The sequence below is a fragment of the Microtus oregoni genome, unplaced genomic scaffold (assembly GCF_018167655.1).
Source record: "Microtus oregoni isolate MIOR12 unplaced genomic scaffold, Mior012 000057F_ref0000458, whole genome shotgun sequence".
Classification (NCBI taxonomy): Eukaryota; Metazoa; Chordata; class Mammalia; order Rodentia; family Cricetidae; genus Microtus; species Microtus oregoni.
The window spans coordinates 5584150-5722500 of record NW_024543833.1 but is presented as its reverse complement, the minus strand read 5'-3'; the positions used below and the strand labels follow the sequence as shown (position 1 = coordinate 5722500).

The 138351-nt window shown below is 41.5% G+C and overlaps 1 protein-coding gene across 1 annotated transcript; it reads left to right on the top strand.

Annotated features, from left to right (window-relative positions):
* The first annotated feature begins 21218 nt into the window (after nt 1–21218).
* On the top strand, nt 21219–78836 carry Mbd2 (methyl-CpG binding domain protein 2). Its single transcript, XM_041639221.1, has 7 exons — nt 21219–21899; nt 32168–32327; nt 45376–45513; nt 66405–66495; nt 67755–67932; nt 72497–72635; nt 75524–78836. Exons 1-6 carry the CDS (start codon nt 21355–21357, stop codon nt 72621–72623), a joined length of 1239 nt encoding a protein of 412 aa, XP_041495155.1. The 5' UTR covers nt 21219–21354; the 3' UTR covers nt 72624–72635; nt 75524–78836.
* Nucleotides 78837–138351: the final 59515 nt, after the last annotated feature.

Genomic DNA, 138351 nt, shown 5'->3' with positions numbered 1-138351 from the left:
GTCTGCGTGCTTATGTGTGGGAGTACAGGCACAAGTATGCTACAGTGTGCGGGTGAGGTCAGAGAACAACTTCCTGTGTCAGTGTTTGAGGCAGTTTCTTGTTGCTGGTGCTAACCCAGCAAGCCTAGGAGCCTCTGGGGATTCTCCGGTCTCCTCCCTCCATCTTGCTTTGCAAGCTTTGGGGTTACATACAAGTTTCCGTGTCCTGCTTATGTGGGTTCTGGGGGAGGGGTTCAAACTCAGATTCTCGCGCTTGCAATGGCACGTGCTTTTCCCCCTAAGCCATCTCCCTGACCTTGATCTCAAAGTTCAAAAATCAAATTAAAATGAAGTCTCTTCTGCGAGATGTTATTTGGGAATTGGGAAGAATATGAACTTTGCAGTTAGAAAATCTTCCCATTTCTCCACTGGACAATTATCTAGCCTCTTCGCTTTCTGTGTTTCGAAAGATGTTAACAGCAAACTTTCTGATTCACTGCCACAATTACGTACGAAGCCTCTGGCTCCTGCCTCACAACATGTGACAGGAAGATCAAAAGACGGCACGCTCTGAAACACGGTAAAAACACAGAGTCTCAGAACTCCTCCCAGACCCCATGAACTGGACTTTGTTCAGACCATTGCGCCCCCACCCCCACCCCAGATGAATCACTCTGAAGCGACTAAGGCCTTCCATGCCGCCGTCTGTCAGTACGTGCTCAGGAAATGCTAGGTTCTTTCCTCCTCGTCCTGATCACTCTGCTGGAATTTTAAGTCAGCTGGGCTCAGTGCCTGTCGTAGCCACTAGTGGACTTAATTCCCGTGGGTGTACTGTGAGTGCTCACTCTGGGGATGACGTTCACAATAAACAAACGCCTAGGTTAGTAACAGCAAAAGCCAAGGTGAAGACGTTGCTCTCAGATCGCCTCCTGTACACTGCTATAGGCGGGAAGCACACAACAAGCCGTTTTCCGTTTTCCCAGGCGGTTTTGAACCTCCTCTGACAGTTTCTCTTCTGAGAAGGTGTCCCTTTATCATTTAGGAATTGTGGTGAAGAAGGCCTGCCTATGGCTAATAATTAAACAGGTCACTGCTTTAAAAAAAAAAAAAAAAAAAAACAAAAAAAAAAAAAAAACGGCAGGGGAGGTTTCTAAAAGTGGCCCTGAGTTTTTTCTTTCTTTTAATCTCCAGAGTTTATCCATGAGCCCCGAGGTGTCAGAAGCGAATTGGGTAGAACCTGTCTCACCGCATCAAAGAGACGTTCAGTACCTGGCCCCATTAACATGCACAGTGCAAGCTGGCACAAGACAAACGAAGATTGCATTTTAAACTCTGGGGGTGTATTTAGTGACAATGGAAAAAGCTTGCTACTACAATTAAAGTTTTGGCTACAATGTCTTTATTAAAATAGGAAACAAATCTAGTTTTTCATTTGTAAACCAGCAAATAGGACAATTCTTGGATTTTTGATAGGCTCACTTAAGAAGGGAGAATTCTACCAGGCCTGTGTTTCTTCATGCTCCCATCAGAATGGACTGAGACCCAGCACTGGTAAGTCTTCTATCGTAGATGCTTTCCTTACAGGAATATTCTCTAGGGGCTGAGGCAGGAGCTCTCAATTGGCAACGCACATACAATGTGAGCACAGACACCTGAACAGGATCCCCAGAGCCCATATTTTAAAAAGCTGTGTGCCGCAGCACCTGCTTATAGTTTCAACACTGGAGACACGGAAGCAGGCAGATCGAAGACTTAAACATAAAACCTAAAACGCTCAAAAACAAGAAAACATAGGCAAAACTTCACAGAATACAGGTGTAGGAAAGAACTTCCCTAATAGGCGTGCCAGCCAATCGTCCTCGGGCTCACACAGGCACGCACGTGCACACACGCGTGCATCTGCACGATACTCATACACACAGACTCACGTAGGTGCACCTGCACACTCATGAACTCACACACACGACTGCACAAAACAGTAAAAAAAAATTAAAGAATATTGTTTTTCCCTTTACTACTACTTAAAGAGGGATAAACATTCATCTTCAGAATCTCCTGCTTACACGGTACTCTGGAAGCTGGGTGGGGTGTGATGACACACACCTAAAATACCAGGCTTGGAAGGCAGAGGCAGGAGGAGAAAAGAAGAAAAGACAAGGGATGTTGGGATGTAGTTCAGTGGGAGATGCAAATGGTTCAAAACCCAGCACCAGAAAGTTAATGTGTGTGTGTGTTGAAAGTAGAGTCTGCAGAACTCAGGGAGTGTATAGAATATGCTATGACGTCTCGGCTCTGCTGAGAACTGGCGGTACTGTCTACCTGGCCAATGACTCTGCTCCTATCCCAACAATTTTTTTTTAAATTTTACATTCAACTTTCAAATAATTCAGACCTCTGGACAAGTTGTAAGACTCGCAAAAGAATCTATCTAATATCCTTCTCTCTCTCTCTCTCTCTCTCTCTCTCTCTCTCTCTCTCCACAGTTCTTTTCTGGACTACTTAGGAATTGAGTTCATGCATTATATCTTTACCTGTCGGCATTTCCTATACCATGTCACTGTTTGGAGCATGCAGTTCTTTTATCGTTCTCCAGATACGGACAGGCTAGCCTTTCCTAGTCATATATTTTATAATATAACTCACAGTCATTTGCTTGCTGTGTGCTATTTCTCTAATGTTTTTAGCCCCTGCCTTTTCCCTTTTAGCCCCTACTCTCTGTGTCTTCTCTTTTCCTCAGAGCTTTGCTCTTCCAGTTTTCCTGCACCGATCTCCACATTTCTGATTAAAAAACCTCAAAAAACAAACAAACAAACAAACAAACAAAAATCCTGTGGAGGTTTGAATGCGAATGACCCCAATTGGTGCACATGTTTCAGTGCTTGGTCCCCAGGTGGTGGAACTATTTGGGAAAGATGAGGATGTATGGTCTTGTTGCAGGAGGTCTGTCACTGGGGGTAAGCTTTGATGTTCAAAAGCCCATGCCATTCCCAGGTAAAAGGCCAGGACATGGCTAATTAAAACCCACCTCCTACCCCCCTCCCGGCCTTGTTGTTGTTGTCTCAACACGTAAGCTTTCAGCTTCTGCTCCAGCACCATGCCTGCCGCCTGCCTATATGCTCCCTCCCATAGTGGTCATGGACTCACCCTCTGAAACTGGAAACCCAATAAAAATAAACGCTTCTATAAGTTGCAGTGACCGTGGTGTCTTATTACAGCAATAAAACAAACAAACAAAAACTAAAGTCAGGACCCATAACTGAATGACAGATTTTTGGCACAGTATGTCTTCAAACCTACCCACAAGGGGCCGCGTGTTATTTTCAGTCCTGCTTGGTTACTCTCTTGCCAAAATTTAGCAGAAGACCTGAGGTCACTTTCCACTTCTGCTATAATGTTTGCCAATCACCTAACCTCCTCTGAGTCACCACATCAAAATGATATGCCCCAATTATCTCTCAGGCCGCTCAAGTCCTACCTTGTCTCCACGGGGGACTCTTGTGAAGCTAAAATGATGTCTGTGTAAGGCTTTGTAAGAAACATCAAAGTATTTTGAAACAGTAGAAGCCTAAGTATCCACGGTGAGGAAGGGATCATGGGATTATCCGGTCCTATTGGGTAATTCTACTGACAAGGTAACCAAAAACCAGGAAAGTAAGTAACTTGCTCATGGTGGCTGAACTGTTTGGTAGGACAAGGTTTCCTGGTTCTTAGACCAGGGCTTTCTTAACCTCAGCAAACTGTCTTTCTAGACAGAGTGCGTAGCTCAGGTTACTCAAGGTTTCCTTCCCATATCACGGTTCGCTGTTGTGAAAACACAGCCACAGAGCCAACTGTGCAGGCTTCAAGTAAATATGAAGCTTTAGAGAGAGGAGACAGTTTAAAGGACATGCACACGAATAAGAAAGCAGAGGACCGTAGTTGAAAGGTGCCAAGAAATCCCACTTATCTAGTGAGATGCTTGAACTTTCAAACACTTTACCCTCCAGGATCTAAGGGTCTAAAGATAAGCCCCTATTTTAAGGTCAAGAAATGGCCCACAAACTGCCAATAATTGTCTCATTTTTCAGCTGATTTAATTAAAAAAAAATTTTAAAGTGCAGCAAGTTATTAATGAAATTCTCCAACCTACAATCCAACTGAATGTTGATTTGAATCTGACTTGTAATTACCGGAAAGTGAGGTTTTCTGAGGAAATAGCACAGATGAACCTGTGAGCAGGAGGAGGCATTGGTCGTTGGGTTAAACCCACTCATTCAAACGCATCTCAGTAACAGGCTGGAAAAGGACCTGAAGTTTAATAAATTTCAAATTAAAAGAGGGAAAAATGTACCAAGGGGATTCATTTTTGGTTAGGATCATTTTGTAGAAAAAAAAAAAAAGGACCAAAGGGTTTGTGACTCTCAGAACCAACAAATGCAAACAGGGTTTTGAATTGTTCTGATATTCAGATCCCCACCGCTTACCTGTTGAATTAAAAGCTGTTGTTCACGTGAATTATCTGAGGGCGAATTACTGAATTTTCAGAAGAAAAGGCTGTGATCAAAAAAAGGTAAGAGCAATCATCTTAGGACTCAAGAACTGAAGAGACCTCCTGAATCCCAGCTCAAACCTTCATAACCCAGTACCCCAGGGTTATTCTGGTGTCTTTTATAAATGTTGGGGGGGGGTTCCTCATTATCTCCCTTGGAATGGGAGATAATGAATTCTTCTCTGTGATTGTGATTTTTTTTTTTTTTTTTTTTAGTTTTTCGAGACAGGGTTTCTCTGTAGCTTTGGTTCCTGTCCTGGCACTAGCTCTTGTAGACCAGACTGGCCTCGAACTCACAGAGATCCGCCTGCCTCTGCCTCCCGAGTGCTGGGATTAAAAGCGTGCGCCATCACCGCCAGGCTGATTGTGAATGTTTGAACAGGAAGAGAATGTCTGTGTTAGTTTATAATGGAGCTTTTGATAGACACATGATGATAATGTAGGATAATGAATATGATTTGAAGGCATATTATTTTAAATGAGAATATTTAAATATTTTTATCTTGGTTAATGACATTTTCTCTCGATGTGAATGTAATATGAGAATCTTTCATTGAGTATGGCTGTTATATTTCCGGACAGTACTGTGGTTAGCAGGTCTACATAGCCAAGATTATATATCAGAAGAAAGATCCAAACTTGGGTGGAAAACCCATGTCAATGAACTACTGTATATTTTTAAAGATTCCCTCTTTTTACTTGTTTGTTTGTTTGTTTTTGGAATTTATGTGTTTGAATACCATGGATGCAGGTCCCCTTGGAAGCTGGAAGAAGTCAGATCCCCTTGTAACGGCAGTTACTGATAGCTGTGCGCCACTGACAAAGGTGCTGGGGACTGAACTGGGTTCCTCTGCACGAGCAACAATTGCTCTTAACCTTTGAGTCGTCTGTCCCACCCATGTTCTATTTTTTTATTTTTTAACTTCAATAAATGAAAGTAGAGGCGTCTGCTCTTCCAGCAATCCAGATCCATTCATTTTGAACGCGTGCTGCGGTAAATCCTCCCCCTCCTGAGCCACTTTCATTAATCATTCAGAGAATATTTCTGAGGGACCGAGCCCGGTGTTATCAGACTGTAACTCTCTTCGAAGCCTTCGAATCAGCGCGTTTTATCTTGAAATCCACTGTCCCGTTGACTTTCTCCTGCTTCTTGCCGGTCTCAGCTAAGGCTTGGAAAATGAAGCATTTTACAAGGCCTCACAACACTCAAGCTTTGGAGAGGAGAGGGCGGAGTTCTGAACTGAAGCTATCTCTGGAGAGGGAAGGACAAAGCTCCGCCCTGCTTAGAGGGAGCAGAAACCAGCTATGTGGTCATGTGAGCCAGTCGCTTTTTTTTCTTTTCCTTTCCAAGCTCAAAGTTCAAATCCTCCTCCAAATTCTACTAAGTCAGAAACAGATCCATAGAAGAAGAAGAGGTTTCTGGACACAACTTTACAGGCATCCAAAATCAGTTTGGAGGAAAGAGAAAATTTCTCCTAAGACTTCTTTTCCTTAACGTCCCTCACGGTTTTACCCTCTGTGAATGAGGAGAAAAAGTTCGGACTTTTCCACCCAAGAGCAAGCAAGAAGCTGGTTCTGAGAATATAGGGGCCTGTTGGGACCTGTGGGAGAGAGAGCACACCTGCCTTCAGTTCACTGATTAGAACCTGGAAGCACAGTCTCCCACTCTGCCCGTGAGGCAGCTCAGCACAGCCTGCTAAAAGCAATGCCCAATGCCATTAACCACACATAGTCTTTGATTGCAGGCTCGCCTCTTCTCACGATTTAAAAAAAAAAAATGAACGAGATGGAGAGACGGAAAAAGTGAATGCCTTGACTTTGGAGTAGAACAGAATTCCTTTTAATTATTAAAATGCTAAGGAGCATGTCTGCAAAGTGCCTGGTCTCCTCTCGCAGCAGCTTGAAATGGAAATAACCATAATGCATTGGATGTGACTCCAATTTTCGTTTATTTTATCAAATAATGTAAGGTTTTTTTTGTTGTTTTTTTTTTGTTTTGTTTTGTTTTTCGAGACAGGGTTTCTCTGTGGTTTTGGAGCCTGTCCTGGAACTATCTCTTGTAGACCAGGCTGGTCTCGAACTCCCAGAGATCCGCCTGCCTCTGCCTCCCGAGTGCTGGGATTAAAGGCATGCGCCACCACCGCCCGGCAATATTGTAAGTTTTAATAATCATTTATACCTATATCTCATTGAAAACCTAAAGTGAGGGGCTCTCCATCATCAAAACCAAAAACATACCCTGAAAATGACTGAGCCAAGAGTTTGATTGTTTTAAATTACCCTCTATTGCTTTTAAATCGAATATTCTAGACAGGTTTTCATTGGATTTCCACTAGACATACCTTCACTTGTTGATACATTTAGAGAGATGTATTGCCGTTAAATAGGCAAAATAAGACACACAATAGCCCATTTTTCATTTGCAGCAAGGCCTTCAGTAACTCCTGGTCCAGGTCCAGGTCTAGCACTCACAGACCCGCCTCAGGTATTAAACATAGCAACCATTAAACCTGGCATCAAATTGCAACTGAACCTTTTAACAACCAACACATGTCCTAAGAGGAAAGATACAAATGCAGAGGTAACATCTGTCATTTGGATCTAAAATGACCCCTGAAGGCTCATGTGCTGAAGACTTGGGTTCCATGTTTCCAGTGGCCCCAGATGCTATCCAGAGGTAGAGGTAGGAGATGGGACCTTGCAGGAGGAAGTTGGTTCACTGGGAGCATGGCTATGAAGGAGACACTGGTGCTTAGACCCGCTGCCCCAGCTAGGTGAATTGTCTCCTCCAGCCTCCTGCCACGCTGCACTGTGTTGTCACAGGTCCGGTGACCACAGACTGAACCCACACACCACCATAAATATTCCAATGGTAGATGTAGACAAAGCATTTTGCCACAACCACAGAAGCTGACTGGCGGCTCAGAACATTTAACAAAAGAGGTGATGGGATCAAACTGCATGGAACGATTTCTTTTGGTGGCCTTGATTTGTTAGAGACCGAAGTAATTGGCTAGCTCCTTAGCCAAATTTTTAACAGGAGGAAATAGATTTTCTGAGGACCAAGTCTTTCCAGATATTGATTTGAAATGAACTCTTCAACTTGGCAGGAACGTGGGTAAAATTTTAACAGATATTTAAATTAAAAAAAATGGATATCTGGCGAGGTCCTGGGATCGCCTGTCTCTGTTTCCTTGATCCTGGGATTGCAGATGTGTGTTAACACATCTGGCTTTTTATGTGGGTGCTGGGAATCTGACCTCAAGTCCTCATGTTCATCTGACATTTTATGGAGTGAGCCATCTTCCCCCAGTCCCTTTTAAGTTACCTTTCACTAGTGAGATATGACAAAGTCAGTAGGTTGTCACTGTGATGATTATACACGCTAAAACAGTTCTATGCATTTTCACAGCTAGAGTCAAAGTCTATAGTTGGCTTTAGAGTCATTAGAAGGTAGATTATTCTTAGGGTTCCTGACTTTATTATTTCTTTATGTTTGTATGTTTAAAAATGTCAATTCTTTTTCCTGTGCTGCAGACTGAAGCTAGGGCCATGTGTGTGCTAGGCAAGTGCTATTCCACTGATACATATCCCAGCCTTCTTTCTATCTCTGTCTGTGAGACGGTCTTACTAAATGGCGCAGACTGTACTTGAGCTTGCCGCCTCCTCCTTCAGCTTCCTGAGTAGTTAGGTTCCCAGACTTGTGATGCCAGTCCCATCTTTTTATTTATCTTTTTGAAACCATGACTTACCTTATTCTTATTGTTATTTGATAGCCAAAAGTATATTCAAGGCAGGCAATGGGGGGGGCACGCTTTTAATCCTAGCCCTCGGGAAGCAAAGGCAGGCTGCTCTCTGTGAGTTCGAGGCCAGCCTGGTTTACAGAGTAAATTCCAAAACAGCTAGGGCTACACAGAGAAACCCTTCCTCAGGAAAAAAAAATGTATTTTTTATACAGGTACTTTCCATAGAAAACTGCACGTTTAGATGTATTTTGGAAACACTTCTGCATATATGTGTCTGCAGAAGTATTTCCCATAAAAATGTGTGGTCATTAATCTTTTCATCTATTGTTATCCTCATGGTTTTCCCCTGTTGACATAGTTACTCCCAGGTGAGCTATGAAAAGGTGGCTTCAGGGAGGATGAGGGTCTGAATAAGCAAGCTTTGCCCCTTTAACCGTGATGGTTTTAATACCAGTTCTTCTAACATGGAGCCTACAAGCATTGCTTTTTCTCCCCTAACCACCGTGCTGCCAAACTTGCCAAACACCAGCAAAGAGCCAGCACTAAGAAAACAAACAAATGAACAACAACAACAACAACACAGTCTGCAGTTCAGAGTTATGGCTGACCATTCCGAAACTACAATCCTTCAAAATGACATATCGGGGACTTTAAGGATGCTCTAAGTCATCAGCCAAAAACCGCTGAAACCTAACAAGTTCATAGAACCCATACAGGGAATAAACCGTTAACATGTGCAAAACATGAAATTACATAGCAACAAAGGAAGGCTGTATTTCGTGGGGATGTGTAATGCAAAGGGCTCAGGTTTCCAAACCAGATGGACCCATGCGGCTTCTCTCCAGCTTTGTCATTAGCAGTTGTGCAGTCTCTCAGCGGTGATTTAACATCTGGTTACCTTCGTGTCTTTATCTGTAACCTGAGAAAAATGACGTCTTCTATACAGTGAGGTGAGAATTAAAAACAATGCATGAAAAGCGTCCAGTCCAAGGACAGTCATATAATAGGCACTTGGGGAAAATGGCAATTATCTTTCTTTCGTGAGGTTGTAAATGAGAGTACTCCAAGATAAGTCACATTATCCACCCCCTTCTCTTTCTCTCTCTCTTTTTGAGACAGATCAGGTGTCTTTGTCCTCTTGGTCCTCCTGCCTTCCCTGCCTGGCTGCATTCTGGGATATTAGGCAGGTGTCTCCATACACACCACCCAATTATTGTACTTTTAGTAAAAATACTAGATGCTCAACTTTTAGCAAGTTACATCTTCACTAAGTCTAAGGAAAATATATGCTTCCTGGCCCAACCTTGTGCCCTCTCTCTAGGGGCAGCAACGACTGCTTCTTCAGCTGGGGTTTCTGTTGTTAAGTTTGCCTTCCTACTTTTTGGTTAAAACATTCAAATATTACCATGTATTGTAGAATACTCTAAAATTATAACCATAATTATAGTTATTTTCCTTTCGCCTGAAGTTAATGATGCCCTTTATTTTGTTTCCTAGTGTTCTTTGTAATTATCACTGATTCCCCCCCCTCCAAAACCTCTAAGAGCTTTTTTATATCATTTCCTGCCGCATCATTGAAATAGACAGTCAAATTTCCTTACTTAACTAAGTCTTCGTAGAAGCAAATGTGCCATTTATCCTCTTTTTTCTTCCTCCAAATGTGGTCCATGATTTTCTAGTCCCGCTTCCCTGCTAAACACTGGTCTGATGGAAGGATTTAATATCATATAATCTAATTCAAATGTCTTCTTTTGTTACATTTGATTGCGATGCATGTCTCTCTGTGTGTATTGAGTGTGGTGTGTGTGTGTGTGTGTGTGTGTGTGTAGATCAGGAGACAACTGTTGGAAGTTGGTTCTGTTCTTCCACCATGTGGGACCTGGGGCTTGAACTCAGGTCATCAGACTTGTCTGCAGCAGGCACCTTTATGTGCTAAACTATCTCACCAGCCCTAAAATATTATTTGTTTATTTATTTGTTTGCTTATTTATTTATTTTGACAATGAACAATTTCACATTGTCATGATTTTGTTGTTGGACTTTTTGTTGCTGTCTTTTTGTTTTTTTTGACACAGGGTTCCTGTGTAGCCCTGACTGTCCTAGAGCTCTCTCTGTAGACCAAGCTGGCCTTGAACTCAGAGATCTGCCTTTCTTTACCTCCACCTAATTTGTCATGATGATCGTAAGAGGTTCATGTTTCAAATTATATTTGGTTATTCTCAGTCTTATCCCATCTGAATATTTTCCAGACTTCTCACGCAAGCATCCTTTAATACCAGATTTTGAAATGTGACTTCAAAGGGACACTTTTCAGCTCCCATAGGTGGCATGACAATCCTGGAAACGCCTTTCCACTCTTGCTCCGTGCTCTTTCTCTTCTTCATGCTCCTAGTGACTAGGAGCAACGAAGAGAGAGGGAATGGCGAATCCAGAAAAGAAAGTATCTTCGTACTTCGTTCCCTTCTTATCTTTCTTTCTGATGTGCGTCCCTAGCCCATTTTCTCTTTGATTATTCTAGACACTATAACCACAGTTAAGAGGGAGAAAGAGATTTTACACAGTGTAGTCCTAATCAAGTAAATTACTCCATTAAGCTTTGCAATTCAGTGGCTACCCTGGAGCACAAATAATAAAATCCCAGAGTCAGATATTGGGGTTCAACCAGAAAACCAGAAGAGCAAAGCAGCCAAGCCACTAGAAAAGTCTTACCTCTTCCAAGGCTGAGCAACTGCACACTAAGCACACAGCCTCTCTCTCCTCTCATTTTATATTCCCACTAGTGCTGGGATTAAGGGCGTATGACTCCCTAGGACTGGGATTAAAGGTGTAGGTCACCACCATCTAGATTTATTTCAGCATTGATCTATGGTGGCCTTAAACTCACAGAGATCCAGCTGATTCTGTCTTTGAAATCCTGGGATTAAAGGTGTGTGTGTGTGTCACCACTGCCTGACCTCTAGTGGCTTTAGCTTTGTCTCTGGTATTCAGGCAAGATTTATTTATCAAAATACAAATAATATACCACTAAACCACCCTGTGGAATTCTCACACTGTGTCATGTTCTAACCTTCTGACTTAGTCTAAGAAAAGGAACATATTTTGGGTGTCATTTTCATCATTCTAAACATATTTCTGATTTGGGAGGGAGAGATGGGTGCTTGGAGTCCTAGCATCCTTGGAGACTTGGATGGTATTCATGGAGTGGGGGTGGGACCCGGCTATGGGGAACCTAGAACTGGACCATCTAATCAGTGCTGCCTAATCCTTGAGTTTTTCAGAAGGCTCGAGTCAGTTCCTGCCAGGTTCAGTGAGGCGTTCTTTAGTTACGTTCCTATTGCTCTGCTAAAACACCATGACCAAAGGCCACTTACGGAAGAAAGAGTTTATTTGGGGCTTATGGTTTTAGCGATTAGAATCCATGGATGGAGGAGTGGATGTAGGAGGCAACTGGTGGCTGGAGCAGCACCTGAGAGCTCATATCTTGAACTGCAAGTGGGAGTAAAGGTTGATACGCTGGGACTAGAATGGTCTTTTAAAGCCCCCAGACCCACCCATTGTGGCATATCTCCAACAAGGCCATACCTTATAATCCTTCCCAGGAAATTCTTTCGATTGGGCACCAAGCATTCAAACATGTGAGTTCACTGGAGTCCTGTCCATTCAAACCACCAAAGAGTGACATGACCAAGGAAAATATGTGGAATGGGCAAAGACAGCTGCAGCATGACCCGAGCTTAGGAGTGAAAATGCGGGCATACCTGGCACCTGATGGACTGTATTATGAAGACGTGACAACAGTGAGGATGAGGAGAAGGCTGAGGTGGGTGGCCTACTCGCCACCCAGGGTGATGGTGCTGTTTAGGCCTGAGCTGCTGCCAAGAGCCACGTCTGCACCTGTGACCCTGTTGTAGTCATGGTCTGTGTTGATGTCCTTGGCTCCTGTTACTACTGAAGGCCAAGAGGATAGGGCTGCACAGAGGTGAATCTCTTCCTCACTGGCTCCAACCCAGGGAACTGGTCCCACCCCTCGCGGGCTGCATCACTGGAGAGAGTGAGCGGGTCCTGCACCTCACCTGGGCAGTATGGCAAAGCTGACCCAGTTGGCAAGGGCACAGGCCAATAGGCCCTGAGGGCATGAGAGTGGGAGGGCTCAAACCAGGCCAAGGGCTCTGTGCAATGAATGCTTGCAAGTAACAATATAAGGACGAAAGGACTGTGTGACTTATGGTGTTTTTCTACAGTTTACACAATGAGATTTTTTTCTTTTCTTTTAAATTTTATTATTTTATGCCGGGGAAGGGGTATTGCAAGGGTAAAGGGTGGATGGAAAGGGATTGGGAGATGAGGATGGAATTGAGATGCATGATGTGAAATTACAAAGAATCAATAGAAAGTTAAATTTGAAAAAAAAGAATAAAAGGTCATGAACTTGAGAGAGAGCAAGGACCATATGGGAGGGAGGAAAGGGAAAGGGGAAATAATTTTATATTCTAATCTCAAAAGAAAAAAGAAAAAAGAAAAAAATCAAAATATAGGGATCACAAGAGACAATTTCTTAGAACTCATTGAATGTGAAGGATTTGTAATTGTCTTTTTTCTCAAATTTGAAAAAAATATTACTTTTATAAGGAAAAATAATAAATTATTGAGGACACCTTTCCTTAATTCTGTCAGATGATTATTCTCATGTTGTTTAAGTATGTGACATTATTTTTTTATTGTTTATGGCTCTTATTATTTATGTAAAGTCTGAAAAAAAGTTATATAAAGTACAAGACAAATCACATAAATGTTAATCAAATTAAGGCAGTTTTCTGTTATGGAGGATTCCTCTCAGCAGAAGCCAAATCACTTACATGTCGATAACAGTTATCACCAGCATAGGTACTGTCTTACAGATGGCAGGGAGTTCCAGCTACCTGTGTCTGGGGGGAAAATAGCAGAGCTTATGTTCTGTGTACTCTGGCAGATCTTTATCATTGACATTTTATGTGGCATCTGTCCTTCTGTCAACATCACTCAGAGTATCCTGGCTTCTTGACAATTAGATTAAACTTGGGCAGTGATGGTGTGGAGGTCCTTCTATACATGTGTTGCTTTTATTGGTTAATGAATAAAGAAGCTGCTTTTGGCCAATGGCTTAACAGAATATAGCCAGACTGGAAAAGCTATAGAGAAAGAATAGGCAAAGTCAGTGAGAAGCCGTGTAACTGCCCACAGGAGGCAAATGCACCAGAACCTTGTTGGTAAGCCACAGCCACGTGGCAATACACAGGTTAATTGAAATGGGTTAAGATATGAGTTAGCCAGAAACACACTGAAGCTATTGGTCAAACAATATTACAATTAATACAGATTTCTGTGTGATTATTTTGGGAGTCTGGGTGGCCAGGAAATGAACAAGCAGGCTTCCTCGACACAGTGAAACAGGGTGGTTGCTGCTAAATAGGGCTATTGTGATTGTATATTATGGCTTTAAAAGGTGACATTATTGTTGAAAAGAAAAATTCATGTTGAAAATATTTTCAGGGGCTGAAGAGATGGCTCAGCAAGTAGTTAAGAGCACTGATTGTTCTACCAGAGGACCTGGGTTCAGTTCCCAGCACCCACATTATGACTCATAGCTATCTGTAGCTCAGTCCCAGGGAACTAAACACCCTCACCCAGACATACATGCAGACCAGTGTGTGTGTGTGTGTGTGTGTGTGTGTGTGTGTGTATACTTAAAATTTTTTTAAATGTTTTGATAGAGAGTTGGAAAACCAAGTCTACTGTGTATTTCCTTTGTAAAAATAATGATCATGGGGCTCTCCTGGTAGGCAGAGAAGAGGACAGTTGCTGTGATGTAATCAAGTTCAAAGATCATTTTTAGTACCATAGTCTCTGAAGCTTGAGCTTTTTTAATGTACCAAACTGGAGATTAGAACCCAGACATAGATGGTCTATTGGAACAGTTTTTTGCTTCCACCAGGGGGTGACAGAAAATCCCTCCTGTAGACAGCGACTGCATGTTGGTTTCCCAGCCACTCAGACCCAAATAATCACACAGAAGCTATATTAATTACAACACTGTTTAATTTATTAGCTCAGGCTTCTTATTAACTCTTACATTTTTTAAATTAACCCACTTCAATTATTTTATATTTTAGCACAAGGCTCATGGTTGCTACTTCTTGCTTCTTGGGCATCTGCCTAACTCTACCTTCTTTCTCTCTGCATTCAGTTTTGTTTTCCTGCTTAGCTCTATTCTGCCCTGTCATAGGCCAAAGCAGCTTCTTTATTAATTAGTGGTAATAAAGCATTCACAGCATTCGGAGGGGAATCCCACATCACCTTCCGGTTCTGCTAACACCTCTTAACCACCCTTCCCTCTCCTCCACCCACTCTTCCCTGGCTGTCTCCTCTAATCTAGTAGTTCTGAACCCAGGAGCTCACACTATGCTTGAGCACTGCCTCAATCATAGCATAGCTTGCATGTTAGCAAATAAGGTGTTTGGTTGCTTGTGCCCATGATCTTGGCTCCCAGGTAACAAGAAATCTGGAGATAACAGTTGCCAGACGTTCAGTAGCTTTATAATGTCACTGACTCTTCATCTTTGGTTCTGTTATTCTTCTATCATGGGTCTTTTATCTTTGTGTTCTTTGCTTCATAGTTGCAAAATGGCTGTCACACTTGTCAGAAATCATATCTATTACTTTAGTAACATACGAAAGAGGGCAATGCCATCGTGTCTTCTCTTATTTTAAACAAAGAGGGAAATGCTTCCCACTTCTCTTCTGAGGAGCTCATCTGAGCTACAGTGAGAAAGCAATTCACATTTTCTAGTTATCCCAGTGGAGGTGGGCAAGGGAGCTAGAGTGTGATACTGAGTGCTCGGTGTTGCTCATTAATGTGTCTGCCACAGATAGGAACAGAAAAGGTGTTCTCTTCTTCCACCCTGGGGGTGCCCAAGAAGATGCGACAACAAATGATGCCTGGAGGCAAGCAACTGTGACCAACAAGTCTCCCACCAAAGAAGCTCTTCCAATTAAGAAACCAGTAACTTCCCCTGGGGCTAGAAGAAGAGTCTAGAGTTACTAACAGTAAAGTCGCCCAATACCTAAAATACATGTACTGTTTTGTATTTAGAATATTGGGAAGCCAATGCACTTTTCATATTCCTAGGGAAATGCCTTCTACATCACTTATCAAAGAAGTCTATCACCATTGTGAGGCTGTGACCAAATTTTGAGATTTTTGCTTTTCTTTCAATGTCAAAGATCTTGCTGGTTTATATTGGGGGAAAAAAAAACATAGACCCAAGATTATGTATGAATTTGGCCCATTTGTCAAACAATAAGAGTTTTAACGACCTCTACTTTCCACTCCCCAGGTGGACAGGCAAGAACTAAAACACCAGCTGTCACCCTGAAAGACTATCCGCTCTTTCAAAAATGTTCTCTTTGTTTTACCAAGAGGAGGTTAAGCCAATGCAAAAAAACTAATTAAAAAATACGCTGTTGTTATATTTTATTATGAAAAAAATAGAGTGAATTCAGGGATCAAAACCTCACTGTTAGGAAGGGAGGCCTGGTTTGAGATCTGCGACTAGCAGACACTCTCGATGGGGTCTTCCAGAGTAATAAAATAACCAAAGAAGAACTAGAATATCGAAAGCAATCTTACTTTTGCCAACAAGTGTCTGTGTCGGTTGAGAACATCATCGCCCCTTTCCCCCTGCTGCCTCCTGAGCTCAGAGGCTAAGGACTAGAATTTGTAAGACATTGCATAAGAGGGGGAGAGCGACCAATGAGACGGCCTCCAGCTCTAATTAGCAGCCTATGATTCATTGAGTTGGCACAACTACTGTTCACCTAATTTCCAACGAAAACAAAATGCTGCTGGCGAGGCCTGTCAAAGGCCTGATGACACTTTCAAGTACCCATGGCATAAATAAAGTTATCTTTTTTAAAACACCCATCCACTTGGAATGACTACAGAGCAATTTCTCGCTGAACAATTCCAACTAACAAGAGTTAATTATCTGAGAAGCGAGTGAGAACAAGAAGGGGTGAATTTTGAACCGCAGAAAAATCATTTACGAAATGACTTACATTTCTAAAATTTCTGCTGCCTGTAACATTACCCGTAAGTGAGTGCTCGTGGCTAATGCACAAAAGTATAAAAGTACACACTGCCAGGAGACGAAAGTGGATCTTTAGGTGTAAGGACCACAAGGCAACACTTGATATACCAAACTGTGGTTTTGAACCATTATCTGGCCTGCAAAACACCAGAATGTTCTGACACGTGATCCACTTGAAATCAGGTCTGGCAGAGACAAATGCTGAACACCTGTTGTCAATGCAAGCCACCCCAAGATCTCTGAGGGCAGAAGCGCTTGAGCCCAGGGGTCCCAGTCAGTATAGTAAAAGTCTGTCTCAAACAACTAAAAAAGGAAACAGGGGCTGAAGAGGGAACATTGGGTAGAGTGGTAACATTGCGTCAGAGATTACATCTCAACAAGACAGAGTTCCTGCCTGTAACTGGCTCTCCCAGGGTCTCAGCGTCTCACACGAGAAAGCGCAGAAGCTGTCGCAGGATCCCGAGCTCAGAGCCTGGTTTGCTAGACTGTCTAAACCCTCCCTGCTTTCCCTGGTTTCCTCACCTGCACACCTCTGCCACTCAAAGCTGCACTTTTCATCTAGCAGAACCGGTCTGTGACACCCCCCATCCCATTTCTCTATAACCCCCACTTTGTTCACAGAAACCGTCCTTACCACGCCAGGTCTCCACATCCGCATAAACTCCCCACTTTTATTCCTGGGGCCGCAACTCGGCCATAAGGTGCGGCCCTCACCAACATGCTGGGCTTTATTGGGATCATTTAACTTTTTCTCTCATCGGCTCACACATTTCACGGTTCTTAGTTTCACTACGGTCTCCCTAGAGCCTGGTGCTGGGCCTTCCTGACACCTGCGAAGGGCTCGTCAGGTACCTGTTGCGTGCACTGGACGAATGCGCCTCGTTTTAAAGAGTGTACTCTCAAGAGTGGATAGCACGCCTGCCATGCCATGGACTAGGAATAATAAAAATAGTTAATTGCCCTGGGAAACATGCAACACATATTTTATTTCATTAAAAACAGACCTCAAATTCAGTTTATAAACATTTCGGTGTATGACAGTTACTTTTTAAAAAAAAATTTTTTTTATGTAGTCCCTTCTCCAACAGCTTTGACTCAAACTGTCCATCTTTCCCTATAAATGGTACAGGATGAATGTCATAAAATAGGCTGGCGAAACTAGACTCTACTCCACAACTGTCCCTGGATTTAAATATCTGTATCTGTGTGTCTGCTCATTTGACTTTAGGTTATTTGACTCCTCCTAACAGTCTCTAAAATTATATGCACACACATTTTTATTTTCATTTGGAATCAGGTATAGATTTCTTCTTGGAGTACTTTGCTTTATATTTGGCTAATTTATAATTTACGCCTAAACTGTGGCATTTTTTTTTAGCATATCTTTTAAAAGCATCAGCCTGTGATTTGGACTGATGACCCTAGTACGGGAGCTAGCTCTCTGTATTGGGTGGTAAATGACAGTAGTAATGATGTTGGTGACACATGATAATGTCCTGTCATGAAAACTGCAGGTTCCTCACACTTGTTCTATGGAGAGCAGAGGCTGGGGTTAGAAGGAAGATTAAAGATTAACCTGGCGAAGGCTGAAACCCTGAGGAAGAAGTCTTAGAGTTGGATGTGAAACAACTAGACAGATAAGGGGGACAAGGGGCTCTAGGCCAGGGAAGGCAGACCAGCTGTCCCCTCCCACTTGGACCTGTCCTGCTAGTTTCTTGTCAACTTGATACAAGTTTGAGTCATTTGAGGAGAGGGAACTGCTACTGAGAAAATGTCGCCAACAGACTTTTCTGTATGTAAGCCCGTGGGCCGTTTTATTGATTAATAATTGATCAGGGAGGGCACAGTCCACTGGGGGGGGGTAATGCCACCCCTGGGCAGGTGGTCCTGGGTGGTCTAAGAAAGCAGGCTGAGCAAGCCGTAAGAAGTAAGGCAGTAAACAGCTTCTTCCAAGGCCTTTGTTTCACTTCCTGCCTTAAGGTTCACACCTTGGGTTCCTGTCTCGGCTTCTGTCAATATTGTAACTCAGAATATGTGAGCCAAATAAACCTTTTTTCCTCTCCAACTTGCGTTTGGTCATGATCTTATATCAGAGCACTAGAAACAGATTAAGACATCTCTCACACCCTCGAGAGGCATATGTATGCCACCATTGGTTTCTCTTATGTCCTGGCTTGTTACGCAGCTAACTGTAATAGACTAAATTTTAAGAATTGCTTCTAACAAAAGACTTCCACCTCAGAAACTGCAGACTACCCTGTAGAGAAGGAACTGCACATGACACAGCCAAGAAAGACTGAAGCTACATCTTGGTGGTTGTGATAGAGCTAGCTCCCCGCCACAAGTAAACTATAGGCTGGTCACGTAGTTGTGGGGACAGAGGAAGCTTAGTTTAAGTAACAGCACTGGCGAGACACCTGCAAGGTCAGGCGATAGTAACACTGTCCAAGTGACTAAGAGTTATCAGTCAGTAACTAACAAAGTTGGAGTAAGAGATGGACAGAGGAGAGGGTCAGCCACCTCTAACTGGGTAAGCACCACGTGAACAGCTCATGACCATCTTCTTGGCTGGGCAGGCACGGCATGCATACAGCTTGTGATTCTTACATTTTCTCAGCCCATGATAGCACAGATTAACCAATTTCGGTAGAGATTCTCTCAGTCTTTGTCCAGATTCTGCCAATGCCCTATGAAAACCTCCCGACAAAGGAGTTCCATGGCTTTTTTCTTCTCTTGGAAGCTCCTCCTTCTGAAGGAGATTTCTCTCACTTAATTGATCACTTTTCTATCAATCTTCTCCATAAAGTTGAAACTGCTTTGCACAGTCTTATGAGAGCCCACGTCTTTAAGTTTTATTCCTCCGAGAAAAGGAAGTCTATTCAGTGTTTCACAAAACTCTTGCCTTTGGTCACTACGTAAGTGAAAGGCCAACATTTCGGGCCCCTGGTTCATACCAACTGGATTGTAAAAGGTTTCATAGCTCCTAACCCTGCATTAATCCAATTCTGAAACATTCCTAGATCTTATGTACCTTTATAGTTCTTCCAACTAGCTCAAGACCCCTCCCCCGCAAGTCTGAAGGGGACCTTTAAAAAGACTTGATGGGATTATAGTAGGAAAAGTCACATGTGACAATAAAGCTTCTGAAATTCCTAAATGCATTTTTCTTACTAGAGGAACATTAAATGGTATTTGCAGGAATTGAGTAAATTGATAATAGTAGAAGTTAAAATAAAGACCTTAAATTCATGTGACTTACTCCATTAAAATGCATTTATAGGCATGATATAGGCACAAAATGGAAATGTAAAAGTTTCCAGAAATATATATTTTCCCATTTATGGTCTCACTACTGCTTCCAAAGAGATTTTGCTCATTTCTTTGTAGTGCTGGGGGTAAACCCAGGGCCTGATGTACACGTATTTAACACAGCGCTGAGCTATATTCCTAGCTTGGCTATCTCCTTCAGTTTCTACCCTGACGAATGACTTCAAAAGCACAAAGTTCCAGGACTGACCTCTCTGTGACAACCCAACTCTTTGCTGGCCATTTTTCTAGATAGTTTACCTACAAGGAGTTATTATTTAGATTTTCTTTAATCAACTACATTAGAAGTTCATGATTGGGCTCAACGTGAGGTTTGTGTGTATGAGTTACTGTTTGCATGCTAGACAAACCAGTTTTAATTTTCTATTACATTACATTAAACACTCGTTTCTATATGTTAAAATTGGTCTTAAATTTTAGGTTCTCTATGTTCAGAAACCCAACTTTATCCAGTCTGACATGGTATATTTCAGTCTTCCAAGTATTTCATAGCGTATCATCCTGGATTTCAATAGCACATCTCTGGAAAGAGTAGACAGTTATAAAAATCTAAAATTTTTTAAGCCTGGCTTGGAGTGGCATATGCCACTGCAGTTCTAACTACGTGGGAGGCTGAGGCTGGAGGATCATTTGATTCCAAGAATTTAAGGCCAGTCTGGACAACACAGCAAGATCCACCTCTCAAATATGAGTAAAACATAACTTTCTAAAACTTAAATCATTCTTTAAATAAAGTTCCATTATCCTTTAAAATTACTCCAGAATAATGAGTTGGCTGACTTAGATGAATTACACCCAGATTCCTGAAGGTGTAGTTTTGTGGGTCAAATTGGGCTTTCCACATAAAGATCTATTTACCAAGTGAGAGGCCACTGATACTTTTATGTGAGACAAAGGGTTTAAATCAAGAAAAGACCCCCGACATGAGATCAATTCTAGATGAACTCAGGGATTTTAGGCATTCTACGGAGAATCTAGAAGCCAAACCCTTACCACTGAACAGAGTATTCCAAATTTTTCCCTTTCCTATACCCTGAAAACGTCCTAGGAGAAGTAGTGGTCCTGACCCCAAGCGCTGGAGGACACTGACAACCGTTTCGTGGGGGGGGAACGGCTTCATTCGTTCAATCTGGAGTCCTTGGGGAAACCACGGTGGACAGGAGGCTATGGCATTCCCAGAACAGCTGAGTTTGAAAATACAAAATGAGATGTTTTGTTTGTTTACGCCTTACTTGAGGGAGCAAACCCAGGTAAGCGCACACGACGGCTACAGTTTAACCCTACTTGAAACAAAGTACCCAGGTCACCCAGGACACTGGCCAGCGCGATTCCACCCCACCTAGCTCCAGCACCCCGCGCGCGCGTCCAGTGGGGGTTGGGCCGGAAGGGCGCGGCGGGGGCGGAGCCGGTGGGCGCGGGAGGCGTGGCTCCGAGGAGGCGGAGACGACAACATGACCGGGCCTAGAGCTTGGAGGACCTAAGAGGCGCGGCCGGGGCCACGCCCCGGGCGGGAGGGCCGCTCTGTGCGCGCCCGCTCTATGATGCTTGCGCGCGTCCCCCGCGCGCCGCGCTGCGGGCGGGGCGGGTCTCCGGGATTCCAAGGGCTCGGTTACGGAAGAAGCGCAGAGCCGGCTGGGGAGGGGGCTGGATGCGCGCGCACCCGGGGGGAGGCCGCTGCTGCCCGGAGCAGGAGGAGGGGGAGAGCGCGGCGGGCGGCAGCGGCGCTGGCGGCGACTCCGCCATAGAGCAGGGGGGCCAGGGCAGCGCGCTCGCTCCGTCCCCGGTGAGCGGCGTGCGCAGGGAAGGCGCTCGGGGCGGCGGCCGTGGCCGGGGGCGGTGGAAGCAGGCGGCCCGGGGCGGCGGCGTCTGTGGCCGTGGCCGTGGCCGTGGCCGGGGTCGGGGCCGTGGCCGGGGCCGGGGCCGGGGCCGCGGCCGTCCCCAGAGTGGCGGCAGCGGCCTTGGCGGCGACGGCGGCGCGGGCGGCTGCGGCGTCGGCAGCGGTGGCGGCGTCGCCCCCCGGCGGGAACCTGTCCCTTTCCCGTCGGGGAGCGCGGGGCCGGGGCCCAGGGGACCCCGGGCCACGGAAAGCGGGAAGAGGATGGACTGCCCGGCCCTCCCCCCCGGATGGAAGAAGGAGGAAGTGATCCGAAAATCAGGGCTCAGTGCTGGCAAGAGCGATGTCTACTACTTCAGGTATCTCTCTGAGGGTGCGGGGGTGGGGTGGGGGTGCAGGGTCAGGTAGGGGTCAGGGGTCACGAGCTGGCCTGGGCAGGGGTTGCAGGATTAGAGCAGAGTCCTGAAGGTATATGACAAGGACCGGGTGAGCTGGTATGGGGAGGGGGTGCTGAGGCCCTTGGCAGAGGTTAGACCTCAGTGGAGTGAGGGGCACAAGTGTCTGAAAGGTGAGGAAGGCACGTTCTGCAGAAGACTTCCGGGAAAAATGGTTTGCGAACGAAGGGTTAATGGGAAGGATGGTTAGCTAGGCCACGAAAGGGTTAAAAGAAGGTGTAATTCATCGAAACTCCAAAACCCAGTCACTGTTGGCGCCTGTCCCAGCATGTCCCAGATTCATCATCAGAAGTGCGTTTAATCGTGCCCGTGTGGAAGAATTAGCCATCTACAGGAAGAAAGTTTCAGTTAACTTTGTAGGATCCAGGGAGGTCTCACGTAGAAGTCGGCATTTGTGCCGTGTGGAATGCTTTGGCGTGGCAGTCTGTCCTAGTCCTTTGACAACGGAAGTTGTCAGACTCCCAGACCAACATTTGTTCCCCCAGTGAACATGGGGCAGTGTCTGGAGACTTTTCTGGATCTCACCTGGGGAGAGGGTGCTGTTGGCATTGTGAGGGAAGGCCGGAGGTGCTGCGGTGCTGCAGTAATGAGCTTCCCCCAAGTGCGAACCAGGAGTACAGCTGAGAAATAGAGCCGAAGTGCTTCAGGGTTTTTCACTTGAATGTCATCTTGCAGTACTATGGTTACACTGCTGACGCCCTTCATTTGTGATGGGTGGCAAGCTCAGGAAAGGGTTAGTGGCCACTGATACCAGTGGGATTATGAACAAACTAAATGTTCCTCCACACCTTCCCATTTATCATTTGAGTACAAACATGTTATATTCAGTAGCTTGGAGGACCCTGGGTGGAACGGTTTTCAGGCAGTGTAATATTTGAGTGTTTGGGAACTAGTTCTTAGTCGTTCAGAAGCTGGAATAACGTGAAAATTTTCCTCCTGGTCATTCAACTGGCGCGGGGGAAATATGCTTGGGTATAGTAGTTCCAATTCATATATGTGAACAGCATTTAAGGGGTTAAAAAGTTGTGTACAAGCATGCATCAAAATACATGAGTGTAGTTACTGCTGATGTACGCATAGATATGAGCATATTGTTTTCCCTTTCTCCTTGGTGGTGTTGGTCAAACCCAGGGCCTGGTCCATCTACAGACAAGTGTTCTGCCACTTCAGAGCATCGCCAGACCCTGAACACATTCTTGCCGGATGCTCAGATGCAGGAATGATTTGCTTACTCTTTTCAGCACTTGAAGTTAAAAAAAAAGTGTTGCGTTCCAACTCATTCACTTTGTTTAAGACAACTTATTTTTAGTGCTGGGGATTGAATCTATTCCTTGCACTCACTGGGTGAATAATATAAACTGAGTTACATCCTGTTCCCCTGCCCCCTCTGAAAATTTTGTGGCAAGCGCCTCACTGAGTTTCCCAGCTGGACTTGAATTTGCCTGGAGCTGGTGATGCTCTTGCACAGCCCCCAGGGTCGCTGGGATCACAGTTCTGTACCAGCAGGCCTGGCGTTCAGAAAGCTTCAAGTATGAAGGTGATTGTGTGGCTTTCAGTTTGTCCATCACTGCTCAGTAAAGTGCTATGATGTTGCTAAAAATAAAACGGTAGCTGCTAGCTGGATGTAGTGGCCCACGCCTTTAATTTCAGAACTCAGGAGGTGAGGCAGGCAGAGTTGCTAACCTGGTCTACAGAGCAAGTTCCCTGCTTAACAGCCAAGCTTACACAGAGAAACCCTGTCTTGAAAAACAAAACAAGAAATTAAAAGGCTGCTGCTGTTAGATACATTTGTTTCATTTAATGCTGCTTCCAGTTCTTGTTTGCTTAGGGTTTGTTTTACTGTTACCTTTTCTAGTAGGCAGGCTGCACAGGCTTTGTGAACTGCTGCTGCTGTCTCAGAGACAGTTATTTTTGACAGGAGTCTTTTGTATCTGAGATTGAATCCATTCTCAGTTGAGCATTGTAGAATTTGTATTTCATCGCTTATGGAACTTGTCTTGCGATATGGTTTGTTTGGTTTTGGAATGATGTATTTATTCAAATGAACTTTGCATTATAGAAAAGCTTGTGTTTTTCTTTTTTTTTTTGGATACATAGCTGGAAAAGAAATTCAAAAGTCAAACTGGGTGTGCTTGCGCATGCCTGTAGTGTCAGCTACTCAGGAAGTTGAGGGGACAGGATCACTTGAGCCCAGGAGATTTGATCCAGCCTGGTTAATCTAATGAGACTCTTGTTTCTAGAAGCACAACATTAGAAGCTGGTGAGATGGTTTGGCAGGTACAGGTTCTTGCTGTAAAGCCTGATGACTGAGTTTGACCCCTGGAACCCACCCGGTGGAAGGAGACTGATCTTAGAGGGTGTCCTCTAGCCGCCGCCTCCTTGCCACCACTACACCCTGGCCACCACATATACACCAAGTATTAAACACACACACACACACACACACACACACACACGTTGCCTGCTGTGACACTCTTCAGAGGCTGTACTATGGATGCATGAAGTACAGCGTGAAGCTTGTACCGCATTAGTTTCTTTAGTTGTGTGATGGACCAGTGAAACTCAGTTCACACTACTTTTAGGCCTTAGTTTTACACATTGGTGTCCACGTGGTACCTGCCTTAAACCAGGAGCTCAGAATGTCTGCTAATGGTAGGTTGAGCAGGAACCCTCCTGCTGGTAATGTGAACACCGTCACCCAGCTGTTCACACAGACTCTAACATTACTGACCCCCGAATTAGCCTGCTCCTGGGGAGATTAATTTGAGCTAAGCCATGCCTATTTACTGAGGGTGTGCCCCACACTTATTAAGGCACAGGGAAAGCCTCAGGTTTTGGTGGAATATGTTTTGGCTGCGTCTTGAAACTGTGCAATAGAAGCACCTCTGGTTGCCAGTTAAGCAATGTAATTACGCCTTCTGTCAGGATTACTGAGATAGTGCTGTGGCGGTTCATATATTATCATCCAAAGCATGTTTTCAAAAAGGGTGTGGTTTGTTAAACTACTGGGTCCACTAGTACAGTTTCTGAAAAAAATTCATTGCCACATTTGAACCCATAAAGCAGTAATTTTCTTATTGGCCTTGTGATCCTTCATTTCCAGGATTTGGCTTTTTGTGCAACACATACTGGTTTGTGTTTCTGAAATACTTTCCTCTTCATAGGGTTTCTTAGGACCTTGTTCTCTCTCGCCCTCTCCTTTCCCTCTGTGCAGCACTTGTTGGTCCTGGTACTAGGTGTATAATCCCAGGTTGGCTTTGCAGTAGTGGCAGTCCTATCTCTGTGACTCCCAAATGCTAGAATTGCAGGCACACACTATCATTCTTGGCTGGCTTCACTTTCTTGAACTAAAAAGAGCAGGACTCAGGTGTTGCTGAGGTCCATAAAAATCACAAATGATCTGAATAGAAGTATGAGTCTCCAGAGGAGGCAGCTGGGTGTAAGATTAGATCTAGGCATGGTTCTCCACATCCTGGGCCCAACAGTGGTGCACTGGGAACAAGCCACAGTTTTCCCCCTCCTGGGCCTAACCGTGGTGCACTGGGAACAAGCCACAGTTTTCCCCATGCTCTTGTTTGTCCACTTATCAGTGGGTCTGCTTGTCACACGAACCTCAGAATATTCGACACAAGGATTAATACTGTCCTTGCTCAGGTAACCAAATAGGCAACACATTCAGTATGGAGAGACCATGAAGTTTCTTTTTACTCACAGTTGCAGAGGCTACAGTTCACTGTGGTTGGGAAGGCCCTATCCCAGGTTATTACCCCTGACCCAACCTTCAGTATTTGAAGCAAATTTAATGCAATATAATTTCATCCATAAAGAACTTCTTCAGTGAGTTGCTTGTGGCCGTAAGACTGAAACATGGAAATTTTATAACCACACATAGTTCAGTGTTGCAAAACGAGAAGAAAAGTCAGCAGTCACATCACGATTATTCCTGCTACAGTGGTGCTCTCTCCATGGGTTCAGAGGAGGGAAACACATTTACTGTGAGGGCTGTGGGGTCTTCATGGCAGACAGAGGATGTTAGGTTCATAAAAATAGGAATCTCCAGAGGAGATCTTGGAGTTTGGAGTGTTGCATTATAGACCAGGTAAAAGATGGGTCATTCAGCTCAATCTTGACAAAATGAATTAACCAACATGGTTGGAGCAAAGGTCATGGGGTAAGAGAAGTGGAAGGTAGGGTTGAAAGGTTGAAGGAGCCAGGTTACAGAGCCTCAGATGCAGGGCTAATGGGGAAAATCCACGGAACACTATTAGTTTTATATTTTAAATTTATTTTAAACTTACATAAAATATAAAATTAAGTACTTATATATTCTAAAAACTAAGTTTATGTTGAAGGCTTTTAAAGAGTAGCTATGGTTCAAGTGCCCTGCTTTAGGATGGATGTTGGGATACTTTAGAATGCAGAAGCTAGCAGATAGTCTGTCATGGTGACCTGAGGTGCTTAAGACCATGTTGGCTGTAGCCGTGTGCAGGATGGGTTCAAAGGTGATTAGTAACCGATCAGACGTGGAGAATAATATGAAAGTCGATAGCAGTCTACTGGGGCATGTTGTGCAGGGGCTTCTGAGTGTTCATTTTAGGGACGAGTACGTGTGCAGGGGTGCGGAGGAGCTGTGAGGAATAGCTGAGTCAGTCTTCCTGTCACTGCATACTGTTTTTGGAAGCGGGAGTATGCATTTTTGAAAAAATTATTTGGCAATTTTCAGACAATTAGGGTTTATACTTAAGTACAAAAGATAATTCGAGGTTTACATTTTAGCTTCAGATAAAATTTGGTTTCTTGGGGAGTTGTTTTTAATGTTACAGAAATCTTTTGTTTTGAATGTTTACTCAAGTTTGAACAAATTAAAGGGGTGGGGTAAAGAAACAACTTAGAAAGTTTAAGGGTTAGAGAGATGCTCAGTGGTTAAGAGCACTGGCTGCTCCTCTAGAGGCCAGCGTTTCCTTCCCCGCTCCCACATGGTGACACCCAGCTGATGTAGCTACAGTTCCAGGAGCGACAAGGGCACTGCAGACATGTGGTACTCGTCTGCAGTACATGCAGGCAAAATGCCCATACATTTAGAAACATGAAAGTATTCTTTTAAAAGCTTGAGGTTTCCGTTAATCTTTTCCAGTGTTCAAGTATATAGAAGTTTCGTGTGTGTGAGGGTTTTCCTTAATTCCTTAGAAAGTTCTTGATTGTGGTGGGTAGTCCTGTGGTTCTGAGCGTGTTCTTCATTAGTATACTAGCCCTCTGCCTTCAGAGAGGCCCTGTGCCTTACAGACTGTTGTGTGTCATTCCACTGGAGTGACTCCATGCCCGTAGCTCCTCTGTCAGAAATGGCCTTGAAGATAGGCTTGTGTGGTCTTTGTAACAGCTACTAACGCTGTAGCTCACTTGTCATCAGCATGTGTCCTGCTGTTAGCAGAGGGGCTTCAGAGGATGGGTTCAGTTGCACACTGCAGGTCTGTGGAGACAGGGTGGCACAGGAGAATGTAGCTGTCTGCTCAGGAGATGACGGTTCCAGATGGGTTCACAATGTGACAGAAATATAGATGGCACTAAGCATTCTGGTATCTCAGGTACAGTTTCTAGATTTTCTTTTACATAAAATTTCTTCTGGTAGTTATATTTAAGAATCTCTAACATGGAGTTATGTTTAACAGTCTTTAAGCAGTTTGACAGAATTTAAGGGAGGCTGGGTTCAAGTGATGAAATGTCCTCATATGAACTGAGATTTGACTCATAGTTTGATTTTTAATTAAATAGTGAATAACATAAATTAAGTACATGATTGCAAGTTAGTTCAGGAATGGGGTAGGTTAACAGGGAAATTTTCTCTGTGGTTGAAACTGAGATAGTATTCATTACTTTGGTCAGAGCAAACTGAAAATGACTAATCTATTCACCAATCTACTAGTGTTAAAAAATACTGTAAACTCAAGTTATGAATTGATATTTCTAGAATAAGTAATTGACATCTTAGAATAAAAGCTTAGTCACTTTGCAAGTCCTAGTATTTCTGTGATGCGGACGGGGAGCAGTCATCTTAGAGGTGATGGGAATGTAGTTCCTGTCTCTGCTCAGCCGGGCACTCAGGCTCAGTGCTGCTGTGCAGCTGGTGTGAATCTCATGAACACATTTCCTACTTAACTGTTCTCTTGGGCCTTGTCCTCCTATTGTGTGTCCCTGTCTCCTACAGCAAGGTCCCTAGTGTTCAAATTCCCTGGGGCAGGCAGGTTTACTTTCTTGAAGCTTGTTACTGAAAGGACAGTTGTAGTAATATGAGCGGCGGGGCTGCGTCCCCAACACCCCAGCCGCCTGCCCGGCTAGCTTATGCCCCGAAATAATTACACGGACACTGTATTCTTTTAATCACTGCTTGGCCCATTCTCTTCTAGGCTAATTCTCACATATTAATTTAGCCCATTTCTAATCATCTGTGTATGGCACCCCAAGGTGCGCTTACCAGGAAGATTCTAGCCTATGCCCATCCTGGGTTGGACCTTCATCGCATGTGTCTGCCAGGGAGCAGGGCATGGCGTCTCTGCTGAGGCGTCTGCTCCGGAGAGCTGTCGAGAGTCTCTGAGCTCACTTCCTCTTCCTCCCAGCATCCTGTTCTGTTTACTCCTCCCACCTATCCTCTAACCAATAAAATGGGCCAACGCAGTTCCTTTATTAGCCAATGACCTTCCTCCATCAGACAGTGGCTTGTCCGGAGTTTCTGCATGGCACAGTCTGCCACATGCCTCGCAGAGTCCTGTCTACAGACAGGAGTGGAGCAGAACTGGGGAGGCACCACTTGATATTGCTAATCTTGCAAATTTCGGGAGGCACCACTTGATATTGCTAATCTTGCAAATTTCGGGAGGCACCACTTGATATTGCTAATCTCGCAAATTTCTGCATTTCACCCTTCTTGGATTATAAGTATGTGAGAGTTTCAAGCTGGGCCTTGTGCTTGCTGGGCCAGCTCTGTACCCCTGAACTGTGTTTGCAACCCAGAATAGTCTTGGTAGTAAGTCCTGTCCTTGGGTATTTACATCTCTGGAGTCTGAGGAGAAGTGTCCAGAGTAACCTCCTTAGTGAGTTTTGCTCTGTGGAAGCCTTGACACTGAGGTACTGGCATATTTTTAGAGTGACTTTTAACACACAAGGAAACACCTCTTGCACATTCAACTTTGAAATTCATTGGTTCTTCCCAAAATGACTTTGTTTGTCTCAGCCACATGCTAAGCAGTGTGGTGCTTATCTTTTTGGTAAAAGTTATACTGCCTGAATATTTTCAAGTTCTGAAAATAAGTCAGCTGAAAGAAGATCCACACTGGAGCTCAAGTTTTTATTGCATTAAAAGGATCTTTAGGCAGATATTCGATTAAGGATTGTCATTTTATTTTGTGGAAAGATATTTTCTTGTTCTTTTTTATATATTGGAGATACTGAACCTAGGGCCTTGTAGATGCTAGGTGAGCATCCTGCTACTGAGCTATATCCCTCTTTCCTTCTTAAAGCCACCAGGCTGGGCTTGAACTCTCTCTTGCTTCAGCCTCTAGGTAGCTGAGATCACAGCATGCATTACTGGCTTAGCTTCCTTCTCTCTCTCTCTTTCTCCCCACTTCATTCCCTTATTCACTACGTGTTAAAGATAGTTTATCAGGATGTTCTTTTTCAGTCACATGACTATTTGATAACAAGGGCTTCATGGGTATTCAAGCTTAATTAAAACCATAATCATATAAATGGCTGATAAATACAATAATTATAATTTTTTCAGATTAATTTGAGTGATTTAGTAAGATTTATGTAGTAAAACTGACTAAAGGTGAGATTTTTATTTTTAATTTTAAGTATATGATTCATCCCAGCATGCCTGCAAAAGAAAACTACATTCTTTGTTACTCAATTGATAGGCTTCTTGCTCTCAGTTACTTTGTTCAATGGTTGCCTTTGTATAATGACTTTTGAGAGTTTATCAAAAGAGGTTTATATTATTTGATTGTTGGAAATATATTGGAATCAAGGAAACATACAGGAATTGTAATGAAATAAAATTTCAGAGGACTGCAATTGTTTTTCGTTTGGACTGGAGAATAACAATGCACATGACGATTTAGGTGGGCTTGAGGGACATAATATCTCATTGACAGGTTCATCCCATCTGGAAAGATAGATAGATTATACCTTTGGAATCAAAGGTACATGGCATACTTCAGTGACATTAGGATACCAATGTCGACAGGATAAAGTCTGCAAATAGTAAATTTGATTGAGTTCTTTTGATGATGTACTAAGGAGGGGAAGGCATTTTGTCACTGCTGGGGAATCTGAGAATTTGAATTTGGTGCTGGATGGGTGGCGGAGGAATATGGGAGATGAGGGTTGTTAGTGTTCATCCAGCTTGGAGGAGTAGATGCTACATGGGCAGTGAGCCACTGGCAAAGATTGGAAGCATGTGGTTGATAGTGATGATCGAGCTTGAGGCAGTGTTGAAAGTACCCTGATGGCTTTGCTTGTGGTGCTATGCCTGTTTTCCAGTGTAAAATGCATTTGGATTTGAGATAGTCTGTGTGTGATCATATCTTCTTTCCCAGACTGGATTTTGGTTTTGGCTACTTTACTTACTCTTATGGTCTGGTTGGTGTTGGTTGTAATCTTCATCGTTAGTTGAATTTTGTAAACTTTGAATTGTGTTCCAAGAATACTTAAGTCATGGGATTGTGAACAACAAAGGTTAATAGGTCTTCCAGCCATCCGGAGTCTGTGTTGACAGAATATCATGCAATGTGACAGATGACATGCTTTGTTTATTAGACCTGAGCCTGAAGTTAGTTCAGTTCAGCGTAATGTTGTATTGTTTTGTTCCCCAGTGTTTTAAAGTTCTTTGTTTGTTGAATTGTGTTTTACTTATTTTGACTAGTTAGTGCAAGGTTAAATTCTAGGTGTGGCATGCCAGCCTCTGAAATGCTTTCTGAAGTTCTAAGGGGTTTCTTCTGCAGAAACAGTCACAGTTTGTTCTAGCTATTTGGTTTATAAAAGTTTTTAGATAAGACTTTAGGGATATTGTCCCTAAAAAGCAATTTCTTACAGATTAATGACACAGAACTCCTTTTTAGGGAGTCTGTTTTCTGCAGTTCTGGCACTTTTACAGTTTTCCATCTTTGGCGGTTCTTGTTTATAAGAAGTAAATTACTTATTTATTGGTTTTTTTGAGGCAAGGTCTCATAGCCCTGGCTAGACTAGAAGTACCCTTGTAGTGAAGCTGACGTTTTGCCTCCATCTTAAGTGCTGGGATTACAGGCCAGACCTGTGCCATCACACCTGGCTAAAAAGAAATAATTTTTATAGGCTTATTTTACTTAATTTTTTTCTCTTTAGATCTCTGTGCTTTTTAAAGTTTTACTTTTGAGATTATATTATAACTGCAACATATCTCCCCTTTCCTCCTTCCAAATCCTTCCATATATTCCTCTCAGCTCTCCTTCAAATCCATGGCTCTTTTTTCATTAGTTATTATTGCATGCATATATACATTTATATCCCTAAATATAACCTGCTCACTTGATGTGCTTATTTTAGACAGTTTGTCAAACCAAAGTCATGTCAGAATTGTATACATAGGTTCACAGATGTTCTTGTTTTTCTTTTTAGTTGTAGTTTTAGTAGAAGCATTTACACATCATAATTTCTTTTTTTCTGTTATAGATACTATAAGTTTATGCCAGATTATGTGGAGTCCAAATTCATGTTTTAAAGTAGCTACTGACTTTAACAGTTTCTGAGCTCTTGACATTGTGCATAAACCAGTGTTTTCAAAAGACAGTTTGGAAAGAAGTTGGTGGGAATGCAGACTCTTGTAGGGAGTGTGCTGCATGGACTGTGCTCAGCTCTCAGGCAGTTAGCTGTGTAATCTGTAGCAGCATGTGCAGTGTGCTCCAGTGTGCACCAGGGAGAGCTGTATTGAATGATACACTTTCTCTTTCTGCAGAAAGTAAGAAGTTTCTTCAAGACTTGTAGTAATTCCAAAATGAAACCCAACACATGTAATTGTAATTTGTAACAATCAGGAACAGAAATTACTGTTAAAAAAGGTTATGTAGGAATGCATTTTAAAAGGGCTATATAGAGGCTATTAATATTTCCTTTTGTACAAATAAACTTTTTTTTTCTTCTAGTCCGAGTGGTAAGAAGTTCAGAAGTAAACCTCAGCTGGCAAGGTATCTGGGAAATGCCGTTGACCTCAGCAGTTTTGACTTCAGAACTGGCAAGATGATGCCTAGTAAATTACAGAAGAACAAGCAGAGACTACGGAATGATCCTCTGAATCAGAACAAGGTTGGTGACTGTACTCTAGCATAGACGTGCACTTCCCAAGCTCTCCAGACGTGTTTCCTGTGCCATCGAGATTTCCAGAGTATTTTAAAACTTACAAGTGGGATGTATTTTTCTGTATTTGGAAGTGCTTGAACAGAGAAAGTGTGATTGTACACAGTAGAAAACAACGTTTCAGTGTGTCGATAGACTACCAGCCTGTACTATATACATTGTGGTTTTTTAAAAGCATATTTCTTCTGTTTCCTAAAAAGAGGCAACATTACTGCATCATGTGTAACTGCATAGTAATTTGAAGTTCAGAGTCTCAGGAGGGCAGTGTGACTATGACTTTGATGTTGACGATGTCGGCTCAGACATTACTGTTTTCATCCTCAGAGATTTGTTTCCCTAGCCCTTAATTCTCTGGAACTGCTTGGTTGATTATTATATAGCAGTATAAACAAGTCATATTTGGATATATTAATTTAATTTGATTAAAGCTTTAGTGTCTTAAAAAAAAGGTTCTATTCTTCCAAGAACAACTGGCCGTGTATGACCCACAGACAACTCATTACATGGTTCCTCTAAGTAGTGACTACCCTTAGTGCTGAGTCGGGAGTTGAGGAGGACATCACCACTACTGATGCCTAAACCAGTGGTTTTAATGACTTTGTTATCAGTTGTTAAAGGTGTTCATCCTATGTATTTTAGGAGCGTGTGTCTGTGCGTCACCATCTCCACTTTCTCAGGACAGTCTTGTACAATAGAGTGAAAGCAAAGTCATTTCATGCATAGGATTTGACTGACGTAACCCTGCCGGACCCCCAGGAGTGCAGCATTCAGACAGGAACCAGACATTGCACTCCGGCAGGCATGGGCTTGGTGAGCTGGCTGTGCTCTGTGTTAGCTGGTACAATCTATCATAGTGTAATATCTGATACAGATAAACAACTTTCGGAGGTTGAGGCCTGAGACCTTTTGGAGAGGGTAACGAAACTTCTCCCATAGCGTTATTGTGAAAATGAAGTGGGGGTTTACATAAAAACATTTAGCAAAATATTGACCTCTGCTATTTCCTTTTCCCCCCCTCCTAAATTGTCCTTTCCTTCCCTAAACTGCAGCCAGCTTTCTGAGCAGCACGCTACCCTGCTTAGCATAGTGTTCAGTTTAGGAAGCTTTCTGACGCAAGCCCTTTTCCTTTTCTCAAGCATATACACACACTAGTGTACGTGTGTATACACGACAGTTTAGATTTTCTAAAACTGCCCCTTTAAACTCTAGCACAGTAACGCTTGTGTACCTACAGAAGGACCTAACTGTTTATGAAATGACGAGAATGCTTATAAATTTTCCTCTTGTTCCCAGAGTCACATTTTAGCCTCATTTAATGCAGTTTAAAGCTTTACCCTCTGACAGTTGTGGTTCATTAAAAACCAAATTCTAATTCGTCTCTAGTTTGTGTGCATCTCTCTGCTCTAGTTGCTCTGGACGCTCATCACCACAGCATGGCATGTGCTTTCAGGACCTGCTTGCTTCTGTGCAGCTCCCTCTGCTTGGAATGTGCTTCCCCTCCCCCTCCATCTGGCGAACTCCTCAGCTGAGGCTCTGCTCCATTGCCTGCATCTCTGGGAATCCTGTCCCTTCCTCCCTGGTGACTGCTGTGCTTGGCCCTTGCATTTGTGCCTGTGCTTCAGCTAGACTGTAAGCTCTTTGGGAGCAGGGACTCTGGTTGGTTTTGTTTGTACAGTAGCCCCAAACCTTGCACATAATAGCCTGTTAAATAAACACTTGATGCTTGATTCACTAGCCACCTGATTCTAGAAGTTTATAGTGGTAATAAATGTTATTTAATAAATTCATGTAACACAAGTTTGAGGTGCCTTTCATTTTTATTGTTTTCTGACATTCTGTGTGAAGTTTGTGGTGCCTGGTCTTGCCTTGATCTGAGTTTTAGGTAACTACAGTGGGAGTTGTTAGAATTTGAAAAGCAGACTCCCTTTGGGAGTAGCACTATTATTATAGTCAGAAAACATATTTGTGGTGTAGTTAGCTGAATGCTGTTGTTTTTAGTGATAGTACTGTATAAAGAAAGCTACTGGGAAATGTAGCTAACAGGAGTCTCTATATGAGATTTAGCTTGGCTAAAGTATATTACTCATTTTTTTTTAAGTTTAAAAAAAAATTAAAACTGGGGATATAGTCAGTGAAGTAAGGTTTTAAACAGGATTGACCAACCATAAACTGTGACCTTGACGTATGTCTTCTATATTAAAGAGCTTGTTGCTAATGGGTATTTTCAAGTGTGATTGGAAAGACTGCTTGGAGGACCTTTGCAGAGTGGGTTTAATTACGTTCCAGCGGGCAAGTAGGATGGAATGGGCATTGACTCTGGGTTCACACGCACTGCAGCTCTTGTACTTGTCTCTGCTTTTCTCAAATTTTTTTCTTAACCAATACCCCCTCCCCCCCCAAATTGATTGCATTCTTGGTTTCTTGTTCTTTATTGATTTTTCTTGGCACTGCTATAATTATCTGTAGGTATCCCCATCTCTCAAGGTGATAAAATAATTGAAATACCAAGTAGATTACTGAAGATGTCTCTGGAGCTAATGGGGGCAGGTAGCTCACAGTAGTGTGAAAGTGACCAACTGGCGTGTGGTGAAATGATGGCAGTGTTTTCACAGTGGAGTGTGCTGTGGTGTAATTGTTAGCTATAGCCACACATGTGGCTAATGTGTGGCTACGTGTGCTTCGTGCTTACCCTGTTGGACAACACAGTTTAGAATGAAAAGACGAAGTCTTAGCTTTACATGTAAAATATTTTGTGTGCGTGTGAGTGTGCGCGCGCGCGCACACACACACACACACACACACACACTTTCAAAGATACCTCAAAGTTTCAGAGTTGGCTTTGAACATTTTAAGGAGACAATGGTGACAAGGTGGTAATTTTGGGTGAGTGAGATGGCTGAGCAGGTAAAAATCCTGCTACCAAGTCTGACGATCTGAGTTCCATTGCCAGGACCCACATAGAGGTGGGAGAAGAGGGTGTGTGTGTGTGTGTGTGTGTGTGTGCACATGCGCGGCAAGGAGAGGGAAGATAGAGAAAATAAATATTAAAAATTTAAGACAAGATCATTTCTAAAATTTAGTTGGATTTATCCTGGGATGCGCTACATTAGGTTGTGAATGCAAAGCATATTTAGGGAACTTAGGGAGCTTGCTTCTGTTCAGTTCTACATTAGACTAAATTCTTTATGTTTCGTTGTTTAATGCTGTAATATAAATGTTTTAGAAATGAAGTGCAAATAACCCGGTGTTAATATGACCTATGATAAATTTTGCATATTCCTTACAATAATTACTGTTTGGGACAAGTCCATTTCCGAGTTTAACTTAACAGCATGGCACTACCTTGGAAAGACACAGTTCTTTCACTGCCTTCTTCTGCTTTCTCAGACTTGGTACTTTGAAAAATAGAAATAGAAGCTTCCTATTTATTTATTTATTTATTTATTTATTTATTTTTGGAGCGGTCAATTCTGTGTCAGATCCACCGTCTTGAATTCCTCATAAATTATCTTGGGTAGTAAGATAGTTAGTAAGTTATTGTGCTTTATAGGCATAGGCTTGGGACTGTGTGACTGTACTCCAGATCCCCAGACACACAGAGGAGACACTTGCTTCATATGCCTTGGGACTGTCTGACTGTCCTCTAGATCCCCAGACACACAGAGGAGACACGTGCTTCAGTTATTCTCACAGTTATCAGACATACAGTTTATAGCTCAGTAGTGTAGCTCAGGGCAACATCTGTGAGGTTAAAAAAGCTTATGTTAGTGGGTAGTTGCACTTCAGTTTAGACTTATGTACAGTCTGGAGGATCGATTGGAAAGGCCTGAAGTTGGACTTAGGCAAGCAAATTGGGCCGTTTTAGTCCAAAAAATTAATGGACCTAAATTATTGCCTCGACCTGAGGTATAGAAATAGGAGAATCAAGAAATCAGTAGGTTTAGGTGCCTGCTGGTCACAGGGAGAGAGAATCAACACTCTAAAATCGTGGCTTTGGTCACTGCTGTATTCTGATCATAGTTTGTCTCCTAGAGGTTCTTGTCAGGAGACTTGGCCTTTGGTACTGTGATTCTGAGGGTGGAAAGTTTAAGTAATAGGGTTCCACTTTTATAATGGATTAATGCCAGGGTTCTGGAACATTGTAGATTTTGTAGGCATTCATATTGCAGTGGGTTGTTCCCAAGCCTAGCCCTTCCCTGTCCGCTCTCTTCTGTTTGTACAAGCTCCTTAAGCTTGTGGACCGCTACTTTGACCTGTTGTGATGGCCAGAGGCCCACACCAGGGTGCTGGCACCATGCTTCAGGTTCTCCAGTAAATAAGACTGTGAGCTAAATTAACCCTTTTTAAGTTGCCTTACCCCAGGGTATTTTGTTAATGTGTATGCATGTGTGAAGTTATCCATGTGATGGTTGGTGACAGGGGAGAACCTGTGGGTTGGGATGAAGCTGATGGAGTTACAGTAGCTGTGTTTCTTGGGCTCTCATAAATTCATCATGTGAAGATTCCTACCCTAGTTTGTCATCTGTCATTTATTGTGCCCAGTGTTTAGACAAATAGGAAAGGTATTTTTTCATATTGCAGAATGCAAATGAGATGAATAAAAATTCTGTGGAAAAGTGACAAGAACTTTCCCAAAGGTAAGAACAAAGTCAGGAAAGTGTAGTATTACAGAAGCGTGGAGAAATCAAGGAGGGTAAAGACTGCATCAGAATTGGAATGGACCTGGTGACCTTTATAGAGCCCATTTCCAGGGACTGGAAGGGTTAGAAAGCAGGTTTTATGCCAGGTCTTTGAAAATTTTATACTTTGGATTTATTGTTAGCTGAAATAGCGTGGGTAAATAGTGAAAGGCTAGTACAGAGTGTTGCCCTCCTGCTAATGTGTTTCAGCTCCTGGCTCTAGTTTGTTTTTGTTGTTCTTCCTTTTTGTATGTTCTTTTAGGTCATATGCAAATATAAACATACTATATTTGTATGTTATTATATGTGCATGTTTTAACCTCCCTATAAAATGGTTAGAATGGCTTTTTCTAAATATTGAAAGACAGCTTGGAAGGAAGCAGAACGAGGATGGAGGATTGTTGCTTGAGGATGCATGCCTTAGAAACTTCCAGGATCCTTTGAATTGAATGCCATAACTTTTTTGGGGGAGGGGAGTGTTTCTCCTACAGAAATTTTATCTTCATCAGAATTTCAAAAGGATCTGTACCTGAAAAACATATCCATTGGTTTGTTTGTGTTAAAGAAGGAAGGAGAGCAAGGTGTTAGGGGGAAAAGAGGGGCCAGGCCATTTGATGTGGTTCAGAATAACCATTTGCTTGATGACTTCTCAGTTATTGAGTAAATCTCTGAGGGTTCTGTGGTCAATTCATCATCATAACCATACTTTGTATCACCATACAAATATTGTGGTAAGAACTACCCTTTAGCTTCAATATTCCTAGGATTTCCACTCTAGTTGAATACAAAGAGAATATGTCTCCTGACCTGTAAAACTCCACCAGTTCTGTTCCGCGCTCTACTCGTTACGCGCTATGGGAATTAGGCTGAAAATTTAAAAACATACACAGACAGACGGGGACACGGGTCATCCTTGATACAAGAATGCCCAATTTATTGTACTCGGGGCAGCTTATATAGGGCTCTGACCATGCCCCAGCTCTCCGGATCTTTTGCTGCAGACCCATCAGAACCCACTCCACTGCCATCAGGGTCTCCTGCTCAGAGCAGCTGCAGGCTGCTCAGAGCAGAGGAAAACAACACTGACCTATAGAGAAAGTGACAGAAGTCTCTTCCAAAGACCCCCGTGCTCTGTATTTCTTGCTGGTTTGAGTGTCTTCGTGCCTGTGGGAGTATAGAGACTGATTGAATACTCCACAGGTGATAGATTAGTAAGACAGGGAAGTCTTTGCTAGGAGTTATTAGTGTTTATATTAAGTGTGGGTCCATATCAAATATTGAGCACTGTTAATTTGATATGAAATGGAGAAAAGTGGAAGTGAGGAGATAGTTTTGTCTAGTGAGGAATAGCCAAGACATGGGAGACGTGTGGTGCTGAACACAATGGAATTATTAATGGGATTTGCTAGCAGATTCGATGTGGAGACTAACAGAAAACTTGAGGTGAACCCTTGCATTTTAGGTAGAGGGGATACTGAAAGCTAGGACCCTAGGGGAAGAATGAATAAGGCTGAATAAAAGTGAACTGATAATGTCAGTTTGAGGTTCCTGGAATACTTAGATGCAGATGCTGTGTGTAGTGGGCACACTGCTAGAACAAAGATAAGCTGGAAAGTCACTGGCACACGTAATATTCCCAGTAATGAGACTGGTGAGTCCCAGACACAGGCAGGGATCCAGTCCTGAGAAGCTCTGAAGTTTGGCTAAGGTTGATGGAATCAGCATAAATGGGTTGTGAAAAAGATTACTAGTTAGTAAGGCGGGGCAAGAGAAAGTAGGGAGAGCAGAAACCTGCTTCCTGGTCCTTAACACACTGTTTGGAGGGGCCCCGGAAGGCTAGAGATGGCTCAGAGGGTGAGTACTTGCTATCTCTGTAAGCCCAATGACCTGAGCTAGATCTCTGTAACTTATATAAGCATGAAAGGAGAGAACTGGTTCTCTTCTGACCTCCACTCATGTGCCTTGGCACAAGCACCCCCCCCACAATAATAATTGCAAATGATTTAAAAAATTAATAAGAGGTTAACATGTAGCTCAGTGATAGAGTGAGTCTAGGGATTGTTTCTTTTATATTTTAAATTGGAACAGACAGTGCTCCTTTTCATAACAATTTTGCAGCAGATCTTATAGGTTACATTTAATTATCATATTTTCCTTTAGTACTTTCAGGTTCAAGACAGAAAACGACTACTTAGACTGGAGCTGTGCAGTAGGACCAAATGTGTGGTGGCATTTTGCCTCTAATTAGCTTATTGTATGCAATTTTCAAAGTCTGGGCAAGCATGAGTCTCAGTTTGGAAATACTGTAGAGGAAGTCTCAGGTGGTTATATTTGAGTGGGATGGTAAGTCACTCGTAAAATACTAACTCTATGCAGTGAGCTAAGTAATGCAAAGGTGACTGGGTGATATTTTAGGTTGAATGATGAGAACAGGTTTCTCTGATGGTTAATTTTCAGACTGAGCACTGGGTGACAAGTGGCCATTCTTCAGAAGTTGAGAGGAAAGTATTCTGTACAGAGGAAAGAGCCAGTGCTAAATTGTTAAGAAAAGATGCCCCAGTATGTAAGGGCAGAAAGAAGGTCAAAATGCTGGAGTTGAGTGAGTGGAGAGGTACCCAGCTGAGGGTGTGAACCAGACGAGTCTACTGGGGCTTTATGCCGGCACAGGAATGGTGCAGAGTGCTGTGCGGAGGTCCTGGTGGAAGCTGACGGTGTTAGAAACTGCATTGGTGTCATCACATACCGTTCTATTTGATCTGTCTATGAATCTTTTGTAATAAGTATCCTCATTAACTGATAAGGAAATTGACCTTAGTGGTACTGAATCTTTGTTTCCCAACAGCTACAGGATTAAAATGGTACGTGAATGATACTTTGCAATGTCAGTTGTATATGTGTATTGGGTAAGCAGAGCAAAAGTTTTCACCCTACAATAAGGTGAATTTTTAAAAGTGAAAAATTAACAATTGGAAAGTAAAATCTCAATGCTTTGGTTATAGAATCTGCAGTGTCTTTTATATAGCTTTTCTCAAAAAACGGACAAGGCTGGAGTTGGTGCCAGGTTTACGAGAACCTCTTGCTCTTGCAGTGGACCAGGGTTCAGTTCCCAGCACCAACAAGGAGACCTTATCTCTCTTTAGGCCTTTGTGGACACTATACCGATGTGATGCATGTGAAGGCGTAAGTCATAAACAATGTCACACCAGTTTGGAATTATGATTAATAGGGTGGTATTTATTTAAAGGGGAAAAAACTTACAGATCACCGTCAGCCCTCTGCGCAACCAGGAAGGGAGTCTAGTCGCCGGTGGAGCAGGAAGTGAAGAGAGAGAGGAGAGGGAAGTGGCCACTTTTTTAAAGGGAGAGAGACCACGCCCCAATGGGCTGGTATCTCAGCGGCGATAGGCTGGAGGAGTGGGAGGACCTCCCGTAACATGCATGTATATACATTCAGGCAAATACACTCACACACACGAAACAAGTCTTTAATAATAATAAATCTAGCCAAGAAAGGTGATATTTAGAGTTCAGTCACTGTGTTATATGATATATAAGCTTTACATGATATCTGTCTGAAGACGTGGTGTTGGAGGTCAAACCCAGGGCAGCGCCCTTGTTTGCGGGGTTACAGTGGCTCGAAATGGTGCGCTTTCCACAGAGGGGCAGTTGCAAATACTGAGTTGAGAAATGAATATTTGAAATGGATATTGAGACGTGAATGTCTTGATAGCTTCTTCCACAAATAAAATCCTGTTCTTTTAATAAAATGCAGGGAACTTTGTGTATCTGTCTACTGATTATTAAAGGTGTTTTTTTTTTTTTTTTTTTTTTTGGTTCACTGATATTGTAGCACAAAGTCTTTTAAAAGTAGTTTCGGGAAGGTCTGAGTCACATAAGATGACTTTTCCCTTCCACCTCATCTATTGAAAAGGGAATAAGAATAGAAGTGATGCTCGCACTTAGTAAGACTTACCGAAGAGCATGAAGCTATTTTGTAATACGTATAGTCAGGCATGGTTGTGTGCGCCTATAATCCAGTTGCTGGGGAAGGAGGGGCAGGAGTTGGGAGGCCAGCTTAGGCAATATAGCAAGAATCTATTTCCATAGCAGGAGGAACAGAAGACCCCCCGCCCCTTTCTTTTGAGCTGTATTTCATACTGAAGTTATCATTTATGTTTAGTAATTATGTTAAAATTATAAGACACCATCTTTGGTAAACCAGAGAGTTTATTTTTTAAACATCATTGAGAACTTTATGTGATAATGGGAAGTGGAAAAAACCCACTAAATATCTGTATTAATATGGATAAAACACTGATTGTTTATTAATATTAATACTGATAAAATATCAGTAAAGAAATAACTTTAAAATGGAAGATTTGATTGAAAAGAAGTATATGAAATGTAGGCCACTGAAGTGTTGGCTCATGTATGGGTTGCTAGCAGTCGATCAGTTTGTTACAATGTAACTAAGGATAACTTCTGATAGTTGCATTTGTAATTATCTACATTAGGTAAAATAGAAACTGATGTCATCTTCACAGTGCAGTGAGCTGTGTGTATTCTTACAGTCCTAAGGGGGTCAGGATGCAAACAGTAGGAGATACTGGTTTATGAAGTCCTCTTCATCACTCACGCTCTGTAACCAGGGTGGCTCACTAAAGTGTTCCATGGTATTGAGACCCCATTGTTCCATCCCCTCCACAGTCACCTTTATTGTATACTTCTCTTTTTGTTGTTTTTGTTTTCAAGACGGTTTCTCTGTGTAACAACACTGGTTGTCCTGAAACTCTCTTTGTAGACCAGGCTGGCTTCCAACTGACAGAGAACCACCTGCCTCTGCCTCCTAAGTGCTGGGATTAAAGGCGTGCACCACCACTGCCTAGCTATTGCCTAAGTCTTGCATTACAGGCTTTTGTGGAAGGTCATTGAATGTAAAAGAAAAAAATTTGCTTGCAGATTGTGTTATTTAGTACCACAGTTACTTCTAGATTGAAATGGGACGTCTTTTTAGAATTTTAAAGTTTGTGAGCTAGGCTGTTTACAATGTTGCAGTGAATTTGCTGGTTTAGTTTGTAATGTAAACGAATTTCACTTTTTTATATTTAAAGAAATGATTTTGTGAACAGCTATAATCATGCTTTAAGCCAAGGTGATTGTTCTTAATGCTGAAGTTTATGGCAGAGTGTCAGTGGTTTAGGGCAACTTGGGTAACAGGTGGTCATGAATTAAGTGACTCTGGCAGTCCTTAGGGGAGACTGGTAATGCAGTTTACTGGTTCTGTAAGCTTCTGGGAAGCTGGTCAGTCTACTTTGCAGATTTCTCAAGAGAATGTTTTAAATACAAAATTGTCAAAAATGTTAGCCAGTCAAAAGTAAAAGAAGTGCTTAAAAATGTTTGAGAAGTCAAGAGAAGAATGATGACGTACATTCTTAGTGCCTTACTCTATGCAGTTGTCTTCCTTAGGAACTAGGCTAGGGTTCTTTAAGATACAACAGAGTGAACCATCTCAATTAGACAGTAGAACCTAACAATGTATCTTATATTTTTTAGCAGGTTCTTCTAATTTTTCTTTATTGGTCCAATAGCATACACACACACACACACACACACACTCACTCACTTACTCACTCACTCACCAACCTTAGCGTTTGTTCCGTTTGTTTGGTTGTTAGTTTTTATTTATTTATTTTATTTAGGTAACGGTGTCCTGGAACTCACTCTGTAGACCAGGCTGGTCTCATACTCAGAGAGATCCGACTGCCCCTGCCTCTTGAGTTCTCGGTTTAAACGTGTGTGCCACCTCTATCCTGCCAACTTTAGCATTTTTAACACTGCTAATTTCAAATGTTCCATACTTTCAGTCTTTGCGGATTTAAGACTCATAGTTCGTTATAGTGAAGAGTAGGCCCACTTTATCCTTTCTAGAATGAATCTCGACTTGGATACGCTTGTGTATACAAACAGTCGCAGTTACTTCTGTATCTGCTCATGCTGTATTTGATCTAGTACCAGCAAAGCATATTGTTTTTTTTTAATTAAAGAACATGTTAACCAAACATGATACTGTTTAGTGATGTATTTATAATCTTAATGACAGCAGGTTGTCATCCTTAAGAATTAGGATTCCTGAAGACTGAACATTGGCCTTAGGTTGGATGACTCTGTTGTTTAGGACCTTGGTGTTCTAAATGTTGTTGGCTAGAAATGCTTGATTCCCTGTATGTACCCCAGAATTAACTTCAGAAGTTTTAAAAAATGCACACCCCTAGACCCCACAAAAATGCACCAAGCCTGTTCCCCACCTGTAACTCCAGTGCTAGAGAGGCAGACACGAGGATCCCTGGCTCTTTCTGGCCAGTTGGTCTAGTCAAATTGGTAAGCGTCAGGTTCAGTGAGACATCTTGTCTATAAAAGTAAGGTAAAGAGAGGAGGACTCTTGACATCAACTTTTTACATCTTTTGTCAGTATCAAAATAGCAATGATTTTTGTCCCGTCCTTTTTGTTATCATTCCATTGAGTTTTGCAAATGAAGAGCAGTTCTGTTTTACAGTTTGACCTTACGAAAACATGTCTGACATATTATTTACTGGATGATCCAAATTTGAATAACCTATCATATAGCTTTCCAAAGCTTTGATTTTAAGTCTTCCCAAAAGCAAGAAGTGTAACACATAACAGAACTAAGGACTGGCTGTCAGGCTGGCTGCGTGCTTGTCACAGGCAGCCTGAGCTCCGTAATGAGTTTCTGTTCAAGCCTGGGATATGTAGTGAGAGATTGTTTCAATAAACTAAACAGGAATACAGGACAATTATTCCTTATGCAGAATACTTCTGCCAGACTTTTTAGACTTTGGAATATTTCCACATATGTAAGTGGGTAGGCCTCACATTATGGTCAGACCCAAGTTGGTAATGCAGTCTGTTGGTTTTCAAATACATGCACCAATTGTGTGTACAGAGGGCAAGCTAATGCACTTTCTGGGAACCTTTGCTTGTTTGCACCTAGTTGTATGAGATCACATGTGAAATTTCCATTTTTATTAGCAATGCTCAAATTTTGATATTTTAATTTGGCCATGTCTTATTTTATCAACATTTTCTAGAATGAATTCTGTTTACTAGAATCAGTAATTTAATGTTATTTTTTTATGTTAAGTCTGGTCTCATTGCTAGTCAATCAAGTTAGGTTTTAATGCTTAAATATTTAAGGCTAGTATTTGTCCTAGTCTTAGAATATAGAAATAACCGTTATCCTGATTGCAACTTTAAAGTTCTTATTCTTTCTCAGATATATTAATGTCCTTAATATTCTGCTAATTAGATAATTAATATTATACAAAGAATTGAAAGTATACCTTAATTATGAAAAATAATACATAATAAAGTGCTTAAAACAAACTTTTAGAGGAACTGGAGGGATGACTCAGCAGTTAAGAACCCATATTGCTCTTTCAGAGGACCCGAGTTGAGTTCTCAGCACCCACACAGGGTCTCATAACTGTTTGTGACTCCAATTCCAGGGCATTTTAACATTGCTTCTGACCTTTTCATGCTCTTGCATGCACATGGTTCACATACATACACACAGGCTCATACACATACACAATTGTTGGCGGAGGCTGCTTGTTTGTTTCCTGGCCATCCAGACCCAAAATAACCACACAGAAACTGTATTAGTTAAAACACTGCTTGGCCTATTATCTTAGGCATATTTCTGGCTAACTCTTATATCTTAAATTAACCCATTTCTATTAATCTGTATATCACCACATGGTTGTGGAAGGTAAGTTTCCATCCGACGTCCGGCATCTGTCTTCTGCAGCGGCTACATGGCCTCTCTCTGACTCCGCCTACTCTCTCCTATATCTGGTTGGAATTCTACTTTGCCTTATTCTGTGCTGCAATAGGCCCAAAGCAGCATCTTTATTAACCAGTGGTATTCAAAGCATATAAAGGGGAATCTACATCATAAAATAAGTATTTTTCTTTTAAATGTACCTTTAAAATATTCAAAGTGCTGCCAGGCAGTAGTGGTGCATGCCTTTAATCCCAGCACTCCGGAGATAGAGGCAGGTAGATCTCTGTGAGTTCAAGGCCAGCCTGGTCTACAAGATCTAGTTCCAGAACAGGCTCCAAAGCTATAGAGAAACCCTGTCTCGAAAATTAATCAATCAAACAAATAAAAAAGTACTGACACAGACCAAGAGTTGGAATAATGGTTATATATTCTTTTAAAATTATGGATGTTGAGTTTAAAAAGGTATTGATCCAATTTTCTTTACATATTGTATTAATGAAAACATTTCTATTTACAGGGTAAACCAGACTTGAACACAACATTGCCAATTAGACAAACTGCATCAATTTTCAAGCAACCAGTCACCAAAGTCACAAACCACCCCAACAATAAAGTGAAGTCAGACCCACAACGGATGAATGAACAACCACGTCAGGTAAGGGGCTAATTTGTTCTCTAATCATATTTTCCAGAAAATTCTTGTATTTTTATCAAGCATAATTCAAATAAATTCTGATTATATTGGAATACATTTGAAAAAGCTTTATGTCTATAGAGAATAGCCATAATAATACAAGATTTAATAAAATACTCTAGAAGTTAATTAAAGTGAATCTAACCAATATTATTGGCAACAGTTTTAATGCTCTCTGTGTTATAATATTCCTGAGATTTGGTTGTACTAATCTTAGCTTTTTAAAGATGATTTTTCTAGGAATAGTGTTTCCTAGAAAGATGAATCATGCAGCTCGTGTTGTGTTTGGCTTGAAAACATTTTCTATTATTTGGAAATTGCTTCTTTTCCCCTTTTTTTCTGGTTTCTAATTTCAAAGAATCTGTCCCAAATCTTTTGAAAAACAGAATCAGATATAATTTGCCAGTATGGGTATATCACCGTGCTTTTCGTTTTTACATAAGTTCAGTGCATTTTTCTCTTTCATTATTTCTTCAACTTATATCCACCAGAAACTTTTCTTAGACAAGGGTATTATCTGAAAGGCCTCCCTGCTGCTTAACAAGGTCGCACAGCCAGGGATGAGACTGGACCAAGTGCTCAGCCTCCCTCATGTGGTCAGAAGTTAGGTGCTCCATGAATTTCAGTCACAACTGGGGGAGGAGGTGGAGGAGAAACACTGCATTTTCTCTTTTTTCTATTTCCTCCCACTTAGTGGGTTAGAAACACTGATTGGCCTACAATGAGTAGCTTTTGCTCAGATATTCTCCACGCCATCTTTTCATTTGAAATTATTTTTCACTAGTCCTTCAAGTGTTTCATCTCCAGACTTCACAAAGGACAGGGCCAAATCTCTCAGACAGTTGCTCTAGAAGAAACTACAGAAAGAAATTCAGTTCCCACATCCTCTGTAGTGTTTTTTCCTCTTCAGGTGAGCCAGGAAAACAGAAGATGTTTGGAGCCACATTGGATCAGCATCTTGCTGTAGATGTCTCAAGATTTGAAGTTCTAAACTTGCTTTACTGTTGGTCCCCAAGAGATTCAGCAGGGGCCATGTAAGTGTATCACATCAAGTATAAAAGATGCGTACCTGCATGTGCCATTAGGTTCTTGTCAACACATAGGTTTTCTTTGGGCCATTCAGCTTTTTGTGTGAGGCTTTCCCCTCTGTTTTACTACCATGTGCAGGATAAAAACAAAATGGATGGTGTTTTTAGTGTTTTCAGTTCAGTTCAACAAGAAAGGGATTCTGCCATCTTGAACTCTGCCTGTCTTATCAAGCTATTCTCTGGTTGTATTCTTTTGTAGATAAGGTATGCAGTCTTGAATATCTGTCCTTTGGCTTTTTGGTAACTTAAAATTGTTTCCTTACTAAATTTTTATTATTTGAAAGTTTTGATGTTTATAACTGATCGAAATGCTTCCCAAATCCCAAAAGACAGAGGTAGAATGTAACCTTTAATGATATAGTGGAAATTTGAGTTGTCCTATGAGAACAGGTATTATTTAATAGATTTTTATCCTTTTTTTCTTTCTTTCTCTCTCTCTCTCTTTTCTCTTTTTGGTTTTTCAAGACTGGAGTTTCTTTGTAGCTTTTGAGCCTGTCCTGGCACTAGTTCCCGTAGACCAGGCTGGCCATGAACTCACAGAGATCTACCTGCCTCTGTCTCCCAAGTGCTGGGATTAAAGGTGTGTGCCACCACTGCCTGGCTTATCCTTATTTTTTCTTTGCCAGACCTCACACTATAAACCTGTGTGCTTTATTTAAAGATCAGTTGATTGACAAATTCTGGTCATTTTAGCAGTGATTTGACTGGACCTGAGCCCAGCTTTACACTGTAAAAGTTGTGGTGCCTGTGTTGTGTGGGATGGTTAGCTGTCTATGGAGATCAGTAATGGAGAAACTTAAAGCTGAAATGAACAGAATGGTATCTCTCCTTCTTTGCTTTGTTGAATAGCTTTGAGTTTTCTCTTTTTTATTATGGTTTATAGAATTACTCTCATGACAAGTGTGTGTTTCTTTCCCCCCATCTCTTGTCAGAGAATTTTAGCATCGTTCTAACAGAGATCTTTTGAAGGCTCTTTCTTTGAGCTAGTGTAGGCAGGTGGTATTGTAATAATTTAGCAGGTTACTTCTGCATACCTGGATGTTTTGCTTGGTTATTCTCATGTAACTTGAGAATAACCTAATCTTTAGGAATTTTTGGTTACACCAAGACAGTTATCTTTTCTTCTTCATTTCTTCAACGTAGTAGTTGAAGTGACATTTGAGTGTAGTGTCACCAATGTGAAGATAGTAAAGAGGGAATTTTAAAGTTGTGTCATCTTAAAAGTCTAGTTTAGAAACAGGTTTGTTAATAAAACAATGCTAGTTTTAATTATATTTTGGTATCTGTATGACTACTTCACCATTGTTGGGTAGATAGTTGACAAAAATGTATGAAGATAAAAATAATTCTAATTTTTTTTTAATAATTCTAATTTTGCTACTCATTTGGATCCAGCAAAATATGTCAGCAGTATAAATTACCCATTACTCAACTTGGCAAAGTTATTTTTATTAGACAGTGAATGAATGAGATTTGTATTTCTAAGTTCCCATAGGGAACATAAATTTTTTTCTTTAAATATATCATTCTCTTTTAAGGTATTTAAGTTAGTGGTATGAGCACTGAATTTTAGGCCTAGAATAATAAAGTTTGTGTATGTTAATTCAGGCTTTACTCTCAGTAGGTGTGAAGTAATAGGTGAGAAGAAAAATCAGCAGAAGTATTTTATGCTGAGGTCATTATATAATTGTCCATATAAACTATGAATTTATATGCATTGACTCTTTAAATGCTTTGTCTTTAAATATGCAAACTAGTGTGTTTAAAGAATGCATTAAAACAGAATTTAATAGAAAACAAAGTAGTTATTTGTGCATAAATTAAGATCATAAAGTAGAAATGGGAGGTATTGACCCTGGTTATAATGGGGTAAGTGGCAGTCATTATTGTATGTAGTAGCTGCACATTTATCATTTCATAGCTGGAGAAGATGGACGGAAGGGTTCTCTCAGACGTCTAGATATATAAGACACATTCATGTTTTTTAAAAAATTTAATTGAATTACAATTTTATTAAGGTTGTCTTTTCTGTTTACTTCTTTGAATATGTGGGCAACTCACTGTTTTGAGTCTTTTTTTTCTTTAATACTCTTACCTTTGATGCTTTCTGGTCTCATGTGTTTCTTTTATCTTCAAATTGAAGTTTCGTTTTTGAGTTTTTATTTCTTTTTGAAATAATTGTGAAATTATCAGGGCTGACCCACCTTTAGTGTTATTGACTGTCTCTGAACATTGTTTTCCTTAAAGAATAATCATGGTTTTCTTTAGGAGTTAATATTTGAAGCAAGTGAAGATGTACACTTGAGTATCCTACTGAGTCTCTTTTGTCTTTTGTTCTTCTAGTCCTTCTTTGAAATGATACGTAGCTTTCCCTTCCTCTCTCCTGGGAGTCTGCCCGCCTCTTCTGTTAGAATAAGGGGTTAAATTATATTAGACAAAACTCCCAGATGAAAGAAATTTAAAACCAAGTACATGTACAATTGTATATGAAAGGTTAATGAGGCGATCCAGTGTGTGTTTAGTTGTTATAATCCAGAAATGACCCTTCATTGCGGGCATTCAAGCCGTCTTCTCCTCTGTAGCGTCAACAGTTCCTTCTAGAATGGCTTTATGACTGAGCCCTTTAAGTATATTATATTCCTTTTGTCTCCTCCAGATAGGAAAGTTGGCTGCTTGGGCAGATAATATGAGTTTCAAGTGTTCCTCCAAGGAATTCTGGGAAGATGTCTTGTACAGAGTGCTAGATAAATAAGTAGACTGGTGCTGTGGGTGTCAGGAAGAGCAGGGCTACTGTGGCTGGGAAATTTGGGGTGAGCTTTGAAAATGCTAGAGGGCTGAAGATTTAGAAGAACAGCCAGCAGAGCAAGGGGATGCTGCACTGGGGAGAGCAGCTTTTGTAAAACTGCTTTGGGAAATAGGCAAAGACCAAGTCGAAAAGTTAGAAATGAGGGTTTTAATTGGGAATAATAGAAACTGAAAGCAGTTCTTGTTGCTGAGGATTCCTTAAATGCTGACCTTTAGAAGTTTAAACTACATTGTTACTTGTTTTCTATAAGAAAAAGAAATTTGGAGTAGACAAAGAAAAAATTATTCATATTTTATTTTTCCTAGTCAAAACATTTTTAAACATTTAAAATACTTTCTTTTAGTATTTTAGTGCATTTTGAAAAGCATAATGGTGATAGATGTCTTTGCGCTTTAAAGAGTTCCATGTAACCCTACACACATAATTGTTTCATTTGATATGTTCCTGTCATTTGTTAACTGGACTGTACGTTGTGCTAACAATTGTAAGTCACACTTGCCTGTGACTTCCCTAGCTACTCATCAGTGTAAGATAGTGTCTGGAGAATTTTTGGCTACATATTAAGTCTCTTCTATATGTTACAATGATTCCCTGGGCTAAGTTCTCAGAAATGTAATTAGAATGAGTTTATGATTTGGATACCTTCCATCAAATCTTCACTCAGTTGTAACAAGTTAAAAGACTATCCATTAGTAAGTTAAGGAGCTCAGTTTCATTTTATCTTCTGTGACATGCTACTTACAAATGTGTTCTGTTTCAGACTCCTGTCTTTTCTACTATATAAACTGGCTTCTGTTCCAAAGCATTTAAATGTATTCAAGTTGTTCAGGAAAAACGTTCACTTTACCGCGTATGCACTTTTATTATTTATTCTCCTTCTTCTCTTTGGCCAAATTTCTGTGTGTTGTCTGCATATTTGCATTATACCTACTTAGTTTTGGCAACTCGAAAACAAAGCCTTTATTCTTGCCCTGCCACTAAAGCTGCTCTTACCATGCTCACTCAAGTTGTTTGTTAAAAGGATAAAATATTCTCCTTAAATTGCCTCCTGTTCTGCGCTAGTATTAGGCACTGTTATTGTTTCTGTCTTTGCCTTCTCCCCCGTTACCCTGTGTGTGTGTGCGTGTGTTGGTCTTTGTCTGTTTTCATTCCCTCCCCTCCTTTCTCCTGTTTTGACTGTTGAACTCCCAGGCATTTGGTGCGTCCTCCCATGTGAGTAACCACCGTGGATTTCCCCACAGTTCCCACCTTCCGTGCTAAGGATTTCCAGATCTGTCTTTTTCTAGAGCTTCAGTTGTTTGGCTCTGTCCATATCGAAGAGTCATAAGCCCCTCTGAGTCAACTTGTTTAACTCTGTCCTGTCAAACCAGCTAGTTCCTGTTTGTGCAGGATTTTATTAAAACACCACTGTTCATCTTGTCCTGGGAAGCCAGAGGCCTGCGTGTGTCCTGCTACTCTTAGATCTCCCCCAACCATCCAGTTAGCCTCGCTGGCCTCACCCTAACACTCCCCTTTAAAAAAATTCTTTGTAAGTTTTATTTTATCACTCTTATCGGCACACACCAGGAAGCTTCAGTGGTTCATTGCTTGGTGAGTCAGTTTACGACAAAACTGAACACACCAGTTGTGTTTGCAGAGACATTTCAGTAGACATTCACAGCACAGCTGAAGGCATGGCCCACTTTCCCACTGGAAGACAGAGTCTTCTGCTTCTCAGCAAGAAAATGGAAGCTTGAAAGGCTGAGATGGAAATCAAGAATTTAGGGATTTGGAAAAAGAACCTCTTGGCTAAGCTTGGTGACACACTCCTTTTAGGCAGAGGCAGGTGGATCTCTGAGTTTAAAGCCAGCTTGGTCTACACGTGAGTTCCAGGACAGCCAGGACTACATAGTCTCAAAGAACTGAAACGAGAGCCACAAAACAGCAGCAAGCAAAAAGAGAACTTCTTAGTACTAAAGTCCATCTGTCCACTTTCATTGCCTCACTTAAAAGAAACCAGCAAACAAACCCAAACACTAAGGTGTCATGGAGAACAGAGACCAACGGTTATTGAGACATGGAGTAGGAATGTCACAGGCCATTACTTGCTGTGCGCTGTGGTTCTGCGGTGATGGTAAACCAACAGGAAATGATCCCTTCTTTATTCCTATACTACATAGTTACTGTTTATCTCGCCTCTGCTTTCTGTCTTATTCTTTTAGTTTACTCCTCATACTTATCTTAGTTTTTTTTCCTGTGTTATAATACCATGACCTTAATGACCAAAAGTAATTTGGGGAGGAAAGGGTTTGTATATTTCAGCTTGTACTTCCACATCACAGTTGATCATGAAGGAAGTCAGGGCAGAAAATCAAGGCAGGAGGCAGGAGCTGATGCAGAGGCCATGGAGGACGGTGCTTACTAGCTTGTTTCTCATGGTTTGTTCCTCATGGCTTGCTCAGGCTGCTTTTTTGTATAACTCAAGATCACCTGCCCAGGGATGGCACCACTCACAGGGAGCTGGACCTTCCTACATTAATCATTAAACAAGAAAATGCTTGACAGACTTGCTCATAGCCCAATCTTATGGCGGCACTTCCTCAATAGAGAGTCCCGCTTCCCAAATGCCCCTAGCTTGGTCATTTCTTGAGACATTAATTTGTGCTAGGCTTTTTTCTAAACAACAAAGATATTGCAGTGGACAAGACAGGTCCCTGCTGTCCTGGGGCTGACTATCTGGTGTGATAGAGTTAGGTAGATGAATACTTACATAATTTATCATGTTGTGAGTAAATGGGATGAGCAACAGGAGCGAGAGAGTGCGTGGTCTTTAAAAGTAAGGCTGAAGAGATGGGTTAGTGCTTAGGAGCACTTGCTGCCCCTTCAGAGGAACAGCATTCGATTCCCAGTACCCACTCAGCAGCTTGTAACCACCAGTAACTAGTTCCAGGGAATCCAGTGCTCTCTTAGGTACTCAGAGGGCACTAGGCATAGAAGTGGTGCATAAACATGCATGCAGGCATATACCCGTGCACATTCAATTACAAAAATTAAAGTAGAGGATATTGGGAAAACATTCTAGACAGAGCCTGTGTTTTCAGTTCCTGTCCTTCCCTTTAGAGCTACCTCTGTGTTTAGAATTAAAGCACTTACAGGTGGTGCTTTTACAGTTAATTCTTGGTGCTTTTGTTTGAGTTCCTCTGGTGGCAGATGATGCAATTCCCCCTCTCTGCTGCTGTGCTCCCAACATGACTGTATCACAGCTTTAGGAACTGGTTGAATAGTCCTGGTTTACCTTCTTAGAACCAAAAACATTCATAGGTGGGGCAAGCCATATAATTCATGTTTTGTAACCTTCACAGTAGACTTTCTACATAATGGTAATCTTCAGAACTTCTGCCACATGCCTGTCAGTAACTCTGTTTCTTGTTGAATTTTTCGGAGTTGTCTTTGTTCTGCTGCAGCTGGGTTAGTCCCTGGAATTTGCTGTGCAGCTGGAGCCCTGGGCTGTCTTCTGCTGAGCTCCGGTGCCCAAGTTTGTTTCTGCATTTCTATCTTTATCTTAGGATGCTTCTCAAGTTTGTAATCAAACCTAAGAAAGTTGCTAAGGAAGCGGGTGGTGGTGGTGCACGCCTTTAATCCCAGCACTGGAAAGGCAGAGTCAGGCAGATTTCTGTTAATTCGAGGCCAGACTGGTCTACAAGAGCTAGTTCTAGGACAGGCCCCAAAGTTACAGAGAAACCTTGTCTCAAAAACAAACAAACAAACAAAACAAAACAAAAGGTTGCTAGGGAAAAATGATGGGAGATGAAGTCTTTGAAAACTTGCATATTAGAAATGAATTTATTCGGATACCCTCATTTTTCTGCTGATGAGAGCTTAGATTGGAAAAAAATTATTTTCTCAGCTTTCTAAGGGCTTTGCCTCATAATCCTCCAACTTCAAGATTTTTGGTGGAAAGATTTGCACTTGCTTTTATAGCTTGTGTGCTCTTTAACTTTTTATATGCGGATTTTAAGGGATTCACTCAAAAAGTAAGTATACGTACACACATACACACACACACACACACACACACACACACACATACGTGTTTTATTTAAAAGGTGGAGAGATGGAGATAGGCAAGCATGGGCTGCATGCCTGTTATCTCAGCACTCAGGAGACTAATGCAGGAATATAGAAACTCCAAGGCCAGTTTGGGCTGTGTGAAAAGACTCTATCTTCAAAAGCAGAACAAAGGAAAATATCCCTGTGTGTTTCTAAGGTTTTTTTTTATTAAATCTGGGCCTGAGTAGAAGACAGGTGATTCCTGCCGTTTGTTGGGGACATTTCTTCTATCTTATCTTTCAGAATTTCCTTCTCTCTTGAATCTCCCAAGTTCTTATCTTTCTATGTGAAAGTTGGCTTCTCAGAATTTTCCTCTAATTTGCCTGTGTTTTTGCTTTTATATTCTTTATTTTGTTGTTTATTTTGTGAACTATTCTCTTGATTTTTAATTTCTAGGCCTTCCAGCTTATATTTTGATGATCATATTTTTTATTTTGCATGACTTTTTTGTTGCCATTTGCTCTTTTTTTTCCTTGGATCAAATCTTTACTCCTAACTTTCTTAGCATTTTAATTATAAGGATGCTTTCATTTGATTGATGCTGTTTTTTTTTTCTGTATTGGCTTGTTTTATTTGTTCATCTTAGATTCTATCTTTTTCCTTTTCCTTTTTTTTTTTTTTAATAAAAACTGCTGTTTCTTAATACTGCTTCAAGTGAATACTCTGTTGTGGTTTTTAATTGTGGGTTTAGACCCAGAGTAGAGCTGTTGGGTCATAGAGTATATGTTCAGTTTGCTCAGTGGTTGTACATACCTACATGTCCATCAGAAATATAACTTGCACTTCAAGTCTTTGTTGGCACTCAGTGTCGTTAGTTCTAGGAATTGTAAATGTTTCAGTGTGTACTCAGTGGTCTCTTATGGATCTTACATGCGTGCATTTTTTTGATAAGTAGTGGCTAATAACCAGTTTATGATTTGATCATGTAGATAATCTCTTCTGATGTAGTACCTCTTCAAGGCTTCTCATTTGTTTATTACTTTATTCTTTGTGTGTGTGAGGGTCATACCATCTGATTGCTGTGGGGGTCAAAGGGCAGTGCCAGACTTAGAGCTCTCCTTCCATTGTGTGAGTGTGGGGATTGAACTAAGGTCACTATTAGCTTGGCAGAACATTTCCTTTACCCACTGAGACATCTCATTGATACCTTTGCAAGTTTTTATTTGTTAGTATTATGGATTATGTTTTCCCATTGTTTAAAAGAGTTCTTATATATGTTTTGATATAAATCCTAATGTTTACTTGTATTTCTAGGTTACTGCTTTACTCTTCTTCTTCTTCTTTTTTTTTTTTTTTTTTGGTTTTTCAAGACAGGGTTTCTCTGTAGCTTTGGAGCCTGTCCTAGAACTAGCTGCTCTTGTAGACCAGGCTGGCCTTGAACTCATGGAAATCCACCTGCCTCTGCCTCTCGAGTACTGGGATTAAAAGTGTGCGCCACTACTGCCCGGCTTACTGCTTTACTCTTCTAATATCGTCTTTTGAGAAATATGTGCTCATAGCTTTAAGGACCTTGAGAGGTGGCTGAGGCTAGGAGGGCACAGAGACCTGGGTGCTGATGATGCCCTTTCATTTGACCTGGTAGCAGTTACACAGTGTGTGTTTGTTAAACCTCAATCACTTCTTTCTCTTCTTAACTATTGGTTCACTTCAAGGCTAAGTGGGTTACCTTCTGAGAGCTTGCTTTACATTTAGTTCTCTGTTCACCAATCTTGACCTTGTCTTTGACTTAAGGTGGATTTGCTTCTTACTTTAAGGACATCCAACTGACACAGCACTTTTTTTTTTTAATATTTTTCCATTGCTCTGCTTTGTCATTTTTGTTGTAGATGAAATGCTGACGTAGATGAAAGGCAGCATTTGAACTTTCTTGTTTATTCATCATGCCTAGGATTTTTGCATGGGGATCTAAATCAAGTCATTGCTTTCCCGGCAAGCATTTACTGACCGAGCCATCTTCCAGCCCTTGGATTGCTTTCTTCTGTTCGTTTGATATGTTTGTACAGATGGATCTATTTCGGGCTATCTGCTCTATTCTCTTCTTTGTCTGTTCCTTCCTGAGGCTGCAGTACCATAATTACTAGCGTCACAAACCTCTTGATATATGGCAGTGCAAGTTTTGGAGTTCTTCTATTTTGGTTCAAGATGATCTTTACGTATCTTTCTTTCTTCCGCTCTTCTTCTCTTTCCTCCCATGTTGTGGCTTAAACTTAGTGGGAGTAGCACCTGAAATATTAGCGCTGTGGATGGTGGTCTCATTTCATAGGCATCTTAGGATGATCTTAGTCTTTCAGATATTTGGTGAATATATCGTGCTATGTATAGATTATAGAGTAGTCAGCAAATTGTAAAGAAACCACTATAGCAGGTAGTTTCTGTTCCTTCATTTTTCATCAGCCCTACATTTTCCTTTCTGTTTGTTCTTGATCTTTCTTTAGACCAAAATTGTTATTTTTTATTTAGCCTTAACATGAGATCACATTATGGCTTTTTTTTTGTTTTTTTTGTTTTTTTTTGCAGCCACATAAATCAAGCTTTACCTTGTTTGTGTGATAAGTTTCTCATCATTATCTAGTCCCTTCTTCCTAGGACACACCTTGAGAAAATATAGAGTGGCTTATGTTTGTCCTTTGATTTCTACATGTCATGGTATTTAAGTTGCCTTTGCTGGCTATAACCAGGCAGCTCAGATGTTAAATGGAACTGACTTTAAATAGAGCAGTTTAAACATTGAACAATGAATTCCTTCTAGGCAGAAACATCATTGCCTGTATAATTGTAACCTAGTATCTTATGTGTTTAACTTTTCAAAAGTTGGTGGATGTAAAGTGCACATTTTCTGGGTTTTGCTTTAGTTTATAATTATGTGTCAAGACCTTTTTTTCCCTCCCTCCTTTATTTTCTTGGGTGGAATTCAGAGTCAAACACAGAGTTTTGTAAATTCAAATTCACATTCTACCACCAAACTACATGTGTACTCCTAGAGAGTACTCTACCACTGAGCGTGAAAACTTACGATAGAAGTCACAATTACTAGTGTTTGTAGTGAACTAGTGAAAATACATCTAAGAGAGACTCTCCCTAAGATAATACATGTGTTTAGTGCTGGACCAGGATTAAACATTTAGCTGCCAAGCTAGCATTCTTTCTGTCATCCACCATGCTTTGATTGGACATCGGTGTTTGTATGCCAGCTTTGCTATCTTGCTACTCTTGACCAAGTTAAAGACTGCGGCTTAGAGCTATTAAAAAATGAGATTCTTAAGCATCTCATTTATTTTGTGTGATAAAGGGTTAGCACTTTTCTTCCTGCATGCTTAAAAGTTACACCATTTCCTATGCATTTGAGTATTTTGTTGGAAGGCTACTTACAGTCCTTTTTTTTTTTTGGTACTGACTTTTAGGTGTTTTAATATGCTACTTAATCATAGTAGAGCATGCTGGGGCCAACAGAGAACCATCCTAAAGGTAGACTCCCCTGACAGCGGGTATAGGTGACAGTGGAGTTGGGCAGAGAGGTCTTGAGACAAAATTGGAATTAGAAAATTGTGTGATCTTAAGCAGTGCTAATATGATAGCAGGTAGGGGGCAGAGTCTCGGAGAAGGAAACGAAGGAATGGCAGGTCAGGAAGTAAGACGGCCTTCTCTTCTGCGAGTAAAGAGGTGCTTTGAGAGAGGAGCAGCATGAACCAGGATGTGCTTTAGGTGGTCAGAGTTCAAGTGAGCCTGTTCTTTTAAAGAAAGAAACCCCAAGCAGAGGAAGGGAGAGGAGAGCAAATGTGGGAACTGGGTAAGGCAGCCTAGGAAGGAGACAGGAGAGACCAGGAGCCTGGGTGTGGAGCTAGCTCAGCAAGGCAGCTGGACTGTTTGCTCTGGAGGGGACACCTGAGGGGCAAGGACTTTGCAGAGGCTCAGTGTCTGGCGCTTCTAGTTGGCCATGGGATCAAGTCTCATGGACCCATTGGCTTAGGTGTAAGTATGGAGCTCATGGTGTTGAAAATAAACAGAAAGAGGTAGAGTTTCAAGGTAGTTTTAAAAACTTCTGTGTAGTTTCACTCCTGAACTTCAACACCCTTCTGAGTGTTGAGTTTATTCTTTTTCCAATAGAGACTATATTACAAAAGGGAAACTGCATTCCATGATGATTTGTGAGGGTCAAAATACATTTTTTCTTCTGCATTGCTGAGTTTGAGGAGATGCTTTTGCTGTGGGTTTTTAGCAAGCTCGAGGCTACTGATAGCTGTACACTAGGATTTACGTAAGCGTCGTGTCCACTCGTGGCTCTGCTGCTCTGCTCTGTTGCTGTGTCTGTCTTTGAGCACCAGAAGTCACTCTGGTAGGAGTCTCGCCTTTCCAGTTGTTGTCTGTGTCAGACTACTGCATGCTCCTTCTAAATTCTGTGCATGTATTTACATTCCGATGTATGTCATGTCTGTAGATGGTTCAGACATTTGGAACTCCACATCTTCCAAAATCAACAATCTTGGAATGGTTCTAGTACCACAGAATAGCCCACAGAACATGACTTATCCAATATGTTTGAGTTATTAATAAGTGGTAATAATTAATAATTGCTGTGTATAGCAATAGTTTTAGTTCGAATTTAACTGAATTTCAACTTTAAAAAATATTTTTATTAATGTTTTTCATGCACTATATTTTGATCATGTCTTTCCCTCCTCAAATTCCCCTCAGATCCTCACCATCTCCCTACCAGTCTAACATTATGTTCTTCCTTTCTCTCTCTCCAAACAAACAAACAAACCAGGAAACAAAAACAAATACAAAAAGTCCACAAGAAACACAAAAACAAAATCTAAACAAATGGACAAAAGACTAATAGGAGAAAAGCTGTCAAAGCAAAATAAAACAGAAGTCCACAAAATTCCATCAAGCTTGTCACTTGCATTCTGTGTTGTCTTACTCGTGCCGCTGGCTTCCTGATCATTGCTTAGTTGTTTGGCAGTGCACAAAGATGCAGCCTGCTCAATTGGTTAGGTAGGTATGACAGGCCCAGAAAGGGCGAGATGGAGCGAGGATCCCCTCAGAGTAGAGGGTTTTGCTGCTCTAGCTCTCAGTTCTGAGATCTGGGTCCCCTAGTGGTAAATGTCCAGCCTCTCTGTCTCTCTCTGTTGATCAGAACTTTGCATCCTAAGCCAATTTGTTTCTTTCTCTTCCTCTCTGGCACCCTGGATGCCTGGAAAGGTTCTGACATTTTTTGGGTTGTTGGAAATGGCATGGTGTGTCAAACACCCAAAGGCTGCTAAAGATGCTCTGGAATTGTCAGAAAGCCGGGCTGGGAAGCCCTCCTGCTTTAGACCCTTGTGGCTAGGGAGGGCTTTGCTTTCCAAACTTGTTGATGACTTCAGCACAGAAACTGTCTGCTCCCTGCTTCTCTCTTGCCTGCTGTTCTGGACACAAGCTCAGCTCTCCTGAGGTTTCTCTGAGAGTTTACCATTATCACAGTGTAGAAATAGACAGACTAAATATAATAAGAAATTACAGTTTGGAGATCTCTTAATTAAAAGCTGCCCATGCCATCCACTGGACTTGAAGTAGAACAGGATTTTGAGTTTCTTGTAGGCTTCATTTTGTTCAGAAAATTGATAGGCTGCTTGGTGGGTCTTAGAAGGTCACAGTGACAACCAGCACCTGTGCTGCAGTAGCAAGAAGTTTGCAAAGCCAAGCTACCACCAGCCACAGTGTCTGAAGCAGGGCTTGTCAAGTTTGGGTGCTGAGACAGTTCCCGTGGAACTTTAGCTTCTTGGTGGTCTACACCCTTCAGGACCCATGGCACCATCCCATTCCCAACAACCTAAATATGTCTCTGCTCAACACATGTGTCCTAGGCTTTCCCTTTCGTGCTCACGTGGCTCCGCTGTGCAGAGCCTTGACAGCGGCCCCTTTGCACTGTTCCTTCCAACATGACGCCACAGTGAGAAGAACTCCTTGGGTTATTTTCATCAGGAACTTGGAGGTGGGGAACTTGTACTGTATAGTTCAGGCAGAATGATTTTCTGTTGTTCTTTTGAAAATTTTACAGGATGAAATTATGTTACAGCATGTCCCCAGATACTGCCGCCCTGAATAGATTTCTCCTTTCTCTTCCATCCTGTGCCCTGCTGCCCCATACCACTAACCTACCAGCTCCAAGTGCAGCTGTTGAGGGCCCTGGATTGGGAAGAGCTCCATATTAGATGAAAGAGCCCTGTGCCTGGTTTGAGGTTGTGCTCTTGGTGCCTTGGAAGTCTTAACCCTTTTTAAGTAAGGGGTTTTGTGTTTCCATTTTGTACTAGCTTTGCATATTAGATAGTAGGTACTGCTTCTCAAGTATTCCCAAGAACACCGAGCCCAATTGGGAGGAAGTCTGCATGAATGAGAGGGAGAGGAAGAAGAATCTAAAGATACTTGAAGTAGCAGAAATCCCCAGCAGGAAAGTTGGGAGAGAAGGACAGATTCTCATGCATGTGCTCAGGCTCAATTTTTAATGCCCTTCAAGATTGATTCTTTTGTCTCTTTTCTTTCTACTTTTTATTAAATTAATAAACTTAATTTTTGATCCACACTTTCTAGCAGGCGTACTAGTGACCTGGTAGTTGCTGTGTCCTGGATTTGCTCAGGTGTTTAGAAAACCACATTCAGTAGCTATAACCATTTGAGATTGTTTTTATTGTTACATTTTTTTTTTTTTTTTTTTTGTTTTTCAAGACAGGGTTTCTCTGTGGTTTTGGAGCCTGTCCTGGAACTAGCTCAAACTCACAGAGATCCGCCTGCCTCTGCCTCCCAAGTGCTGGGATTAAAGGCGTGCGCCACCACCGCCCGGCTTATTGTTACATTTTATAGGGAATAAAATTGATACTCATAGAAGGATGGTTGCCAAATTTATAAAGGAATTGACAAACCAAGTCTTAAAATATAGGTTGGTCTTCGATGTTAGATATTTGTATCTTCCCAGCTGACTGTCAAGATGAGGTCCTGAGTTTTTATGCCAAGTGAATTTTTAAAGACTATACAGATAGACACTGATGCTTTTCAAATTGTAGACGTAAATAATGATGGTATATTTGGTACACATTCTTTCCCCTATGGTTATGACAAATAGGCATTGGTATAGGTAATCTAGAACAGTATTCTTACAGAATAAAATGGAAGCCCTTGGATACATGTTCGTAGTGAGCCACCCTTTTTCTCTCACGAGATACTTATTCATATACCTCGTCAGCGCTGTGTTCCTGGGGCTGTTTTCTTAGAGGGAACATCTTATTTTAAAATTTCCATCCTTGGAAAATTTTGTTGACTTAGATGATTGGTATTTGTAGCTGGGCATAAGAAAGCTTATTCGCAGAGACTGTAAATAATACTTAAGAAAATCATGTGACCTAGCCAAAGAACAATTTTCTGTCTCCCCAAGACTCTACACCAGTTTTAGCTAAAGGCCTTACTTACCTGTGCCTCTTTATTCTGTATAAGGAGAAGGCGGACGTCAGACACGACTTGCAGAGTGTTTGTATGTAGGTTCCTTAGATGGATGTTGTACTTTAAGTGGTTTCAGACTAACTCAGTAGCTTTCTTAACAGGTATAAACCTGTCATTCATCTTTGAAGTCACATAGAGTAGTCCAAGACCTTGCTGTGTGGTCCTGTGGAGAGCAGACACTGAGTGCTGTTCCTGCTCTTGTTGTCTGGAACAGGATGTTTAGTTATCTGAACCTGGGGTGATTCTAGCTGCATTGTTCACTTCGTGTTCAGCCCCTCCAAGCCTCAGTTTCTTTGTCTATAAATGTGAATTTATATTTTCCAAAATGATACAGCAAAGAGTGACTAAATTCCTGTAATAAAGCATTTACCATAGGGCTGGGCTTGTGGGTCGCTAAGTGGTGGTTGTCAGCGGTAGCTGCTCCCCCCATGCCACTGAGGTCCTGTGGCTGAGGATGGTTGTGCTGCACAGCTGAACTTTGGGCGAGCCCTTTCCTTATACAATCAGTAAAATTTGACTACGTTAACATATCTTCCTACAGTGAAATAAAATGGGAGGAGACCATTATTGTCATCTAGACTCTGAGGTATGGAGGATAATCCATACTTTCTATCTTCAGGCATAGTTGGAGCTAAAATGTGCAGTTGTGGTGTTGGCAGGATACCACCACTCTGTGGATAATGCCATTCTCTCGCCACAGCTTAAACTAGGCTTCTTATGCCTACATCAGAATCACCTAACAGTCTTAGAAAAAAAACCAAAACCAACAATTGATTGCTGAAACACAGTTCTGTAGAGTTTCTGCGAGTCAGGCTTCAGGATATACAGTTGAGATAACCCGCTTTGACTACTCTGTGTAAAACTAAGGAATGCTGGTTACTGCTTAAGCTACTTCTTTGGGTAGACATTATTTTCCATTTCTGTGTACTTATAGAATATCCCTGTACATTTTCTAGAGCTACCTCTTCTTCCCCAGTTCTCTAATGTTGAGGTTAGTATGTTGGCCCTGTTGATGGCAGCAACACTCATCCACGCAGGACTCACCGCCTTACCATGCACCTGACTTTCTCAGAATATAGATGTGTTCACAGAGTGAGTTAATGCTCTCAGGGTGGTGACAGGTTTAATGATGCTTTTCAAAAGACAAATTAATATATTCCCAAAGTCCAAATTAAACCTCAGCAGTTAAAAAACAAAGATGCTATGTTTGGGATTAGTTTTACTTACAGTTGACATATTTGGTGGTTTGTCTCATAAAAGAAATGGCTTTGGTGACACACCATCCTATTTGCCTCTTTGGGAGGCCAGGGTAGATAAAGTGTAGGCAGTTGTGCTAGATAATGCTCTGATGTACGTACTAAACCAAGACCCTAGAGAAGGAGCAGTGAGGTGTCAGCCTCGTACTGACCAGAATGCTCTTCCAGCATTGTCCATTGCCAACGTTTTATGTGCTTGGTGCTTATACACAAGTAATGTTTAATCCCACCTGATATTTTTCCCACAGTCAGGTAGTTTACTTGACAGGCCATTGCTGAGACCATGGGCAATAAAAAGTGATGTTCACTTGGGAGCTATCTGATTTTTCTAGTGTTCTGGAGTGTGACAAGAAGAATTTAGAGGCACATAGGGATTTTGTTGGTAAGGATTAGAAAGATTCTTAGTGTATTGATTTTGGGACTTGATCCAATTATTAAATCAATGTTTCTCTTAAGTATTATATTTATTGAGCATTAGGTATCAGAGCAGGCAGCAAGATTAAGTTGAGAAAATCATTGAATTAAGCGGGTAAAATCAGATTTTCATGTTAGAATTAGTTACAATGTTAGTATTTACAAAATGTACTGAGAGAGTCTAGGCAGTTATGGTGAAATGGGAACTCTGTGATAGTTTTGTGAACTTGAAACAGTCTAGAATCCCTGGGGAAGAGAGTTTCCAAGAATGTTATCTAATGTCTGGTTGTCCAGATTATCTTTGTGTACGTATCTGTGGAGGATCGTCCTGATCATGATAATTGACGTGTGTGTAGCTCACTGTGGGCAGTACCATTCCTTTGGCTTGAGGGTTCTGAACTATAGTAAGAGTGGAGAAGGCAGCTGTGCAATGGTAGCACACTCCTTTAATTCCAGCACTTGGGAGGCAGAGGCAGGCAGATCTCAGTGAATTGGAGGCCAGAATTCTACCAAGCAAGTTCCAGGGCAGCCAGCGCTGTATATGAGAAACCCTGTCTTGAAAAGCAAAAGCAAAACCAGACCAAACCAAAAACCAAGCAAGTAAGTGGAACCCTAGAGGTCCGCATGCATGCACTCTCTGTTCTTCATTGAATGAGTAATGGCTCAAGTTTCTGCCTTGCCTGCCTTGACTTCCCGTAAAATGAAGAATGGTAACCTGGAATTGTAGGCTGAATAAACCCTCTCTCTCTTCAAATTTCTTTTGTCGGGGTATTTTCTCACAGCACAGAAAGGAAACTAGGCCACCTCGCAGATGTGGAAAGACTTCCAGTTTGAATATTACTGTTGTTGGGCGTGGACTGACTGAGGAATACTTCAGAGGAACATAATCTATTCCTAGTAAACATCTCAAGTTCATGAAGACCTTGAGAAACATTTAGGCCAGCTGTTCTCAACCTGTGGGTCATGACCCCTTTTGGGGTTGAACAGCCCTTTCACTGAGGTCACATATCAGATGTCCTGCTTAGCAGATATTTTCATTATGATTACTAAAAGTAGAAAAATTATAGTTATGAAGTAGCAACAGAAATTTTCATGGTTGGAGGTCACCACAACATGAGAGCTGAATGTATTACAGTGTTGCAGTGTTAGGAAGGCTGAGAACCACTGATTTAGGCAAAAGATGACTTTCCCCTCCCTACTCTCCCCAAGGATTAAGAGTTAAAAACTGCCTAAGGATGGTGAAAATAGATCATCCGGTTTGCTGAGCTGCTGCAGCACCTTACAATCTGATAAAAACTAGACACGTGTACCCATGTTCCAGTCCAATACTTTATTTTCTTCTAGCTTTTTGTATAATTTTCTTTATGATTGACAAGAAGTTTAAAATTAAGATTGATACATTCAAAAATTATCTTTTAATATCTGGGATTAGAATTTTAGGTGTAAAATACTAGGAATCATAACCACCTATAGTCCCTATACTTTTTTTTTTTGGTACTGCTATTTTATTTTTACAAATTACGTTATAGAGTCATTTCTTCCACAGGAGATTAGTCCTAGGACCACCTTCTAATATCTGAATCCACAGGATGCCCAAGTCTTCTGTGTATGTGGCAGTATTATACAGTGTAAGACGGTATAATACCAGCACATTAGCCTTGCACAGCCTCCTCTATGCCTTAGCTTATACCTAGGTTACTATGATGTGAATGTGAGTTGATCGTTATTATACTGTAGTGTTTAGAGAGTCATTGCAAGGGAAAGAGTTTGCACATGTCTAGTACATAGGCAGTTTTCTGTAGTGAGTTGACCAGTGAATATGAACTGGCAAAATAGTGTGTACATAATACACACGTATGTATCTTTGGGTTCTACACACATATTTGTGTGTGTGTGTGTATGAGACACACACACAGAGAAGGCAACTTCAGCTCTTATCCTCTTGAATGCCATTCACCTCCTTTGAGACATATTCTCTTAATGGCCTGTCTCTTCATTTGGCCTGCGCTGACTGATGGGGCAGCGATCCCCAGAATCTGCCTCTCTCCCTCCCCTGTGCTAGGATTACAGTCCTATGCCAGTATGCTTGGACTTTTCACTTGGATTCTGGGAGTTGAACTCAGGTCCTCATAATTCCAAGACAAACACTTATTGACAATAATCTTCCAGTTCTAAATTCAGCATATATTAATTAGAAATTTAACTAGATTTTATTTAATTATTAAAAAGAATAACTGGTATTAAAAACTGTGGTATTGAAAACTTTGTTATTAAAAACATTTTCATACCAAGGTGTAAATAGAATGGGGAAAGGATTTCTTGGGACATTTATGATAATCATCATACTTTCACTGAATTCTTGATTAATATACTTACATCTCCCAAGTATTGACTGACTGCTTAATTGGCTAAGTTTTCTACTATGACTATTACTTGCGGGAAGATGTAAGACACATGACTATATAAGTGTACATGAAAGGTCTTTATGACTGTCTGTTGGAGTCTACTCTTGCTGCTAGTTTTGAGGTTATTATAAATACAGCATATTATTATTCTGCCATAAGGAGAATTATACTATCATATCTTCTGGTTTATCTGACTTTATTTATTAAGTTTCCCAAGGCCCTCAAAGTAGCTAAATCTTGTTCAAAGTAAATATAGTAAGTTTTATGACTGCTGTATTATAGGTGCGTGACATATATTACCTCACTGACTCTCCACAGTAATCTTGTGTGATAGCCATCGCTTCCACGTCTGTAAAAGGGAATGAAAGCTTTTGAAGAAGTAAAACATGGCCAGCGCTGTCCACCTCGCAGGTGGTGGATCTGGAATTTCCACATGGGCTCCTATGTCTTTCACAACCTTAATTCTGTTGCCTCCATTGTTTCTCATTACAGAAATTGTTTTTCAGTAGCAACTATGCAATATGTGCTGCTATCTATGATTAAAGGAAGGGAGTCCTATAGAATTCTTTGTTTCTCCTTGTCTGCAGTAAATATGATATAGATTTTAAAAGAAAGAGGGTAAGAACCATTGCTGATTATGCATCTGAAGACAAGCATAGTATGTGATAGGAACTTAGAGACTATGCTACGTGGATGGACACATTCATTGAGACATAAGAATAAAATCTGGAAAGTATGTCGACTCCCTGGGGCAGGGAGTGCTCACTAAGGGCAGAACAGTCTTCTGGGACCACTGAGTGGTTTGGTGACTCAGGTACCTATGCGACAGGGAGAAAGTGATTCATGACTGGTATTAAGATATTTGGGAAAAATTTATATTAATAATAAGTATAGTATTTTTCCCCTTAAGTGTATTAAAAGTCTACATTTAAATGCTTTAGAAAAATCATGTTTCCATAAAGATGTTGGATATTGTTATTTGTTTTCTTTTTCTGGTAAATTTTAACATTGACATTTTATGATAAATTAATTTTCAAAAATTCAAATTATGACATTCTTTTGAAGATACCTTATGAGAATTATGTATAGCTTATAATGTACAACAGCCTGTAATATTGTAACAGTTGAGTTTGCATAATCAAAACAACTCTTTTTGAGTAATTTCATCAGAAGGAGTTAGGATGTGCTGAAAGAGTTCTTGTTTAAAGTTTCATTTAGCATGCAGTAAGGAAAAAAATCAGAAAACTGGAATGACTTACACTGTGCTGTTGAGCAGCATCAATGTCTCCGTGTCTACTAATGGTGGAATTTTGCCTTACAGCTTTTCTGGGAGAAGAGACTGCAAGGACTTAGTGCATCAGATGTAACAGAACAAATTATAAAAACCATGGAGCTACCCAAAGGCCTTCAAGGTATCATCTAAGTTTAGTTGAATAGATATTTATTAGGTGCCTACTGTGTACCAGGGACTGTAATTAGGTAGTGTGCATCTATAATTGGCCTGAACCAGTAGGCCTTCGCTTTGGGGGACATGTGCTTTGCTGGATGACATTCCTCTTGTGCTAGAAACCAAGGGAAAGCATAGATGACTAACGTGTCATAAGGATGCTTCTGTATACTATGTCACCTGGGATTTCTTTTTCTTCTGTGTGAAATGTTTGGCTCCAGGTTGGCCATGTCATCTCCCTTAACTCGTGTGCTGCTTTTAGCCTTAAGTACAGATGAACAAAGGGTTCCCCAAGTTTCCTGCTTCCCAAATAGCAGCATTCCACCCCAACACTTTCTTTTTCTTATCTTCTTACACTAAAAGAACTACTGCAAGACCTCCTACGTCTCTACAAACTGCTGCTGTAAGTTGCAGTAGGAATATACACTTTGGTCCTTGATGTTGCCTAGTGGATTCTGGGGTAGAGGCCTCAGTGGCCAGTCTACTTGTCATTTCGTATGGTTATGCCTCATTTAAGAGTTGCATTATTTTTCTAGGACTGGAATTTCAGTCCTCAGTCTTGACTTAGTGTAGATTTCTCAAAAGACTTCCAAATGGATCGTTGTGCTCTTACCTCATTCTGTGTTTGTAGGAATTATTGCTTTAAATTATTTACTTAAATTTTGCTGTGGAGAGAGGTTCCTAAAAGCATGAAGGTATGCAGTTATTTCTAGGAATCTGAACTTTTTTTGGTCATCTGAAAAAACTGATTAAGTTTGGGTGTGCCATGCTTGCATTGACATTTCCTGAAGTCTCAGGATACCAATAAGAATAGAGATCCTTTTGGAAATTGATATTAAAGCTAGAGGAAGAAATTGATCTAGGCTATGTTAATAGGGATGCTTGAATATAGCATAGTGCTTTTATAGGGGTTTTAAGGTATTTAAATAGTTGACCCTTCTTGAGAAAATGCACAGAACTTTTCCGAAGTTTAGGGCCTTCGGAAATGTGTTTTAAAGTTGAAGTTTTGTTTAAAGTACTTAACTGTTTTGTCGTTGTTTAATGTCAATCATTTGGTGCATAGTAGCTGTTAAATGGGTAGGTATTGTTCTTTGTTGCCCTGTCGGGTGTCAGGTTTACCTGTATGACCGTACATGAGCATAAGCATACTGGTTCTGTGAGGCAGTGGCCGGCCCCCGGGCACAGGGATGCTTTCCTTTCAGCAGTGTTGCTTTCGCATTGCAGGAGTCGGTCCGGGTAGCAATGACGAGACCCTTCTGTCTGCTGTGGCCAGTGCTTTGCACACAAGCTCTGCACCAATCACAGGACAAGTCTCTGCGGCCGTGGAGAAGAACCCTGCTGTATGGCTTAACACATCCCAACCCCTCTGCAAAGCTTTCATTGTCACAGATGAAGACATTAGGTAAGGCACTGTAACTTTAAACACCTCAGTTTTGCTGCCAGATAAATTTTAGCAAAGCCTTATGCTCGGTGTCACAGTGGGTACAGCTGATCATCCTGTATTCAAAACTTAAAACTAAGTTCAACATCTCAGACTTTTGAGGTGTATAAACTCTATGTGAAGTATAAGTGAATTTTGTGTTCAGGCTTAGGTCCCATACCCAAGATATCTCTCTGTGTATGCAAATCCCTCCCCCCCCCCAAAAAAGGGGGGGGGAGAAATTTCTTTTGGTTCCAAGCCTTTTAGATTGAAAAAAGAATAAGGGATGAATCTATCAGAAATCATACTTTGGGTTTCACAGAGTGTGTTGGCTAGCTTTATGCTGACTTAACACAAGCTAGAGTCATCTGGAAGGAGGGTATCTCAGTTCAGAAAATGCCTTTGTAAGACCACGCTGTGGGCAGCCCTGTAGGGCAGCTACTGATGTGAGAGGGCTCAGCTCACTGTAGGCTGGAGGTCCTAGGTTCTATAAGAAATCAGGCTGAGTAAGCCATGAGAAGCAAGCCCGTAAGCAGCACCCTCCATGGCCTCCTCATCAGCTCCTGACTTCCCTCAGGGATGAACTGTGATATGGAAGTGTATAAATAAACTCTTTTTCTCCCCAAGTTGCTTTTGATCATGTTGTTTCATCACAGCAATAGAAATCCTGACTAAGACAGAGCTTCTCAGAAATGAATGGAATGTGATAAAGATCTTTGTAAGAAAAATATTCTTGAAAATAGGCTTTGAATGAGAGTGACCATCACACGGATGTGTGTCATCACCAGATGAGTCACTCTCTAGGCAGCAGCTTGACAGCCTTGCCTCTGGAACTCTGCTCTAACGAGCCCTTTCATCCATCAGGCCTTTTATGCCAGTTCTTTAGTTTTGATTTGCCTCTTATAGTGCTTGAAATTGAAACCCAGGCCTCTAGCATTCAAGGCAGGTGTTCTATTCCCAAACCACACCATTTACTTTTTCCGCCATGCCTTTATGATTCTTTGTGCATTGTTTGTCTGCAAACCGGCCTTTCTTTAACGCAGGTGGGAGCCTGCTGCCTTACGACATTTTAAAGTTCAATTTAGTTATCATGAGTATATTTATTTCATTCAAGCTCAGTTTAGAGGTTTATTTATAACTGCTTTATTGTTACATGTGAAGATTCAAATTGTTCCTGAGACATACACCATCCATGCACACATAAATACACAAGCCCCTCCCCCACACAAGCACACACACATACACATGCATATACACATATACATACTCATATAGTAGAGCAGGATGGGAAGCAAATGATAAAGACACAGCAAAGAGGTAAACAGAGTCAGGATGAAGAGAGGACATAGTTACCGCTATAAATATCTTTCAGTCTTTTTAGGACAGGACCACAAAGCAGGTGTTTAGCAACAACAGTAAAAGAAAACCTGATTTGGACTGGCAGCACCCTGAAGTATAAGCCAGCTATTATTTCAGAGAAGTAACATACTGAATAGTGAGATCATGAGGAAGTTACTTTCTGAGACTTTGGGGTTTTGTACCATCACTTTATAGTGATGATAGTGATGCCTCAGTATATTGTGTTGTACAGTGTGTACGTGTGCTTCACTGTTTCTATGTGAAGTCAGTTTTCCTGGACTGTCATTCCTCAATGAAACCAGCAGATGGCAGTTTGGAATCATCCAATTTGAAATAGTTTACTGTTTGTTTCCATCTAAATCTATAAAGGTTGATATGGAAATGTTCCTAAATGTATGAGCCTATAATTGGAAAATGATCCTTTGACTTTAAAATAATCTTTTTTGAAAAGAAAGAAAAAAATTCAAGTTTGTATTCATATTCTTTGGTTTCCTGAAATTGCAATCAACTTTACTTTTGAAGAGTTTTAAAAAAGAAAATATAAAAAAGCAAGAGATGCGGTTGCTCTATGGATCATTGTGACTTTGAGGAAGATAATTATCTGGGAAACAAAGTTTTTTTTTTTCCATTTTGTATGAACACAGAGATAGAGATCAGGATTTTCACCGAGTTGTTATGGGTTTGGACTGGGGTACTGGGAATACGAATGGCTTCAAGATTAGACCTTTTCATAGTAGAGGAATCTTAAAACCAGGCTTGGATTTGGGTTAATTGTCTAACAAATCATTTGCTATAACTGGTGGAACAGGAATTATTAAGCAGCTTTCCTTGTTGAATTGGCACAGCTTCAGAAGAGACCATGAGCAGAATTGCTGCTCTTTTTCTCACTGCATCCGGTGGGCGTTTGTACATCTGGCAGACATTTGCTCTGCGAAGTTCTAACTAAAGAGCTCACTCTTGCACGGGAGCCTGCTAATCCTCTCTGTTATTTTAGTTGTAGTGTCTGCTTTCCGTGTGAACACTTGGTTAAGAATCTCAGCATTGAGTATACCTCTTCAGCATATTTGACTATATTTTCAGTTGTAGGTATAATTGTTTTCTGATACTTAGTAACATTCAGGTGAGTCACAGCTTTAGTCTTTTACAAGCTTACACTTTTGTGGTTGCACAGCCTGTGCTCTGCTCAGCCCCACTAGGCTGAAATCAGGGGTGTCTGGACCATCTTCCCTTCTGGAGCATGGGGTTTTTGTTAAGTTCAGACACTTGATATGAAATTCACAGTGTGCTCCGGGGCTGAGACTTCTGTTTGCTTGTTGACTGCTGGAAAGGGCTGCTCTGTGCTGTTGAAGGTGCCTGCAGTTCCCCACTATGTGGCTTCTCTATACCTTCACAGTTTTCTTTCAGGACACTTTGTATTGGGTTAGGTTCACTAGATTCAGCTTTCTCATGATTAATTAATGATTCTGTGATTAGTAACCAACTATAGAGTGATATCTCACCATGTCAACAAACATCCCCCACCTGTACTGGGAGAAATTGCCCAAGGAGTACATATGGGATGCGGGAGATTCCTAGAGAACGTCATAGGATTCTGCCTACCCCGACAGCAAGCCTGTTTGTTGTCATGGTTAAAGTAAAAGAAACTCAGCAACAGACATTAGAGCTCGAGATAGCCTTCTTTACAAGATGCAGTGTGCCCCACCCCGTCTTCCTTGATGCATCATTCTGGCGTCTCTCCTGTTCCGGCTTTAGGGATGAGACTGCCAATGTGACTTATATGTCATTTGGCATAAATTACAAGTTACTGGGCCAGAGAGGAGTCAAACTATGTTAAGAAATGAACAATTTTTTTCTTCTGGAGCCTGCTCCGTTACACGAGCATTTGCTGAACTCCAGTTTCATTTGATGTGAAGAAACTACAGAGGTCAGATTGACCCGTACTGCCTTCCTCCTGCCTGCCCGATCTAAAGCTTCACTCAGGAACTGGAAGTCTGTTCTTAGGAATCCTTTGTGCTAGTTGTTTTAATAAAGAAATGTAAAGCATTTTCATTGCTGGAAGGTGCTTATTACTCCTTACCTTGGATGCAATGTCATTCAGTCCTGGGTGTTAGAACCGAAGGGATTGCACAGCTGGCTAATCTCAGAGATTTGATGGAGTCCTCAAAACATGTTTCCTCTCCCTGTTGGCTCTCCCAGGTTTGCACACTGCTGCCATCTGTCTGCCTTACTGGAGGAAACCACTTGGTTCCCCCCACCCCCAGTACAGTCCCTGGTTTTCCTTGTTACTGCAGCTTCTTCTCCTGTTCTGCATCCATCCAACCATTCCTGGTCTCCTCACACAGGAGGGCACGACCTGCTGTCCCTGGAGCGAGCCCACTCACTGCTTCCTCTGCCTCCTTATTTTTCACTCCGGCTTCCTTGCTTGCTTCTGGATTTCTGTTTCCTTAACTTTCCCAGGAAACTGTATCATTCCCTGCCCCCTGTACTTCACAGAGCCACAGAGCATTCTAATAGCCTCTTATCCTGGGTTTTGTTTTTCTTCTAATGGTTTAGGACCTTCTTTATGATGTGCAGGTATTGTCACTTTGAGATCACCTTGCTGTCACCAAGCTAGGGAAGGTCATGATAATAGTCTTGGCCTACTAGGCTCATCTCAGAAGCGATTATCTCTGTCCCCAGTCATAGCCTTCAGTGGGCCTGACTCTTCTGTGTGGACCTAGCTTCCCAGTAATGCTCTTTCCTGACTCAGCCATAGAATGCTGAGCAAGCCCGGCCTGCTGTGTCTCTGGCACGTCTCTGTTGATGCTTCGCCTAAGAAGTTGTTCTCCCTTTCTTTTCTGTGTTATTGTCTTCTCATATCTTTGCTTCCAAGTTATTTTACTTATTTTTAACTCATCATTCCAAATCTTCACACACTTGAAATTCGTGAGGTTGAGGAAAAGGCCACTGAAGTTCACCTGTTCCTTCCAGACTCTCTTGAGACAAGAGATCACCACCCTTGGACAGCTAGCTGTTCTTTAATTTTTTTTTTTTCTGGAGAAACTTGCAGTGTTTGGTTTGTATGTGTAGAGGTAGACTTGGGAGTCTAAGCAAGTGTGCTTTTCTAAGTGATTTCGGGGGTGCTCAGGGTAGTTTCATTTTATTACTTTCCAAATTTTCAGTTTCATTTCCTTCTGATTTTGAAAAGGAAACAGGAAGAGCGAGTCCAGCAAGTACGCAAGAAATTGGAAGAAGCACTGATGGCGGACATCCTGTCCCGGGCTGCTGACACGGAGGAGGCAGACATCGATATGGACAGTGGAGATGACGCTTAAGAATATGATCAGGTCAGCAAACACAGGCGCAGAGACCGGCAGCCGTTTCCCTTCGTAGCTTGCTCAACACTCTAATGTAGTCCGTTTCCCTCATGGGTCCTTCATGTGTCCCCTCTGTATTTAAGGACCCATAAGTTATTACATCTGTCCTGATTCTCTGAGGACATTCTTGCCACAGTAGCTACCTACAAGGGATCTTTGGTGTACTTCATATGGTTTTGATCAGTGGTGAAAAAATGCCAATGATGTTCTGAGAGAAAGCAGAGGAAAGAGGAAGGGACTCTTGGGTTCAGAGGAATGGCTGGCCCCACTCGTCTACAGAGGGATGGCATGCTCTCCTTAGAATTATAGCAATAAGATGAGCAAAATCTTTCCCGTTAGGTAGATGCTTCATACCACACGTTAGGTACAGAACAGGCAGAACGGTGACAAGTATAACATGAATTTTCCTTAAAGATGCAAATGTAGGCTCTGTTTATGTGTGTGCTCTGTTTTGTTGAATGCTCACACTCTGTGGCTTTGATCTTGCTTTCCAGCCCCCACTTGTGTTTTGGCAAGATCTGTTTTAATTCTTGCCATCCTTATGCCAATGACTTGTTCCCTCTGAACCCAAATCTCAGAGGGAGAGACAACAGAGCAGAACATGATACCAAGGCTCAGCAAAGTTACTCTGAGGAAGGATCTTTTACCTTGGTCATAAAGGACGAGTAGAACTGAGTCTTGAGGAACATAGGTGGAAAGTGGCTTGCTTAGAGGGTTAACAGAGAGAAGGTTTGTTTCTTCAGAGAGAAGATGAGAGGTTGGAATGTAGAGAGTGGGGGAGGGCAATGTGTGGGCAGCAGGTCTAATCAGGAAGGCCTGTGAGTCAGTCAGGACTTCTTGCAGAAGGTATGATCATATTTGCTTATTTGGCTTGAAGTAGAGAAAACTTGGAGGCAAGGAGACCAGTTGAGATGTTGCTGTGGTAGTCCAGTGAGCAACAGTGGTAGCTTTCTGAAGGTGATAGGAGACACAAGCAGGGAAGGGTAGATTTGAGATACATATTTGGTGGTAGAATCAGCCTGATTGGTGCTGATTGGAAGTGAGCTTGAGACAGCAGTGGAGAGAATCAGGCTTCCACTGGAGCAGCTGCCTGGGAGTCCTGTTCTCCAGAGGAGCACAGATAGGGAGCTGAGAGAAGATGGGTGTAGTTGTTAGTGTCCCCTTCCCTTTCCTTGAGTGCCTCTCCTTATTTTAATAGTGTCCAGTACTGTGATGACACTGCAACCAATATATAATATAATATCTGCTGTTTACATGTCCAGGACAGCAAACATCAGTCACGTCATTTCCTGACCAGAAGTTTAGTTTAGATCCAGTTTAGTCCAGTTTTAAATGTTTTATGTCCTTACTAGGAGAATCTGGTTCAGTCGTGTTTTATACTGTTTATTTACTCGCTGAGGCTAGGAAGACACTATGGAGACAGTTCACACTTTGTTTTCCAGGCTGAAAGGTCACACTGTAGGAATCCGATGTGTTCATTCAGTGTGTGTTATATCTCTCAGAGAGGGAAATCTAGAGCAGGCTCCTGTGCTCTGAGGCCCTAGCCACAATGTCCCTGAAGCCATTGAGGGAGTCTGCGTGAGTGCTGTTCCCCATGATATAGTTTATGCCATCATGGCAAGATGTAATCTGGGGTGGCACATCTCTCTGTCAGTTTGGCTTTTGTTTGTTTGTTTTGTTTTCCTCTCTTTTGTCATTTACTCCTGAGATCAACACGGACAGGCAGAGCCCTGTAGCTGAGACATAACTAGACCTCTGCTTCCTTGGTGATTGTCTTCTAGATTGTTCTTCAGGCAGCACTCAGACCGCTCATATTATCAGGCAGGTGGACAGGAGCTGGCACCCGTTCATTGCCTCAGACAGTGTGCGTCTCTCATTAGTACTGCAGAATGATTGAATTTTAATTAAGCCTTAAAAATGACCATTATTTCATATGTTCAATAACCATGGACTTATGTATATTATATTCTGACCTCAAGAAGACATTGTTAGACCAGACCATTAGACTTGTAGCTTGTGGAAAACTTAGAATACTTCTTAAACATTAAAATTACATTCACATGACCTACTTGTTTAGTCTATGCATACAAAGTTCTTAAGAACCTGGATTATACAGCCTGCTTAGATGTTCATCCTCATGTGTAAAAGAGGTGGGGCTCTAGCTTATAGCTAGATAACAGGCAAGGCTGGCTAGCTTCACTTGGCTCATCACAGATGAAGTCTTCTGAGATTTGGTTTCCTGGGCACGCTGGCCTTCTCATGTTGCTGCTCTCCCTAATATCCTATATATGCAAGGATGACACACATTTGTTTACTTAGGTTATTTATTTAGTTAAGCAACATGCCAGGATCTTTTGTATTACTTACATTGTGTACTTATAGATAGGTCCCCAGGTTATCAGACGTTTTAGGAGCGATTGTGGGAAGGAGACAGTGACAAGCATGTGAAACATGCGGCTGTGAGTTTGCAGCTGCGCAGTCATCTCAGGTTTGGCCACAAATGCTGTAAAGTCAAGTCAACCACTGGGAAGCACAAGAAATCATTATTAGGTAGATTTTTCTCAGAAATATGTTTGTGTTTGGCTGATATCTGCTAGGATGTTTTATTTATGTGCCCTGTAAGTTTCCTTTTTCTGCTGGTTTTGCTAATTATAGACCAGAAATATTGTATAAGCAGTAATATGTATGGCAGTGAACTGGGTATAAAGTCACCAGGATGACATAGTGGAGTATAAAGGATCCGGTGACTTCCGGTCTCCAGCCATCCCCATCCAGTCCTGGAGCCCAGTACAGATGGGATTCTCAGTGAGTCTTACTGACCTTTCGCCTAAGAAATCTTTGTTCTTCTGTCTCCACAGGTAACTTTCAACTGACCGTCCCCAAGAGCAAATTGCTAGAAACGGATTGAAAACATTTCCACCGGGTTCCGCCTGTAAGAAAACAGTGTACCTGAGCACATAGAGCTTTTTAATAGCACTAACCAATGCCTTTCTAGATGTATTTTTGATGTATATATCTATTATTCCAAATGATGTTTATTTTGAGTCCTAGGACTTAAAATTAGTCTTTTATAATAGCACGCAGGACCCTTAAAATGAAGTGGAGCTTCTGATGCCAGGTGCGGTCTACTGGAAATGTAGCACTTACGTGAGATATTTGTTCCCCACAGTTTTAATATAAACAGATCAGGAGTACCAAATAAGTTTCCCAATTAAAGATTATTATGACTTCACTGTATATAAGCAGATTTTTATACTTTATTGAAAGAAGATACCTGTACATTCTTCCATCATCACTGTAAAGACAAATAAATGATTATATTCACAGACTGATTGGAACTTTTTCTGTTAAAGAATACACACTATAATAGACCCGGATAGCACTCCTGATCCATGCTCAACTTAGACCCTCGCCTTAGCTTGGAAATGGAGCTGGTGTATTGCAGTGCACCTACAGGCTTCTCTCTGTAGGGATTGTCTCGCCAGAAGCTTCACATTGTCTCCTGCCATCCAGTTTTCTTCTTTTCTTCTCTTGCCTGTGACTAGGACTTTGAATAGTGCTACAAAAGTAAGGCTCGTTCTTCCTGTGACACAAGTTAGCTATACAAGGCCCCCTGTGGGTGCTGCCCGGTAGCTTCCTGAGTCTGCAGAGCACTTCAGATCCTTTGCGCAATGAGCCGGAGTGTGAAGCTTTACTAATCAGTATCTGACCAAAGTATTAATTATTTTCTTTTGTTTGAAGCCTGACTTTATTACCACTGAAATAGCTTGATATTTATTTATTAAAACTGGCATTAAATTATTCAGTGAGTTTTTAAATTAAAACATACCTAAATTGATCTGAGCCAAAGACAAGAGGGAGTGGCTATAAGGAAATTGTGAAAAATGAAGGCACAATGGAGGTTGCTTTATAGGGATAGTTGATGTATTTGTGTATTTATGTTCACTTTAAATGAGCACTCATGTTAAACATGCATGAGTCCCTACGTTCAGATCCCAGCACCAAAAAACCACCATCACCAAAACACAATAAAATTAGACCTGAAGTAATGTAGTCAAGGTGTGACCACCTGTGCATCTGTGTCACCTGCACCCGTTCATCCCCAGGGGAGAATGGAGCAGCAGGATTGCCAAAGCTTTCCAACTGGGTGTTTGGGCTGCTCTGGTTTTGGAACTTTATTGCCAAACTGTAACAATACTTTTTGGAATTTCTGGTTACTAAATTTATATGTCTGAGCCTTAGGCCCCCATTTTCTGGAAACATCGCTGCTGGTAGATGAATGGCAGACTTGCCAGCTCTGGGAGGATTGTAGCCAGAGGATCCCAGCTAGCGGCCATCAGAGTGACTCAGGCTAAGAATGTTGGAGTTAACACTGATATTTCTTAAAGAGCTAGTGTTACTATTGGAATGGCTTTCCAAAAGCTGTTCTTCTCCTACCCAAAACCCCAACTCTTTACATACAGCTATGTCTTGAGATCACGTTTTGGCAATCATATATTCTTTTTACAACAGAATCTAACCCACCATGCAAACTTCTGTAAAGAGACTTTTGAAGCAAACTGACAGTGACCATACCACAAAGCTTCAGTAGTTACTCCCTGTGTCCTTCGCTCAGGTAGACACAAGGTGTAAAAGCCATTACAAAGCGGTGTCTTAGTGACCATCGCATGAGGCTGAGATGTTTCCAGTATACCCACAGGACTTGTCTGAAATTAAATTCGTCATTTTATCAGAAACCGCCATCATCTTGGATTCTTCAACTTGGCTCAAAATCAACTTCAGCTGGATAAGACAGAGATACAGGGACGATGTTGGATGTTGCTCATTCCCCTGCTTGCAGCATCTTAATCCTGTTACAAGTGTTGAGGTAGCCACACTCCTCACATCCTTCCCTCCACAACCACTAAGTTCACAGGAACCTTCTTCCCTCCCTTTGGACTTTTGAATAGCTTTTCCCCTTTCCAGCTGTTCCCTGTCCCTTCTTCTCTCTATTCCCCCACTTTTGTCTCCAGAGAAGCAGAGGTGATCCCTGCTTAGAATTCCTCATGCCTTTAAATGCAGGTTCAAGTGTCAGAGCAGGAACTTTGCAGTTAGAGAGCCTGTCAGGGCCCTCAGTCTCCTTGAGTTCTTCCCTCCTCGGTGATACAGGAATAACAACAATACCTACCTCATAGAGTTGTGAGGATTCCGCCAGATGCTGTTGGCCAGGTGCTTGGTACAGTGCCTGGCACTTAGCAGGCACACTCGGGAGAATGCTGTCACCGTCCTCCCTGTTACTTTCAAGAGGCATTTGTCGGTAACCCTGACTGTCTTCGTAGCTCTGTTTTCAGTACCCCATTTCTCTGTATAGAATTCTAAAACCTGTTTGATTTGTTGATTCTGTGTCTCTTTAGTAGAATGTAAGCTCCAGGAGAGCAAGGCTGTTTCCTGGTACAGCCCCAGCCCTTAGCCTATTGCACGTAGTCAGCCTCGCCCTGCTGCTGTCCCCATTGCCTTTCCCTTCAAGAAAAGCCACATCATTTCTCCCTTGAAGTTCTGCTGGGCCTCAGTGTCTGTACCCCTGTTACCCCTGCCTACCTGTCTAACATGGCAAGTTCCTGCTCACGGATAAGTGTCAGCTCAGTGGCGACCTCGTCCTGCTGTTGCCCCAATTTCTCCAGGCAGATGCTCTTCTTCTTGTCTGAGTTCTCACTGTATTTTGTAAATACCTCCGCGGAGGCACTTTATTGTATTGTAAAAAATGTTATGCATGTCCGACTCTAGTATGATCTGTAATCAAAGTAAAAGCAGAGCTGGTGTCTTTCCATCTTAAGCCCCCCAGGGCCTTGGACAAAGCCTGGAATGTGCTTGTCGGTAAGGATTTGTTGACTGAGTTTGTGTGTGAGTAAAAGACTCATGCAGGTAGAAAACAAGTTTTATCAAAACAGAGTGCCCAATGGCTTCCAGAAATTTTTTTCCTTTACAAAGCATTATATAATCTCTTTGAATGTTATAATGTTTAAATTTTAAAAATAATACAAGTTTAATATAGATCTTCATAAATGATTGCAAAAGATATCTAAAGCTTTGTGATCTTTCAAATGCGATAGAGTTCAAAATAAATATTTGCACTATTTCCATAGTGAATGCTATGAGGAAATGTACAGCAATAAATTTTGAAGCTTTAAAAAATATTTGTGTAAATCATCGTCAATAACTTAATCCATAAAGGACAGCTGTGGCTCCTGGACACGAAGGACTTTAGACTGGGTTGTAGGGCCCGAGAGCTTTCAGAGTGTAACTCTTACACCCTTCACCACGGCTGAAGCAACTAGTTGCTCAGTCCTTTTTTTTTTTGTTTTCTTTTTTTTTTTTATTTATTAAGGATTTCTGCCTCCTCCCCACAACCGCTTCCCATTTCCCTCCCCCTCCCCCGATCAAGTCCCCCTCCCTCATCTGCTCAGAAGAGCAATCAGGGTTCCCTGACCTGTGGGAAGCCCAAGGACCGCCCACCTCTATCCAGGTCTAGTAAGGTGAGCATCCAAACTGCCTAGGCTCCCCCAAAGCCAGTACGTGAAGTAGGATCAAAAATCCACTGCGATTGTTCTTGAGTTCTCAGTAGTCCTCATTGTCCCCTATGTTCAGCTAGTCCGGATTTATCCCATGCTAGGGGGCCCCAGACAGTCCTTTGAGCTCCCAGGCACAGCAGAAGGACTGAGCAACCCAAGCGGCAGGGACAGGCATTTAGTTGCTCAGTCCTTCTGCTGTGCCTGGGAGCTCAAAGGACTGTCTGGGGCCCCCTAGAGGCAGAAGAGAATTCTGTGATCTCAGGAGACCCCTGCCTCCTAACTTCAGCAGGGCTGTCCAGTTCACTTCCACCTCTGGGATGGGTGTGTGTGTGTGTGTACATATGTGTATACAAATATGGATACCTATAATAATCTATCCACCCCAATACCACCCCCCTCCCAAATACATTTCAGTTGCTACAGAGTCCACAGGAGGGAACAGGTGTCAGTTAATCCAGGGTGTGCCCTGCAGAGTTGGGACTTGGAATCGAGGTGATTAACCTGCATGTTGCACAGTCTGAAACATGAAAAACATTTTAAATTGTACAGAGTATATGTTCTTTTGTAATAATTATCTTTTAGTTTACTTTTTAAAGAGGTGATAAGTAGAAACTTTTATTTCTTACATTTATATAACTTTTTACAACTTAACACTTTCACCACCTTCTTTGAAGTTTTAACTGTATATTTTTATTTTCTTTTAAGAGTTAAGCAATCTAAGACCCAGACTCAAAGATGGTTTATGGAAATTAACATGGGGGAGGCAGTGGATTTGAATAGAGCAGTCTGTTTCTAGAAGCATCCAGCCTCCACATTGTCCCTGCTCAGGCCTCCAGCTCTCTGACAAGAGCAATGCATTGTGGGTACTGTACGCCTGAAAGCTGGTGCCAGGTAGAGGGATTCTGCAGCTCCTGGGTGAGACTAGCCTCTCGTTGATAAATCTTTACAAGGATGATTTCTCACCTAAGCATAGTTGTTCCTGCACAGAATGTTGGCGGTTATTTTTATGTGGGGTTTAGAGTACTATTGCTGATATTTTCAGGTTTTGCCAATTCTCTGAGTTCCATGGCAGTGTGTAAGTGAACCATAAACCCCAACGAAAGAGTGATGGAAGAAATTTAGGTTGGGTATGCGTATAGGATGTGCACTGACTCATTCATGGAGAGCAGGAATACTGTACTCCATATTATTTTCATCTCATCTGTTGGGAATTTTCTATGTGTGTTTTCCTGTGCACATGTCAGCAGAGATGCTCACAGGGACAAGTTGTGAATAAACCTAAGCTTGGGGTATGTGCTTTTATTTTGAACAGATATTAAAGGGATTTGAGGGCACTGCTTTTATGGAGAGCTTCATTTTGTTTCTGGAGTCAAGGCGGCTGCCAGTGTGTTGCCATAGCATGTATTTTTATGATCGTCCTTCTGAGGCCATTTCTGTCCCCTGGGAAATTCTCAGCGGGGAATAAAACACAATGAGCCGTCAAGGGTTGGGGCTGGGAACCATCAGGGTTGGGCCAGGGATTTCACTCTGTCTCATAGTCAAGCGCATTTGTATCTTAATTTCTGCCTTCATTCAGTGGAGGAATACTGCAAGCTTATCTCATGTCCCACACGTGCGAAAATATTTTATGAATGCTACCAACTTCTTCCTTATAAACAGAACAAAACAAAGCCCATGTAAATTAAAGCCAAAGACCAAACAGCCCCAAGAGATTTTCAAGGGCTGGGACTGCTTTTGGGGAGAGATTGCTTTTTTTGCTTTGATTTTTATCGACTGGGTGTATAGTCCTTTCACTGAGAGAGAACCTGAAGTTGGGGTTTGTGTATGATTTAAGGAGCTGTCAAAGTGATAGTAAGGCACAGTGTGACATAAAAAAAGATCGCAGTCCCAACAAGTTGTATGAAGTGGAGTCGTTAGAAGCTTGTGAGAAACCTGACAGCTGATACATGGTGAAATGTGCAATTGGTTATGGGGATGACCCATTTTAAAGAATCTAATGTGTGTGTGGGGGTATGTGCGCCCGTGGGCTCCGACCTCTAACCAAAAAACTTGGTTATCCTTGATACCTAATTAGTTTTCTTCAATAGAGCCTCACTGGGTATGTTAACTGTACTTCAGGGTGGGCCCCATGCCCAGCAGTAGGACCACTAAATAAAATCGCTGATGTTTTTGTATTTTGTACACTTTGTGTCTCAGATTGCTTTGGTTAGGCATATTTTGTTTTTCTGGCTTTTTGTTTCTATATTTTGGTTTCAGTTTTTTTTTTGGGGGGGGTATGTGTGCTGTTTCTCTTTATCTGTTTGGGTCTTTTGTTTGAAAAAGGGTGTGGCCAAGTGGTGACAGTCCCCATCTTTAATCCCAGCATTTGGCAGGCAGAGGCAGGTGGATCTCCATGAGTTCAAGGTCAGCCCTGCCTACAGAGTGAGTTCGAGGACAGCCAACACAGAGAAAACCTGTCTTGAAAAACCAAGAGAGAGAGAAAAAAGGTGTGGAAGTGGGTGAATGAGGAGGTAGGCAGGATCTGGGAAGACCTGGGGGAGGAGAAAAAGCATGATCAGAATATATTGGATGAAAAACATTTTTTTTCAATAAAAAAGTCAAATTTGTGTGTGTTTCTGTATCTCGGTGTGTTTGTGTGTTCAGGTACCTATGCTTCTGCATGCATATCATGGTATATGTGAAGATGTCAGAGGAGAACTCTTGGGATTTGGTTCTCTGCTTCCATGATGGCATCTGGGAATTGAATTCAGATCATTAGCCTTGTTTGGTTGAAGCTGTTCCTTGCTGGTCTTCCCTCCCCACCTCTTACAGCTCCTTTCTTTCCCCCTCTGCCCTCCCCAATTATAGGGTGACTTAATGTTGAACATGAGGAACCAGTATTGTGGCTGTGATTGTAAAGGGGGAAAAAAAAAACCAACCCACGAATGTGACTTTATGGTACAAACTAGAAGGTTGCCACTGCTGTGAGAAGGGGATAAATTAGTCACCTAACACCGAGACGCAAACTCCTGAGAAACAGTATTACTCAGTGAGTTAAAAACAAAGTCAGCCCTCCTGAGAGTCACTCAGTGAAGTGTCACTGGGTCACCTTCCCACCAGGGTGACAGAATACCTGAGGTAATCAGTTTTGCAAACGGTGGTGGTGGGGAGTGTGCTTGGACTTGTCGTCCTTGTCTTGCAGGTCTTAGCTCTTGGGCCTTTCTTGTTGGTACATGTTTGTATGATGGGGGGCAAGTGGTAAGGAGACTGTCCATTTCATAATGGCTGGGAGACAGAAGGGGGTCAGGATTCGTGGGTCCCCTTCAAGGGTGACATCCCCAGTGACTGGCTTCTAGGCCTCTAAAGATACTGCCTGCCCCAGCAGCTCTGTGGGCTGGTGAGCGAGATTTGGGGAGGTCACATAATCAAACTGTAGCAGTAACAATCTTTGATTTCTTAGAAAATTAATCTCCTTATAATTTGTTACTATAGTCTTAACATCAACACACAAGAATAAACAAGTCAGTTTTGAAGAAGGAAGATAATTCTAGCTACTCGGAGAGTTTCCCTGATTCAGAATCTCAGAGATTTAGGGAAGAAAAATGTACACTAAGGGTTTTAAAAACACAACATGATTACTTGGTATTCTTTGATTCAAATGCGCAGACTAAACTTAGCTTCTATCCCCAAATAAAAACAAAAACTTCTTATCTTTTCTGTGTGACCAAAACCAAGAAAAGAGTATAAAAGGCCAGCAGGAGCCCATGTTCTCAATGATCCTTTTAAGTCCTCGCTCCAATCCTAACAATATTTCGCATACTGCTTGTTAAATAACTGTTGCACGGTTCCTTGCCTTTAGGCTTAAGAAAACAAGTGCTAACTGTCACGTGAATTTAAGGTGCAGTTTCAAACTCTAATCGGCATAGGAAATTTAATTGTCATGACTTCACAGCTGTCCACAGCTGCTGCTCACATGCAGGGCCTTGTTAACCCCTTCCTGACTGTACTGCAGTGATGACATTATCTGTACTCTGCCTCCAGCTTTTCTTCTGTCTCTCTGTCTCTCTCTGTCTCTGTCTCTCTCTCTTCTCTATGTAGCCCTGGCTGTTTTAGAACTCTGTAGATCAGGCTAGCCTCAAACTCAAACAGAGGTCTGCCTGTTTCTGCCCCGGTCCTCCCCCCCCCCCCCCCCCCCCCGCGCGCGCGCTGGGATTAAAGGTGTGTCCACCACTGCTGGACTAGCCTCCCCATTTTCTAGTCTTCATTCCAGTCTATGTTTTATCACCAGATCTTTCTCATATACTCTTTATGTTGTCTACTCTCCTGGCTCATACTTACAGCTTTTATCCTTTTGTGGCAGCACCGAATTCCTCAAACACTTTGCCTGTCCCCACACCTTTATATCTCATTGGCTAGAATTGGGTAACATGCCCACTGCTAAGCGAGTCACTGAGAAAGGGGTTTGGAATTACCCTGATGGCTGAGATTAATCACGGGTGTGATATGGCGGTTGGGGAGGCAACCACAGCACCTGTTTCCACCTTCTCTTTTGAGCTGCCTAACTGTTCTCCTGGGCCACATTTCCTCACCACGGTGCTGCTATAGTTCATCATTTATTGGTTGAAGTACCTCTCTTTTTTTTCAGTCTGCCCCAGCCCTACATTTTCTTTAAGCCCAAGGGCACTGCCTTTCTTTCTCAAATAGCTTATAAAGGCCTCTCCCCCCTCTTTCCCATCTGTCCCTTCTCAGCAGCGTGGGTTTTCCCGTCCCATTATATGTGATTGCATTTGCCAGATCTCCAAGTGTTTCTCATATGAGCAACACTGTAAATTCCTATAGGACTTGCTGTTTGAAAACTTGAAGGTACAGGCCTGCAGAAGACCGTCTTCCCCTTGCCACCAATTTTAAGTCTAACTCGCTCTGACAATTTGCTGCCTGGATTAAGAATATTCCACTAAGAGCTGTAATGTTTCTTGTTGCACATCGGGGAGCATCTGTAAGGGTTTGGGCATCCTCCACTAGCCTCTGTGAGAATTCCTACTCACCTGGTCCTGGAGAGATCCACGTGGGACAGTGTGAACCAGCACTGGTCACTTGATCTGTGGCCTGTAGTGTTTTCCCACTGCAGCTTCACGATGTGGGTGGGCATCGTTAAGTGTGGGGCCGATGTGTCATGTGGTTGAGTTTTGTCTCCAGATTGACTGTTGTTGTGTAGCTCAGAGCCTCACCATAAGCTGGGTAGTTTGTTTTTCTCAAGTGGCTAATGACTACATGGTTACTCTGACGTGTGGTTGGCTAATTGTAAAATTCACTGTGATCAGGCCCTACCCAAATAAAATGGTGTCATTAGACAGGCGCTAGGAGCATTGCTCCTTCCCGCCAAAATGCCAACCATGAAAGCCAGTCCTGTCTTTGAGCAAGACATGTTTTTAGATTGAGTATTTTGTGATATAGTTTTGGGTAGCAGATGCTAACTTGGCTATTCCTAGGGGCTTCAACAAGACACTGTTGATAATCAAGCTACTATTTAAATATTATGGCAAAGCCATACTTAAAGAAGAATTGGCGTCTAGTACTATTCCACCAAAGCTTTCACTGTCAGTTCCTCTCTTCCCATGCAAGAATGTATCTTCTCAGTGATTCCTAACAGAAAAAAAAAAAGGATTTTTTTTTGCTCTTTCATGAATTATAACAAATAAGATGCAATCATTTTATTTTTTCTTAATCTGGAACAAAGGAAGGGCTTGATACTAAGTATCAAGGGCAGAGTATCTTATACACTCTTCACCCCTGGTAAAGAGCGCAAAATCTCCGTTTAACTTCAGCACTAATACTTCATAATCACAGCCATTCGAGACACAGGTATTTCCTTTTCCTCACCTTTTAAATCCAACCAACTTCCATATTGCATTAGCATCTTCTTGATTCTAGTCTTGTGACTACTTAACGAGACAAGGGCTTCAGAATAGGAGGACAGATGTTCACATACATTGTTTCTACAGTGGCGTCATTATATCTGGGAAGGCCTGGGGTTCCAAAGTCAGCATAAAAGTCAGAATCAATCTCTTACCCCTCTCTCCTTCCTACCTACTGTCCTAGAAAATCTTCTAATTTCCTTTAAAGCGTACAGTACAGTTTGGCACCTCTAACTACAAAATACTCCCAAATTTGAGTCTAAAATAGTGATTCTTAATCTAGGGCACTTGCTCCCTCCCTCTGAGGGGAGGTTGGGCAACACCCAAACATTTTTGGTTATTACAGTTGGGGAGGAAGGGTGAGGCTGTTTATTACCCCATCGAGCAGACCGAGGCCAGGCATGTTGCTAAGAATTCTACAATGCCTGATAAATGCCAATTAAGATGAACCCCATCTCAGAGTGTTTCTTTTAAAGGCTACATGGAAATGTCTGAGCGTCTGTATAAATGTTAACCTCTGGAGGTATATAGGGGTACAATGGGTGCAGAGTTCTAAAGTCCTCTGGGATACCTGAGGGGGCAAAATACCATTCTGGCTTGAAAAATGCATATTTACTTTTAAAACGACAGACGAAGATTTGGGGGGATTGCTGCTCAGTTCTGAGTGCTGCTGAGTTGTCATTTCTTGTCTGCAGTGCCTATACACCACTGCTCATCTCCCCAGCATCTCCTCATGCTATTTTATCTTCCTACTTCCTGCCTCAGGGACTTGTCCAGCTTCCTGTTGTACTCCCCCCGGAATGTCATTTGAATAGAATCAGGCTGTGTAAATATATACGTATTCTTCTACTCACCACGATGTCTTGGAGAATAGTGTGATCTTTGGAAAGTCATTATTATATTCTGCTCTCACCATAGCTAATATCAATACATTCTAGAAGATTTATTTATTGCTAAGAGGATCAAACAAAGGAAGAGCTTGGTGCTCTGTGCATAGCAAAGCCCCAGATTCACTCCAAGTCAAATTCACACAGAGGTAACTTAGCCATTCCACATTTGGCTTTTCTAGAGACAGTCATGAAAACAGGAAGTGACTATAAACAAAAGCTACTTCCCAACATCATGGCCAGGGACCATCAGGAAACTGTCACCCAGCTACTGAGTGAAAGGACTTAGTGATAGGTTCATTTCTCAGAGACGTAGACAGTGTCTGAACCAAATTCTGGTTAGACATCCAGAGGTCAGGTACTCCAGGCAACGGGGCAAGCATGATTGGTACGTCCAGGGGATGGGGCATAGTGTGTGGTTGCGGGGGGGAGGAGACAGGCATGCTAGGGGACCCATAACTTGGAGAGCTCCTCTTTCCTCTTCCAATCCTTTCCATCTGCTCTGACCTCCTTTCCTTGTCTCAGATTCTTCCTCGTTCTGTTTTCCTGAAATACAATACTCCGAGAGATGCTGTACAACCGTTTCTCCACTAAAGTCTGATCCCCTTTGACCTTTGCATCTCATGTTGCTAATGCCCTGTAACTTAGATCTGGGCATTAAATTACAATAATTTTGAGGCAGGTATTTGCTCCAGGTTGCTTTTGATGGCTCTGATAGATGCCATGACCAGATGCAACTTGGGGAGGAGATGCTTTCTTTAAATTTACAGGTCCATTGTCAAAGGAAGCCAAGGCAGGAACTCAAATCATGAACCCAGAGCCAAAACCACAGAGGAATGGGGCTTGCTTGTTTGCTTGTTTACTGCTCAGTTAAGCTTAGCACATCTCAGGATTATCTGCTCAGGGATAGCGCTGCCCGTACTGGGATGGGACCTGTGATATCTAAATGAAGACAGTTCCTTGGAGACAAGGCCACAGGTCAATTCAATCTGGGCAGTCTCCCAACTGAGACACTCCCCACTCCTCCAAAGCTTTGGGCTCTGGTAAGTTGATTGTGATAACTAAGTAGAGCAAAGTTCTGTGTAATTTTATTTCTATGCAGTCCCACCCTGTCTCGTTTTCACATGAGCCAACAAATATTTATTCTCTGGAGTTCCTTTTATGAGTCAGGATCACAGTTATGTAGTGTAGGCTGCCCTTGAACTCACAGGCAATCTGTCCCTCGGTCTCACCTCCACAGTGCTAAGACTGCTGTTATAGTGTATACCATGCCTAAATCAACCCCAAGTTTTCAACCCAGAGAAGGCAGAAATGTACAGTAAGTAGCTATTTGAATTTTCGTGTGAGTGGCAGGCAAGCAAGTATTATCAAAAAGTCTTATCGCCTCCTTTTTGAATGATATTTTAAAAGTTGTGTTGGATAAAATAAGCAAGTCATAGAAGTACAACTATCTCATGAATACCTTGACCTGTTAAATGATAGAAGGAACGTTGGATGGTGACTATTAGGGGCGGAGGGAAAGGGGTACTAGGGAGTTACTGCTTAATAACTATTAAGTATTAGCTTGGGAAAATAGAAGAGTCTGGGGTAGAGAATAGTGATTGTTGGTTGTCTTCTACAGTTGGGATGTAGTGTATCCTCCCCAGGCCAAATGTTAGTGTTAGAGGTTTAGTCCCCTGAGGTTGATATGGAGAACTGGCAGGAGCTTCAGTCTGTGGGGCCTAGGAGAAGGTCGTATGTCATGGGGCGGGGCTGTACTTAAAGGGGATAGTGGGAGCCAGCCTCCTCTCTGTATCTCAGCCGTCATAATGTGCCAGCTTGCTTCAGCATCCCTGTCTTGCTATGCTACCCTGCCGTAAGTACAAAAGCAACGGAGCCAGTACCTAAAATAAATCCCTTCTCCCCATCAGTTGAGTTATCTCTGGCATTTGTTAGCAACACCGTCACACAGCACCGCGAATGTTCCTAGGCCTGGTGACGTGCGTGTGCACCACAGTGATGAAAACAGTGACCTTTATTTATACATGCTTCCCCATGATCATAAAAACGAAAAGAGCTGGGCCAGAGAAGTAGGAGCATTGTCCCTAGACTAATTTAGCATAACACGAGAATACTGTTTCCTAATTAGTCAGGACCTCTGTGGGCCAGAGAGGAGGGTAATGAAACGTCTCAGTGGAGATATAACTTGATCCTGGTATTTGATTTCACATTTCCTTATTGAGCATCTTCAAATGATGTTTTCTTTTTTTTTTTTTTAACATATTTGTTTATTTTACATCCTGCCTCAGTTTCCCCTTCTCCCATCCCCCCTCTGTTCCCACCTTCCAATTTATATTTCCTGTGTTTCAGTTTAGGAAAGGGCAGCTCAGCCATGAGAGTCAACAAAGCATGGCATATCAAGTTGCAATAAGATCCACTGCCTCCCCATGTGTTAAGGCCGGGCAAGGTGACCCGGACTGAGCAGAAAGGTCCCAAAAGCCTTTAAAAAAAATCGGAGACAGTCCCTGTTTCCACTGTTAGGAGTTCCACAAGAGGGCCAAGCTACACAACGGTTAACATATGTGCAGAGGGCCTAGGTCAGTCCCATGCAGGCTCCCTGGTTGTCAGTTCAGCCTCTGGGAGCCCCTATGAGCCCAGGTTTGTTGATTCTGTGAGTTTGCTTGTGGTGTCCTTGACTGCTCTGGCTCTTATAAGCCTCTCTCCTTCTTAAGCAGGGTTCTCTGAACTCTGCCTGATGTCTGGCTGTGGGTCTGCGTCTGTTTCCGTCAGTTTCTGGATGAAGTCTCTCTGGTGACAACTGGGGCTAGGCACCAACATGATCACAGGAGAGGGCCAGTTCAGGTGACGTAGTTGCTATTGCTGGGGGAGGGGGCTAAGCTAGCCTCTTCCTAGTAGGTTTCTGGAAGATTCCCTGCAAGAGGTTATTATCTGACCCCCAAATAAGCCCCCTTTCCAGCAGTCTTTTTTAGTACTCTCCCTGTCTGTCACCCCTCAAAGGGAACTTTTCCTTATCGAGGGGCTTCATAGGTTGTGTTTAGCATTTCTTGGTGATTGAGAATTAAATAGGGGCAGGAAGGCCCAATGCTTAGCCATCTGCTGTACCACAGACAGCTGATCTGACATTTTCTAAATGAATTGAGAAAGGGTGTGTGGCCTTTCTCATTTTACGTTCACCCTCCAGAGAGATCTGGCTTACGGCTGTCAAATGTGGAACTTACAAGTCCTGAGAGAACATTCCTTACTACATACATTTCAGTCATAATTTTCTAATTCTTTTGTGACAACCAACCAGTTTCTTTGCCTGCTGGGATGGTTTGGGGTGTGGTTTGTGGTTAACGCACAAGGAAAAAACAATGCTGAAGTTTGATTGTTTTCTCTATGGTGATCCTAAATAATGGAAAATTGGCAATTTGGTCTAAAAAATAAAATATAACTAAATTTAATGCAGGTTTTTTTTTTAAAGAGATGGCTAATTTGAGAACTTCGTATGAAGCTACAGATGAAAGAAAGGGGCATAAATAGTAAAGGGTCGCCACTGTGATATCATTAAAACGTACTGATAAGGGCAGTGACTTCTGCAGTGACGGGGCCTTTCTGTCTGGAAAGTGACGCAGATCAAATGCATCCAGGCTGGACATTACTCTCTTTCCTGTTTCTGCTCCAGTGAGTGTCTGTTTCCATGGTTAAGGCACCTCAGCCGTGGCTGAGCCCGGCGGGAAGTTCCAGAGACTTGCTCATGATACGCTAACAGTGCCAAACATCTGTATAATCTTAGCATAAACTCACAGCGACCGAACAGAGTTACTGCTTTCTGGTTTTCCCAGAGGAAGACACCGAGCCCTGGCGCCCTGGAATCACACAGCTGGCAGGCAGAGCGGCAAGGGTTTGAACAGTGTGGTGCCAGGAGCCATTTCCATTTTCCTGTTCGCTCTCTCGGAGTCAGAGAAACCTCATCCCAAAGCAACCACCGGGGAGTCGCTATAGCCTTAGAGAAAAATGGGTTGTGTTCAAGTGATAGAGTAAGTAGCCTTCGTGGCAACATTCTGGTGGAAGTCCATAACACAGAGAGAGGATGTGACCTTTAGTCAGTGGGAATGGAGACTGAGAAGAACAGGACTAGGCATGGGAGAAGGCTTCTAACAGTGAGAAAATGGACTTGGCATGGAAATATTCTTTTTTTTTTTAAGATGGGTCTTTTTTTATTTTTTAAATTTATTTATTTATTTATTAAAGATTTCTGCCTCCTCCCCGCCACCGCCTCCCATTTCCCTCCCCCTCCCCCGATCAAATCCCCCTCCCTCATCAGCTCGAAGAGCAATCAGGGTTCCCTGCCCTGTGGGAAGTCCAAGGACCACCCACCTCTATCCAGGTCTTGTAAGGTGAGCTTCCAAACTGCCTAGACTCCCCCAAAGCCAGTACATGCAGTAGGATCAAAAACCCATTGCCATTATTCTTGAGTTCTCATTAGTCCTCATTGCCCGCTATGTTCAGCAAGTCCGGTTTTATCCCAGGCTTTTTCAGACCCAGGCCAGCTGGCCTTAGTGGGTTCCCGATAGAACATCCCCATTGTCTCAGTGTGTGGGTGCACCCCTCGCGGTCCTGAGTTCCTTGCTCGTGCTCTCTCTCCTTCTGTTCCTGATTTGGAACTTGAGATTTCAGTCCGGTGCTCCAATGTGGGTCTCTGTCTCTGTCTCCTTTCATCACCTGATGAAGGTTAATATTCAGGAGGATGCATATATGTTTGTCTTTGGATTCACCTTCTTATTTAGCTTCTCTAGGATCGCGAATTATAGGCTCAATGTCCTTTATTTATGGCTAGAAACCAAATATGAGTGAGTACATCCCATGAGGGTCCGGCTTACCTCACTCAGGATAGTGTTCTATTTCCATCCATTTGTATGCAAAATTCAAGAAGTCCTTGTTTTTTACTGCTATATTCTTTTGGTTTCATATGATGTAGTGTATTGTGACCATACCCACCCTGACTTCCCCTACTCCATCCAATTCCTTTAGGAAAACCCAGCTCATCTTTATCCTAACTTATTCTCTGTCTCTCTCTCTCTCTTAAACACACACACACACACACACACACACACACACACACACACACACACCACACACCCTCACTGTGTCCATTTAGTCTGGATGCACTTGAGTGTGGCGCCATCTACTGGAGCCTGGGCACCCTGGCGACAAGCCCACAGAATGACTCTCCCTCTCCTAGCTGCCATCAATAGGCAATGGCTTCTCAGCTTTTATCTGGTTATTTAAAAAATAATGAAATGATACGTGTAAACAAAAACTTGTGTCCAAGCTTGAAAGAAAACAGGGGCAACAGTTCCACGATGCAATGCACTGTGTTTAGGTTCCTTGGGAAATAGGATGTTCTTTGCGTGTGTCTTTGCTACAGTGCCTCTTTTTATTTCTTTGGTGCTTCACTTTTTCTGGTCTGGTCAGAGAAAATAAAACATTATCTTTTCTTTTTGTCTTCCTCCCTCCATCCCTCCCTCCCTGCCTCCCTCCCTCCCTCCCTCCCTCCCCTTCTTCTTCTCTCCCCCCCCCCCCAGCTGTCAGATAAGTCAGGTTTAGATGGGCCAAGCTGAGGTAATGACCCAGGCAGGACAAATGGGAAACTTCCCAGACTCTTGAGAATAAGTCATTAATTTCATATCTTCCCTGGATGCTGGATGTTGTATTCTTTCTAAGAATAATATTAAAAAGTAAAAGCAAGCTAGTTTCTGAATTGGTTTTTTATGGAGGAGAATTTAAGGTGAGCACTGCAAGCTCATCCATCAATGTCCACTAACTACTTAAAATGAAATATGTTTCATGAATCAGGGGGAATGTCGCCGCTCACTTTCTAACACAAGCATTTTGTGGATCTGTTGAATTGTAGCCCTTGTTCAGACAGCTGCGCTGGATCTCTAGTCTTCACAGGAGGCTCTTGCATATAATGGGGCATCAGGGGCCACTCTTTCTCCATTCCCCTCTCATCTTCTTCCTCTTTTTCCCTGTTAGCTCTGCAACGCGAAAGGCTTACTTTCAAGATGTGTTCTCAGACAGGAAAAACAACAAGGCTTACTCAGAGAACTGAGCTCAATGGCCTGAATCAATGTCCTGTTAACATTGGTATTTCGTCTATACTACCCCTGCCTTCCCCTATGTATGGTGACTGCACAAACATTGTGTAGGGAACACACAGCTTCTGCTTCTTGCTTACCGTGACTAGTATTTTGACATAGGCCAGCTGCAATTTCTCCCATACATAAGTACCTACATCTATGTTACTCATGCTTGTGAACTCCGGCCTATAAAAAATTTCCCTTATACAGTTGTATGACATCTGGTTACAAAAAGTCTGTATTTATTACTAGCTCACTGGGGTACTCATAAGTATCATGCTATGATATTTTCGGTACTTCAAAGGATGTAGCATTTTAAAAGAAAGTTTTGAAGTAGAATTCATGATAGCATTTGGTAGAATTCACTGTTTTCTGATAGCCTGACATCAAGTACAAGGCAAAGGTCTTCATCTCATTTGCTGCTATTCCAAAAATGCAGCGGCTGTGCCCATTGTCTCTGCTACTCTATGTACTAATTGCCTGGACCTGCTGGGAGAGAGGTTCACACCACAGGCACTTGTCTTCGCATGGTTTTGAGTGCTTGAGGTTCAAGTTTCCTGGGCCAGTGGGATAGCTCTGAGACCTTGCCCTGGATTGCAGGTGGTCTTCTCCTTTGTGGTGGTTTGAAAGAAAATGGCCCCAAAGGGAGTGGCATTGTTAGGAGGTGTGGCTTTGTTGGAGTAGATATGGCTTCATGGGAGGAAGTGTGTCACTGTGGAGGCCGGCTTTGAGGTCTCATATATGCTCAAGCCATGCCCAGTGTCTCAGTTTATTTCCTGTTGCCTTGTATCAAGATTTAAGGACTCTCTGCTCCAGCACCATGTGTGCATAGCATGCTGCCTTGCATCCTGTTGTGATGATAATGGACTGAACCTCTGAACTATAAGCAAGCCCAGCCCCAATTAAATGTTTTCTTTTATAAGAGTTACTGTGGTCATGGTGTGCCTTCATACCCTAAAACATCCTGAGTATGCTTTCTTGCATGGTCTTTGCTCATGCTAATTGTGTTTTAAGTGCTTTTCTGCTAAGGACATAGGTCATGTTAATGCCCCTCAGTGCCTTCATTTGTACTTCTTTGAAATTTCTATCTCTGAATTCAGACGGAGGTTTAGAACCTCAGAGCTTTCAGCTGTGGTAGTCTACCCTAGCTTTTAATATCCTAATACGCAATACCGTATCTTAGTTGGTGACATTGTTGGAATTTGCATTCCAGTCCATTGTATTACCATATTTTGACTGTACCTATAATTTCAATTTAATGAAAGGACTTTTTATCTAGAGTCAATGAATTATTTGAGTTCCATGAATGTACTAAAAGAATGTGTTAGGACTTACTGGGTTCTACATTGTGCCCACATTTCTACCACACTCTTTCAGTGTGCTTAATGGTTGATTGCCAGGGCTTGAATATGGTTTGGCTCCTCAGAAATTTCAGTGAAGTTTAATCCTCATTGTGAGGCATTAACAGGGTATAAAGAGAAATTGGTTATGGTGAGATCCTTGGAGTCCATTGAGATTGGACAAAGTCATCAGGACGGAGGCCCTTTTATGGAAAGACAGAAATAGGATGATACACACACATACACATTACCATCTCCCCTCGAGCACAGATCTCTTTCATGAGGCCATGATGTAATGAATCCAAAGAGTCAGTGACATAAGTTTTAGCTTTCACAATGTGAAACACTTTTCTTTGTAAATTGTCAGCCTAAGGTATTTCGTTTTAGCAACAAAAGGTTTAATAATACATTTATATATTTTTGTTGGTGTTCATGTCACCATGTCTTCCATATAGAAGAATGTACTTGCTGTACATGCATGAGGAAAAGTCAGTCCTCAGAACCACGTAAAAATCAAGGTGTAGTGGTCCATGTTTATAATCTCAACCCCAGGTTGTTAGAGAGAGGAGATGGCCAGGGTCCTGTGGCCACTGAGCAGAGCTCCCTCTATGAGCTTCAGGTCAGTGAGGAACCCTATTTTAAAAAACAAGGTGGATGGTTCCTAAGGAACAATACCTGGAGTCATCCTTTAACTTCAACATGCATGTACAGACATGTGCATACATGTCCATACACATAAGTTAGCATTCACTGTCTCTGATTTCAATACACTTATATAAAGCACTGTACAGACATTCCAATGCATCAGCTACTACTTTACATATTTTTCCAGTATGAACTTACTGCTCAGAGGGTGGCTGTGGAGAAGTGATATTTATAGAGAGGAATGCGTGCACACAAGGCTTAAATAACTTAGCAAAGTTTGTAAATGACAGAGACAGACCCTAACTTACAATATCCACCGACTCTTCCTTTCTCATCTCACGTATGAGAACTTAACTTATGAGAACTTAGCCATGTTATTTGCATCCATGAAATCAATGATCTTCATGGCTGTTGACATACCATGTTACACACATGAAAGGCAATGTGCAGGCTTTGGCAGTAGAGGTATATCACTTCTGCTCTTAGTGTGACTACTGCCCACCTCCACTCCGTCAGTAACATTGTTTTGTATAATCACACTCCTTAAATTAAACCTTTCTGTCTGACTAGAGGGTATGGAAAATGGTAATTGCCTCTGAACTGAATACAAATCATTAATACTTCAGCAATACAGATAACAATCTTTTACACTTTGTCATTATTTCCACTATGCCAGTACCATTTTATATTGACCCAATATTTTGAAAGGGCTGAAAAAAAAAAGACCCATTCATGGGCAATTTACTTTCTCTCAAGCTTTGGAAGATCATTGCCTCTCTGTATCTGTACTTTTGTGTCTGTGGGTTTACCAAAGAATCATGTCTTTGCTACAGCCATTTTTCCTGTCATGATTCCATAAATAATATATTAAGACACTATCTATGTTATGTTTGCATTGCACTGGGTTGGGTATTATAAGTAATCTAGAGATAATGGCTCCCCGGGAATGTATGCAGACTTATGGAAATATTCAGCCCTATGAAAGGGACTCCTTAAAGTTTGGTATCTTTGGGGCTCCTGGATCCAGACTCCCTTGGATGCTGACAGATTGCAGAACTGTCGCAAGCCTTCTTTAAGCACAACCTTCTGTCACTTCTAGATCAAAGGACCACATTAAAGGAGTATTCACCTGCAGCAAGCTGGGGTGGGGACACTTGCTCATGTACCCTCCTTTGTGCCGTCTCTCTATTTGCTCTTGCTTTTACCTGCTAATGCCAGGCGGAGCAAGCAGTGTCTTCATCCCTGGAACAAAGGGTGCTTAACTAATGACACACAAGCCAACAGCAAGTCCAAATGGATTATTTCTGGAATTGTAAAGTTTGTTTTCTACAAGTTTTTTCAAAAATTTATACATGTTGCCATGAAATCTTACAGTTTTGTAATCAGTGTTTAATCTGATGTTTAAAAAGTCTATATATGTGGGTGAAGCAGATGTCTTTTAAGGCATAAGTATAACATTTCTGTCTACCTAGAGACTGTAGCAAGGCTCCTTAAGTCAGCGGGAAAGGGAGTGCCTTCAAGGGAAGGTTGCCAACAGTGAAGTGGAGCGTTCAATGGGGCTTATGTATTTATGGATTTCTTTTGCTTGGGTTCTTGACATGCTTTCTGAATGACAACTGCAGATGGAAATTGGAATATTTTGTAAATAATTACGATGTTCTTTGAACCTGACATCCTAATGGGCACAAGATGGTGTGTGAGTGAACTTACCTGTGGAAATTGTCAATCCAATTATTTCAGCTAACTCATCCATTAAGTCAGATCGCTCCCTCAATCAATGGTTAGATCATTAGTAGTAAGGATGGCCTGAAGTTTCCGATAAGTAATGCTCGAGCCAATGTCAAAGACACAGCTGTGATTCCCACGAAGTAGGCAACAACTGGCTAAACACAGTTCTCTAATTATATCTTATGTTTTAATTTTTTTTGGTATCAAATCAAATGTCTACATTATATATAACGCTTTCTCTTTGCGGGCATGTATTTAGGAAAAGAAGAATATTTGGCCATTGCAGATACAGCTTTAAAAGTGCTTCATACAGAGTTCACAGGGATAAAGAGATTTGCCTGAGATTTATTTCTCAGGTTCAAAAATTTTCAATAAATTCAGTGTCTTCCTGTGCAGAGTCTAACTGCAGCTGAGATGCCAATGATTACCGCTGTGGAGGAGAACACTTCAGAGCAGCTCTCTTCCAGGGGAGACTATTGCTAACTACTCACCGAGAAATTGATTGGGAGTCTCATTGGCCCTCTTTCATGATCAGACAGACAGTCTGGGAGGGAAGAACCCAGACACCATCTGCTTCTCCCATTGACCTATGAACTCTTCATAGCACCTTGGCCTCTCTTTGAGGAGTACCATCTACCTCACTCCAAGTAGATATCCTTAAGTCAAGGGCCAGGGGCACAAGCAACGTCACTTTAAAGCTAGATGTGTCTTGAAAGAACAGGATTTTCTTAGGGAGGTTGGGGGTGCTTAGGAATAAAAGTGCCTGTGCCTGATATCTGGGGAGTATGGCACTCTTGTCTTTGAGATACTTATTTCCTCCAAAGACGCGATATGCATCCACACCGTTCTTTATCCAGACAGCAAGACTGTAGCTTCTCTGCAACAGATGTGGATAGTTGGAATTTGAGACCCTATGCTCCAAACCTTTTTGGATCCTTTATTGCTCTACATGAGGCTCAAACTCTCAGAGTAACCTTGAAAAAGTAATCCCACTATATAGGATTGTTCCCATGTCTCTGCAGTACAGTGGGAGTTTCACCGAACCCAGTGCTGCATATGTGTGGTTTCCTCTCTGTTCTCTTTGCATGGGTGGCCTGTGAGTTCAAAATTAAGGGTTTACTTGTTCCATTAAGATTCCAGGGAAGTCTTGGTGTGACCCCTCCCCATGGAAGACCCTCAGTAGCAATGATACAGTTTGATTGCCTGTACAGTGGTATGTTTAAACTGTGATACCTGGGCATTTTGGTGACTATGTCCCCCTTGTCCAAAAAAATTCAGTCAAGGTGACAGATGACAAGGCAAATGTGCTTGAGATAGGACTGTAGCTTCCCACTACCTTCTCAATATTGGGAAGGGTCTGAGTGCCTGGCAGCTGGCCAGAGGTCTCAGCTGTCATAGAGGGCTGGAAATCAAAGAAACACATTTAAAATGCAGGTGCTCGTTTCAATCTGTCTGATTAATACTGTAGTAGGTTTAACTGCTGGTGTTCAGGGCATGAGAAATTCACAAAATTTATTTCTGTTAACTTGCTTTTAATTGCTAACCCTCAGTGAGATAGGGTTTCACTCCATTTTCTACTCTTCACACTCACTTTGATTGCAGGAGAGCAAAGCAACCCTATTCATTATTCTGTTTTTCTCGTTTCTCTTCTCCCGATTTGTCATAGCACACTGTAAATCAAAGAAAGGCCTCTAGGGGTCAGTGCAGTGTAAAAAATGGCAACACTGGGGCGACAAGGCCTGGATCCTTAAGGTACCCGTCATAGCTTTGTCCCTGTTTCATTCTAATGAGGGAACTGTCCTATTGCTGCATGCTGAGTCTGGCTTCAGAAGCAATCCCCTTGATGCCCATTTCCCTTTAATATAAGTTTAAACATTTGCAATCAAAGGCAGCTGTAATTTGAAACTTAGGACCTGCAGTGATGTTTTCAAATACGATGCTTCCCCCTTTTCTGTCTGAACCTAGAAGGTTGTCCCCTCCCACGATTCTTTCAAAGCTTCATGGTTGGGTGAGGGGGAGAGGCCTGCTGTCACTTCACCTCCCTTTATCTGCCTTCCCCCTTCTATTTCTTTTAGAGAATAAAATCCTTGGTTTGAGGCTGCACCCATCCTTTTGATTGCATTATGCCCTTCAGCCTTTGTCTTTCAATTTTGAAATTTCCCTAACTTCTTTCATGATGCTATCAAAGATCAATTAAGATTGAAGCCTGGTGGGGCCAGTGTGGAGAACGTACGAAAGAGGGAGAAAAAGTCCAGCACACACTAAGAAGGCAGGATGTCAAGATCCCTGGGCGACTATGGCAACATGTTGGATAACACACTGGGACTATCTGGAGGGCACTGTCCGCCCCCATTGTGCCCATTTTAACTGCTCCCCTCTACCCCATTTCCCTTCAGAGGTGCTCATGCCTACCAGTGGGACAACCCTCAGTAATATCACAGATGCTCCAGGGCCGGCATCCCGTTTCAGATCTCCTGGGAGTCTGGCACCAGGGCGATATTTCTTTGTGAGCTGCTGCTACATTGCTGCCTCTTATTGCCCTGTTTTCTGGGCAACCCTATGCCTCTGGGAGGTCACATCTTCCATCCTCCTGGCTAACAGCCTCGTGACCTAGTCTGACATCTTAGAAGTAGTCCTGGAATCTTGCTTTGGGGTTTTGAGCAGACACATCAATTGATGAGAGTTGACAAGATGCCTCATGCCTCCTTTTTAGCCTAGTGCTGATTAGTTTTTTGTACTCTTGACACAAGCTAGAGTCGTCTGGGAAAAGGAATTATATCGGAGTCTGATGGCACACCTTTTTCAGGGATGTCAACTTGTTTTTATGATTTTATATATCACTGCATATAAAACAATATATCATATGCATATTTTATATATCACCTTACATATAAAATGTATGTATGTATGTATGTATCTGTCTATCTATCTGTCTGTCTGTCTGTCTGTCTGTCTATCTGTCTATCATCTATCATATTAGGGCTATTTCTTGCCTAACATCTTTGACATCTCAGTAGTCAAATATGTTCAGGGCTCCATAACAGCCAGACAAGACATTCTCATTTCACTTTCTTTGAGAACATATCCTGACACATCCTGTCAGATATTGTGATGGTGTCTTACTGCTGCTGTTGCCCATGACGATTGGTACCAATATTTGTCCTTGCCATCCTAGCTCTTTAGCACCCTGAAGCTATTGCCCTGCTCTAAAACAATAAGACTGCCAGAACTACTTCATGTCTGTGTTCCTGGATGTGACACTACCATGTTGTATTGGAAAATGATATAAAGGCCGTCATTCCCCGAGCTGTAGGTCACATCTCCTTGGTTCCTGGGCAGTTTCTTTTGCTCCTAAAGCAGCATTGAAAGTAAATCATCCAGTTTTTATAGGTAGCCCTCAGCTTTGTAGGTCCTTAAGACTACCTGGGATGGAGAGCACTCTGGATGAATTAAGCCCTCATTCCTTGAAATGACTTGATTAAGACCAGCAGTTCTCAACCTGTGCTTCACAACCCATGGCACTCATTGTGTATTCTGTGTATCAGAATGATGTGGGAGGTCCTTCTGTATATGGGTTGCTTTTATTGGTTAATGAATAAAGCTGCTTTAGCCTATGGCAGGGCAGAATATAGCCAGGCTGGAAGATATATTTATAGAGAGAGTGGGCCAAGTCAGAGACGCCATGTAGCTGCCAAAGGAGAAAGACACCCACTGGAACTTTACCAGTAGGCCAGAGCCTCATGGTGATACATAGATGAATAGAAATGGGTTAATTTAAGGTGTAAGAGTTAGTTAGAAATATGCCTGAGTCATTGGCCAAACAGTTTTGTAATTAATAAAGTTTTTGTGTGATTATTTGGATCTGGGCACCCGAAAAATGAGAAAGCACTCTCTGCTTACTTCAGATATCTACATTATGATTTATAACAGGAGCAAAATTATAATGATGAAAAAGCAGCAAAAATAATTTAATGCTTGGGGATTATCACAACATGAGAAACTGTATTAAACAGTTGTAGTATTAGGAAGGCTGAGAACCACTGATCTAGACTATTCTAAGACACTGTTGTGAGACAAGTTGGGCCCAAGGATTTTCCATTTCTTCCGTCTTTCCTTTCTTCCAACTGCCCACCTGCCCCGAAAGACAGACCTAGATGCGACTTTCCAGAATGAACATGGCATCAAGTAAAATGGGATCATAATCCTTTTCTAGTTCCATAAAGATGGGCCTCAAGTTGAGGGCACATTTCTGTTATGAGAAGTAGATAAGCAAACCTGAAATGCCAATCCCTTCCTTCCACCAAAGAGTGGATACTCATATTGTTCATAACATTTGTAGATTATGTATTATACAAAGGGAATGATAATAAAATGTATCTGAAAACTATTATCCCTGTGTCTTTCTCTAGTATTTGGAAGCATGTAGAGCATATTAATACATAGTGCCAGTATTTAACTTAAACACATAAGCGTATTATTATAGTAAACTTACTTGCATTTCATTTAAAGAGATTATATGGATTCAAAGAAAGTATTTAGGACTAAGAACTGTTTTAGAGAGAGGAGGAACAGCCTCATATGAGAGACCCGTATTGACTCCTGAAGCCATGGTGATATTCGGACTTGTGCTGCCTCCGAGGACCGTGTCTGGGTCCATGGCCCTTCTGCAGCAGGAGTCTGTGATGATGTCAGTGGATGGTGTCACAACCGAAGACCATGTGGACCTCCTTGGTCTGAGCTGCCCTTTGAGGCCATGTGTATGCTTGAGTTCTGTGCTGAGCTAGATCAATCCCTTATCAGCTGTCACATGATGGTTCTGGTGGTGATATGGGAGCAGGACAGAGGGTCTCACTGCCTTGCTGGATGCACCACTTAGGATTCTTCCCCTTGAGTTTGTTGTTCAACTCAGCTACCATCCAAACCCAGCTTTGAGCTGGCTCACCCAAACACCTACCCAATCTATAAACTGCTGGAACACACAACTGCTTCCAGAGGGAGATTTTATTTTATTTTTTTAATTTTCTACTTTCTTAAGTGGGGAGGTTACAAGGTTGGCGGACAGATACAGAAGGACTGGGGAATGAGTGGGATTGGAGTACATGATGAGAAATTTACAAAGACTCAATTAAAAAACATGGTTTTTTAGAGAATGGTTGTAGGTGCTTTAGTTTTATGTGTAAAATGGTTATCATAAGAAAAAAATTAAGAAGAAATATAGACAGGATTATTCTACAGGAATATCACACCTTGGTGTGATGTATCTCTGGAACAAGAATTCTGATACATAGACTTTTTTTCCACTTCAAGAGTTTTTTTTTTTCTAGCTTGCAGAAGAGCTCTCTGCATTTGCAAGCAGCAATATTTTGATGCCGAGTTTCCTTTTGCTGACTGATTTCTATTGATTGGAGGCTAAATCCTAGTGAACATGGGTGATTTGTGGTTTTAAAGGAGTTCTCTGAATCACCCGAGAGGGAAACCTTAAAATAGCAACGTGAGGTACCAATATTACAGACTACTCTTTACCTATTGAGAAACTCAAGGTATAGCGCTTTATCCTACAGCCCAGATAAAAAGAAGTTCTTTTTTATGCTTTTGTTTGTGCTGTGGCTTTAAATAAATTGGTGCACTGGCATTTCTAAAATTTTCTAGTAAGCATGTGTTTCTAAAAATATAGAACTAGGTCTCAGAGTTTCAAAGTCACCAGCGGGCTTAGAGCTTGGGTCTCCTGGGGCTTATGTACTCCCATAGCCTCAGTTCAAAAGGGAACTTTATATTTCTAGCACCTCAGCATTGTTTCAGGTCCATCTCAAAAGAAGGGGAGTCGGAGTCCTGCATTAATGTTGTTGAAAGTGGGAGCATGTTGCGGCTCAGTGCAGGAATGTTCCTGGACGAGATCAAAGCTAAAACCTTTGACCATTTCCCACATGGAAATATAAAGTCTAAGCCAGAAATGGCATGGTAAGTGATAAATTTTTTTTTTTTGCTCTGAACAGAGCCTCCTCAGAAAAGAGCAGAATGAGAAACCCAGCAAAGCTCCCATTCTTTATCCGTCTTTCCTTTTCATTGGTTTGGCTATTTACCACTATGTGCCTGGCTGCTCAAGTTGCTGCTAAGCTACACAGTGCACACGTTCGAATCTATTTCAGCAACTTACCTTAGGTATTTGATGCTCACAGTACGATTCATGGGCCAGATTCTTATGCTTCAATTACTGGGAACTTCTAGGTACGTGGAACTCCATGCTTCCCTGACCACTCAAATCAAGATGTGCAGTTTAACGAAATTCACGTGTTGTTTAACATGATCTAGAAAAACTAGGCTTTTCTAGAGCAGACTTGGCCCTTTTCCTTATCTAGCTATTTCTGAAGTACTATTTTATTCACTATAAGTTTACCCAAAACTAGAACTATGGCTCTCTTGAGTTTAGTAACTAAACTGCATAGAAAACATGCCAGGATACTGTGGTTTCGCAACTACTATTCTGGCTTTTAAAACATAAAATACGATGTGTAGTTTGCCTTTTATTGGTCAAACATGATAAAACCCTAACTTACAAGCTATAAAGTGAGGACATTATTATTCACATTATGAAAGAGTGTCTGCTTTACAGGAAAATTTTCTAAATAATTTCTTTAAATTGCCTTGGGGTACATTTGAAATAGAATTTGACTCACATGTTGATTCACAATCCAATTTTTGAGATGGCATATAATACATAAATTGAGACATGATTGCACAGATAGTAGTTTTGGGCCCATTATTAATACATTCCTGAAAGAGCTCTTGACCATCCTCATTTATTTCTCCTATTTTATTCTAATTTCTCTAAGCCTACAATCTGGAATCACCTCTTTCTATTCATCCATCAACATATATAACTCTATAGTTTCACATCACCATGAAACCAAAGACTTCATGAAGATTGGACTAACGGCGGAGATGCCTAAGGACAAAAAAAAATCAAGAAAAATTACCCTTCGGCCTACAGTAACAATGGTGCTATTATGCTTGGTTTGAGCTATAACTATCGTTGTAGATAGTGGAACTCTGTTAAAGAAAGTGGATCTATTCCTGCAGAACTCTAGGCAACAAAAGCACATAAGTGGTTCTGGAGTCCCCAGACAGCAGCTAGGACTGATGAACCACAGCAGAAGATCCGCTTGGTTCACCGGCTTCTCTGAACTCTTAGGCTTCTGTTCATATGTCTATTTGGTACTTGTATTTCTTTAGTGTACACTGCCTTTTTATTGCTCCCCTATGGGTCATGGAAGGCAAGGCATTTTACGCACTTCGTGCCTAGCTAGCGCCTCATAGGATTTTACATAAGCTTGCTGAAAGCCCTTTACGAAAGGCCCTGGAAACTTACGTTTGAGCAAACCAGCTACAGAAGCCCAGCCAGACATGAACCTATGACCTCGTTTCACAGATGGAGCAGTTTATCTACACTGTCGTATAATCAAAAGTGTTATACGTTTTACCTGTGAAAGTGTTGCTGCGTGGGAACATTAACAACGGAAGCACTGCAAGTGCAGAGAGGAGAGGAGGGAGTAGAGGGAGGTCAGGGGTGAGAAGATCGAACTATGGCTGATCCATGAGAAGGCTTTGTCACCAAGGCTAACTCTGTTTATGAAGCAAATCACTTCTTGGGCCAGTAGAAAGAAACTTGCTCTTACGACAGATAAGGTTTGAAAAGTTGGCTTCCCCCCATATGTTTTGTTCTGAAACAAGAATCAAGACCACATCTTTGTCATTAAACTACTGAAGTCCATGTGGAGTTCTCTCGGATGGTTGAAAACCTGCCAGCACAATAATAGGAGGTGGGTGAACTTCTAGAGTCCCGTTTGCTGTGTAGCTAGCGGGTCGCTTCCCTTGAGGCTGTGGCTTCCTGAGGATGGAGTGCTTTGTGCTGAGCATATCTGGAGACAGCCTTTAATTCAGAAACTCATGGAGATAGTATAAGCGCATAACGTCTGAACTCATGTAATTAGGATGAAAACCACACGTGTTTGTTTCTAACCAGTGGTGATAAGGTAGGTCCTGTCTAAAACCTGTAATTCTTTCTCACTAAGAAAATGGGGAGTAAAAATGAAGAGAAAGGTCCACGGTCCATGTTTCCGTCCGGTCAGGACACATTTTCTTCCATGACATAAAGTATGGCCATCCTTTTCAGAACTTAAACCCTTAACCCTTAGTTGTGTCTAGAGGAGTGGTTCTCAACCTGTGGGTGGCAGCCCACTTGGCAAACCTTTAGCTCCATAATAGTCACGTTATGATTCATGACAGTAGCAAAATTATAGCTATGGAGTAGCAACAAAACTCATTTCATGGCTGGGGGTCACCACAACATGAGGAACTGTATTAAAAGGTTGCACATTAGGAAGGTTGAGAATCATTGCAGTAGAGATTTGCTTCTGTCATATGCTCAGCAGACAGAAAGACTAATTTTTATTTTTGTAAAGAAGACACATTTTCTTTTACGTATAGCTTTTATCCAGCACATTCTCGATGGGCTCAGTACCTCCACAGACTCTGAGAATTGTCTGCTCATGATCATTAGCACAAGAGTGGGACACCAGCTGTTTATTCTTGTTGTAATAGGAGCGGCGGGCTACGTTCCGGCACCTGGCCGCCTGCACAGCTAGCTTTACCCGAAATAATTACACGGAAACTGTATTCTTTTAAACACCACTTGGCCCATTATATCTAGCCTTTTCTTGGCTAACTCTCGCACCTGGACTAGCCCATTTCTTATAATCTGTGTAGCCCACGAGCTGGCTTACCAGGAATGATTTTAACCTGCATCTGCCTGGAGTGGGAGAATCATGGCGACTCCAGACTCAGCTTTTTATCCCAGCATTCTGTTCTGTTTACTCCTCCCACCTATGTTTTAACCTATGAGGGCCAAGCAGTTTCTTTATTGCTTAACCAATGAAATCAATAGATTGATATATGACACTCTCACATCATATTCTTAGCTCTTCCACTCCTACACCAATTGTTCTCAAAGCTTTGGACTACTGCCTTTCTTTGTTCCCATAATGCACCATTTATTTTTTCTACTGTTGACATAAATGTAGCTTTCTGATTAGCATTAGGCTGAGATGAATACCCTGTAAGAAGGAGCCATGGATGCCTGAATGCCTCTGTTGTAATATCATTATAAAGCTCCCACATACAGCAGCTAACTTAGTTATAAAAAACTTCTTTTTTAAAAAGGCCACACCTCACACCCTGGGGCTTTAAAAGTAACGTTGGTGACAAAAAGAATTTGAAAAGACATAATATAGAAGAAAATAAAGTATCATGCATTGAGCTAGTGTAGGCAATGGCCAATGAGTGCCAGATTCCTTATGAATGGGACAGAATATGAATGGAATTTTATAACAAGCACCCCCCTCTTCCACCTTAGAAGTGTCTGGGTGTATAAAACTTGCTTGAACTATTCAATTTATTCTAGCTTCTAATTTTTTTAATTTTAAGAATTTACATCCATATATACATAATTCAGCTCTCGAGAGGTAAAATACAAACTGGGTTGATTCCCCAGAGGCCCTTTGTGCTTAGGAGAAGACATATGGGTAGTTTATGATTGGATACATTTTAATCTGAAATTGGAAAGGGAAAGGGAGCTTTTGACACAGACAGCTGGGTCCTTGGCTTACTTCATTCACTGTAAGGCTTTCTAGGCTTCGGGATGATGCCTTGGACACCCGATGCCTTGCCAAGGTACCCCAGGGTACCTTGATGTGTAGCTATTGTAGGTGTGACTAAAATAAGTATGAAATGTAGCTGAAGCAGCTGACATGGAATAAAGCTGCAGATCTCCAATCATTTATTGGCTGTTTTAATGCTATAAGCACACTCTTGAAGGGCATAGGAAGCAAAGGTATTGATTTTTGCTCCATTTGGGGTAGGTTAGACGTTAGTTGTATTGACAACTGCTTGTCCCCAGGGAGCTTGTTTGAAGGAATAAACACATCTCTTTTCTGGGTTAGACAGGCCTTCCTCAAGAGGGTTGCCTGTTAGAGCGAACATGGGAGGATTTCCCAGGCTCATGCTTTCCGCTGGAAAAGGTTACTACTAGTCATCCGAGGATATTACTATGATTTCTTCTGCACTACAGGACTGAGGGTCATTGGATCACTCAGTAACTGAGGCTTATCAGTTCAAATCATCTACAGATTGGAGTCTCTTGGATAAAGAGATAGGAAGAAACTGTTACTGATGGTCCTTCAGCGACTACCAGCTGGTATAAAATTATTGCATCAGCCTATAATTGTTAGAATATACGTTCAGATTGCTTCCAGCCAGGATGCTGATTAGCAGACAGAGGGACGGTCTTAGAAATATTGGTTGGAGGAAAATCATGATAGAATATTGGAGGACATACAGATAGGTTTGATTTGTGGAAAAGTAGAGAAGGAGGCAAAATTCAGTGTTGGTCCATTGGATGTTAATCTCTCTTACTTGTGTTCCCCATCTGGGGTGGGGATTTCTGGGCTTATTTTAAGATTTATAGCAAATTATCATTATTTTTTTATAGAATTAAAATTACATGTTTAATGATGGTTTAAATGGCGGCTTAGTGTTCTATTGTCCATCTTCATTGGATTCCAATCAAATCCATTCTATTCACAATCTCCTTACACTTTAGATGACATCTGTTACATTTTATTATTACATAGATGTGGAATGCCTCAGGGGAGAGAAATCTCCTAAGAAATATAATGGCTCACAGACTTGCCCTAGGGAATAAACCAAAACAAAAATAAACATGTCTGTCTTTGAAACGCCTGTCAACATGCATTTTCCTATGTGCTGGCTTCTGTTGTAGAGGATTTGTCTTCAGAAATATGAGCTTAAATATTTTCTTGCAGGTTCAGAGTTAAGTTTAAGTATTGTTGGAGTAAGGCTGCTAGTTAGTTCCTGGCTGCTTAGCCCTAAAATAATCTCACAGAAACTGTTTTAATTAAAACACTGCTTGGCCCATTAGCTCTAGCTTCTTATTGGCTAACTCTTACATATTAATTTAATCCATTTCTAGTAATCTGTGTATCATCATGTGACTGTGGCTTATCGGCTAAAGTTCCAGTGTCTGTCTGGAGTGCAGGGGCGACTCTATGCTTCTCCCTGACTTTGTCTCTCTTTCTCCCAGCATTCTGTTTATTTTTCCCCATGTACCTAAGTTCTGCCTTGCTATAGGTCCAAAGCAGTTTCTTTATTAATCAGTGGTAATCACAGCGCATAGAGGGGACTTTCACATCAAAGTATTTTGAAGCTCCCTGTACAATTACTTGTTAAATATTTAAGGAAGAAGGAGGTGGGGGAGGTAAAGAAAACCATCATTTTTTTTTCTCCTCTTTGGCAACTTTTTCTAGCACACAGATTAATTGAAAATATTAGATTCTTTAGTTTGTTTACCTTCCCCCCTTTGACTCAAATGCCTTGAAAGAATTCTATACAATTTAAAATCAATCATATTGCTGTTATTTAGGATAGATCTCATCATTTGTGGGTACGGTCATCATCATAGTTGAAGTAAGGATTTTTTTTTTTCTCTTAAGAAGAAAAAAAAAAAACCCAAGCTCTGCCTACAGGAGAATTAGATCATAAAGCAGCAAATGGGACCACGTGTGTGGGTTATCAGCAATGCCTTCTTAAGACGCACCTTCTTTAATAAACATTCACAGCTTCCAGCTATATTCCCTTCTGTCATATTTAGTGAGGAAATTTACAAGACAAACAGCCAAGCACCTTGGTGTTTTGCCTCAGGCTCCCCATCTGTCTGACCCAGAGCTCGACAAAGGTCAGCATTACTATTTAGCTTAAAATTTTGTTTAAGATTATGAATGGAGTGACTGAAACCCATCTTCAAAGGAGCCCTAGGCAGGAGCGCGCTGCTTGCGAAGGTGGGAGGCCTGTGTAAGTTTAGTTCTGGAGAACTGTTTAAGTACAGAGAAATCGATAATGAGCTCGGAACTGCACTGTAATGGCAACACTGCTGCTAACTATGCTACTTTGCTATTTGGACTTCAGTGTCCTCCATACGATATGAGGGCATTGGCTGCACCGATGACCTTTATTTTTAATGGCTGTAACTCACAGTAAGACATTTCGTATTATAACCCACTGTGCATATTCATACACATCGTATGCATATATAGGCATATTCATGCAGAAATACATCTCAAAGCCATGAATAAATATTTCAGGAGATAATTATTCTCTCTGTATCCAATGCTCTGATATTTTCTAGTTCTATCTGTCTCATTTAGAGGGAAATGTTGGCTGAGTGATACTGATTTGATTTCATTCATAGGTTGCAAACTATAGTTCTGAGGTCCTTTATTAGGCGCAGAATTCCTTATGTAGATTAGTGAAACATTTCTCCTTTGCTATTGAAAGAACACCCCATGCTTTATGAGACTTGTCAATGTACTTGTGAACCCAGCCCCATTGTCCCCAATGAGGACACAATCTTCTGCACCTGAGCAGGCTGAGAGCTCCGCTAACTCCTGGGCTCCAGGGCCTTCTGGCTGTTTCATTGGCAACCAGGCTAGCTTCAGTGAAACTAGAAAAGAGGGTATTTCTGTCCGTATACCCCCACCTCTCTGCCAAGGCTTCCACATCCAGGCATTGTACCATTGTGCAGACTATGGTGCAGATTGGTGTGGTTACGCATGTGCTTGGGGGAGCCAGCAGTGTTCTCAGCTTGCTTTTATTAATGATTTTTGCATAAACGAAATGGAAAAGTCATGTTTAATGTTTGTCTTTGCTCTTTTTCTATTACTGTGACCAAGGCAACTTATCAAAGAAGGCAAGCACTTAATTTTGTTTACAGTCTCAGATGGTGAGTTCATGGACACACCTCTTTCAACAAGACCACACCTCTCAATCCTATCAAAATAGTTCCACTATCTGGACCAAGTATTGAAGTATATGAACTATTGGTGGCCATTCTCTCAAACCACCATAATGTTTGAGGACAAAGACTATACAGACTAGTTTTTTTTTTTATTGAGAAAAAAAAGTTTCAGCCTCCTCCCAGCCTCCCATTTCCCTCCCCCTCCTCCCACCCTTCTTCCCCTCCCCCCACTCCTCTCCCCCTCCCTCTCCAGTCCAAAGAGCAGTCAGGGTTACCTGCCCTGTGGAAAGTCCAAGGTCCTCCCCCCTCCATCCATGTCTAGGAAGGTGAACATCCAAACTGGCTAGGCTCCCACAAAGCCAGAACATGAAGTAGGATCAAAACCCCATGCCATTGCCCTTGGCTTCTCATCAGCCCTCATTGCTCGCCATGTTCAGAGAGTTCGGTTTTATCCCATGCTTTTTCAGTCATAGTCCAGCTGGCCTTGGTGAGCTCCCAATAGATCAGCCCCACTGTCTCAGTGGGTGGGTGCACCCCTCGTGGTTCTGACTTCCTTGCTCATCATCTTCTCCCTCCTTCTGTTCCTCACTGGGACCTTGGGAGCTCAGTCCAGTGCTCCAGTGTGGGCCTCTGTCTCTATCTCCATCCATCACCAGATGAAGGTTCTATGGTGATATGCAAGATATTCGTACTGACTAGTTTTGTATGTCAAAACTGGGCACAAGAAAGAGTCATCAGTTGAGGCAGTCCTCAATTGAAGAATTGCCTCCATGAGATCCAGCTGTAAGACAATTCTTAATTAGTAATCAATGGAGGAGGGCTCAGTCCATGGTGGGTGGTGCCATCCCTGGGCTGGTAGTCCTGGTTTCTATAATAAAGCAGGCTGAGCAAGTCGGGGGAGCAAGCCAGTAAGCAGCACCCCTCCATGGCCTCTGCATCAGCTCTTGCTTCCAGGATCCTACTCTGTTTGAGTTCCTGTCCTGATTGCCTTCAACAATGAATAGCAATATAGAAGTGTAAGCCAAATAATCCCTTCCCTTTCTGACTTGGCATTTGGTCATGGTGTTTTGGTGAAGAAGCAATAGAAGTCCTAATTCAGACAAACAGCGTCAGTTAACATAGGAGAGCATCAATCCCTTTATCTCAGCCTCTCTGAACACTCCTACTTCTTCCCTGCTCTTTCCCCTCTGAATTCTCTGGAGCTGTCTTTTTGGTCCTCATGTAGTTTCAGCCACTTAACTTGGGGTTCAAGCATTCCTAGTGTGTGAGTAAGGGTCCCTTGAGGATTGCTGTTCCTAAAGCACCACGTGGCCTCTGTGACCAATATGTGAAAACTTGCTTTGAAGGCTCAAGGAGCTGTTTGAAAGTGTACCATTGCTCGTCAGAGTCCTAGAGTCAGTGTGCTTTAATGCAAGCAACCAAGGATGTTGAGACATTGCAGAGGGAAGGTCTCAACACTGCTAAAACTGTGACTCCTCACTGAAGAATTTGTATGCAGAGTCTTCCATACTCACCGGCTAACAAAGGCTTTCACTGCCACCAGCCAGGAAGCCCAGTGAGGGCAGGAAACTTTGGCTTTGCTTTGAGCATTGCTGAGTCATGTAAAATATTTAACTATAATACGTGATCATTAGAATAAATAAGTGGGAAGGTAGTTGGGTGTGAAAATGATCCACAAGCTAAAAAGAAAAGAAGAATCTATGTATTCAACAGTCAACTGTGGGGCATATGGTCCAGAGGTGAAACCTCCTCTTTCTGTTTTCCTTCATCTGTTGTCTTACTTTCTGGAAAGTTGCTGAAAAATTCACTAATTTCAGAAAATTTATTAATAATTCACTCCTCAGTTGATGGAGGAATCCAGGCTGATTCCACTTACTAGCTATTGTGAATAGAACAGAATAATCATGTGAAATGGGTATCTCTTGTAGTAGGATGCAGAGTAATTAGGGAATATGCTCAGAAGTGGTAGAGATGGGTGATGTGGTAACTCTACTAGATTTCTGAGGATGCTCCACTCTGGTTTCCATAGTAGCAGGGCCAGTTCACATCCCACCAGCAGCGAATAAGGGTTCCCTTTTTCCCATACTCGCGCCAGCATTTGGTATCATTTATTCTACCGATATTGGCCATTCTGATTGGGGCATGATGAAATCTCAAAGTAGTTCTCATTTGAACTTCCCTGATGATAAGGATGTTGAACAACTTTTAAATATTTTATAACCATTTCTAGCTCTTCTTTTGAGAACATCCTTTTCAGTGCCATCACCATTTTTAGGTAGGGATGCTTGTTTTCTTGTGTGTGTGTGTGTGTGTTTTAAAGGTCTTTGAGTTCTTTGTATATTCCAGACACTAATTTTGCATCAGACATATATCTGGCAAAGATTCCTTTCCATTCTTTGTGCTGCCTCTTGAGAGGGTTGATTGTTCCTTTTGTTGTACAGAAGCATTTTCGTTTCATGAGTTCTTGTTTGCGGATGTTTGATCTGATTTCCCGCGTGACTGGAGTCTATTCAGAAACTCCTTACCTGTGCCTGTGTGTGGAAGAGTGCGCCCAAGGTTTTCCTTTAACAGTCTCAGAATGGATAAAATATGGAGCATTCACACAATGGAGTTTTATAAAGAAAAAAATAAAATTATAAAATTTGCAAGAAAATGAATTTGAAACAGATCATGCTGGGTAAGACATGTAACCAAGACTCAAGACAAATAGAAGGCTCATGTTCTTGTGCATGCATGGGTCCTAGCTTTAAATCTTTAAGTTTGTGAGCTTAATTTGGAGTGCCTATAGAAGCCAGAAAACTACTTTAGGAGAAAAGAATGATTTCTCAGGGAGGAACGTTGGCTGGTAGAACAGGTGGTATGAAGGAACAAAAGTTTAAGTGAGGAGAGGAATGGGAAGATAGGACTGAAGAGATTTACACACTAAGGGTGTTTAAAAATGCAATATAGAAACCTGCCATTTATAAGCTTCCATATATATGCATATATATGGAACAGAATGACCCTACATTAGGGGATTATGCTTCTCTCACATACTATAACTTATCAAACAAAAAGTCCAGTGAAAGGTGTGGGCTACTTTTTTTTTTTGAGTTATTTGATCAGGGGATCCAACAGAATGCTAAAACAACACAGCCTATCAACATAGCTCCTGATTGACCACCAGAACGTGATGCTAAACTCTATTGCTCAAACAGCACAAACTTGGACCACAAGGCCTAATGAAGTGGGCACTAACCGGAATGTATAGCTTTTGTTGTACCAGAAAATGCTGTGCACAATGCTGGGAAAGAAAACACACTAATAGTCATACAGAACTGTGAATTCTTTGAGCTGTAATAACAAGCAGCCTGGTAAGCTATGCCCATTGTTGAAATAGTGGGCATGAATGTTATGAAGATACCCAGCTGTTTTCTGATTCTACAGGATGGAACTTGTGCCTGGCATTGAAAATATGGCCAAGAATCTGTGGCTGAGGAAGTCATAAGAATCTATTACTACTTTCTACTAAATGGGCACAGTATCAAACTATCTTCTAAATACTTACCTTGATACCCATCCCATAGGTAGTTAAACCCTCAATTTAATATAATTTAATGAATTCTTTGAGAACTTCAGACAATACATTTTGAGTGTATTCATGCTCTTCAACTTTTCTCCTTACCATCCTCTCAATATTTTCATCCCTTTCTAACCAACTTTGAGATTGCTTCTTCCTTATTTTCTTTCTTTCTCTATGGAGTTCAATTTGTGTTGCTCAGTAAGTCTTGGGATTGGGGCCTGCTCTTGCATATGGTTAGTCTACCAGAGATCATATCTCTTGGAAAATATTGCTGGTTAGTCAATATCTAGAGGTTGCAGCATCCCCATGACCTGGCAGCTTATTCCAAGAAGCTCAAAATGGAGATCCCTCCAGACAGCATAGCTTCCTTCCCTCTCCCTGCCCTTATCTGGAGAATGTCCCTGGGAATGGAGGACTGACCTTATCTGAAAAACATCTCTAAATCAGATGCCCGATTCATCTTTAGCTTGACCCTTGGCACAGATCCTTTCTAAGGAGACTTCTAGGAGCTCTGCTATAGGACCCTACCGCTACATACTTAGCCTTGTGATAGGAGCATGACACTTAACACAAACTAACGTTTGTCCCCAGACTCCCCAATCCTTTATATTCCTTATACTCGGAAATATAATTGAACCGAGTCACCAAAATCTGTCTCTGTTTGTGCCCATGGGCCACCAAAACTTCCTGCTGCCCCCATATGCCAACAGGCCAGAGGGAAAGAAGACACCCCCTACATATCATTAAAACAAACAATCAAACAAACAGCAAGAACAAACCCAGCAGCCATCAAAGGCTAATACTTCCTCAGACAGTAGTGGAATTACTTATATACCCTCCACCTCCATGTTGTGATTTTTGTTTGACTACAGCTTGCACAGGTCTTGTTTCTGCTGTTACAATCACCAACAATTCAAAACTGCTTCTGCCCTGTTGTGCCTGAAAAACACTTTGCTTAAAGGAACCCATCATCTCTAGTTGTCTTCAATTTTTAGCATCCTCTTCTAAGAAGGTTCCTGGCCCTCGGGATGAGATATAGAATCCGGATTCAGGACTGAGCCCTCTCTAGTCCTTTGTTCTTTGCATGTTGACCATATTTTCTGGGGGTGGTCTCTGTGTTAATTGCGTATTATTACAAGAAGAAGCTAGAGAATCTTTTGCTTTACAGTGGATGTCAGTTAATACAGAGACTCACAGCTGGTCAAAGTATGGAGAATAGTGGCGTGGTGGTCAGCTTTAAATGGAACATCTTTTTTGTCACTTTATCTTTTTTTTTTTTTATAAAGATTTTCTATGTATGCAGTGTTCTGCCTGCATGTATACCTACACATCAGAAGAGGGCACCAGATCTTGTTATAGATGGCTGTGAGCCACCATGTTGTTGCTGGGAACTGAACTCAGGAGCTCTGGAAGAGCAGTCAGTGCTCTTAACCTCTGAGCCATATTTCTAGCATCCTAAGTGGAATGTCTGAATCACACACTTTCTTCACAAGGCTCAGGGAACACAAAAGAATAGGGAATGGAAGATTTTATAGACCAGAGGTGGAGGACTTCTGCCAAATAGTGTCATATGAACATGACAATGCTCCTGCACTGATGACCTCACAGAAGCTTGAACATGACCTGGAAAAGATTACAGCAGCCAAAATTAAAACGTGGACCTCCAGGCACTCATGAAAATCCACACTTAGCTAAAGGATTATTGGTAGCTGAAGGTTGTTGGGTAAGGAAGGTCAATTTTCTTTGGGAGTATGGCCCCTGTCAGGTTGTCCAAGCTGTAGTGGGTGAAACTACACCCATATCATAAGGGCATTACTAAGTGGACTCTGTCATATAAAAAATTATGAAGAAGTTATGAGGGAAACATGGTGTTGGGTTAGGAGTTGGAGGACACATGCAATCAAAATACATTGCATATGTGCATAACATTATCAAGGAATAAACAAAAGTATATTAAAAAAGAAGAGTTGAATGACATACAATGTCTCAGGTTCTCTCTTCCAAATTGGGAAGAGCAGTCCTTTCTATTGTCATCCAAAGGGATTCTTCCATTTAGAGTAACAGGCTGATTAGACCAGAAGAGTCTGGTGCAAGGCTGCTGCTAACTTATCCTGGAAAAAGGGCTCCTCTGCCAGGACTGGCACAAAGATTAAATGTTCAGGTTCCATAGAGAGCAGTGAAGCTGTGGCTGCTAGTCAGTGTAACCCATTTGCTATCACAGGGACCACAGTAGGGATGACTTTTAAATTAATATTTTAAGTTTTGGTATCAATCTCCTCAAATAAGAGTGGTCTGTACCAATGTTGAAAGCAAGAATATAAGATAATTATAATAATAGTACAATTTGTAAGTTACAAGCCAACAATTGTATTTGTGTACACACACACACACACACACACACACACACACACACACATTTACACGCACAGACATATCCTGTATATACAATCCTGTACCTTATAAAGATGTTTTAGTTAAGGATGGGTTATTTATAGGATGGTCGCCTACACGGTAACATTGCATAGTGCTGCCATAACAGAACTAGTTTGTGTAGGTATATTCTATTATGTTTTTACAATAACAAACTGACCTAACAATGAACTCTTCAGAACGTATCCCTCTTGTTATATGATGCTCAATGCACGTATATTTCCATTTATGTATGCATACATACATGTACATAGGAGCACAGTACCTTTTATAGAGTCATATTTAGTTTGTATATGAAATAGATATGATTCTTATTTTAGAAGTAAGTCTACTGAGTCTTGTTTAATACGCCTTGCCCATTCATTGGACCCTGGGACTTGGAATTGTTAGAATAGTGTCATCTTTAGCTAAATCTCTGGTTGATGCTGTAGTTGAGTCTGAGCTATCCGTTTTCTATATCTTTTCTCATTTGATAATTTTAATTGGCATATTACATGTATAATGTGTAGGGGAAAGTGTGCATAATATGAAATTTCACAAAGAAGACACAGTTAAGACACTAACACCCTGAACACACACACACACGGTGCCTTAGAGACACATTCTTGTTCCTTTCCAGGCACTGGCTGCTCTAGTCTCTACCTGCAGGGACAGCCACTGGGGACAAGTGAGGAAGTTCTGCCACCACGGATTATACTCCAGTGATTTTGAACATATGCGACCGAGATGGTAAAGTTTGTAAGATTGTTCAGTTTTTTTTAAAAAATGAAATATTAATAGATCATCAGCATTCCTTGAGTGGATGCAATGTCAACATCTGATCATTTGAATTGACTTTCTCAGACGGGGTGGTTTGTTTCTCTTTGATGGGTCGCGAAGGGTGGCTTTGAGATTAAGATGAATACACCCGTGACACCTGATCTGGAGCTCTGTTTGAACAGGTTAATTAATCAGCTTGTAGTGACAAAATACTGCTACTTTCAGGAATCATTGCAGGTGGTGCTAAATTATAGTCTTGTCCTGATGTTTATGAATAACTCATAATAAATAAACAGGCTTAGCATTTTTACACAGTGACTAATAGAGTTTGGCTTATTCCTGTGGGCTGATTTAATATATTCCATCAGCTGCCAGGAAGCAGTGCCAGGGGAAGTGCTGCAAGCAAGCAGTGCGGAAGAGGTGTTTCTGTTGGGGGGAAGTGGGGTTTTGTTCCTAAAACATAAAACCCCTCAGACCTTGTGAATAATACACTCATAGACTTCATTGACCTGGGAAAGTCACCTTGTCTTCTCACCCATTTGCTTAGCCACTGGCAACTTGACTTTTTAATGATCCCATCATCAAGAGGAAGACTCGAAAGACTGTGTTAGGTCTATAATTTTAGTGAAATGGGGACATTGGTAAGAACTCATAGGACTATTGCGATATTTAATCAAAATAACCCATCTAAAATATTCAGACTAGAACTTGGCACATATTAAGGTCTAAATGTTTGTGCATGTTGAGCACCTATTGATAAAGGGATGTACAGGTAGTACAGTTGACTGGGTGTGCCTGATGCAAAGCCACCACAGGCAATGCAGGAATCTTCTATGTGATGCGGTGGCACTATGAAGTAGGGCTCTGAAGATAGGTAGGTCACGAGGTTGGAGTCCTCCTAAAAGGGATTAGTGCCTGTATAAAGGAATCACAAGGACAATTCTCATCTTTTTGGCATGTGAGCTTACATGAGACAATGGTCATCTGTGACCCAGGCGAAGGATCTTACTAGAACCTAAGCATGTAGACTCTAGTTTCAATTACAGCCTCTAGAACTCCAAGGAATACATTTCCTTCATGTATTAGCACTCAATCTACAGTGCTTGCTACAGCAGTCCAAACTGACTAAGCCATCTAGTGTAATTGGCTGCCACTGTGTGTTCTTTGGAAGATCTGAGTTATATCTTCAAAAAAAAATTCAGAAAGATCTGTAACATTTTTATTTATTTACTTATTTATTTTTAAATACAGGGTCTCAGTTCAGAAAACAAAGACCTCGTTATATCAACCTGCTGTGTCTCCTTCCATCTCTTCTATTCTTTCTGTCTTCCTGTATCTTTTCATTTTTGTCTCACCTTAGAAAGGCTGTTAATGATGACAGTTTGCAGTATTAGTATATTTTTTGGCTCTCCATAAACATGTTTACAATTCCCTATGAAGGAACTACAGTGGAATATTCTATAGACACGCCAATTTGGAAATGTCCCTATCTTACCATCCTCTGTCTTCTATCTAGAATAGTACTCATGCAAGCATCATAAATACAAAGTGCCACCCAGTACCAACACCGGGATAAATACTGAATGAATGAATGAACAAAAGAGTCCAAGGTTCTCCCTAATCTTCAGGAGGGAAAGCAGAGGTGTTACAGGGTAAAGTAACTGTGTCTATGTTTATCTGAAAAGTAAAGGACAGAGGTGGATTCACTTTACGCATCCGCCCAGCTTTCCCAACCATCCTGCGATGCGCACCCACGCAGCTCACTCCTTCTCACTCCATTGCTGTTGCCACGCAGCTTGCCTCACTCCTGCCTGCCTTTCCAGTCATACCAGCAGTCCCTGGGCCTTCCGAACAGTCATGGTCTGTGAGCCTCTGAGTACCATTCTTGTAGCTTTGTCCATCATCCCCTAGTTCCATCTCAAGGATCCTCCAAATTCACCATGGTTCTTTTGCATTTCTGGATCTGCAAAGAGTTTCTTCCTTTATGTCTAAACTCCCTCTCTCTCTCTCTCTCGCTCTCTCTCTCTCTCTCTCTCTCTCTCTCTCTCCTTGCATTTACTTATGCTTTTCTACTCCTCACCCTTCCAAGTCTGTGTGAAGGGCTTTGTTCCATGCTCTCCCAGCAGACTCTACACAGACCCCTGACAGTCTCTACCTATCAAGTCATCGCCTGCACCCTAATGAACGTTCTTTTCTTTCTGCTTCACTAGACAGTGAATTCTCAGTGGGCAAGAATGGTCCCTATTTATTTTTTGCCTCTTGAGTTCATTGCCTGGCTCCAGAGCTGTTCTCTGGAAATGATTGATGAAAGAATAAATGAAATGATGTCCTATATAGAGAGGAAAACTTTGAGGCAATGAGACTGAAAATAGCTAGGGCATGCTCATGGAGGGAGAGGGTGTGTGAGTGGCAGAACAGAAAAACCTTTGCTAGAAGTAGGAAGGATTTAGCCCAGGGGAGGACATAGCTATATATCATCAAGTGGAGTAACCCGGGGCTCTAGAGACCCCATCAGCTGTGTTTTGAATTTCAGAGTCTTTATCAGGTATGAACATAACCCCCTGAGACCATCTATGGTGGTTTATAATAAAAATACCAGTTATTAAGTTTTCTTTCCTTCTCTTAGCTTTTAAAATTAAAAGAGTGTTCTAAATACACAAAATGTAGTCTTATTAAAATTAACAACAAACTAACCCAAGTCTGGAAAGTATTGTTGCATTTGTTTGCCAAGATGTGCTGACAAAGATACCACAAAGTTGATGATGTAAACCCACGGGCATTGGCTTTCTCACAGCCAATGGGGACCACTAGCTTAAAATCAGGAGATCCCATGGGAGCCTGCAGGGGAGAATGCTTTGCTTCGTTTCACCAGGTGTCAATAGTCTTCCACAGCTCTCGTCTTTCTGCTGAATCACTCCAGCATCTGCCTCTGTCACCACCATCTTTGCCCTGAATGTCTGTGTCTTCCCATGGCAATTTCTCTTCATGTTTTTCTCTTTTTCCCATGAGAAGGACAGTTGTCACATCAGAGTCAGGCCCACTGCATGCCAGCATCGTAACGAATCCAGTCTGAGGCAATCTGGCTTCCTCTCTGAGGTACTGGGCTTTAGGATTTTAATATTTTTTATCTTTGGGGGGGGGAACATTTATAAACAAAAAATGTTTTTTTTCTACCACTCAGAAATAAGCACTGGTTTACCCTCATAAAGGAAAAGCTTCCACTGTCTATTTTTTCCAGCTTTCAGCTCTGTTTTTAATAATATGTGCATAGTTATGCATTTTTAAATAAGTGTGTCGCCACTGTGTGCTGTTATGAATGGCTGCTGTTCTTTAGTTCATGCTCTAAAATTATTAACTTTTGCTTTCTTTTGTTACATTTTCCATTCTTGTTTTCTTCCTTTTTTTTACTGTCATCTTAGCTATTATATTTTAAATGTGATCTGGTAATGCTATTTCGAATTGCAGAGCATATTTTCTGATTATTAAGGGAACTTACTTTGTTCCCCGTGGAGACAGAAAGTAGGAAATAAAAGAGATCTAAAAACCCCATTTCATTATGCATAATCCGTGTAAGCATGTCTTATGGACGTTTCTGCTCTAATTGATATTCAGACACCAGAGCCAGGCTGAGTTCCTACCATCCGCTCCAGTGGAAGAGGGCTGAGGTCAAGTGTGACCTCTCCAATTTGAATCCCCGATTAGAATCAATGAGCTGTGTGTCTAATGAAAGGTTCCGTCTACAAGCCCATTTGTTCAGAGGAACTTTTCCTTAACCTTCCTTCCCCAACCTAATACAAATGTCTGCGAGGGGCTGCAAAAAAAACGGAAGCTCTGCTTCTTATGCACAATCTAGATAATCGTGCAGGTGAGCTGAAGTAAATGAGACATAGAGCAAGAGGGAGGCTGTGATCTAATCTTTGTTTTTCATCTCTTCCTTTCTCTTTCCTTTTCCTTGTGGGTTTCCTTTAAGGAAGACTGAAGCAGATCCTTGGACTTTCAGAAACGGGAACCTTGTTTGGGGCCTTAAAGGATGGCATTCATGTTTATGGTGGGAAGAATGCCTGAATAGGACTGGCCCAACTAAGCTAATGGAAAATTGATCCCCTAGTGGTCAGGTGTACAATCCTTTTGCAGCAGGGGTTCTGCTCTGAATGTTTTAAAGAAAGAAAGTGACACTCTCTAAAGCAGCAGGATTTGTGAAATACCAGCCCTGGACATTTTGCTACAAATACTTCTTTTTCCTGCTACCCACCTAGATGTCTGATATCATGACATTATACAGTTATTGAAGGGACGCTACTGAAGGATGTGTTTAAAACACAAGGTTTTTCTGTACTTGTTATACACAAGGTCACCATCTTCAGCCAGATAAAACCCATGCCAGTAGTCAGCTAGCAAAGAACAGGCCAGAAGGTATAAAGTGCTACTGGGGGACAGGGACCAACAGCAAGAGGCCATTTAACTCCAAACATCTCCAGATGAGTGAGCTTCCCAAGGCAAGCAAGAGTTGATGGGCTTAGAATACAGATGAAAGAGAAGATGTAGCTTCAAGAAAGCAGGCATAATGCTACTGGAGGCAAAGAAAAGCTAAGGCACAAGACACAAGTTCAAATCTGAACTCAAACCTCTTATAAAGTAGGAGCCATTAGACAGGTTACTTTCTTGTCTATGAAGTGGGGTGACGGAAGAACCAAAGAGTTTCTGAGATCATATAATAATGAACATGATATACTTAACACTGACCTTGGGGTGTAGTCCTTGCTCTAGAATAAATTCGAGGGAATAGTCTCAGCACTGGCCTAGAAACGTTTGGCAGCATCGTAACGCTGAGTTCTCTTCACAGATATCCCAGGCATCTAATATAAAGACACTTAGCCCATTCATGAGGGCTTCGTCTCATGACCTAATCTATTTCCAAAGACTCCACTCTGGAGTTGTGGATTTAAACTTATGAATTCTGGGGAAGACTCAAACATTCAGACCACACCAGGTGCCAGTCACAAAACTGCATTTATATAACCAAGCCAGTGAGCACAGTGTAAAGTCAGCCGTGCTACTTGAGGATATTTGTGTCTTGTAGAGACAGCATCATGTTGGAATCAGAGTCCTAATCAGAAAAACATTTTCATTTTCATTCTACACAAGAGACAACACATAATGAAAGAATACTATGTGAAACATTGTCAAAACAATTTTAAACAAATCTGGAGAAGGAAGGTCTGGAAGCAAAGATCCAGGGTTACCTTTCTCTGAATCTCAGATCACTCACGACAATCTGCACAGTCTTAAGGAGACATGCCCATGGGGAAGTGGACCATACTACATATACTTTGAGACAGGTGAGATTTCTTAGGGGACTCATAAACATCTCCATCAGTAGCTGGTGAAGGGAACATGGGTGCATATAGTGCCAGCCTTAAATGCCAAAAGGTCTAGGATGAGAGTGGTGCCCAAGCCAAAACCGCAGCTGCAAATCTTCAATGCACTTGCTGCTTAAGCTTCACTCTGTTTGAGAAGCAGGTGTCTTGGCTATAAAATATGCAGGCCCTCTCTGCTTCCAAACTCGATTCTGTTTTGTTGGCATTCATGTCGGACACCGCTATGGCACAGCTTTCACTCAAATTAGATGTGACACTCCCCGTGAGCGTCTCCAGTGATAAATGATGACTTTATTGCTTATTCTTTGTGTTTTACTTGGAAACAGAAATCAATAGAAAGCTTTGAGAAATTGGCTTTAAATAACACATGTTTCAGTAGAGATGGATAGTCATGGTGTAGAAACATTCTAAGCTGGGAAGTGAGAAAGGCCATGAGATTTACTGGACCCTTTGCTGGGGTTCAGGACCCTCTGTCATCAACCCAGATAGGCAAGAATGAGTATGGACAGCCACTGGATGGCGCTGTGGCTGAATACAGAGCAAACATGTGACTTAAATGGTGGCCTTTCTTCATAAGCCTATGGGCACAGCCCTACACATCTGGCTTACTAGTGGACTTCAGAAGCTGCGCTTCATTAATGACCATAATATCAACCTCATGTTTGAATATTTTGTACTTCATCATGGCTCTGTGCTTGTTAATGTTTGTATCTCACTGAACCAGATGAGTTTCTTGGGTACACTGATCTGTGGTGGTTATGAAAATTGTTCTCTAGAAGAGCCAACAAGAGCCCCTGAGTACCCAGTTCATAGAGCTGCAGCAGAGGAGAAATAGGTACTTGTAAACAAGAGTGTGAACAGTCTGGTGGCCTGGGGTCCAGGTTTCTGTGATCTATTCTCCCAGTTAAAATATACTTAGTCTGTTTCTATTATCACCAATTTAAATGACAGGTATTAAAACAGTGTTCACTTACATACTGCCTATGATTTTAGAGAAAAAAAATATGCTCTATAATGTGGGTCATTCTGTACTCTGCATAGCCTGCCCCAAGCTGAACAAAGACAGCACTTTACTTATGTCTCCGTTCTGTGGGTTCCTCTATGACGCAACTCCTGCAATGCTTTGCCAACTTTGGCTATAAGAACAATCTGTGAACTCAATTATTGCTATCCCATTAAAGCCATTCCTACTTTTTCTCACAGAAGAATAGATTGAAAAACAGGCGTAGCTTCCAAAGTACCAGGGATTCCTTATCATCTGCAAGGGTTATGCACTGGGAAAGCAAACATAGTTCAGGTTCATCCTCCCAGTATGCTCTTGGTGTACTCAGGAGCTTGGAATTTGGGAGGGTACTCATTGGTGTAACACCCTCTTCTGCCATCTCTTAGCTTACCCTGTAACAACACATTGAAAGAATCAGATAAGCTCAATTGTAACACATTGCATATAAAATGGAATTTATAGGAGAGAAAACATACTCGAGATGATTTGCTTTATACTTCCATACAGAATTCCTTTTAAACAGATACACACACACACACACACACACACACACACACACACGTAAACTTTGTTGGTATATTTCCCATAGCTTTATGTAAAAGCTGTACTCTTACAAGGGAAAAGATTTCATTAGAACTCAGAACAAAATTCCTGCTGCCAATGTTTAATAATGGCCGCAACAGAAGGGAGCAAATGATTTGTTGATTACTAGTGGGAGACAAATGGCTCATTATTGCCTTCCATGAAAAACTGAAAACACCCCCCAAAGAAAAACTCAATACAGGAGCCATTATTAGTGGCTTAAAGAGAACATTATCAAAGCTCACTGCATCTATCAAACAAGTATCAGTAACCTGATTATATGTATTAGGCTGAAATAGAGAGGCCAAGAAGCTTAATTGTATTTCAAAGCAGGACCAGGGCTCCTGTGTTTGGACACCTGGGATCTGGCAGGTGAGTTCCAGAATACTGATACCAGCCCTGGGGAAAGCTCACGACTCACTTTCCATGCTTCAGAATATTAATTTCCATGGTGTTCTTACTAGAGCAGAACCTGGAATTGAGGATGGAGTGAGGATGTGGGTTCACAAGCTGTAAAGAGCATCAGAGGACGCACCTGCCACAGAAAAATCCTGGCCAGGTGATATTAAGGGTCAGATTCTTCAGGAACATCAGACTGGGAAGCACTCAAACTTCCTGACGAGAAAATTGAGACCCAGATAAGAGTAATGGGTTCATCAAAGAGTCTGATGGAGGAAACGAGCAGAGATGAAATCGTATTAATTGTTCCTAACCACAGCCTTTGGGCACTCTTGGCAGCACCTTCCCTTTCTATTGCTCTGTGGCGTCTCAGGTTTATCCCATCACTTCCCAGTCACTTTCAGTTACGAACAATGCCAGTTTGAATCTTCAGTCTTCTTTCAGCTAAATGTCCGAGCAGCTCTCTGTGGCTTTTCTTTATCCCTTCCAGGTAAATAGGGCTTATTAATCATTCTGTAGCTCCATGCATATTATACTAGGAAACCAATACCGTACTTGCTTTCTGAAAGTACAGTGAGCTTTCTGGGTCCAGTCTTCCCTACATGTCCTGTTACTCCTGGGACTTTCTTCTTCTCCTACCTCCTGACCTTGTTGCTAGACAGACTGCTGTCCAACACCCCTAAGGAATGCCATTCCAGGACCTAGAAGGAAAAAACAAACAAAAGGAAACGGAAATGTGCCAAGTTAAAATGAGTTACGACTTCTCAGTTGTATGACTATTGTTTCGATCTAACATTGCGCTAAGTCTTGCCAGTGCATCTGTTTCAGAGGTCAGATTTCTCTGCACTGCACAGTGATTTATTACCCTGGGTGATAAATGCATTGCAACAAGGAACCCAATATAATGCACTGTGTTGGTAAACAGCATGGTCATGACTGTTCCGCTTAACGTTTTCTAATAGTCAATGTGATGGTCTCTGAGCAGACCAGGAACTTTAATTTCGGTTTACATGATACACTAGATGCCTCTTGAATCTCTGTATGTAAAACTGTACCAAATAGCATATTTTCTCATAGATGTGAAAACTCATTTGCTAACTGTATAAAACTCAAAAGTATCTCCCAGTTTCTTGGCCAAGAAAACATGCAATTTCCTATTTTTTTTTAAAAAATGAATCCTTAGGAAGAATTTGGCAAACAAGATGATGTGTTTACACCCAACATTATCAAATATTTTGAAGGAATCGTTGTGAAACATCTTCCCAGAAAATGTAGAATTTATGATGAGGATTTATACAAAATTGTATTGTGTTTTATTTTCAATTTGGGTTTTTAATTTTAAATTGACCTTTTAACTTAACCTTAAGTGATTTTCTCCGAAGTCTAAATTGAAACAAAAATCCGTGAGACTTGGATATGGCAATGTTTAAAGTAGGATCTGCCAACTATTGACAGAGGCTACATAATTAACCTCTGGTACCCTCAGCCTTCTCGTCTATAAAATGTAGATCACAGCACCACCTTGTAGAATACTTTGGAAGTCATCCAGGGAAGCCACAAGAGATGCCTAGGACAGAGGAAACACTCAGCGCTTCATCCATCCATTCATCCCACACATCTGGAATAGGCCAAGCTGCTATGCTCACTACTCACTCGCCCCGTATTGGTGCTCTTGGCCGTTTCTACCACCACAGTGCTGGAATCCATGGCCACCTCTTAGTCCACTGCAGTCATGTGACTGACATAGGCAAATGGGATATTCATGTAGACTGGGAAAAGCACACCTCTTTTCTTATTCTTTCTAGAGCCTCTCTTGCTTTCCTCCATGGGAACCGCAAGGAGCCAGGCCACACTGTGATCCAATCAGACTGCGACTGATCCCAGGACACAGTGTGAGCCCAGCGTGGACAAGCTTACCTCACTCCCTGGGACATTTCCAAGTTATTTCTGACTTTCCTTAGTGGTGCATCTTGGATTTGTTTAGGAGGCAGCTCTGTGCATCAACAAATGACACTGTGGCTATGAATAAATTTTTGATTGAGTTCTTTGACTTCCGGTGAGTATATTCCCTATCTTTCTAGCTTGAGTTCCTCCATAAGGCCCTCAACAAATACTTCCTAACAAATCATAGTGTACTTTTCCATTAACAGAATGAACTAGAAACTTTCATCACAATATTTGGATTTCATTATCAATTTTTAATTTTCAAATTTATTCTTTGAAAATTTCATGCACTGTGGTTATGTTGGCTTTAATGTCAACTTGCTACAAATTAGAATCACTTGAAGATGGAGCCACATCTTAAGAACTATCCTGATTGCCTTAATTAGCAAAGGAAGATCTAGTCCTATTGTAAGCAGCACCTTCAGAAGGTTCAGAGGAAAGGCATGGCCGAAGGAAGGTAAACATCTGCTACTGGCTTCTCTGCTCTTAACAGAATGAATCTTTCCAGGCTTCCATTGAGGATTGAGGACCAGGGCTCTCCAAGACCCTCCTAGTTTTTCCATCTTTATTCTTCTCTCACACATTGCTTCCTGACTGCTGATTCCCCTCCCTCCATTTTTCCCTGTCCCTTCTCACACCTCCCATCTCCCCCAGATCTGTTCTTCCTCAGGTCTCTGTGGGATATTCCCCAAACATGACCTGACAAGGTACAATAAGACCAGGCACAAATGCTCATATCAAGGCTGGAAGAGGCAACTGAGTAGGGGAAAGGGTTCCAAGTGAGACAAAAGAAGCAGAGACAACCCCCAATCCCACTGTTGGAAGTCCCTCAAGAACAGCAAGCTGTACAACCATAAGGTATATACATAGAATCTAGGAAAGACCCATATAGGGCCCATGTTTGTTGCTTCAATGTCTGTGAGCCCCTCTGAGCCCTACTTAGTTGATTCTGTAGGTCATGTTCTTGTGATGTCCTCAATACCTCTGGCTACCACAGTCCTTCCTTCCCTTCTAATGCTGTGCTCTCTTGACTCTGCCTGTTGTCTGTGGATCTCTGCATCTGCTCCCATCAGTTGCTGGGATGCCTCTCTGATGGCAATTGGATTAGGCACTGATATAGCAAAATATCATTAAGAATCATTTCATTGACTTTTTTTTTGCCAGTCCCATTTCCTGGGTCCCTGGGCTATGAAATCATCACTCTGTATTGTTATTTAGTGTCCATGACTTTCTATATTTTTGGTAGTTTCTATTGTTGTTGATATTTAGCATTAATTCATTGTGTTCAGATAGGACATGGTCTGTTATTTTAAGTTTTCTGTATTTGTTGGGAGTTGCTTTGAGTTCTAATATATGGTCAATTTTGGGTAAAGTTCCTAGAGCTATTGAGAAGAGTGTGCATTCTTCAGTGTCTGGATGGAATGTTCTCTAGATGTCTGTTATGTCCATTTGATTTATGATTTCATTTAACTCCAGTGGTTTTTGTTTAGTTTCGGTTGTGATAACCTGTCTGTTGGTGAGACTGGGACACTGAAGTCACCCACTAAAAACTGTATTAGGATTAATATGTTGTTTCAGATCTAGTAATATTTCTTTTATGAATAAGGTATTGCCAGGGTGACAATGCTCCCACTAAAGGAATTTAGCTGTCCGAGCAGATCTGAAGCTGCTTGGTTTCAAACATGGTGCGGAACTGACTTCTAGCTGTTTTCCTTTCATACTTTCTCTGAGTGGTCCCATTAGTGTCTTTTCTGCCTCGCACAAATATTTATTCTCTTTTTTCACCTTTCAAGTTCTTAAGCTTGAATTTCTCCTCTAGGCACCAAGTACCAGTACCTCACTCTCCTTACTTACAGTGTAAATAAATACATTTAATATTTATTACGTACTTAGTGTGTGCTAGATAATATGCTTGGCAAATACTAACTTACTATAATCTAGATGCTATCGTTAACTCACTTTTTTGTCATGAAAAAGCGAAGAAAATAGTTTATAAAGTTGCTATATATTATGGTTCATGTTTTGAAAAATAGCTCACCAAAAACTCAGACTTTGATTCAGTTTTTGATCTACACTCTTTACCAACAAGAAAACCTCAGATCTATGAGAGATATTCTGTAAAGAGGTTACATCACGCCACTAACTAGGCGTCTTTGTGGGAAGATACACGATCACAGCAGTACATTAAAGAGAAGGAAATGACGACCAGGAAAGAAGTTTTATTTAACACACTGTTTCCCAAAGTAATATGTATAGAGTAAAATTCTTTGTGCCTCATACAACAGAATGAATCTTCTGCATTATATATGTGCTTAGCAAATGCACTTATTGTAAATGAAATTGATTTTAAAGCAAACAGCAAATGTGTGATGGCTAATTTTGCTGCCAGTTTGACAGGATCTGGAATTGCCAAGGAGACAAACCTCTGGGCGTGCCTGTTAGGAACATGGCTGCATTAATTCAGGTGTCGCACGAGTTCTAATCGGTCTTAATAATAAAAACCTGGAGCTGATATCAGGGCAAATGCTGAAAGATCTGAGAGAGAAAGGAGTGAGCCTCAGCCAACTCTTTCCTTGCTAACTTCTCAACTGAAAAGCGCCCCACAGAGACTTGTGGCTTCCTGGTTGAACAATGGTGACCGGAGCAAAGGCATTGGGCAGAAAGGACTTTGTGTTGCTGTTCCACAGCCCTTGGGCTTGCTGTTCCCTTAGATCCCTTTGGCAGAATCTGTGGGGTTCCCTTTAAACTTACGACCTGTTAGCCACCAGTCCACGAGGACAATGGACAGAAGCAACAACAGAAAGCTTTGTGCGACCTGTAAGCACCTTCTCTCCCCTCAGGTAGAGCTTCAGTGAGTCTGTTCAGCTTTATCCCAGAGCACAGGGAATATATAGGATTGGGGGTGGTAGCTGGATTCTCAACTAATTTATATTAAGCAGCACGCTCCTATCATAAAGCTCCTAGTACATGTCTTAGTTATCTGTGGAGCACAGTCTTATAGTGATGCTCCTAGCACAATGTCTAATGATCATACGGGCACCAGAGGGAAAGCTTCTGCAGGGGGCTGTGTTCAGGTTCACACTAGAGTTAAGTCAGGCATCTGGGCCTAAAGACCAGGTAGAGAATAGAACACTTGCTGCCAGGGTGGTGGGGTGGAGGGATGGTGGTGGGGTATTGTTCATGTTGAGTTTAGAGAGAGCTACCAGGCCATGGTAGACTACAAACTCTGACCAGCAGGGCCTCCCAGCACACAATCATCAGTTTTCTAGCTCTTGAAACTGCAAATTCATAGCTCTGTGCCATTCTTGGTCAGTGTCCTCTGTCTACCAAATTCTCATCCCAAGTTGGTGCATGTGGTTATTTCTGAGAGGGATATGAGGCGTCTCAGTCTATTTTCGGTCACATATGTCTTATATAACAGAATATGTAACTCTGGGAATTTTAAAAAAAGGAGGGTTATTTAGTACATAGTTCTAGAGGTCTAAGAACATGATGTCAGTATCTGCTTGACTCCTGGTAAGGACCTTGGGTCAATTTATGGCCTGGTGTGTGTGTGTGTGTGTGTGTGTGTGTGTGTGTGTGTGTGTGTAGGGTGTTAGGACTCATCTTAACAAAATCTACTCCAGTCACAAGAAAACTAATTCAGTTCCATGAGACGGAGTACTTTCTCAGGAACACACAACTCAATTTGCCAAGAAAGGTGTTAGTCCATTTGTGAAGAGTGGTACCATCATGACTACCCTTTAAAAGGCCTTATTTTCTCCTGGTACTATTAGAGAGACTAGTAATTTTAGCAGGAACAAACTTCATCCAAACCACAGCAAGGAAGGAAGAAAACATTTTCTATAATTTCTAAGTTTTTTTTTTTTAAAATCAACATCTTGGTAGAAAAAGAATTTACTTAAACTAGGGACAATGCAAACATTGGAAGAATAAAAACTCTGATATCTCTCTTAAATGCCATGAAGGTATTGAACATTATTAATCTAAGAAGCACAATCATCATAGTCACACAAAGCAGGCTCTCAGCTGACATGCTGTTCCAGTACACTGTAACTACACATCTGTGCATTGTATGCCTGAATACATGCTAGGATGAGAAATTTATAGACATGTGCTTTATAGACATGAATGCACAAAAAGAGAGGGCGGGACCTCAGAGACAGATCCAAGGAACATTCAAGTCAATCGCATCTGTGACCCTATCCGTTAGCTTCTCTATTTAAGTGCTGCCTCTCCAGATAATGACTTTATTTCTGTTTAGTGCTCAGAGATGTACGGTTGGGTGAGGCTGCAAAATTATATTTGGATGAAATTCGCCACATTGCAAATTATAATGAACCTGTGTTTTGGCAAGCAGAATGAGAAAATTTGTCTACATTATTATGAGGGAATGCTAGCAAACCCTGAAGACATACAGGAATTAGCAATATGGACATTTTCAACTGTTTTTCAGAAACATATTTATTTCTGCTCAGAGGGAGAGAAAAACCTCAGTTTTAAGAGGGACCACACGAGGACCGATTAGGTGTGTCCTCTGACTGCAGTAGGAGTGACTTCTGCATCTGTATGTTACACGTTTCATGTTCCGTTAGAGAATGAAGCTGTTAAGAAGTGGGAGACAGTGTGAAAGCGAAATTCTTCCGAATTACGGCTCGCAGTTGGAAAGGGTGAGCACTAAAATGTTAATGACAATAACACCATTACTGCTCTGCCTGAAAAGAAATGTGAGTTTGAAGGTACCAGGCTATGATGAAAAGAAACAGTTTCCATCAGGATTCTGCTTCAAACCCACACTTTCTGTGAAATGTCAAGGTCTTACATTAAGTCTGTTGTGTCCCTTAATGTGGTTTTTAATAAAGTCTGGTCAAGAACAGTACTGTCCATTTTGGCTTCAACTAAAGGTTGATATTTCTATTTGTATTATTTTTGGGCCGTATTTTAATTTTTGATACACTTTCAAATCACAGAAATTTCAAATAGGTATACACCTTTCCAGACTCTCAAACATTACCAGCTTTTTATATTTGCTTTCTTTTGTTTTATTCTGCAAATAGATATATACATTATTACTCTCTTTCTCCTTGAACAATTTGAGTGTGAAGTTTTAGATACACGGCTGGTTTCTCTTAAACACACTGGAGACTATTGACTACAATGTGCATTTTATGTTATCCATCAGTGCATGCTGCAAATCAATGGCTACAGCCATGCACCTGTGTAACCGGACACACAGAGCCCGGTTGTTCTGTTGATGTCCCGGATCCAATCCACATCTGTACATTTCATTTAGTTACGTTGCAGCTTTAGTTTTCCTCAATTCAGAATGGCACTTCTGTCTTAGCTACCACAATCCTGACTGTTTTTGAAATCTGTATATCAGCACTGTGGCAGAAAGCCCTTTGATATGGGTTCATCTGGGGTGTGCATTTGCAGGAAACACTTTTAACTTGTTTGACATGTTGTCATAAGTAGTTGCATGCTGAAGCATTCCAATAGCTACAGTATCACTTTTGTAAGGATGTTGACTTGTGTCATTCAGTTGGGAAGGAACCCTCTACATTTCGCTGCCATAAAGTTCATTGAAAAGAACATTCTATGTTAACAAGTAAGTGACACAGGTTAGATTCCACTGTAAACTAGAACTGTTTCACTGTGTATTTATGGATTCCTAGTTTGCAATCAGTTATTCTCATTTCTTATTTTGATGCTGAGTTGCTTTGTCCAACAGAATCTCCTTGAAGCTGATGCTTGTGTTCTTTTAGACATGTTCCAAGATTCCTAAAGCATTTCTTTGCTCTCGTCCACCAAAGTGTGTTTCAGTCCTCCCTTCCCTTTTTCGAGACTACGTTAGCCATTTTTTCAAGGCTTTCTTTCTTCTGCAAGTTGAATAGTTTCAAAACCCCAATACAAGGGTGCTAGAAATGCTCGTCATTACTGGCGTGCTGTCATGTCGTTTCCTCTTGGTAGACAGGGTTGGAGATTCCGTGGTTTGTGTTCTTTCAGCATCAGCATTTTCATCACCAGCTGGAAACTTAGCACAGGTACCCATGCTTGTGCTCTTTACAGGTTCAGGGAGTCAGAAACCAAGATGGGATGGGAACGCTAATCTTTACAAGCCCTCCAAGTTTTCTGATGTGGTGTGTGTGTGTCTGTGTGTGTGTGTGTGTGTGTGAGAGAGAGAGAGAGAGAGAGAGAGAGAGAGAGAGAGAGAGGAAGAAGAAGAAGAAGAAGAAGAAGAAGAAGAAGAAGAAGAAGGGAGGGAAGGAGAAGAGATAAAGGGGGAGATTAATTTAAAAGGTAAGTCCATAGCAGGATATATATTATTTATGCTACAAACTATGAGTTCACTCTTAAACTTCCAATTTCAACCCACCACTCAAGAATTTATTTCCATATTTGAATCTTCTCTTTTAGACAATGAAGAATTTCATTTTTAGTATGCTCAAAGTATTCACGTTTGATCACTTTTGATGCCTAGGGGGAAAAAACCCTCTTGATTCTAGCCTGAATGGTATCTTCTCTGGAACTTTTTCATGGCCACAAATCCAACTGTCTACCTTCAACAAATACTAGAACAAAGGAAAGAGGAAGGAGGAATCTATGTTAATTTAAAAAAAAGTATGGAAAGCTATGAAACCTGATTTTCATTGGCTTATCAGAGGCTGTGGCTAGTTGACTGGAATTAACTGCATACTCGTTCCTGATTGCCAACTAATGGAAAATAATAAATCTACATATGTAGCTGGACACTCTTATGTCCTCCATCCAGGCTCACTCTCTTTCTAGGTTCAGATATCAGTATTGTTTTTTGTCACCTCTATTGTTTTTATTATCAGTTAATTGTTCTTAAAATTGAGATGATTATAATTGACCTATATTTTTTGTTTGATTTGCTGCCCCTGCTGAAAACCTGTTAGTCAATACAAAATTTCCTAGGAATTTTCAAGGTAAACTTGACAATATTATAATAAATTCTGAATTTGTAAGTTATTATATTTATTTATTTATTATATTTATTTATTGTGAGATTGCTGCCTTGGGCCTATTGTGGCAGAGATTGCTGGCTCAGGCCTGCTACCTCAGAGGTTGCTAATTCATGCTTGTCCTGCAGAGGTCTTTGGCTTGGATCTGCTCCCTCTGAGGTATCTCCCTTGTATCTGCTTCTGTGGAGGTCATTGCCTTCAGCCTGCTCCATAGAGGTCATTGGCTCAAGCCTGTTCCTGTGGATGTTGCTTTCTTGGACCTGTTTCAGCTGAGGTAATTGACTCAGACCTGCTCAGGCCTCTTCCCACAGAGGTCTATGGCTTGGGCCTGCTCTCTCGGCAGTCGTTCCCTTGCACCTGCTCCTGTGGAGACTGCTGTCTCAGGCTTGTTCCCATAGATGTCCCTGACTTGGGCCTGCTTCCACGGATGTCCTTGGCTTTGGACCAGTCCCACAGAGGTCTCTGGCTCAGGCCTGCTCTCTGAGTGGTGGCTCCTGAGGAGGTCATTGCTTCAGGCCTGCTCCAGCAGAGGTCACTCTTCTCTTCCAATAGTACTCCTGGTACTAAGGATGGAATAATTTGAAGTATTTATGTAATATAGTTTCTGAGGTTTTGTCCATCATCATCATGGTGGGAAGCATGGTGGCGTGCAAGCAGACACGGTGCTGGAGAGTAGCTGAGAGGTCTACATCTAGATACTCATGCAGCAGGAAGAGACAGTTGTAAATTATTATATTTAAACACACAAGTTTACCAGAATATTTCTATGTAACATTACCATGGTTAAGAGGCAGGAAGCATGGGCATAAGGCAAAATCAAATGCTGCCTCTCAAATCATTTGCTTCAGTATACATGCTTCTAAACAACCCAATTAATCATATGTATTTTCCTATTTCTGTTCCCATAATTTTCTCTATTAGTTGACTTATGCTTGGGTAATTATTAACCCAGATATAGAATGCATATGTAATCCTTCAGCCTGCTCATCAAGTTTAGACCTATTTTGTAGCCTCTCTTCTGTACTCAAAAATCTGCAGCTTATCAGTTGAGTTTTGTCATGTGCTATATCTCTTCTGGATTTAGTTGCTTTGCATAGATATTGTTATAATTTGGTATACTTGTTCAACAAAAATTATTGAGAATATACTACATACTTAAGATGTTGAGTGTGACATGCTTTTGAGCTGCTCAAGCATAAATATTTAGTTGGCAGTCAGAGAGATATTATAAAACTTAATGAGAAGTTCTGGTGGTCATGGAGAAAGAAAATAGTTGATTACTTGTACACATAGATGAAGTAATTAAGGGTAGGCACCTCAAAGTGATGCCCTATGTAACTAAGTGATATAAAAACAGAGTGATGAAAATGGAAGGTTTATGGAAGTACACAAAGATTAGAAGACAGCGAACAGATAAAGATAAGAGGAAAATTGGAAACCACTCTTGGGGAACGCTGATATTTTATGGTCAGAAGGAGGGAAGAGATGGAAAGAAGAAAAAATGGGATATATTTCCAAAAGCAAGAACATTTAAACAAGAATAAAGTTCAGTGTTGCTGAAAAGACTAGAAAATAAGAAAATACATGATATTTGTGAGATGTTTCAGTGGTGTAATGGGAATAGAAGTTAGATTCCAGAAGGTTAAGAGGTAAGTAGAAGGCAAAGAAACTGAAGACATATTTACTACTATTTTGGGAATTTGGCTTGGAAGTTGAACACAAAGATAAGCATTAGAGTTAAAGAAATAAAAGTGATAGTCCAAGTGAGTTTTAGTTTTTAAAAAGTAGTGATTTGAAAGTAGTTTAAAACCACTGAGGGAATTTTAAATATAGAGTAAATGTGTGTGTATATAAAGGATACAAGGAATTATTATGTCACGTTTCTAAAGAATATAGGGAACGGGATCAAAGTAGAGATGGCAGTAACTTCTAATTGGAAAATAGGTGGGGGCTGGAGAGAATGATAGTGACAGGGTAGGTATAGATAGATCACATATTGCTGTTAGAGCAATGAGTCCCTCTTTGACAATGTCTAATTTCTTTACACAGCAGGAGGTAGAAGCAAAGGGGTAATTTGAGGAAAGAATGTTTCCAGATATGAGATCAGCAAAGAAATTTCTAAACAGGGAAACATGATAGGAATCACAGATGTAGTGGATATTGCAGATGTAGTGGATATTGATAATGAATCTGACAGTCATGGAGTTATGAAGGGATCAATCCACTTGAACATTCAGGTGCTTGAGTCTAGGTGGGGGTAAAATGGATACTTGTGTTCATTTATTGATGAGCTCTTTCTACATGAATGCAATAAAATATCAGAGGATCAAAATGGCCAGAATAACTTCAAAGTAATGTGTGATATAATTTAAATGATGTGAGAGTGAAGAATTATGAATGTAGAGGGGCTAATGGATTTGGAGAAAAGATGGATCGATGATCCAGAGAAGTGAGATGGGATTGTGGTGAGTCCATGGTATGTATGAGTTCTGTGGTCAACGCTGCTAGGGATCTGGTGCCATGAAAAGACTGCTGAAGACAATGGTCCCAGTCACTGTTCTGTTCCTCTGAAGAGACGCCATGACAATGCAGCTTATAGTAGAAAGCATTTAGTTGGGGACTTGCTCACAGTTTCCTCCCGTCAAATCTGCCCCTATATGCTAGGATTTATAAATGACAGAAGTCTTTTCTTAGTTATCCTTGTGAATCTGACTTATTTCACCTAATACTATGATTTCTAGTAGAATTCACCTTTTTGAAGATGACATAATTTTATTTTTTATGACTGAATAAGATTCCATAAGTGGTATTATTTAATCATTTTTGTTCAGAAGCTCATATCAGATCAAGTAAAATAAGCCATGACAGGTCTTTTGCTTGAATAGTAAGAGGATACCTGTTTTGTAGTAATAGGAGCGGTGGGGCTGCGTCCCCAGCACCCCGGCCACCTGGCTAGCTTATACCCCGAAATAATTACACGGACACTGTATTCTTTTAAACACTGCTTGGCCCATTATATCTACTAGCCTCTTCTCGGCTAACTCTTACACCTGGACTAGCCCATTTCTAATCATGTGTGTAACACCCCAAGGTGCACTTACTGGGAAGATTCTAGCCTACATCCATCTTGGGTTGGAGCTGAATTGCATCTGCATCAGAGAGCAGAGCTATTGCGTCTGCCCGGGAGAGGGGAGCATGGCGTCTCTGAGCTCACTTCCTCTTCCTCCCAGCATTCTGTTCTGTTTACTCCACCCACCTATGTTCTAACCTATCAGGGCAAGCAGTTTCTTTATTTAATTAACCAATGACCTTCCTCCATCACTGTTTCACAGTGTATTCATATTTATGAGAAAATAACACAAACATGCAGATATACACAAAAATCTTGTTTTTTTGATTGATATTTCTATTGTCCTCTTTTATTTTATGTTTTTTTTTGTTAAGTCATTCGCTATATGGAAGTTAAACTACTATTGCAATACTTCAAAGTACTTAATAAATATAATTAAAGCCCTTTCCTTTCAAAGACTATTTATGAAATACAACTGCTGAGAATTCAACCTTAGTTGTCAAGAAGTTCAGATTTATAGTTCTTGCTTCCTACCTTCCTAACTTTTCTTGAATTTATGCTTTCCTGTGGCGATAACTCACAACTACCTGCAAAGAATATACGGTATCTCTCTCTGAAATACACAGATATTTCTAAAACTACCTATACAGTGGATGAAGTATTTGACTTTCAGATGTTATTGGGATCATGGTCCATTGCTACACTTCTTAACTGATTTGCACTTTGCTGTTCACCAATAACTTTACATTAATGTAAGTTTTAATGCAGCATCTTTTAAGGTCATTTTTATTATTTGTAAAACATCAGTAGTGCTATAAATATTGTCACGTTTGGAGGACAATAACTTAGTGAGATTCAGCATTCTCCATAAACAAATTTTACTTTCAAACTGCATTGCCTATGTTCAATCCTCATGTTTATTTACATTTTTATTCATAAATAAGAAGCTTTCTTGGGATTCTGTAATATATATTAAACTATTAATCAAAGAGCATACCATCATAAATTTTGGAATTTTATTTGCAGAACTTCATATTTTGTTACCAGATTGTTTGACACTTAACAATCCTTTAGTTTTCACATTTGAAATGAGGTGGTATAAGAGATAAGATATGAATGGTTCTAGCCAACAAAGTCTCCATTTTTGTTTCAGATCCCACCTCTGGGCAAAGGAGTTTTTGGTTTATTACTCTGAGAAGGAACGAAACACTTAAGCCATACCATTTCTCCCCTAGAAATCTGTTTATTGAAGATCATGGACATTCTTGGTTAAAGAATGGGCAAAAATAGATTTGGGGATTTAGATAGCTCAGCCTAAATTGAGTGCTTTAGCTTTTATAAGTTAATTGATTACGGAATCCCTTAGATGTCTCAGAGCAGATGCATGGTTATTCAGTTATATATAACAGAAAAACCATCTAGTTTTAGTTTGCCAAGCAGAAAACAAGCAAACAATAACAAAATAAAACCAGGTAGATCACAATAGGATGAATCAAGCTAGATGGTCTTATTTATCAGATGATTAAAGTCAAGAATCACTCAAAATATAGGAGCAATACTACTAATAATTTTTAGGGAACACATATTTCTCTGATACTTCTGATGACTCAAGATCACTTTATGGGGGATCCATGTAGATTGGAGGCGTGAAGACTTATAATAGATTTTTCAAGGAGAATGTAGTTGCTAGCTCCTTCTTTAAAGTTTCCGGGTCAATTTATCTAGAGCAATCCTACATGCAAAATTCGCTTGTACCAATTAATTAATTATAATGTGGTTTAATTCAATTGTGAGATTGTTAACTTGGCTGTGTGAGGAAGTTTCATGTCTTTTATCATGCCTAAAATCCCCTTCGGGCTCTCTCTCTCTCTCTCTCTCTCTCTCTTTCTTTCTTTGGAATTATGTGGGATAAACTGGTTTTACGACTTCTCGAATCATCTATCATTTGAGAATAATAAATTTTCTGGACACTGGTCAAAGAACTTCTTTATGTTTCTGAATTGCTAGCTAGAGGCCCAATACATCTTTCTCGGTGAGACTCACCTTGGTAAAGTGAAAAATGTCATTGTGGGTCAGCCTCAAGTTTTATCCAACTCAGAATTTTTGCTCCAGCCATGGGCATAAGGAAATTAAATTAGAGAGAACATGGGAAGATTTCTCCATTATTTATCAAATAATGTTGTATTTGAGTCAAAATAATTAGCTTTATTTTTATATGAACAAAGCTTCAGGCCCCAATCAAGATGTTAACTGTACCAACAGAGCTAGTAAATGAGATATTTCATTTTTTTTCAGTTGTGTTTCAAAGAAAAATGCCAGAAACCAAAATAAAACCCCACCTCAGTTTTCTTTTTCTTTTCTTTTAATTTTTATTTATTTTCTTGTACATTCTGCCCTCCCCATCATCATCAGAGGCTTTAAGCAGCTAAGAAATACAGAGTGTACAGACTCCCAATAATGAGCTAATAACCAAAAAACAAGTAGAAACTTGCCACTGCTGGATCTTGACCAGTAACAGCAAACTTGAGGGCAAAGTGGCCTCCCCAGCTTCCAGTCTATAACATGGGCATACCCAGGCCATGGATATATATAGTGGTATTACTGGAAAAGTCGTGAATTCAGTCCCCACACAAATTCACCAATGATCACCAAATCTGGTGATAACAATATTGATCAGCAATGTCTAGCACTATGATGATTCCACCCGGACCCTCCTGCAGTATAGTCCATATGCCCTCCCCAGCCTGTCCATGCCAACCCCAGCATGCATAGTTTAGCTTCTTGTCTCTTTGCCTCCTCGTCTGCATGAAACTATGCCTTTCCTGATATGTTGGATTTAGCTGTTTGTTCTCAAGTTTTCACATTCTGTTTGCCATTACCTAAGAAAATTAGTTTTGGCGATTCTCCTCCTTTCTACTCTTTTTCTCACTTGAATGTTTTCCGTGTTTTACTGTGGGCCTGGCAATTTCAGAGGTTCTGAGGGAGTATTAAAAGAAGACTAAAGAGGCAAAGATGTTAATATTTGTTTTTGCCAGCTCAATAGTTGGTGAAATCATAACAAATTATTATTTGTTATGATTACTGACACCTTTTAGTCTTTCAGTCAGATACTATCTGCAAAATTTGTGTCTTCCTTGGAATGTCGGAAGGCTTATTTTACAATATAGTGACAGGTCATTTGGAATTGTAATTCCGATTTGGGTCTGATAGCCTCTGTAGTTCATACATCTTGGTTTGGTCTCTCTGTGGTTATGTTTAAAAAAAATATGGGTATCAAATCTTCAGTATAGTTAAAATTTGAATAGAAGCATAGGCATTCTTTAATCTTAAACCCTGAGTGCTTGTGTTTTCTGCATCACCAGGGTTCCGTACACAGGAAGAGTGCTTTCCTCTTGTTTGACAGGGAGTGATGTGTACATTATCACACAGGATATTTCTGGTCGGATTTTGCATCTTCAAGGAGCCAAGAAACACAGGAAAAGTTCCCAAAATGGGGAAAGAAGTCCAGAAATAAGTGTTTGAAGATGGCCGCACTTTGGGATGG

Coding starts and splice junctions, on each gene's coding strand:
- Mbd2 (XM_041639221.1), top strand. CDS start 21,355: ATGCGCGCGCACCCGGGGGGAGGCCGCTGCTGCCCGGAGCAGGAGGAG. Junction 21,900..32,167: donor AGCGATGTCTACTACTTCAG/GTATCTCTCTGA, acceptor TTTTTCTTCTAG/TCCGAGTGGTAAGAAGTTCA. Junction 66,496..67,754: donor GCTACCCAAAGGCCTTCAAG/GTATCATCTAAG, acceptor TTCGCATTGCAG/GAGTCGGTCCGGGTAGCAAT.